General features: G+C 44.3%; 2 protein-coding genes, 1 long non-coding RNA gene and 1 pseudogene across 9 annotated transcripts; 2 read left to right on the forward strand and 2 right to left on the reverse strand.

Moving 5' to 3' along the window:
• The first annotated feature begins 11,339 nt into the window (after positions 1–11,339).
• Positions 11,340–11,495, forward strand: LOC148106967 (putative ribosomal protein eL39-like 5 pseudogene; annotated as a pseudogene).
• Positions 11,496–23,214: 11,719 nt separating this feature from the next.
• On the reverse strand, positions 23,215–25,844 carry SPACA5 (sperm acrosome associated 5). Its single transcript, XM_087860310.1, has 4 exons — positions 25,605–25,844; positions 25,067–25,225; positions 23,519–23,584; positions 23,215–23,402 (listed from the first exon to the last, which is right to left on the reverse strand). The coding sequence occupies exons 1-4, from the start codon at positions 25,759–25,761 to the stop codon at positions 23,281–23,283; spliced, it is 504 nt and encodes a 167-aa protein (XP_087716436.1). The 5' UTR covers positions 25,762–25,844; the 3' UTR covers positions 23,215–23,280.
• A 1,648-nt stretch (positions 25,845–27,492) lies between these two features.
• On the forward strand, positions 27,493–58,241 carry ZNF182 (zinc finger protein 182). 6 transcript variants are annotated; one of them, XM_087860294.1, is made up of 7 exons: positions 27,493–30,906; positions 31,151–31,336; positions 32,237–32,295; positions 44,950–45,103; positions 49,375–49,501; positions 49,793–49,888; positions 55,043–58,239. In XM_087860294.1, exons 5-7 carry the CDS (start codon positions 49,468–49,470, stop codon positions 56,674–56,676), a joined length of 1,764 nt encoding a protein of 587 aa, XP_087716420.1. In that variant the 5' UTR covers positions 27,493–30,906; positions 31,151–31,336; positions 32,237–32,295; positions 44,950–45,103; positions 49,375–49,467; the 3' UTR covers positions 56,677–58,239. The 6 variants fall into 6 exon arrangements, with proteins under 6 accessions (XP_087716420.1, XP_045646841.2, XP_045646840.2 ...); XM_045790885.2 differs by lacking the exon at positions 44,950–45,103 and having other exon boundaries at positions 49,796–49,888; positions 55,046–58,241; XM_045790884.2 differs by lacking the exon at positions 44,950–45,103 and having other exon boundaries at positions 55,046–58,240.
• On the reverse strand, positions 47,013–111,848 carry LOC123787946 (uncharacterized). Of its 2 annotated transcripts, XR_015723462.1 has the most exons (8): positions 111,773–111,848; positions 109,212–109,365; positions 108,751–108,905; positions 66,148–66,237; positions 63,015–65,989; positions 62,708–62,764; positions 62,309–62,391; positions 47,013–47,673 (listed from the first exon to the last, which is right to left on the reverse strand). It is a non-coding gene; the product is annotated as an uncharacterized LOC123787946 (long non-coding RNA). The 2 variants fall into 2 exon arrangements; XR_006778381.2 differs by having other exon boundaries at positions 63,015–66,237.
• Between the last annotated feature and the right edge of the window lie 10,048 nt (positions 111,849–121,896).

Consider the following 121,896-nt stretch of genomic DNA (forward strand, 5'->3'; position numbering starts at 1 on the left):
CTTGGACTGGGACTTACGCCATTGATGCTCCTGGTTTTCAGGCCTTTAGACTTGGATTGGGTTTTATACCACCACCTTTCCCGGATCTCTAGCTTATAGACAATATATTGTGGGACTTCTCAGCCTCTATAATCGCACGAACCAGTTCTCTATAAGAAATGTCATTATAGGGGCGCCTGGGTGGCTCAGTCGTTAGGTGTCTGCCTTCGGCTCAGGGCGTGATCCCAGGGTCCTGGGATCGAGCCCCGCCTCGGGCTCCCTGCTCCGCTGGGAGCCTGCTTCCTCCTCTCCCACTCCCCCTGCCTGTGTTCCCTCTCTCGCTGGCTGTCTCTCTGTCTGTCAAATAAATAAATAAATAAAATCTTAAAAAAAAAAAGAAATGTCATTATATATATGTAGGTTCTACCTATTTATACAGGTTCTACTCCTGTTTGGAAATATATACAATAATATAGAACAGAACCAATAATAAATAAACATTTAAAAATATATAATTGGTTCTGTTTCTCTGGAGGACCCCGACTAAAACATCCAGTAACCCAACTGCTCAGGAGTTAGGTCTGTCATTTCTGAATTCTGGTAACTTTTACTTCTAGTAACTGATCACAGCCTAGCTGCTATTTTATACCATGGGTGACTTGGTAGCTATCCAGGCATCAAAGGTTCATTAACCCCCACTGCCTCATCTTTCCTATTCTCCAACAATACCTTTGCCATGTTTCAGTGAACCAGGGTCATTCTAGTGAATGTCACTCCTGATGCCAAGTATATGGTCTCCAGGATCACTCTTAGGTTTAATGATTCACCGGAAAGACTCACAGAACTCAGAAAAGTGATTGTATGCATGACTGTGGTTTATTACAGCAAAGGAACACAGATTAAAATCAGCAAATGAAAAAGGTGCGCAGGGCAGAGGCCAGGAGAAACCAGGTGCTAGCTTCCATCTTTTTCTCCCAATGGAGTTACATGGACAGCACTTAATTTTCCCAGCAATCATGTGTGACATGTATAAAGTATTGCCAACCAGGGAAGCTCACCGGAGCCTTGAGTCCAGGGTTTTTATTGGGGGTCCGTCTCAGGCATGGGGCACCTGCGTGACTCAGCTCTTTAGTCTCCGAGCCCTCTAGAGGCTAAACCAATAAAGTGTGGTCTAAAGACCCAGACACATAAAAACGTACATTCTCCATAAATCAGATTGTTAGCATAGACTATCTGGTGTGGCCCAAGGTCTTAGATAAACAAAGACTCTCTTATCAGGCAAGATATGCCAGAGACTTAGAGGTTATCTCTCAGGAGCTGCTTAAGTGCCAGTCCTGAAGACGTTCGGAAGGTGTCCGGTTTGGGAAGCCCAGGCCTTATGACTTCAGTCTCTACTGCACAGGATAAACAAACATCTCAATAGGGACCGTATCATTTTCTACTCCTGTTTAGAAAGGACCTAAGGGGAAGAACAGAGTGTTCAGAGACCAGGGTGTCACGTATTTTTATATTGGAAGATACAAAAATGTTGTCTCTTCATATGGACGGCTTGTTACCCTGCTGAAGGCAAATAAATCTGCCAACTGAAAATTCTATACCCGATCTATACCAGTAGTTAAAAAAATCAGCCTTCTCCATACAAATCTAAGAGAACTGATCACCAGTAGACTTGTACTGCTAGAAATACTAAAGGGAGTTATTTAATCTGATCCCAAATGGAGGAAAGAATTATGGAAAGGAATGAGGAGGTATAGAAAGGTTGAACATAAAAGAATGGAAAAAGATACGCCATGAAAACACTAGTAGACAGCTGCAGTAACTACACTGATAGCAAAGTAGACTGTAAAGGAGAAGAAGTATTGCTAGAGCTAAAGGGAGAAGTTTCATAATAATAAGGTCAATTCAAGGGAAAATATGACAATTCTAAATTTTTTTTAAAGATTTTATTTATTTATTCGACAGAGATAGAGACAGCCAGCAAGAGAGAGAACACAGGCAGGGGGAGTGGGAGAGGAAGAAGCAGGCTCATAGCGGAAGAGCCTGATGTGGGGCTCGATCCCATAACGCCAGGATCACACCCTGAGCTGAAGGCAGACGCTTAACCGGTGTTTTATGGTTTTCAGAGTATAGGTCTTTCACCTCTTTGGCTAGGTTTATTCCTAGGTATCTTACTGTATTTGGTTCAATTGTAAGTGGGATTGATTCCTTAATTTCTCTTTCTGTTGCTTCATTATTGGTGTATAGAAATGCAACAGATTTCTGTACGTTGATTTTGTATCCTATGACTTTACTGAGTTTGTGTATCAGTTCTAGCAGTTTTTGATGGAGTCTTTTGGGTTTTTTATATATAGTATCATGTCACCTGCAAACGTGAAAATTTTACTTCTTCCTTGCCAATTTGTATGACTTTTCTTTTTGTTGTCTGATTGCAATGGCTAGGACTTCAGTACTCAAGTAAATAACAGTGGTGAGAGTAGATATCTCTGTCTTGTTCCTGACTGTAGAGGAGAAGTTCTCAGTTTTTCCCCAATGAGTATGATGTTAGCTGTGGGTTTTTCATAGATGGCCTTTATTATGTTGAGGTATGTTCCCTCTAAACCTACTTTGTTGAGGGTTTTTATCACGAATGGATGCTGTACTTAGTCAAATGCTTTTTCTGCATCTATCGAAATGATCATATGGTTCTTATCCTTTCTTTTATTAATGCGATGTACACATTGATTTGTGAATTTTGAACTACACTTGCAACCCAGGAATAAATCCCACCACTTGATTGGGGTGGATTTTTTTAAATGTATTGTTGAATTCAATTTGCTAGTATTTTATTGAGAATTTTTGCATCCAAGTTTATTAGGGATATTGGCCTGTTCTCTTGTTTAGTGGTGTCTTTATCTGGTTTTGGTATCAGGGTAATGCTGGCTTCATAGAATGAGTGTGGAAGTTTTCCTTCCTTTTCTATTTTTTGGAATAGTTTGAGAAGGATACGTATTAATCCTCTTAAAAATATTTGGAAGAATCTTCCTGTGAAGCCATCTGGTCCTGGACTTTTGTTTGTTGGGAGTTTTTTGATGACTGATTCAATTTCTTTGCTGGTTATTGCTCTGTTCAAATTTTCTATTTCTTCCTGTTTCAGTTTTTGTAACTGGTTGCAAGAACTCATGAAATTCAGCCCCTCTTGTTTTCCAAGCCAATGGCTTTGGGGAAACCTCCTTGTGTGTTCCTCTCTATCTTGGCTTTCTCTGTGACCATGGTTCCCTCCCCTCTGCAGCACCCATGATCCCTTTGTCCCCTAAACTAAGTCTCTGCACTTCCAAACCTTCTTCAAGCTCACCTCTTCTCTCCCTTTAGTTGTGGAGTTTGATTTGTCAATCTTCAGGTTGATTTCTGGGGTATTTAGGATGATTTGATAGTCATCTAGTTTTGTTTGTGGGATGAGGCAAGCCTGGCGTCCCCCTACTCTGCTGCCATCTTCCTACCTCCACCTCCCAACATCTGCTTTTAAGGTCTCATGTAATTACACTAGGCCCATATGGGTAATCCAGAATAATGTCTCTACATTAAGATAAACTGATTAATAATCTTAATTATATCTGTAAAATGCCTTTTGTCATGTGACAAAACATATTCATGTATATGGCAACTCATCATACTCAGTTTCTGGAAATTAGGGAAGGGTATCTTTGGGTGTCCATTATTCTGCCTATTATATCATCTGATCACATAGGTTCAAAATATATAAAGTGAAAGTTGATAGAATTAAAAGGAGAAATAGACAAATCCCCAACATGGTTATGGATTTTAACACACCTCTCTCAGTGATGGAACAAGCAGAAAAAAATCAGAAATGATATAAAAGATTTGAACAACACAATTAACGAATTTCAGATGATTGGTACATAGACAACACCATGCCCAGCAACTGAAGAATTCACGTTCTTTTCAGGTGCACAAAGAGCGTTTACCCAAATAGATCCCATGCTGGTCTATAAAGAACGGCTCAACAAATTTCAAAGGATAAGGTTTAACAGTGTATGTTCTCTGACCACAATGGAATTAAATTACATATCTCTAACAGATAACTAGAAAAATCCTCAAATGTTTGAAAATAACTCACACAATTGTAAATAACTCATGGATCAGGAAGAAATCACAGTAGAAATTAGAAAATGTCCGGGACCACATGTTAATGAAAATATGTCATCTCATTGATGCAGAAAAAAATTTGACAAAAATCCAACGTCCTTTCATGATAAAAACACTCCACAAACTAAAAATAGAAGGGAAGTTCCTCAACCTGATAAAAGGCATTTATGGGAAACCCATAGCTAACATCATACTCAATAGTAAAAGAACAAAAACATTTCCCTAAGATCAGGAACAAGACAAGGAGGCCCACTTTTGCACTTCTACTAAACATTGTACTCAGAGTTCTAGCCAGAGCAATTTTAGGTCAAGAAAAAGAAATTAAAGGCACTCAAATTGGGACGGATATTATCTTTTTTTTTAGCATCTTTTTTTTTATTTAAAGCCTTTCAATTGTTTTTTTTAATGTTTTTTTATTATATCATGTTAGTCACCGTACAGTACATCCTTGGTTTCTGATGTAAAGTTCGATGATTCATTAGTTGCGTATAACACCCAGTGAACCATGCAATACGTGCCCTCCTTACTACCCATCACCAGTCTATCCCATTCCCCCACCCCCTCCCCTCTGAAGCCCTCAGTTTGTTTCTCAGAGTCCATAGTCTCTCATGCTTCATTCTCCCTTCTGATTAGCCCCCTTTCTTTATCCCTTTCTTCCCCTACCGATCTTCCTAGTTCTTTTTTTTTTTAAAGATTTTATTTATTTATTTGACAGAGATAGAGACAGCCAGCGAGAGAGGGAACACAAGCAGGGGGAGTGGGAGAGGAAGAAGCAGGCTCACAGCTGAGGAGCCTGATGTGGGGCTCGATCCCACAACGCTGGGATCACGCCCTGAGCCGAAGGCAGACGCTTAACCGCTGTGCCACCCAGGCGCCCCTAGTTCTTATATTCCATAGATGAGAGTAATCATATGATAATTGTCTTTCTCTGCTTGACTTATTTAGCTTAGCATTATCTCCTCCAGTGCTGTCCATGTTGCAGCAAATGTTGAGAACTTGTTCTTTCTGATGGCTGAGTAATATTCCATTGTATATATGGACCACAACTTTTTTTTTTAAGATTTTATTTTTATTTATTTGACAGAGAGAGAGAGACAGCCAGAGAGAGAGGGAGCACAAGCAGGGGGAGTAGGAGAGGAAGAAGCAGGCTCCCAGTGGAGGAGCCTGATGCAGGGCTTGATCCCATAATGCCAGGATCACGCCCTGAGCTGAAGGCAGACGCTTAACGATTGAGCCACCCAGGCGCCCCTGGACCACAACTTCTTTTTTTTTTAATATTTTATTTATTTATTTGACAGAGATAGAGACAGCCAGCGAGAGAGGGAACACAAGCAGGGGGAATGGGAGAGGAAGAAGCAGGCTCATAGCAGAGGAGCCTGATGTGGGGCTCGATCCCATAACGCCAGGATCACGCCCTGAGCCGAAGGCAGACGCTTAACTGCTGTGCCACCCAGGCGCCCCTGGACCACAACTTCTTAATACAGTCATCTGTTGAAGGGCATCTCGGTTCCTTCCATGATTTAGCTATTGTGGACAATGCTGCTATGAACATTGGGGTGCATATGGCCCTTCTCTTCACTACGTCTGTATCTTTGGGGTAAATACCCAGTAGTGCAATGGCTGGGTCATAGGGTAGCTCAATTGTTTTAACTTTTTAAGGGACCTCCACACTGTTTTCCAGAGTGGCTGTACCAACTTGCATTCCCACCAACAATGTAGGAGGGATCCCCTTTCTCCACATCCTCTCCAGCAATTGTTGTTTCTTGCCTTGTCTATTTTTGCCATTCTAACTGGCATAAGGTGGTATCTTAGTATGGTTTTGATTTGAATTTCCCTGATGGCTAATGATTTTGAACATTTTTTCATGTGTCTGTTAGCCATTTGTATGTTATCATTGGAAAAGTGTCTGTTCATATCTTCTGCCCATTTTATGATTTGTTTATTTGTTTCTCGTGTATTGAGTTTGAGAAGTTCTTTGTAGATCTTGGATACCAGTCTTTTATCTGTAGCATCATTTGCAAATATATTCTCCCATTCCGTGAGCTGCCTCTTAGTTTTTTTTTGACTGTTTCCTTGGCTGTGCAGAAGCTTTTTATCTTGATGAAGTCCCACAAGTTCATTTTATCTTTTGTTTCTCTTGCCTTTGGAGATGTGTCATGAAAAAGGTTGCTGTGGCCGATGTCGTAGAGGTTGCTGCCTATTATCTCCTCTAGGATTTTGATGGATTCCTGTTTCACATCGAGGTCTTTCATCCATTTGGAGTTTATCTTTGTGTGTGGTGTGAGATAGTGGTCAAGTTTCATTCTTTTGCATGTAGCTGTCCAATTTTCCCAGCACCATTTATTGAAGACTGTCTTTTTTCCACTGGATGTTTTTTCCTGCTTTATCAAAGATTAGTTGCCCAAAGAGCCGAGGGTCCATTTCTGGGTTCTCTATTCTGTTCCATTGGTCTATGTGTCTGTTTTTGTGCCAGTACCATGCTGTCTTTGTGATCACAGCGTTGTAGTACAGCTCGAAATCCGGCATTGTGATGCCCCCAACTTTGTTTTTCCTTTTCAACAGTTCCTTGGAGATTCGGGGCCTTTTCTGGTTCCATACAAATTTAAGGACTATTTGTTCCAGTTCTTTGAAAAATGTCCTCGGTATTTTGATCGGGATAGCGTTGAAAGTGTAGATTGCTCTGGGTAGCATGGACATTTTCACTATGTTAATTCTTCCGATCCATGAGCATGGAATATTTTTCCATCTTTTTGTGTCTTCCTCAATGTCTTTCAAGAGTGATTTATAGTTTCTAGAATATAGATCCTTTACATCTCTGGTTAAGTTAATTCCAAGGTAACGTATGGTTTTTGGTGCTATTGTAAATGGGATAGATTCCCTAATTTCTCTTTCTTCAGTCTCGTTATTCGTGTACAGAAATACAATTGATTTCTGAGCATTGATTTTGTATCCCGCCACGATACTGAATTGCTCTATAACTTCTAATAGTTTGGGCGTGGATTCTTTTGGGTTTTCCATATAGAGTATCATGTCATCTGCAAAGAGAGACATTTTGACTTCTTCTTTGCCTATTTGAATACCTTTGATCCCTTTTTGTTGTCTGACTGCTGTTGCAAGGACTTCTAGTACTATGTTGAATAATAATGGCGAGAGTGGGCATCCTTGTCGTGTTCCTGATCTTAAGGGAAAGGCTTCCAGCTTTTCCCCATTGAGAATGATATTTGCTGTAGGCTTTTCATAGATGGTTTTTATGAGATTGAGGAATGTACCCTTTATCCCTACACTCTGAAGGGTTTTAATCAGGAAAGGATGCTGTATTTTGTCAAATGCTTTTTCTGCATTTTTGAGAGAATCATATGATTTTTGAATTTTTCCTTCTGGATAAAATCTAAGACACTGATAGATTTGCGAATGTTGAACCACCCTTGCATCCCAGGGATGAATCCCACTTGGTCATGATGGATAATCCTTTTAATGTACTGTTGGATTCTATTAGCCAGGATCTTGTTGAGGATTTTGGCGTCCATATTCATTAGGGAAATCGGTCTGTAATTCTCCTTTTTGAACGGGTCCTTTGCCAGGTGTGGGGATCAAGGTAATATTGGCTTCATACAATGAGTTTGGTAGCTTTCCTTCTGTTTCTATTTTTTGAAATAGCTTTAGGAGAATAGGTATTATTTCTTCTTTGAATGTTTGGTAGAATTCCCCAGGAAAACCATCCGGGCCTGGAGTTTTGTTATTTGGAAGGTTGTTTATCACTGACTCAATCTCTTCATAATTAATTGGCCTGTTTAAAAAATCAATTTCTTCCTGTTTCAGTCTTGGTAGTTTATAGGTTTCCAGGAAGGCCTCCATCTCTTCCAGATTGCTTAATTTATTGGCATAAAGCTGTTGATAAAAGTTTCTAATAATCCTTCCGATTTCATTGGTGTTGGTTGTGACCTCTCCTTTTTCATTCATAATTTTATTAATTTGGGTCCTTTCTCTATTCTTTTGGATAAGTCTTGCCAGTGGTCTGTCAATTTTATTAATTCTCTCAAAGAACCAGCTTCTAGTTCTGTTGATCTGCTCTACTGTACTCCTGGTTTCTAATTCATTGATTTCTGCTCTAATCTTGGTCAACTGCTTCCTCGTGAGTGGATTAGGCCTGTCCCTCTGTTTCTGTTCCAGCTTCTTGAGGTGAGAATATAAAAACTGCATTTTAGATTTTTCTATTCTTTTGAGTGAGGCTTGGATGGCTATGTATTTCCCCCTTAGGACTGCCTTTGCAGTATCTCATAGGTTTTGGACCATTGTGTTTTCATTCTTGTTGGTCTCCATAAATTGTTTAAATTGATTTTTTGATTTCCTGGTTTATCGAATCATTCTTGAGCAGGATGGTTCTTAGTCTCCAAGTGTTTGAGTTTCTTCCAAATTTTTCCTTGTGGTTGAGTTGCAATTTCAGAGCTTTGTGGTCTGAGAATATGCAGGGAATAATTTCAGTCTTTTGGTATCGGTTGAGACCTGTTTTGTGACCCAGAACATGGTCTATTCTTGAGAATGTTCCATGGGCATTAGAATAGAATGAGTATTCTTTGGTTCTGGGGTGTAGTGTTCTATATATATCTATGAGGTCCAACTCGTCGAGTATGGCATTCAAAGCTCTTGTTTCTTTGCTGATTTCTTGCTTAGGTGATCTGTCTATTGCTGATAGTGGAGTGTTGAGGTCCCCTAATATGACAATTGTAAATATATATGCCCCCAACAGGGGAGCAGCAAGATACACAAGCCAAGTCTTAACCACAATAATGGGACGGATATTACCTATTCCCAGATAATATCATCTTATATATATAAAATCCTAGAGAATCAACAAAAAACTATTAGAGTTCATAACTGAATTCAGCAAAGTGGCAGAATAGAAGATTAACACACAAAAGCACTTGTATTTCTATACACTGGCAATGAACAATCTAAAAAGGAAATTAAGAAATCAATTCTATTTATAATAGGATCAAAAAGAATAAAATATTTAGGAATAAATTTAACTAAGCAGGCGTAAGACTTGTACACTGAAAAGTACAAAACATCAGTAAAAGAAATGAAAGGAGACTTAAATAATGGAAAGACATCCAGTGTTCATGGATTGGAAGACTTAACATTGTGAAGATGGCAATACTCCCCAAAGCAATGTACACATTTAATGTAATCCCTATCAAAATTTCAATGGGGGCGCCTGGGTGGCACAGTGGTTAAGCATCTGCCTTCGGCTTAGGGCGTGATCCCGGCGTTATGGGATCGAGCCCCACATCAGGCTCCTCCACTGGGAGCCTGCTTCTTCCTCTCCCACTCCCCCTGCTTGTGTTCCCTCTCTCGCTGGCTGTCTCTCTCTCTGTCAAATAAATAAATAAAATCTTTAAAAAAAAATTTCAATGGGCTTTTTTGCAGAAATGGAGAAGCAGATCCTAAAATTTATATGGAATTGCAAGGAGCTCCAACTAGCCAAGACATTCTTGAAAAAGAACAAAATTGGAGAACTCCCACTTCCTGATTTCAAATCTTATTACAAAGCTACAGTAATTGAAACAGTGTGGTACTGGCACAAGGATAGACATATATCTATATCTATATCTATATCTATATCTATATCTATATCTATATCTATATCTATATCTATATCTATCAGTGGAATAAAATTGAAAGTCCAGAAACAAACCCATCCATGTATGGTCAATTGATTTCAACAATTGTGTCAAGACAATTAGATGGGGGAAATAATAGTCTCTTCAACAGTGTCCTAGGACAACTGGATATCCACATACAAAAGAAGACAGTTGGATCCTGACTTCACATCACATATAAAAATTAACTCAAAATGTATCAAAGACCTAAATATAAGAACTAAAAGTATAAAATTCTTCAACGAAAACATAAGGGTAAATCTTCATGACCTTGAATTTGGCAGTGGCTTCTGAGATATGACACCAAAAGCATCAGCAACAAAGAAACAATAGGTAAATTGGGCTTCATCAAAATTTAAAACTTCTGTACATCAAAGCACATTATCAGGAGAGTAAAAAGACAACTTAGAGAATGGGAGAAAGTATTACTAATCAGATACCTGGTAAGGGTTTGTTATTCAAAATATGTAAAGAACTCTTTCAACTTAACAATAAAAAGACAAAAATCCATTTAAAAAACAGGCAAAAGTGCCTGGCTGGTTCAATCTGTGGAGCAGACGACTCTTGATCTCAGGGTGGTGAGTTCAAGCCCCATGTTGGGCATGGAGCTTACTTAAAAAAAAAAAGGATTTAAAAAATGGACAAAGGATTTGAAGGGACATTTCTCCAAAGATGATATGCACATAGCTCATAAACACATGAAAAGATTCTCACCATCATTAGTCATCAGGGAAATGCAAATCAAAACCACCATGAGATACCACTTCATACCTACTGGGACGGCTATAATAAACACAAGTAGAAAATGACAAGTGTTGGGCAGGATGTGGAGAAATTGGAACCCTCCTACGCTGCTGGCGGGAATGTAAAATAGTGTAGCCATAGTGAAAAACAGTTTGGTAGTTCCTTAAGTAGTTAAACATAGAAATACCATATGGTCCAGCAATCCCACTCCTAGGTATGTACACAGTAAAATTGAAAACAGGTGTTCAAGCAAAACCTTATACACAAATGTTCATAGCAACAGTATTCGTAATAGCCAGAAGGTAGACACAACCCAAATGTCTACCAACTGATGAGCGGATAAACCAAATGTATATCCCTACAATAGGGTATTTAGCCATAAAAGGGAGTGAAATACTGATACATGACACCACATGGATGTATCTTGAAGACATTATGCTCAGTGAAGGAAGCCAGACACAAAAAGCCACATAGTGTATGATTCTGTTTATATGAAATATCCCAGATAGGAAAATCCATAGAGACAGAAAACAGATTCGTGTGAAGCAGGGGCTGAGGGCACAGGGGGGAATGGGGAATGATTGCTTTATGGGCACAGAGTTTCGTTTCGGGGTGATGAAGATCGTCTGCAGCTAGATAGAGGTAATGGTTGCGCACCATTGGGAATGTACTAAATGACACTAGATTGTGCACTTTAAAATGGTAAAAATAATAAATTCCATGTTATGTGTATTTTACCACAGTAAAAAAGGTGTTGATTCTCTCTCTCTTTCTCTGCTATTGTGGCGTGTGTGATTGATTTTGTTCGTCGTCATGTCTTCTCGCAAGACTTTCAGGATCAAGCAATTCCTGGCCAAGCAACGTAAGCAGAACTATCTTATTCCTCAAAGGGTTTGAATGAAAACTGGTGATAAAATCAGGTACAAATCCAAGAGGAGACATTGGGGAAGAACCAAGCTAGGTGTGTAAGGAATTGCACATGAGATCGTACACGTAGTTACGCTGTATCAAGGTCGCTAGCATCTTACCACAGCAAGCTGAAAACATCACCACTACCTGGACAGCGGGACATGTTTAATTGGGAAAATGATTTTTCCATTTGTTTCTGTGCTTCTGCACTAGCAGGTTGTTTCAGTAATAAATATGTGGGACTTCTTTTTTTAAAAAGGTGTTAATATGGGGTACAGTATGCATGAATGGTGGCCGTGAAGCAGAGTGAATGGAAGTGAATAAACAGTGGGACCGAATGGGGAAATCTGGGGCACAGTGGGAGGGAATTGATTTGAATGATTGGTGGAGTAGGAAGGAATGGGAGCCGTGAGGGGCAAAGGTGAGCTGGAATGGAGGGGCCTGGCAGAGTCAGACTTTATATCTGAATGAGTCCTGTTCTTCTGGAAAGCACTGATGGAGAAGAAATACCCCCACTCCTTCATGTTCCAGGAAATGGAGAACCGCAAAGTTTCCAGTATTAGTCAGCTCGGGCTCCCATAACAAAATACCACAGACTGGGGGGCTTAAATAACAGAAATTAATTTCTCACAGTTCTGGAAGCTGGGAAGTCCCAGATCTAGGCACCAGCTGATTTGGTTCCTGGGGAGAACTCACGTCCAGGCGTGCAGAGAGCCACCTTCTCAATGTGTCCTCATATGACCTCTTCTTTGTGTGGCAGAAGTATCTCTTCGAAGGATGCTAATCCCATCCAATCTGTATGATCTCATGTAACCTTAATTAATCTCCCAAAGGTCCCATCTCCAAATATCATCATTTTGGGGGCCAGGGCTTCAACATATGAATTTTGAGGGGTACACAATTCAGTCCATAGCAATTCCCAATGCCTTTGCATATTCCAAGACCTGTCTCTGTCCTTCCTGACTCAAGGATGACTTTTTTTTTAATCTGCCTCTTTTTTTTTAAAGATTTTATTTATTTATTTGACAGAGAGAGGCAGCGAGAGAGGGAACACAAGCAGGGGGAGTGAGAGAGGGAGAAGCAGGCTTCCCGCTAAGCAGGGAGCCCGATGCGGGGCTCAATTCCAGAACGCTGGGATCATGACCTGAGCCGAAGGCAGACGCTTAACGACTGAGCCACCCAGGTGCCCCTTTTATCTGCCTCTTGTTAAAAAAGCCCCGTAGGCTCAAAATGGTGTCACTTAGACTGAGTTCCCAAATATATTCCCAAAGACATAACTTTTTTTTATTAATTAAATTTTGTTAGTTAACATACAGTGCAATATTGGTTTCTGGAGTAGAATTCAGTGACTCATCACTTACACACAACACCCAGGGCTCATCACAACAAATGCCCTCTTTAATACCCATCAGCCATCTAGCCCAGCTCCCACCCACCTCCCTCCATCAACCCTCAGTTTGTTTTCTATCATTAGGAGTCACTTACGGCTTGTTTCCCTCTCTATTTTCTTTTCCCCCTTCCCCTATGTTCATCTGCTTTCTTTCTTAAATTCCCCATATGAGTGAGATCATATGGTATTTGTCTTTCTCTGACTGACTTCTTTCACTTAGCATAATACACTCTAGCTCCATCCATGCTGTTGCAAATGGCAAGATTTCATTCTTTTTGAGGGCTGAGTAATATTCCTACCTATATATCTATATATCTCTATATCTCACATCTTCTTTATCCATTCACCAGTCGATGGACCTTTCGGCTCTTTCCATAGTTTGGTTATTGTTGATAATGCTGCTATAAACCTCGGGGTGCATGTGCCCCTTCGAATCTGTGTTTTTGTATCCTGCAAAGACATAATCTTTTTTTTTTTTTAATATTTTCTTTATTTATGTGACAGAGAGACAGCCAGCGAGAGAGGGAACACAGCAGGGAGTGGGAGAGGAAGAAGCAGGCTCCCAGCGGAGGAGCCCGATGTGGGGACTCGATCCCGGAACGCCGGGATCACGCCCTGAGCCGAAGGCAGACGCCTAACGACTGCGCTACCCAGGCGCCCCTGCAAAGACATAATCTAATTGCAGTTTCACCCTCCCGCAGAAGTATAGTGTTAACCAGACAGCCAGGAATTTTTCAATCCACACCAATAAATCTGCCGCTTGGGCCCTTTCCATACCCTTCCCAAAAAAGATGAGGTAATCTGCAGGATAAGAAACCTTGCTTTTCCCCCTAGAGCGAGGCCTGGCCTGGAACAATCCTTTTCTTTTGTTAATAACTTTCTTGCCCCCACCCTTCTGTACAAACCTGCCATTTTTTACAACTCCTTAGAGCACCTCTCTACTTGCTGGACTGGAGGGGGGGAGCTGCTGCCCAATTCCTGAACCATTTAATAAAAGCAATTAGATCTTCAAATTTACTTGGTTAAGTTTCGTTATTTAACACTCTATAAAACCCCAGGTCCCTTTCTTTGCCTTTAAGATGTTCCTCATTAACGAGTTTTCCCCATTGCAATAGCCTGGGGGGAAAAATCATCTCCTTCATTATCCCGTGCATTTTGCCTTTCACACGACTAAGTGGTAGAGTGGGTTTAATAGGGTAGAGCGTTTAAGGTCCAGAACCTGAGCACTGTGTCCTGGCTGTGCCTCCACAGGTTACTGAGGCCCGGGGGCCGGGACCTGGGCCCATAGGACAGGGCCCAGGGACCCTGGCATCTCGACCCTCCCACAACTTTCTGGGGGCAGATTCCTAGAAGGGGAATGGAATGTGGGCCTGGCGGATCACCGTCAGGTTCGGATTCTTATTTAGTCTCCAACTAGGACCTCGCTGTCGCCCCAATCCTCCCAGGCTTTTGTCTCTGGCTTTCCTTGCACTTAGGTTTACCCTTGTCACTTTCTTCACGGGTCTGGTTTCTCCTAGGACGGAATTTCCCCCATCTGCGCTAGTGTATCTCCCACTGAGGACCGCTAGCCCAATAGTGTCTATCAAAAGGACCGTACTCTCCCCGCCGGTTCTCCAACCTCCCCTTTCCCCAGTGGTACTGATCTGTAGAGGAAGGGATCATTCCCGGTTTGCCTCCGTTCTTCCCACTAATAGTTCCCGGGGATATCTATACTATTCCCGGGCTCCCCATTCCCAACTCCGCCATGGTATCTTCCCACGGAGGGGGTGGTCTTGTCCTCAGCCCTACGTTGGTCCAGAGCAGTTCCCATCAGACCCGAAACCAGGCGCATAACTCGCCCATCACTAGCCTATGCGCAAGGGCTTCGCTCATGGCAAGTTTTCAAAGTCCTCCCGAAATCCCATCTCTTCCGAACTTTCAGAGGCACCAATCCCCGCTGTACGGAATTGGGACCTTTGAAAGATGTCTACTCCCTGTCAAACCCGTGTACTGGCGCGGCCATTTCTCTGTCCCCCCACCCCCGTGAGGTCAAGGCTGTTGCAGAACCACACACGCACGGCGCTGCTACTGGCTGCTGGCCTCGACGGCTTCAGCTAGGGCAACTGCGCATGCGAGGAATAAAGCCGACCCCCACGGACGGTGGGGTAAAGGACCAAGAAAGTGGTTGTCGGAGGGACTTGTGACTGGGGAAACTCCAGGCGGACCTCGCCGGAATCCAGGTGAAAACAGGAAGAGTAGGGGATGGAGGGCGGACTGTTCACTCGGAGCGGCGGGGAGGCAGCGCTGGTCTGCGGGCGGAGCGGCACGTGCGAGTGTGGGCTTTGTAAAGATGCGAATTCGCCGGGTGAGTACTTGGAGGGGGGCTCTGAGATGGGTCGTGAAAGTCCCTGGGGGTATGTGATGGGGGGCCTCTAAGGTGAGTGATGGAGTCTCTAGGGGGTGGGGTGTGTGATGCGAGGTCTCTAGAGTCAGTGACCGGGGATCTGTGGGGTGCGTCATGGGGGTCCGTGGGGGTAAATAATGAGGGTATTGGGGGTAATACGGGGTGTCTAGAGTCAGTGATGGGTGAGGGTGAGTATTCGGAGGTCTGTGAGGTCCGTGACAGAGCGGTGTTGTTGAATGATGGGGCTCTGTGGGCCAAACGAATGTTCTTTCCTGCTTTTCGTGGCTACGGCATGGCCATTTAACCAGCTGGCGTTTCTGGATTGCTAGCCTGAGGATTTGGTGAACTTTCCATTTCTCCATGCTATTACAAACTCTCCTCTTTTCTTCTCTCCCCTCTCAACAGCTTTGCTTTTCTAGGCCACTGCCCTATCTCCATAAGGCAGACATGACTGATTTCCAGGTAAGTTCTTATTTGCTCCCTTCGCCCTGACCAATGTTAAAACACTTAAAAGCAAAGAAGCAGTAATGTGTAGTGGTTAAGAGCACAGGCTCTGGGGCTTAAATGCTCATAATAGCTTTGTGAGCTTAGGCAGTCTCTAACTTCTCTGTAGCTTAGTTTCCCCATTTGTAAAATGATGATGATGATACCTAAGCCTTTATGGTTGTTGTGAAGATCAGTTGAGTTAATATTCCGTGTTTAGGGGGCACCTGGGTGCTCGGTCGGTTAAGCGTCTGCCTTCAGCTCAGGTCATGATCTCCGGGTCCTGGGATCAAGCCCTGTGATGGGCTCCCTGCTCAGCGGGGAGTCTGCTTCTGCCTCTCCCTCTCCCTCTGTGCTCTCTCTCTCTCTCAAATAAATAAAATCTTTTAAAAAATATTAAGTGTTTAGAACGATGCCTGGCACACACATAATAAGCTTTATATATGGGGTTGACATTGTTATTTATACTATAAATGTACATGTATAAACACACGAAAGGTTAGGATTAGGGAAATAGAGCAATACCAAAGCAAGGTTGAAATGTATACATGTAGGTCATAGGATCCTACATAATTATGTTGAGCTACAGTTATTTCCTGGAAGCTGTGACATAAAGGGGAGAAACACTGACTTGTTTTATTTATAGAGAGAAAGTAAGCCACTTGCTCTGAAGCAAAGATTTCCTGATGTTGAGCTTTCAAGATACTTCTCTAATGGGTCAGCCATGTCCTCATCAGCAATCTTGTGATAATCCCAGGGAGACGATTGCTGTGCGTGTGACTTAAAATATGTCTTCATACCAGCCAGAGGTGTCCTGCTGGGACAGAACTAAAAGGATGTGACACTTCAGGAAACCAAAGCCATGTCAGCACAAGCAGCTCTCATGTTCTGGGTCAGTACAGGAATAAAACCTTAATGGTCAAGAAATAACCAGTAAGGGGCGCCTGGGTGGCACAGCGGTTAAGCGTCTGCCTTCTGCTCAGGGCGTGATCCCGGCGTTATGGAATCGAACCCCACATCGGGCTTCTCTGCTATGAGCCTGCTTCTTCCTCTCCCACTCCCCCTGCTTGTGTTCCCTCTCTCGCTGGCTGTCTCTATCTCTGTCGAATTAATAAATAAATAAAATCTTAAAAAAAAAAAAAGAAATAACCAGTAAACCCCATACCCTTCAAATTATTTTCCAGTATTTTTTAAATAGAAGTATAATTTAACATACAATGTTATATTAGTTTCAGGTGTACAACATACTGATTCGACAATTCTCTACCTCATGCAATGCTCAGCAGAGTAAGTGTAGTCACCATCTGTCCCCAGACGACGTTATTACAGTATTATTGATGATATTCCCGATGTTGTACTTTTCTCTCCTCAACTTATTTATAACGGGCCGTTTGTACTTCTTAATCCCCTTTATCTGTTTCACTTATCCTCCCACCCACCTCCCCTCCAATAAGTTTTTTTCTCATCTGAGCTTTCAGCAAACCTGGAGTGATCCAAAGGTCTGCCTTGTTCCTTTTCAAGTGGAGAATTCATGATGTCCCGGACTATGTCCCTTTTGCTCTTTGTACGTATGTATGTATTTAATTCATTTGAGAGAGAGAGCGCGAGAGTGCGCACAAGCAGTGGGGAGGGGCAGAGGGAGAGGGAGAAGCAGACTGGCTGCTGAACGGAGCAGGGAGACTATTGCAGGGCTCCATCCCAGGACCCTGGCATCACGACCTGAGCCGAAGGCAGCCACTTAACCGACTGAGCCCCCTGGACGCCAGTCCCTTTTGCCCCTTTTAAAAATGTCTATATTGTTTTGTCATTTTCCCCCTCTCACTACAAAAGAAGTGGCCCCCAAAACTCAAACTCTTTTAGGAATGTACAATCTAAAAAGAGAAAATGTCTCAAGATTTCATATCATCACTCATTCCCAATAACCAATTCTACAGTGACTTTAACTTCCATCTCTACCTCTCTCTGTCCCTTCTTCTTTATATTTACCTACAATAAAAGCATATCGTTGACAGAGACCTTCCTTTGCTGAAATTTGCTCATAATATACCAGCTGTTTTGCAACTCCCCGTTTTCTCTTTACACAGTAATACTGATGAAGGTAGTAGGAGTAATGATGATAATACAGGCGATGAGGAAGAGGATGATATTAGTGGCAAGAACAGGAGCTAACACGTAAAGATCCTGCACTGCACTGGGCACTTACGTACTTACTTATTTACGTACGTACGTACGTATTTATTTATTTATTTATTTATTTAACAGAGAGAGAGAGAGAGAGAGAGAGCACGCAAGCAGGGGGAAAAGCAGGCTTCCCGCGGAGCAGGGAGCCCCATGCAGGGCTCGATTCCAGGACCCTGGGATCACGACCTGAGCCGACATGACGCTTAACTGACTGAGCCACCCAGGCGCCCCCTACTAAGTACTTTATACACATGACCACCTCAGTCCTCACAACCACCCTGAGAAGTGGTTTAACCTTTAACATCCACATCCTACTAATGAGGAAACGGAGTCCCAGAACGGATAAGCAAGTGGCGTGGGGTTGCAGAGCTAGTTACTCGCGTAGCTGGGATAGTCCCCACTCTGTGAATACTTGTCGATAGAAGACAGTTCACTGTCAAGACAGGTATTTTGAACAGCTGCGTATTTTTGTCTTGTGTGCATGTGCCACGATGCATAACATGGCAGTAATCTTTCTTGTCCTGTTGTTGTACTGTGCTGAGCATTTCTAGAATTTCTGGTTCAAAAGCTGGGCATGTTTTGAACCTTCACAGACCTTGCCAAATTACGTTTTGAAAAGTTCGTGCAATTTTATGCTTCCAGTAATGAATGAAAATATCCTTCCTAATCCTGTCATATTTTGATTTTGTTATTTATTTATTTTTGGTGGAAAGAGATGTTTCATTTTGTATTTATTCGTTTTTGTTTTCCTCATTATTCTTTTCTTTGTTTTCAGTACTTTTATTTATTTTTAAAACTTTTTCTGTTCTCTTTTTTTTAAAGATTTTATTTATTTGAGAGAGAGAGAGAGAGAGAGCATGAGTGTGGGGGGGGAGGGGCAGAGGGAGAGGGAGAAGCAGATTCCCCGCTGAGCAGAGAGCCTGACTCAGGGCTCCATCCCAGAACCCTGAGATCTGACCTGAGCCAAAGGCAGACGCTTAACCGGCTGAGCCAGCCAGGCGTCCCTGTTATATTTTTTTCATCATGAGAAGTGTACTCTTTAATCCCCATCCCCTACTTTCCCCGTTCTCCCACTCCTCTCCCCTCTGGTGACCATCAGTTCGTTCTCTATTCTATTCCTGGTTTGACTTTTTTTTTCCTTTGTTCGTTTGTTTTGGTTCTTAAATTCCACCTATGAATGAGATCACATAGTATTCGTCTTTCTCTAACTGCCTTATTTCATTTAGCATAGTACTCTAGCTCTATCTATGAGTGAAATACCCTTTCTAATCCTTTTGTCATGGTTTTAATCCTTACCATTTAATAGTTAAAATATCTCATTTCATTTGTTTGTGTTTATTCAGTTAGCAATGAGGTTGAGTATCTTTTCATATTCTTTCCTTTTTTGGTGAATTGTTCTTTTCCGTACATGGCTCTCTTTCACGTGGGTTCTTTTTTAAAAAGATTTTTTTTAAGTCATCTCTATACCGAAGGTGGGGCTCGAACTCACAACCCTGAGATCAACTGTCATGCTCTGCTAACTTGAGTCAGCCAGGTGCCCCTTTCCTGTAGGTTCTTAAATATTTTTTGTTGTTGTTGTTCTTATATCTTTGTCTTACTATTTTTTATGGAAATATTATGGGAATATTACTTCGTTAAGAATTTGGAGGGCTGACATCTTGTTGAAGCGTAGCATACAGAGGAAAGGGTATAACGTGTACACGTACATGAACTACAAATTGGAAACACCTGTGTAGCCCGTGCCTGAATCAAGAAACAGGAAGTGACAAGTCCTCCAGAAGCCCTCTTCATGCCACTTCCAATCACTATGCCCTGACTCACGGGTAATGCTTCCTCAGTTCTATAAGCATAGGTGATTTTTGCCTGTTCTTGCATGTGACATGGATGGAATCATACCTTGTTCTTTTGTGTCTGGCTTCTTTCAGTTATCATGATGTGTTTGAGATTCATCCTTGTCATCTTGTGTATCATTGGTTGGTTCTTTCCGTTACTGTGTACTGTTCTGCTGTATAAATACATCACAGTTGTTTATCCATTCTGCGGCTGGTGGCTGTCTCCATTTTGGCTATTTCAAATAATACTTCTGTGGATATTCTCGTACATGGCTTGATTTCCGTTGGATATATACGTGCGTTTCCATTTGATATATATGTAGGAGTGGGACTGCTGGGTCCTAGGTTAGGTATACACTCAGCATTAATAGGTTCAGCTGAAATGTTTTCCAAGGTGGCCGTACTATTTTATAGTTTACTCTCACCAGCAACATATGAGAGTTCCAGTTGCTCCACATCCTCGCCAACATTTGGGGTTTTGGTCTTTCTTTTAGCCGTTCTGTTGGTATATAGTGATATCTCACTGTGGTTTATTTATTTATTTATTTATTTTTATTATAATAATATTTTTTTATTATATTATGTTAGTCACCATACAGTACATCCCTGGTTTTTTTAAAAGATTTTATTTATTTATTTGACAGAGATAGAGACAGCCAGCGAGAGAGGGAACACAAGCAGGGGGAGTGGGAGAGGAAGAAGCAGGCTCACAGCAGAGAAGCCCGATGTGGGGCTCGATCCCAGGACCCCGGGATCACGCCCTGAGCCGAAGGCAGACGCTTAACTGCTGTGCCACCCAGGCGCCCCACATCCCTGGTTTTTGACGTAAAGTTCGATGATTCATTAGTTGCGTATAACACCCAGTGCACCATGCAATACATGCCCTCCTTACTACCCATCACCAGCCTGTCCCATCACCAGCCTCACTGTGGTTTAAATTTGTATTTCCCTGGTGACTAAAGATGTCGAGCACCCTCTCATAGGTTTACTGGCGAATTGGATATCATCTTTTGTGACATATCCATTCAAATCTTTTTCTAGGTTTTCTATGGTGTTGCCTATATTTATCATCTTGATCTGTAGGAGTTCTTTATGGTTTCTATAGTATAAAAGCCCTTCACTAGAGATCGCTATTGAAAAATACCTGAGAAACCTTTTTGAAATTATTAAAGAGTAGCCTCTCTCTGAAGAATATTCCCTTTAGCTTAAAGTATATTCTCATTTGTATTTCTGTCAAACTGATTGAGTAGAAGGATGCCGTGACAGGGATTGGTGTCATTTGAGGATGTGGTTGTGGACTTCACCCAGGAGAAGTGGAATCGTCTAGACTCTTCTCAGAGGACACTTTACAGAGCTGTGATGCCAGGAAGCTATAGCCATCTGGTCTCTGTAGGTGAGCATGGCTTGCCTGAGTAATTCACAGTGCACCAAATAGGATAGCTTTCCATCTCTGAAGTGTTTCAATACTTTGACCTCAAATTCCAGGGATTCAAGATCCCTAATCCCTCCTAGGCTGGATACGGTGTTTGTATTTTCATCTCTCATGTGAAATTTATACTTATTAAAATGTACCTTCCTACTTATGTTGAGGCCGTGAAACCCACACGGATGCACCTAAGTCATCTATCATTTCCATTACAGGGTATCCTGTGACCAAACCGATGTGATGACCTGTTTGGAGAACAGAGGACTTCGGATCATAGAGAAGTTCCAAGTTTGAGTTATACAGGTAAATAAGAAACAGACAGATGAGTAAGACCCCAGTGGGTGAATGAGGGCTGGACACCTTTAAAAGCTGAGAAATATCTTCCTCGAGGATGGGACTTTTTTTTTTTTTTGCTAACTCCGAATTGCTAGTTTTGTGAGTTGCTGTCTCATGATAATCTTGGATTGAAGTAGTGAGGACCTAGGTTACAATCTGCCTCATCCTTCTGCTTATTCTCTTGGTCACCTCAGTTGTTTTCAGCCTTCCTTTTTGTTTGAGAGAGAGAGAGAGAGCATGCATGCATGAGCCGGTTGGGGCGGGGCAGAGGGAGAGGGAGAGAATCCCAAGTAGGCTCCATGCTCGGTGTGGAGCCCGACGTGGGGTGAGATCATGACCTGAGCTGAAACCAAGAGTCGTATGCCTAACCGACTGAGCCACCCAGGCACCCCATTTTCAGCCTTCCTGAAAGGCTCTTCTATTTGAGAGAGAGAGAGAGCACACAAGCAGTGGAAGTGGCAGGCAGAGGGAGAGGGAGAAGCAGGCTTCCCAGTGAGCAAGGAGCCCAGTGCGGGGCTCGATCCCAGGGCCCGGGGATCATGACCCGAGCCGAAGGTAGACGCCCAACCGACTGAGTATAGTCAGGATTTTGGCTTTGTTTCTATGTGTGGACCTTGCCCCTCTCTGGGCTTGATCGTGCAGTCTTCCCAGAAATGCTGTGAGCTACCTGATAGGATTTTAGGAGGTCTACTTTTTACTTGGATTCAGCAGAGTTTATTTTTGCTGCTTTTGATGAATACAGAAATCAGTACCCAGAGTGATGGCACCCTTTATAGATCCCCAGGGAAGTGTGAAATTTGGCCATCTAGGCTGGTTGGGGCTGAAGGCAGGAGAAATCAAATTGGCATTAAGGAAGGGGGCTCGGTCATTCTCACATTGGTGGATATCTGCCTTAATGATCATCTGTGCTTACCTTGGATGAAGTAAACGTTGAAAACAAGGCTTTGGGTAGGTGACCCAACCAAAAAGTACGAAAGACATGAGGGACTGCTTCCTCACAGGGATGGCTGCTTCTGATGGGTCCAGTAGAAAGAGAAAGAATGGCAAGTTTCAATTCCTAAATTCTCTGCCCAAGACACAGACCCAAATCCAGGCATTCTGTAAAAAGAAATTACTACCCTGTGCATCCATTGAATTCCTGGCCAAAATTCTCACGTGTCATTTGAAATTTAGGATTACTTGTGAAAAAGGGAGTAGGGGGGCCGAATGTTAGAATAGGGAGGTATCGGACGATGTGGGAGAATGTGAACACTTTAATTCCCACTGAGTCTCCTGTGTAAGCTGAAACCAATCTTATTTTCCCTGGAGAGACTGTATCTACCTTAATTGAAGTAGTGACTTCTACGAAGAGTGATGCTTTTTAAGGAGAGCCAATTTTCATAGCCCCTCATTCCACCCTTCTCTCTCCAGACCAATAACTGCCTTGTGGACCAAGCACTTTATGTGCTTTCCAAACATTCATTCATTTAATTCTCCCAATGATCCCATGAAGTAGTTGCTACCGTTATCATCCTCACTTTGCCAACGAGGAAACTGAGGCACAGAGAATTTAAATGCCTTGCCCAATGCAACACAGCTCCTAAGTGGTAGAGATGGTATTTGAACCCAGGAGAAGCTATGCTCTTACCTTCACCCCAAGCGATATGGTGTCCCTGATCAGAGCTTTGAATGTATGCGGGCAGTGATTAAATGGGGGTACCTCCAGTCATTGGAAAAATGAAGAGAGTTAGGCATTAGAGGACTCTTGCATTGTTTATAGATACCATCCTTTATTAAATCCACGGAAGAAAGAAAAGAAAGGAAGAGAAAAATCTCTACTTCTGGGAAACTGAGTCATGAATTATTAATTTTCTTGGCATCAGGTTTGGCGTGCATATTGCATCCCTTGAGCCATTCGGATAAATCATGGCCAGAACAGTGCCGGATCCATGAATCCCTGGGAAATGAAAGGAGGGAAGAAGGGTGAGGTGGGTAGGTTGATAGGGTGGCAGTGCCATTATCCCAGCTACCCAGGGTCCAAGCCACACCTATGAACTTACCAAGCAGTCATACCATTCTCCGAGGATACCACCTGCCTGGCACACAAGATATCATCCAGAATATGGGGGTTGAGCAGGTCTGGGAGGGAGGGAAGAGAGGGACATAGTGATCTGGTGCATTGGGGACAGGGTGACAATGTATGGTGGGCCCAGGGGTTATGGATTCTTTGGAGCCTGAATAACTTCAACCACTACATTGACTGATTCTAGGTGACCTTGATTCACTTGTCAGCTGGTTATGAATTAACCTCAACTGCCATGTTGGCTGGTTCTGTACAACCTTAACTCACATTGATGGATCCTGGATGATCTTGACGGTCATATTGTCTGGTTATGAATATCCTCAACCATCATACTGCCTGATCCTAACAACCTCAAACTTTATGTTGGCCAGTTCTGGATGACATCAACTGTAATTTTGTGTGGTTACGGATGATCTCAACTGCAATGGCAGCTGGTCTGACATCACCTTAACCACCATGTTGGCTGGTTGGGAAGCTACTGAGCTGCAAGGTTGATCAGTCTTCATGACTTCAAACACTATGTTGTCAGGTCTTGGATAACTTCAACTGCCGCTTTGGTTACAAATGACCTCAATCTCCATGCTGACGAATTCCATTCATCCTCCGTCATCATGGTGCTTGGTTCTAGATGATCCTACCCTGCTCAACAGGGTGACCTTCACTGCCCTTCTGACTGCTTAATGATCTCAACCACCCTGTTGACCAGTCCTGGACAACCTCAATTGCTATTTTGACTAGTTATAAATAATTCCAACCTCCATGTTGACCATTCCAGGACCTCAACTTCCATTACAGCTGATCCTGGACCACCTCAACTTCCATGTTGACTCAAAGTGAACATTCTTAACCTTTATTTTAGCTAGTCTTGAGAAACCTTACTACTCATGTTACCCTGTCCTAGATAGCTTCAACCTCTGTGGTGGCTAGTCGTGGACAACCTCACCCTTCAAGCTGGCCAATCCTGGGTAACCTCTTCTGTTACTGTAGCAGGACTTGGACAACCTCAACCTCCATTTGGCCTGGCCCCTAATAACCTCAGTCCCCATTTTGGTCTGTCTTGGACAACCTCAAGCACCATTTTGGCCAACCCTGAACAACTACCGCTATTAAATTTTGTCCTCAATACTACCACACTCTTGTCTGGAAAGCTCTCTCCTTTCTGCACAGATATACCTTATTTCTGTTCCTACAGGCAGATATGTGTTTCTTCCCTCAGGGCCTGAACCACCTCAACCCCAAATCAGGACAATCTCCCCCTGTATTCCACATGGAGCTAAGTTTCCTGTTTTCTGGGAAAAAAAACCTGCAGCCTCCATTCTCAGGGAGGTGTAGAACTTCCGAGCCCTCCTGACCTGGACCACATCTCAGCATAGTCGGTAAGGACACGGGATGGTGTCTCTAACAGCCCAGGCAGCTGTGCTCCTTTCCCTATCATTTTTCTGCTTGTTACTGGAGGTTATAGCTTAGGCAACCTTGCACTCTGTGTGTTAGGCTGTGGGGCCAGGCAGGGCTTTAGGGTGTCCCCAGTGCTGCCTCACCTCGACACTCCATGTGACAGAGGTTCTGGGTGGGTGTAACACCATTGTCACACCACCAGGCAGAGTTCAGCTGGAAAATGCCGTATTCGCTGCTGCCGTCGGGATTGTGGTCCACGAAGGAGGTGTCAAAGCCACTCTCATAGTGTGCCATGCAGAGCCCTGGGGCAGGGAGAAGGTAGATAGGAGGTCGCCATGAGTCCTGGGACTAGGGGATGGTAGGATGAGGGGGAGGGGACAGGGATGGTTGTCATCTCAGTTGTGGGGGTGATGATCTTGGTTTGCTGGTGGTGTTGATGTTGGTGATTCTGGTGAGCTGTGAGTGATGGCACGGGTGAGAGTACTCGTGATGACTTTGATGGTAGTGAGAGTGATGGTTGTGAAGGCATTGATGGTAAGGACTTTAGAGTAAGTCAGTCGGGGATGGCCGAGAGGATCATGTCCTGGCCTGGGGAAGTGATAAATGAGAAGGAGGGGGGCGGGTCTGATTGTGGTGGACAGCTCGGGCTGTGGGTGGGACTTGGGGCAGCTGGAGTCTCACAGTCTCCAATGCTGTAGCCCTTGAAGCCATTGAGGCCCGCTCTCTCCAGCTTCATTGCCAGTTCACAGCGTTCGTAGATCTTTGCATCCACGATGGCGACCATCAGTGTGGCCAGGGTCACCGCCACAGTGACCCAGGTCTGCATTATAACACCCATAGGCCCTCCTAGCCAACTCTTTGCTCCAGACTCACGCCGCCCTCTTCAGAACTAGGGGCGTTCTGGAACTCCGGGCTCTATGAGCAAATACCATGTAATAGATTCTGGAACACGGAAGCCAGAGGGCTGGACACCTCACTATCTTTCCCAGCGCCACCTCTGTTACAGATGGACACACAAGGAAGAAGAAAGATACTGACCTATACACAAAGATGGCAGGAGGCAAAACTAGGGAGAAACCCTGAAATGTCAGAAAGAGATGCAGGAAGAGAGGGGCTGGAGACACAGAGACAGACAGGACTCAGGCCCTGGGCCTCACGATCAGCCCACATTCCCCCACTTCCCTTGACACGGTGCCACTCCACTGGTTTTAATCATGCTGTACCACTTGGTTCCCTCCATGTCCACTCACTCTGCCCCCTCGCCACCTCCATTCCCCCACTCTGCTCAGCGGTCAGCTCTGTTCACTACACTGTGCCTACTACCACCACGATTTCTCACACTCTGCACAATATGGCCACCATGCCCTCGCCTTCTGCCCCTTGTTACCTCCATTGACCCATTCTTGGCACCTCCTTCACTTCACTTACGACGCACTGTTCCACCCCAGTTTCCTGGAATCGGGCCCCCGTTTGCCCCATTCAGTCACACTCTGCCCTCCATCACATATTATACATGACACGTGACACAGAGAAGCGCCCTCTACTACTGTTCCCCCTCCATTCTTGTTCCAGCTTCCAGCACCCCCCCATTCACTTACGCTGCCTCTCATCCACTACCCTTCATTCACGCTGGGCCTCATATTGCCACAATTCCTTAACCCTCTCCCTACATGGCCCCAGTTCTCTCACATCGTATTCCTTCACCTCCGTTCACTCTCAGACTCTCAGTTTCCACTTTCCCCTCTGCTTCTTGACACCGCAAGAAGTGACTCCCATTCACTCTCACGTGGCCCACCCTTCAGCTCGGTTCATGGACTCTGGGCCTCATTCTCTCCCTCATTCACTCTCTTTCTGCCCCTTCTTCATCTTTATTCTCTCCAACACTGCTCCCACATTTACCCCCATTCCCTGTATTCCTCCCAAACACGAGTTCAAGTTACCTGCAGAGTCTCCTTCTCTGCTTGCTCAGCCCCATGCCTCACTTTCTCTTCACTGACTCCATTTACTTTCACTCTGCCTCTCATTCATTGAACTAATCTCATTCATTGAAATTCATTTCCAATGTAACCCCTGTTCCCGCTTACCACTCCTGTTCTGCACCTGATCTCATGTCTAGTTGTTTCCATTCTGCCCCATAGTACCTTCATTGAGTCACACTCTGCCTTGAATTCACCACTTTTTGCTAACACTGGGCCCCATGTTCCCCCACTTTATTCACTTGGGGCCATGTGACCTTCGTCTTTCCCTTTGGCTCACAATACCCACAGTGACTCACCACCTTCTCTTTGCTTCTATTCCCTCTCACTGTGCCCAACATTAGCTCCATTCGTGCACACGCAGCAGCTCCTTCACCTGGGCTGATTGCTACTGGGATCCCTGGACACTCCTGGAGTCCCACATCAGCCCTATCTAATCCCAGTCTGCCCCTCATTCACCTCTAGCCACTCCCCTTCTCCCTCAGAGTGTCGCCAGTCAAACTCAACCTGATTCACGTATTCACATTCCACCATGTATACATCTTCAGTCCCTCTTCTCTGTCCCTTGTGCTCCCCATTCTTCCCTCTATGCCCCACATTACCCCCATTTGATTCCATGCTCCCCCTAAATTCACCTCTCTCTCTTAACATGCCCCATAAACCATCGTTTATTTGCACTCTGGTCCTTAGTTCTCAAAACAACTTGCACTCTCCTGCTTTATCAACTCCATTCATGTTCACCGTCTTGAATTGTTCCATTCACTCAGTCTGCTCCCACTTTCACTTTTGGTCACTTTAGCCCATGCCTCATTTTCCCATCACTTAGTCTCACCCATCATCTCCAACTAATTCAAAATTGCATGGTGATTCCCTCGTGCGGCTCCACACCACCCACTCTCACTCCACTCCACTCATTCACCTCCCTCCCATCACCCTCTGTCTCTCCTTGCTCCCATTCACTCCCAATCTGTCCTTCATTCGCCATTATTCATCCCTGCCTCAGCCAGTCCCATACGTCTCCCATTTAATGACACTCGCATTGGCCAAGACAGAAAAGTCTGACATTGTTCAGGATTCATATACCAGTGGTGGTATATACTACAAATACCAGTGGCTTCAAAAGAATGGAAGGGGATTCCTCCCTTGGAAACAGGTAGTTCAAGGCTAGCACGCCAGCTTCAAGGTCACCAGAGAAGTGGCTCGTGTGCTATTGCTCTGACAAACTTACCTGCTACCTTATGGTCCCAAATCACTGCTCACAATTGGCCACACTTCCATGGTTTTGATGAAATGTATCTTTTATTTTAAAGTGAGCTCTACACCCAATGTGGGGCTTGAACTCATGACCCTAAGATCCAGAGTCACATGCTCTACTGACTGGGCCAGCCAGACACCCCTTGATGAAATGTATCTTGAGAGCAATTGTGATGACTCACTGGTGAGGTGGGGGACCTTTGGGTGGGAGTGTCACATCGTACAGACTCTGTGGTGGGGCCAGCTGCTGTCTGCTTCCCATACCCCTTCACCTAGCTACCTGCTGCTTAGACCATTGTATGAGGAGGCTGCATCCGCAGGGACTAATGGCAGAGGATGCCCAGGACAGAGTGGGAGTCCTAGCTCTTCAGCACAGAAAGGCTGGCCTCACGTAGCTTGTGGATGTGCACTGTGAATCCTGGGACAGCTTTTGAGGGGTGTATCCCTGGCTCAGGGACATTTCTGGAGCTGGCCATCACTGTACCCCAATACCCACCAACCCTAAAGGATTCTCTCTACACACAGGGGTGTGTGTACAAGTTGGTGGGAATGATGTTTGTAAGATGGAAGAGGCCAGGCTCGCATGGGCCTGGCCCTTCCTATTTGTCACCTTCTAATGCATTCAGAGAGAACTGACATGTTTTGTACCCAAGAAGTGCTGATCCCTTAGGGAGCAAGAGATAGGAGCTATTCCTCTGTTTTCTCTCTTTGCTTTGTCTGCCAAGAAGCTCCATCTAGATTTCTGGTAAAAACATTCTTTGGCTAGTTTTAATGGTTCTGGGATGAGGACCTGCACAGATACTTTCTGGAAGTTCTGTGGGATAGTGAATAAACAAAAGAAGAATATTATTGGGTAGAAGTTAAGGATCCAACCTTGGGAAACTGTGTGACCTTGGGCAAGTTACTTAGTCTCTCTGGGATTCAGTTTCCTCCTCTGACAAGTGCAGGCCATGGGACTGTTCACAGATAGTGGGGACTGCGTGAGGCAGGTCATATCATGTACTTCACACGGTGTATGGCACACAGAAGATACTGAGCTAGGTCTGAGCTCCCATTATCACTTAGTGGGCCTGTTGGCAGAAGCCACACTGTTTTTCCTGCGTTCCCCCTTGCCCTCTGTAGTCTGTTCTCCAAAGCAGCCTGCAGGTTATCTTTGAATTTTTTCCTTTTTATTAAAAAAACCTTAGTACCTATACATGCCTAATTTTATTTAAATAATAGGGGCACCTGGGTGGCACAGCGGTTAAAGCGTCTGCTTTCGGCTCAGGGTGTGATCTCGGCGTTCTGGGATCGAGCCCCACATCAGGCTCCTCCACTATGAGCCTGCTTCTTCCTCTCCCACTCCCCCTACTTGTGTTCCCTCTCTCGCTGGCTGTCTCTGTCTCTGTCGAATAAATAAATAAAAATCTTAAAAAAATAACAATACTAAAACATGTAGCACTTGGTATGTGCCAAGCGTTGTTCTAAATCTTTACAATTATCGGTTCATTTGTCATCGTCCCGGCTTTATAGATGAGGAAACAGCATAGAGAAGAGTTCTGCTCTTGGTTACAAAGCTGGTAGGTTGGGGGTTTGAAACCAGGCTGTCTCCATTATGTTTGTTTGGTTCTGTCTTCTTCCTTGCTATATTCCCAATGTCTAGAATACTGTCTGTCATACAGGAGGTGCTTAAGCAAATCCCCGTGAAGCTCATGTTCTAGTGGTGCAAGACTCGCAGTAAACAAGAATGCGAGACTGCTTCTGATGGGTCTTTAAAACAAATCTTATCCCTCTTATGGCTTCCCGTTCTGTCTAGAATGAAGCATGAACTCTGTTCCTGGCAGAGGAGGCCCTACGGCATCTGGCCCCCCACCTACCTCTCCCTGCCTCACACCTCCTACGCTCCCAACACACTGCCAGTTTGCATTTCTCCAACACACCGAATTAGGTCTCGCTTCCGGGCCTTTGCAACAGCCTTGCGCTCCACCAGAAAGCTCTTTGCTTCGGCTATTCATATGGCCGGCTCCTTTTGGTCAGCAAAATTGACACCTCCGACGAAAGGATTTCGTTCCCGCCCATCCAGAGAAAGCAACCCGCCAGCCACTGCTTAACACATTCCCTTCACCCCGGGGTGTGCGCGTCCTAGGTCGCCGTTTATTTATCCTTCAGCCTGTCTGTATGCCGTCCTTCAAAACTCCCAGCTCTAGCCACTGGATGGAGCCAGTGTAACCTACCTCCCAGCCTTTGTGCGCGCCGGGCAATTCTGCCACGCATCCCGTCTTCCTATTCAATTACACCTGTAAACCCGATGCTGCCCTTCGGCTTCAAGACACCAAATTCCGGCCTGCCAGAATTTTCCTCAGTTGGGCAGTTCCCCTCCCCGCCATAAGGAAAATGGTTTTCGAAGTCTCGGGAATGACGGCCTCCGCAGAACAAAGTAAACACCTGCTCTTCACGGCAGCCCTCGAGGTGTAGAGCCCCGGTGGGCGCGGCCATCATAAAGCTGGGACGGCGCGGGCGCGGCCATCTTCCCTCCGCGCAAGCGCCGCGGCCCCGCCGCGTTCGCGTGGGGCCGGCGGGAGGGGGGCGGGAGGGGGCCTGGTGTTGACTATTGGCGGACGCGGGCTCAAAGCCCCCACTGAGCGTGCGCACACCCGGCTGCTGCAGCCCTGTAGGCTGCGGAGCCCGAGTTGGTCCCGAAGCGGAAGTGCTTCTTAGGGCCAGTTCTTGCACTGGTCTCCTCTGCAGTGAGCAGAAAATCTATTGTCGAGAGGGTGAGAGACAGAGAGAGAGAGAGAGAGGGGTTGAGAGAGCGAGTGCTAGAGGTGATGGGCTGAGTGATGGGGACTTCTGGGGGGAACGAACGAAGGAGGATTGGGGGGGTCATTGATGTGGGGAGTTGGGGGGTGAGTGATGGGAGACCGAATGAAGGTCTCTGGGCACGATGGTGGACAAAGTTATGGGGCTAGTCAGGGTTGAATGGGGCTTGTTAAACGTTGACTTTTACACATTTTCCAGCACAGTGACCTGCGCTAAGGGTTCATACGCACTCCTCAGGCCCCTTCTTAGGCGCGCCCCACCTCTCCCTGTGCCCCTCTCCCCTTGCCCACGCCCCAAGGTAGGGGCCTGGTGTGAATGTTCCAGCCGAAGTGATCTGCACCCGAAGGCTTCCTTCTGGCTCCTGGGCAAGCCGGCCCCAGTGAGGTGAGGAGAAGGAAGAGGCACCTGAGAGGACTCACCTCAGAGCTTGGGGCTTGGGGCTTGGGGGTGGGGTGGGCGAGGCCTGGTGCTGCGGGGTCTGGGGGGGATCTGGGGGGGATTGTCGGGCTTAAAACGTCGGGAGGATGATAGTTTTTAAAAGTTCAGTTTTCTTGGCGTTTAACAATAGTAGCACATTTGAATTACAGATTAATTAAAAAGAGGAAAAGAAAACCATAAGGAATTCATTTTATCGCCCCCCCCCATTTAAACATCCCTTCTTAGACAGTTTTTAGTGTGTATGAGGGGTGTGCGTTTTTAAACCTTTCACATATAGTTTGAAATGGGTTCCTGCAGTTTTATAACCTACCTTTTTTTCATTTAGAAGTTTACTGGATTCAGCTTAATTTATCCTGTGACATTTTTAAAAACTTTTAATTCAGATATATGTGCAGAAAAGTACACAGATACTAAAGCACACAGTTCCATACAGCAATGTTTTTAATAGCTATGTAGCATTTCACCCCTTGTATTTCCTTATTAATCTCTTATTTTGAGTCATATAGGATTAACTTTGGCATTTATAAAATCAATGCTGAGATGAAGGTACTTATAGGGGAATTGTGATGCATTGGAGTACATTATTTCATTTAGGAAAATGCCTGAAAATACAATTTCTGGGTCAGTACACAAGTATATATAGAAAAAAAAAACATTTTGCGTTACATGCTCAGGTGAGGAAAAGAGTCAAGAATACACAGGTGGTTGTTAAGACTACACGGTTGCCCAAACTTCTACAGAGTGGCCTCATGCCCAGCTTATGTGAGGGGGTTCCTAGGCAGGTAATTCTGGGCAGATAAGCCTGATGGGTTCTCTCATATGCTGTACACTTCTCCATTCTTCCAGCTCAGCCTCCACATATCTCTGCCTTTTCCCAAGAAGAGCAGGAAATGGCCAAACCCCAGGTAAGTATGTGGTCTGTTCCTTCCTCTTTTTTTTTTTTTTTTACCATGGATGTGATGAGCTATGTAGGAATTTCTGACATGAAATAGGAACTTATTTGTAAATAAGCATTAGGATCAGGAAAAATGAGAGACAGGAGCAAGGCCAAGTTAGAATGTAGGCATGTGGAGAGGACTTAGGGTGTGACAGATACTAACATTGACTTACAGATTTGTCTCCAAGCCTCTGGCTGCTAGAGGGAAACTTAATTAGGAAGCTGGCTCACCTTACTCATCGGGAGAGAGCACACAAGTCCTCAGGGAAGTAAAGGTTTCCTGTAATTGCCTTCTGCGGCATTTCTTTTCTGAGTCTTGATGTAGATGGTGGAATTGTCTTCAACCACAGCCTGGTGATAAATGCAGTCCCTGGTTTCCTGCTGATATTTCTTATGGCATTTCTCAGCGAGCTGGAGACATAATGTCAAGGTGTAATTTAAGAATGAAATGTCTTAGGGAACTTGCTTTTCTTGAAATCATTTTCCCGAAGTAATTTTATCAGTCAGACTTTGGATTCTCATTTGGCCAAGAGACGGAGTCCTGCAGATGCTCACAGCCAACCATCTTTTTTCTTTGCTAATTTTTTTTTTAAATTAGTGTGCAGTAATATTGATTTTGTTGTTGTTGCCCAGTACAATAAATGTGATCACATTTGGCATTGTTAAAGTCAGTGCTGAGATGAAGGTATTTCACGAATACGGGTGGGTGTGACTAATCTATAGGATAGAGAATAGTTTCATCAGGCCAAAATAAAAAGCCTTATGCTACCCCTTCATGGTTCCGTCCTTCCCCACCTGTAACCTCAGGCAACCACAGATCTGTTCTGTGTCACCACAGTTTTATTGTTTCAAGAATGTCATATAAAAGGAATCATATGGTATGTAACCTTTTTTAAAAAAAAATTAGATGTTCTTTTGAGATAATTGATTGACGTGCAATTTTAAAAATAATACAGAGAGATCCTGTCTATCCTTTACCTGTTTCCCCCAATAGTACATCTTACAAAGCTATAGTATAATGTCGTGACCAGGATGTTGACTTTGCTACGGTCAAGACACAGTTCCAGGACTGCAGGGATCTCTTATGTTGCCCTTTTATGGCCAAATACATCCCTTTTCTCCAATCCTCCCATTCTTAGACTCCTAGGAATTACCATTCTCCATTTCTAGAATTTTGTCATTTCCAGAATGTGATAAAAATGAAGTCATATAGTATGTGACCTTTCGAAACTGAGGATATTTTTACTCAGTATAATTCCCTGGAGATCCAGACAAGCTGTGTGTGTCAGTTCTTTTTATTGCTGGGTGGTATTTCCATGGTACTGATGTACCACAGCTTATCCCTCCATTCTCCTGTTGAAAGACATTGGAATTATTTCCGGTTTTTGGCAATTATGAGTAAAACTACTTTAGACCCTCTTTTTTTTAAGATTTTATTTATTTATTCAACAGAGATAGAGACAGCCAGTGAGAGAGGGAACACAAGCAGGGGGAGTGGGAGAGGAAGAAGCAGGCTCCCAGCAGAGGAGCCTGATGTGGGGCTCGATGCCATAACGCCGGGATCACGTCCTGAGCCGAAGGCAGATGCTTAACCTCTGTGCCACCCAGGCACCCCATCTTTTGCATTAATTTTTATGTAAGGGGTGAGGATTAGGTTGAGGATTATTATTTTGCATATGGAATTCCATTTGTTCCAACCCCATTTGTTGAAGGGGTTGTTTTTTTCTCTTTTGAATTGCTTTTGCAGGTTCGTCATAAATCAGTCGGCCCTATTTGTGGACTCTCCTCTGTTCTGTTGATCTATATATCTAACCCTTTGCCAGTCCCATGCTGTCTTTTTTTATGCTTTTATTTAAATTCCAGTTAACATACAGCTGTTTTCATAATTTGGCTATTATAGATAATGCTGCTGTCAATATTGGGGTGCATGCATGTATCCCTTTGAATTAGTATTTTCGTATTCTTTGGGTAAATACCTAGTAGTGTGATTGCTGGATCATAGGGTAGCTCTGTTTTTAACTTTTTGAGGAACCTCCATACTGTTTTCCGCAGTGGCTGCACCAGTTTGCATTCCCACCAACAGTGCAAGAGGGTTCCCCTTTCTCCACATCCTCGCCAACATCTGTTGTTTCTTATGTTGTTGATTTTAGCCATTCTGACAGGTGTGAGGTGATAACTCGTTGTAGTTTTGATTTGCATTTCCCTGATGCTGAGTGATGTTGAGCATCTTTTCATGTGTCTGTTGGCCATCTGGATGTCTTCTTTGGAAAAATGTCTATTCATGTCTTCTGCCCATTTTTTTAAAAAAGATTTATTTGAGAGGGAGAGGGAGAAAATCCCACTTAGACTCCATGCTGAGCACAGAGCCCGATGTGGGGCTCGATCTCACGACCCTGAGATCACAACCTGAACTGAAACCAAGAGTCAGACTGTTAACAAACTGTGCCACCCAGGCACCCCTTCTGTCCATTTTTTAATTGGATTATTTGTTTTTGGGGTGTTGAGTTTTATAAGTTCGCTAGATGTTTTGGATACTAACCCTTTATCCGATATGTCATTTGCAAATATCTGCTCCCATTCAGTCGGCTGCTTTTTTAGTTTGGTTGATTGTTTCCTTCCTGTGCAGCAGCCTTTTACTTTGATGAAGTCCCATAGTTTCTTTTTGCTTTTGTTTCCCTTGCCTCAGGAGACATATCTAGAAAGAAGATGCTTCTGCCCATGTCCAAGAAGTTACTGTTGGTGTTCTGTTCTACGATTTTTATGGTTTCATGCCTCACATTTAGGTCTTTCATGCATTTTGAATTTATTTTTGTCTATGGTGTAAGAAAATGGTCCAGTTTCATTTTTTTTGCATGTTGCTGTCCAGTTTTCCCAACACCATTTGTTGAAGAGAGATTCTTTTTCCCGCTGGATATTCTTTCCTGCTTTGTCCAAGATTAATTGACCATGTAGTTATGGATTCATTTCATTCATTTCTTAGTGTCTGTTTTTGTGCCAGTACCACACTGTTTTGATTACCGCAGCTTTATAATGTAACTCGAAGTCTGGAATTGTGATGCCTCCAGCTTTGCTTTTCTTTTTCAGGGTTGCTTTGGCTATTTGGGATCTTTTGTGGTTCCATACAAATTTTGGGATTGTTTGTTCTAGCTCTGTGAAAAATGCTATTGGTATTTTGATAGGGATTGCATTAACTGTGTAGATTGAGCTTTGGGTAGTAGAGACATTTTAACAATAATTGTTCTTCCAATCCGTGAGCACTGAATGTCTTTCCATTTTTTTAAAGATTTTATTTAATTTATTTTGAAGGAGGGAGGGGGAGAGAGAGAGCGAGAATGGGCGAGGGGAGGGTCAGAGGGAGAGGAAGAGAGAGAATCTCAAGCAGACTCCATGCTGAGCCTGAAGCCTAATTCAGGGCTTGATCTCAGGACCTCAAGATCATGAGCCTGAGCTGAAATCAAGAGTCTGATGCTTAGCCGACTGAGCCACCCCTGTCTTTCCATTTCTTTGTGTCATCTTCAATTTCTTTTATCAGTGTTTTAGTTTTCAGAGTTCAGGTCTTTCATCTCCTTGGCTTGGTTTATTCCCAGGTATCTTACTGGTTTTGGTGCAATTGTAAATGCGATTGATTTCTTTTTTTTTAAGATATTATTTATTTATTTGAGAGAGAGAGAATGTGGGAGAGCACAAGTGGTGGAGAGGGAGAAGCAGGCTGCCCATTGAACAGGGAGCCTGATGCCAGGCTCGATCCCAGGACCCTGGGATCATGACCTGAGCTGAAGGCAGATGCTTAACTAACTGAGACACCCAGGTGCCCCTGGGATTGATTCCTTAATTTTCCTTTCTGCTGCTTCATCATTGGTATATAGAAATGCAGCAGCTTTGTGTACATTGATTTTGTATCCTGTGACTTTACTGAATTTGCATATCAGTTCTAGAAGTTTTTTGGTAGAATCTTTTGGGTTTTCTTTTCTTTTTTTTTTTTTAAGATTTTATTTATTTATTTGACAGAGAGAGACAGCCAGCGAGAGAGGGAACACACGCAGGGGAAGTGGGAGAGGAAGAAGCAGGCTTCCCAGCAAAGCAGGGAGCCTGACGTGGGGCTTGATCCCAGGATCCTGGGATCATGCCCTGAGCCGAAGGCAGATGCTTAACAAGAGAGCCACCCAGGCGCCCCTCTTTTCGGGTTTTCTATGTGCAGTATCATGTCATCTGCCTTCATAGAATGAATGTGGAAGTTTTCCTTCCTTTTCTATATTTTGAATAGTTTGAGAAGAATAGGTGTTAACTCTTCTTTAAATGTTTGGTAGAATTTGCCTGTGAAGCCAGCTGGCCCTGGAGTTTTCTTAGTGTATGTGCTGCTGACTCTGGACTTCTGTTGGGAGTTTTTTGATTACTGATTCACTTTCCTTGCTGGTTATGGGTCTGTTCAAGTTTTCTATTCCTTTTTCAGGTTTGGTAGGTTGTAGGTTTGTAGGAATTTACCCATTTCTTCCAGGATGTCCAGTTTGTTGGCATATAGTTTTTCATAATATTCTCTTAAAATTGTTTGTATTTCTGTGGTGTTAGTTGTTATTTCTCTCTCATTTGTGATTTTGTTTATTTGGGTCTTTTTTCTTTTTGTGAAGTCTGGCTAGAAGTTTATCAATTTTATTAATTTTTTATAAGATTTTATTTATTTATTTGAGAGAGAGAGAGGGAGAGCACAGAGGAAGAGTGAGAAGGAGAAGCAGACTCCCTGCTGAGCAGGGAGCCCAACGCGGGACTCGATCCCAGGACCCTGAGATCATGACCTGAGCCGAAAGCAGATGCTTAACTGGCTGAGCCATCCAGGCGCCCCTCAATTTTATTAATTTTTTCAAAGAACCAGCTCCTGGTTTCATTGATTTGTTCTGTTGTTTTTTGAAAAATGTCTGTATTATTTATTTCTCCTCTAATCTTTATTATTTCCTTCTTTCTGCTGGCTTTGGGCTTCATTTGTTGTTTTTTACCTAGTTCCTTTAGATGTAAGGTTAGGTTGTTTATTTGAGATTTTTTTCTTCTTGAGGCAGGCTTGTATTGGTATATACTTCCCTCTTAGGTCTGCTTTTGCTGCATTCCAGAGGTTTTGAACCATTGTGTTTTAATTTTCATTTGTTTCCGTGTATTTTTTTTATTTCTTCTTTGATTTCTGGCTGACCCATTCACTGTTTGGTAGCATATTGTTTAACCTCCGTGTATTTGTGGTCTTTCCAGATTTTTTCTTGTGGTTGACTTTAAGTTCATAACATTGTGGTCAGAGAAGGTGCCTGGTATGACTTCAATCTTTTTGTATTTGTTGAGACCCGTTTTGTGACTTAATCTGTGATCTATTCTGGAGAATATCCCATGTGTACTTGAAAAGAATGTGTATTCTGCTGTTTGAGATGGAATGTTCTGAATATATCTGTAAGACCATCTGGTCCAATGTGTCATTCAAAGTCGTTGTTTCCTTGTTTATTTTCTGTCCCTTGATGTAAGTGGGGTATTAATATCCTCTATTATTATTGTATTATTATCAATTAGTTTTTTTATGTTTGTTATTAGTTGTTTTATATATTTGGGTGCTCCCAGGTGGGGTGCATAAATACTTTAAATTGTTATATCTTCTTGTTGAATTGTCCCCTTTATTATGATACAGTGCACTTCTTCATCTCTTGTTACAGTCTTTGTTTTAAAGTCTAGTTTGTCCAACATAAGGAGTTACTCTGGCTTTCTTTTGACATCCATTTGCATGATTATTTTTTCTCTATCCCTTCACTTTCAATCTGTGTATGTCTTTAGGTCTAAAATGATTCTCTTGTAGGGGGTGCCTGGTTAGCTCAGACAGTAGTCATGTGACTCTTGATCTCAGGGTTGTGAGTTCGAGCCCCACATTGGGTGTAGAGATTACTTAAGAATATAAGAAGTAAAATAAAATGAATCTCTTGTAGGCAGCGTATAGATGGATCTTTTTTTTTTTAATCCATCTGACACCCTCTGTCTTTTGATTGGAGCATTTAGTCCATTTACGTTCCGAGCAATTATTGATAGATATGTATTTATTGCCGTTTTATTTCTTGTTTTGTCATTGTTTCTGGAGATTTTCTGTGTTCTTTTCTTGTCTTTGTCACTTTTGGTCTTTCCTTTCCACTCAAAGACTCCCCTTTACTATTTCTTGCAGGGCAGGTTTAGTGGTTACGTACTCCTTTATTTTTTGTTTGTTTGGGAAACTTGTTATCTCTCCTTCTATTCTGAATGATAGCTTTGCTGGATAGAGTATTCTTGGCTGCAGATTTTTCCAGTCAGCACTTCGAATATATCGTGCTACTCCCTGCTGGCTTGCCAAATTTCTGTTAATAAATCTGCAGCTAGCCTTATGGGTCTTACCTTGTACATTAAGGACTGATATTTTTTAAGATTTTATTTTTTAAGTCACCTCTGCACCCAGTGTGGGGCTCAAACCCACAATCCCGAGATAAAGAGTCACATGCTCTACTGACTGAGCCAGCTGGGTGCCAATAAGGACTTCTTTTGTTTTACTGCTTTTTAGATTTTTTCTTTATCAGTATATTTTGCAAATGTGATTACAATATGTCTTTGTCTTGGCCTGCTTTTGTTGATTTCAGTGGGAGTTCTCTGTGCTTTTTGGATCTAGATGTCTGTTTCCATCCCCAGATTAGGGAAGTTTTCAGCTATTATTCCTCAAATAAATTTTCTGCCTCCCTTTCTCTGCTGCTTCTGGGACTCCTACAATACGAATGTTGTTATGTTTGATGGAGTCACTCAGTTTCCTAAGTCTGTTCTCATGTTGCATAATTCTTCTCTCTCTTTTCTTCATCTTCATTACTTACTTTCCAATACTTTGTCTTCTAGGTCACTAATTCATTCCTCTGCTTCTTCTAACCTGCTGTTCATTACATCAGTTGTGTTTCTAATCTTGTTTATTGCGCTCTTCATCCCTGGTCAGTTTTTTTTAAAGTAGACCCCCCAGTGTGGGGGTTGAATTCATGACCCTGAGATGAAGACCTGAGCTGAGAATCAAACCAAAGGCAGACACTTAACCTTCTGAGCCACCCAGGCACTGCTGATTGATTCTTTTTTAACTTTTTCCCCTCTTTGGCAAGTGTCTTACTGATGTCTTCTATTCTTTTATCAAGCCAAGTGTATTCTTACGATTGTTGCTTTAAATTCTCCATCAAGCATGTTACTTATATCTGTTTCGATTAGATCTCGGGCTGTGGCCTTGTTCTTTGATTTGGGATAATTTCCTTTGTCTTCACATTTTATCTGAGTCTCTGCCTTTTTCTTTGCGGTAGAGAAGCCATTTATGTCTCCTGCTTCTGAAAGTAATGGCCTTATGAAGAGGCCATGTAGTGCCCAGGGCCTGGTGCTTCACAGAGTGTCTCCAGTGTGTGCTGCGTGTGCTCTGCTATTGCATTTTGGCAGCTCTATCCTTCAGGCCAGTCATCTGCAGAGGCTCTCCTGGCCTGGTGTGGGCAGTGTTTGGTCCCTGGCCTGAATGTGGCAAGTTTGAACTAGGTGTACTGTGGTCTGCTTGTGAAATGAGACCTGTCAGCACCTCCACTGGAACCCAGGCCCTGCATAAACTCTCTGGTCGGGAAGATGTGGCGTGGGCCGGGGTTTGTGCTGGTCTCTGGGGGAGGGGCCTGCCATGCCAAGACTGAGGCAAACCTGATTGAGAAGGGAGGTTCCACCTGAGTGCAGGGGCGTGGTGCTTGGTGTAAGCAAGTTGGGTAGCCAGTGTCGGTGTATGCTGTGCCACAGACGACTCTGTGTGTGCTGAGGGGCAGGGAATTGAAATGGCGCTGGCCAGCTGCTTCGTTCCCGGGGAGGCATCTCCATGAGTGCTACCTCTCAGGCATGCACTCCAAGAAGAGTGAATAATCTCCCTGCTGTGTTCCCCAGGCACTGAGCTTATTTTTGTATATGGTCTATGAAAGTTTCATTCTTTTGCGTGTAGCTGCCCATTTTGCATGTAGCACCCATTTAAGAGACTGTCTTTTCTCCATTGTTATATTCTTGCCTCCATTTTCTAGATTAATTGACCATAAGGCATGGGTTTATTTCTGGGTTCTCTGTTTTGTTCCACTGATCTATGTGTCTGTTTTTTCCTAGTACCATACTGTTTTGATTACAATATGTTTATAGTGTAGTTTAAAATCAGGGAGCATGATATCTAGCTTTGTTCTTTCTCAAGATTGCTTTGTCTCTTGGAGATGTTCTGTGGTTCCATATAAATTTTAGGATTATTTGTTCTAGTTCTGTGAAAAATGCCCTTGGTACTTTGATAGGGTCACGTTAAATCTGCAGATTGCTTTTGCCACAGCATTTTAACAATATTATTTCTTTGAATCTGTGAGCGTGGTATCTTTCCATTTGTGTCATCTTCAGTTTCTTTCTTCAGTGGCTCAGGGTTTTCAGAATACATGTCTTTCATGTCCTTGGTTAAAATTAATCCTAGGTATTTTAGGTTTTTTTGATGCACTTGAAATCTGGTTGTTTTCTTAATATCTCTTTCTGATCGTTTGGTATTAGTGTATAGAAACACAACAGATTTCTGTGTATTAATTTTGTGTCCTGCAACTTTACTGAATTTATTCTAATAGTTTTCTGATGGAGTCTTTAAGGTTTTTTATGTAATATTATGTCATCTGCCAATAGTGACAGTTTTACTTCTTCGTCTTTAGATGCCTTTTATTTCATTTTTTTCCTGCATAATTATTTTGGCTAGGACTTCCAGTACTATGCTGAATAAACGTGGTGAGTGGACATCCTTATGTTGTTTCTGATCTTAGAGGAAAGGCTTTCTTTTCACCTTTTCACTGTTGAGTGTGATATTAGGTGTGGGCTTGTCCTATGTGGCCTTTATTGTGTTGAGATACCTTCTCTGTATACCCGCTTTGTTGAGAGTTTTTATCATAAATGAATGTTGAATTTTGTCAAATGCTTTTTTTTGGTGTATCACATTGATTGATTTGTGGATGTTAAACCATTCTTGTATGCGTGGAATTAATCCCACTTGGTCACGGGGTACGATCCTTTTAATGTTTTATTGAATTCACTTTGCTAATTAGTTGAGGACTTTTGCATCTAGGTTCATCAGGGATATTGGCCTGCCATTTTCTTTGTAGTGTCTTTGGTTTTGGTATCAGGGTAATGCTGGCTTTGTATAAGGAGTTTCAAAGTGTTCCTTCCTCTTCAAGAGTTGGAATAATTTGAGGAAGCCAGCTTGACCTGGACTTTTGTTTGTTGGGAGTTTTTTGATTACTGATTCAGTTTCTTTTAATTTTTTTTAATTTTTAAAAAAAGTTTTTAAAGATTTTATTTATTTGACAGAGAGAGAGCACAAGCAGGGGGAGTGGCAGGCAGAGGGAGAGGGAGAAGCAGGCTCCCTGATCAGCAGGGAGCCAGATGTGGGGCTCAATCCCAGGACCCTGGAATCATGACCTGAGCCAAAGGCAGACACTTAACTGTCTGAGCCACCCAGGCGCCCCGATTCAGTTTCCTTATCGGTAATCGGTTTTCAGATTTTCTAACTCTTGATGATTCGGTCTTGGAAGAATATGTTTCTAGGAGTTTATCCATGTTTTCTAGGTTGTCTAATTTGTTGGTATATAATTGTTGATAGTATTCTCTTACAATCCTTTGTATCTTTGTGGTATCAGTTGTAATTTCTCCTCGTTTCCAATTTTATTTATTTGGGCTCTCTCTTTTTTCTTGAGTCTGGCTAAAAGTTTGTTGATTTTGTTTATCTTTTCAAAGAACCAGCTCTTACTTTTATTGATGTTTTCTCTTGTGCTTTTAGTCTCTATTTATTTACATTCTGATCTTCATTCTTCCCCTTTTTCTACTAACTTTGGGCTTTGTTCTTCTTTCTTTATTTCCTTGAATGTTAAGACAGATTGTTCATTTGTTGCTTTTCTTGTTTCCTGAGGTAGGCCCATATTGCTATGAACTTCTTTCTTAGAATTGCTTTTGCTATGTCCCAAAGATTTTGGAACATTGTGTTTCCATTTTCATTTGTGTCATGTTATCTTTTTTTTAAAAAGATTTTTATTTATTTTAGAGAGAGAGCACGCATGCACACGTGTGAGTGCAAGGAGGGGCAGGGAGAGGGAGAGAGAGAATCCCAAGCAGATTCCACACTGAGCACAGAGCCTGACTTGGGCCCAGTCTCAAGACCCTGAGATCACGACCTGAGCTGAAACCAAGAGTTGGATGCTTAACCGACTGAACCACCCAGGCGCCCCTCATGTTATCTTTTGATTTCTTTTTGATTTCTTGACTAGTTGTTTAATAGCATGTTGTTTAGTCTCTGTGTGTTTGTTTTTCCAGTTGGGTCTTGTAATTGGTTTTTAGTTTCATACCATTGTGGTGGAAAAGATACTTGATACGATTTCACTCTTGCTAAATTTATTAAGACTTGTTTTATGATCTAACATGTGGTCCACCCTGGAGAATGTTCCCTGTGCACTTAAGAATGTGTATTCTCCTGTTTTGGGTGGGGTGTTCTGTGTATATCTACTGGGTCCATCCAGTCTCGTGTGTTGTGTAAGGCCAGTGTTTTCTTACTGATTTTTTGTCTGGATGATCTATCCATTGATTTAAGTGAGGCGTTACAGTCCCCTACTGTGACTGTATTGCTGTCTATTTCTCTCTTAATTTCTGTTAATATTTGCTACCTATATTTAGGCACTCCTATATTCAGTGCATAGATATTTACAAATGTCCTAACTCTCTTGTTGGATTGACCCCTTTATCATTGTGTAGTACCGTTGTCGTTTCTTATAGTCTTTGTTTTAAAGTCCAATTTGTCTAAGTATTGCTACCCCAGCCCTCTTTTCATTTCCATTTACATGAAATATCCTTTTTCATCCCTTTACTTTCAGTCTGTGTGTGTCTTTAGGTTTGAAGTGAGTCTTTTGTTGGCAGCATATAAAAGGTTTTTTTTCCCCATTCACCCACCCTGTGTCTTTTGATTGGAGCATTTAGTCCATTTACATTTAATTATTGATAGGTATGTATTTATTGCTGTTTTGTTAATTGTTTTCTGGCTATTTTTGTGGTTCCTCTTTGTTTCTTCTTCTCTTCCCTTGTGGATTGTTTTCTTTAGTGTTATGTTTAGATTCCTTTCTCTTTTTATGTATTTACTGAAATTTTTTTCTTTGTGGATTACTGTTAGGTTCACATATTACATGTATGTAACAGTCATTTTGAAGTTGACAGTAAATTAATTTCGAACACATTTCAAATCAGAGCTTTATATTTTTACTCTTCCCCCTCAAATTTTAGATTTTTGATGATACATTTTATATCTTTTTATTTTATGTATCCCTTAATTTTTTATTTTATTTTTAAGTAATCTCTGCACACATCGTGGGGCTTGAATTCACAACCCCAAGATGAAGAATCATATACTCTACTGACTGAGCCAGCCAGGTTCCCCTAATTATTTTATTGTCAATTAATTTTACCATTTCTGTCTTTTACCCTTTATACTTGCTTTGTAAGTGGTTGATCCACTATCTTTAATTTTTATTTCCCTTTTGTAGTGGGATTTTTACTTTTGTATGTTCATTTTTTTATTATTTTTAAAGATTTCTTTATTTATTTTTAAAGATTTATTATTAATAAATAAATATCTTTATTTATTAAAGATTTATTTGGGGGGGAAGAGAGGGAGAGAGGAGGGGCAGAGAGAGAATCATCAGAAAGACTCCCTGCTGAGAGTGGAGCCAGACACAGGGCTTGATCCCAGGACCCCAAGATCACGACCTGAGCCGAAATCAAGAGTTGGATGCCTAACCAGCTGAGCCACCCAGGTGCCCCTGTTAGTTTGGTTGTGTTTTTTTTTTTCCCGTATTAATTAGTACCTTTTCTTCTTAGCTTAGAGAAGTCCCTTTAACATTTCTTGTAAGGCCGGTTTAGTGGTGATGAACTCTGTTAGATTTTGCTTATTTGGAAAACTCTTAATCTCTCCTTCAATTCTGAATGATAACCTTGCTGGGTAGAGAATTCCTGGTTGGCAGTTTTTCCCTTTCCGAACTTTGAGTATGTCATCCCACTCCCTTATGGTCTGCAGTGTTTCTGCCGAAGAATCTGATAGTCTTCTGGGGTTTCCTTTGTACATAATACTTTGCTTTTCTCTTACTGCTTTTGAGATTTTCCCTGTATCCTTAACTTTAACCATTGTAATTATAATGTGTCTTGGTGTGTTTTCCTTTGGGTTCATCTTACTTTGAACTCTTTGGGATTCTTGAACCTGGATGTCTGTATCCTTCCCCACGTTAGGGAAGTTTTCAGCCATTATTTCTTCAAATAATTTTTCTGATCCTTTCTCTCTCCTACCTCCTGGAACTCCTATATGCAAACATTATTCTGCTTAATGCAGTGCCAGCTGTCTTGTAACATATTCTACTTTTTTAGTTCTTTTTCTTCCTTTGCTGCTCTTTCTGGGTGTTTTCCATTCCTTCTCTGACTTGTGCTTTAATTTCATCTGTTCTGCTTTCAAACCCCTCTAGTGTGTTTTTCCGTTTAGTTATGACTTCTATTTTGTACTTAACATGTTTTTTTCTTTTTTTAAAAAGACTTTTATTTATTTCAGAGAGAGAGTGTGTGTGCATGAGTGAGGGGGAGGGGCCGAGGCAGAGGGAGAATCAGACTCCCCCCCCTGAGCAGGGAGCCCGACCGCTCGATCCAGGGACCCTGAGATGGTGACCTGAGCAGAAGGCAGACGCTTAACTGACTGAGCCACCCAGGTACCCCTCTTTTTGTTGCTGTTCTTACTGTGTTTGTCCTTTCTTCTCCTGAGATCAGTGAGCATCTTTATGACCATTACTTTGAAGTCTTTATCGGGTAGGCTGCTAATCTCTATTTCATTAAGGTTCTTTTCTGAGGGTTTGCCTTCTTCTTTGGTTTGGAAAATATTCTTCTGTCTCCTCATTTTGCTTGTCTCTCTGTGTTTGTCTGTATGTGTTAGGCAAAACAGCTACCTCCCTCAGTCTTAGAGGAGCAGTCTTGTGTAGGAAATGTTCCATGTGGCCCCAAAATCTCCCTTGGCCACCAGAGTCAGGCACTGTGTGGGTGTCCCTTATGTGGGCTGCATGTGCATGCTAGCTGTGATGGAGCCGTAGCTGCTGTGTGGGGAGGGCAGGGCAAAGGGCACTTGCCCAGCTCTGCTGTGGCTGGGCTGCTGCATGGGGAGAGTGGAATTCAAGCTGCTTGTCCTTCCACTGTGGCTTGGTCTCTGCAAGGGGAGGGCAGGGCTCAGGGCACTCGCCCTATCCATTTGCAGCTTAGCCACTGTGTGGGAAGGTACGGATTGGGTCACTGACTGCGCCTGCTGGCATCTTGGCCCCTGAGCAAGGAGAATGGGGCTTGGGATGCTCACCTGTCCTCCCTGTGGCTTGGTCTCTGCGAGGGTTGCATGGTGCTTGGGTGCTCACCCAGCCCTATTGTGGCTTGGACGCTGTGCAGGGTGCGTGGGGTGCCTGCCCAGCCCCGTTATGGCATGGGATGGGCCAGCATGCCCTCTGCTGCTAGTAGGCACCAAAAATGGTGCCTGTTGGCTTCATCACCAGCAAATTAGGATGAGATTGCGAAAATGCCGTTGGTCAGCACTCCCATCCCCAGATAAAAGTCCTTGTAAGTTCCTATCTCTGTGGCAGCTGCTTTAAAATTAGTAAGTGTGTCTCTTTGCCTAATGGTCTAGGCACTTTTCAGTCTGTTGCCTTTGCACTGGATATCAGGGTGAGTGGGTTTTGCACGTGAGCCTTTAAGAATGGGATCTCTGTGTTCCCTGCATTCTGTGATTCTCCCGGTCTTAAATCCCCATTGATTTTCAAAACCAAACATTTTGGGGGCTTTCTGGTACAACCCCCAGGTTGGGGGTTGCTGATGTGGGACACAGTCCCTTTACTCTTTGAGTTCCATATTTTTGTGATGTCTTTTGCTTGTGGGGGTCACCACTTTTGCTCTGGGGTCCCATGTGAGGTTCTGTCATTGCCTCTCCTGCCCGTCTCATTGTGGCTCTCTGTCTTTTGCTGTGGAGGTGCTGCTGTTCATCTAGTTCTCAGGTCCTTTTTAGAGGGAAATTACTCTATATAGAGCTGCAAGTTTGTTGTGCCCGTGGAAGGAGGTGATTTCATGGTCTTCCCACAGGGCCATCTTGAACTCCCATTGTGGTTTTAATTTGCAGGGTTTTTTTCATGACTAATGATGTTAAATATCTTTCTCTGTGTCTATTTGTCGTTTGTTTATCTTCTTTGGTTTAATATCTTTCTTTTGCCTTTTTGTAGTTTTGAGAGTTCTTAATATATTCTCAATACAATTTTTTTTTTGCCAGAATGTGCTTTGTAAATATTTTCTTTCATTCTGTGGCTTTTTCTTCTCTTAACAGTGTCTTTTGAATTTTGCTGTCCCACCTAAGAAATATTTGACTAACCTAAGGTTAAAAAGATTTTCTCGTGTGTGTGTGTGTGTGTCTTTGTGTATTTTTTTTAAGTAGGCTCTGTGGAGTCCAACACAGGGCTTGAACTCATGACCCCGAGATCAAGACCTGAGCTGAGATCAAGAGTTGGACGCTTAACTGACTGAACCACTCAGGCGCCTCTACTATATTTTCTTCTAGAAATTTTACAGGTTTAGATTTTACATTTAGGTCTGTGATCTGTTTTGAGTTTTGAGATTTATATACGTGGAGGTATTTACTGGAGTTGTTTTTGCATGTGTATATCCAATTGTTCTGGCACCATTTGTTGCAGTGGAAACTCCCATTTTCTGTCGAATTGTCTTTGCACTTTTGTCGAAAATAATTTTTAAGCATAAAGATATAAAGTACATTTAATTATACCTGAAATGCAGTTTGTAAGTGTACAGCTTGAGGCATTATCACAAAGCGAACACACCGTGCAGTCACCCCCCAGGTCAAGGTTAGACTAGGACGAGGACCTCCGAATCCCCACTCCTGCCCTCTCCCCATCAGTACCACCCGCAAAGGTCATCACTCTCCTGACTTTTAACATCATGGAGTGGCCTTGCCTGTGCCCTTACCGTATATAAACCGAATCGTGCAGTATGCACTCTGGTGTCTGGATTCCTTTGCTCCTCAGTGCATCTGTGGGAGTCATCTGTGTTGGATCTGCCGTCTGTAGTTCATTTGTTTTCATTACCACACGGGATCCCGTTGCCTGTGCCACAGTTTACCCATCGTGATGTTGAGGGACACTTGAGGTTCTTCCACAGTTTAGTTTTAGAAGTGGTGCTTCTGTGAACATCCCTGTACTTGTTTTCTAGAGCACGTGTGCATGGTTTTCTTTAAGCTGTGTACCTAGAAGTACAATTGCTGGGTCAGAATGTATGCAAATCATGAACTTTAGTAAATACTGTTAAACAGCTTCCCCAAGCAGCTCCGCCAGTATACATTCCTGCTAAGTGTGAGAGTTCTCATCTCAACATAGTCTGATGGCATTTTAGTCTGCTTAATTATAACCGTTCTAGTGGGGGCATGGGAGTGTCTCTGCATGGCTTAAATTTTCGCTTACCTGAGTGCTAATGGGGGTGAGTACGTTTTCTTGTGTTCGTAGGCCATTTGGGGTTTGTTTTTAGTGAAGTACTTATTCACCTCTCTTCTCTGTTTTTTGGTGTCGTGTGTGTTTCTTATTGATTTGTAGGGGTTTTATATGTTCCAGATAAGGTCCCTTTATCACTTCTGAATGTTGCATATTATCTCCCCATTTAAAGCTTGCCTTTTTACTGTTCTACTTTTAGTTTTTGTTTTTATTTAAATTCCGGTTAGTTAAGCTACAGTGTATTATTAGTTTCAGGTGTGCAGTACAGGGACTCGGCACTTCCGTAGCTCCCCGGTCGGTGCTTGTCACAAGTGCCCGCCTTAATCCCCATCACCTGTTCCACGCATCCCCTCTGGGAACCGGCAGTTGGGTCTCTGTAGCCAAGAGTCTGTTTCTTGGCTTGCGTCTCTCTCTCTCTCGTTTTCCCCTTAACTCATTCATTTTGTTTCTTAAATTCCACATATGAATGAAATCATATGGTATTTATTTTTCTTCGACAAATTTATTCCACTTAGCATAATACTCTCGAGCTCCATCCACGTTGCAAATGGCAAGATTTCGTTCTTTTTTATGGCTGAATATGATTCCATTGTGGATATATACCACATCTTCTTTATCCATTCATCAGTTGATGGACGTTTGGGCTCTTTCCATATTTGGCTATTGTTGATAATGCTGCTGTAAATACCTGGTAGTGCAGTTTTGGGTCATAGGGTAGCTCTATTTTTAACTTTTTGAGGAGCCTCCACACTGTTTTCCAGAGTGGCTGTACCAGCCTGCATTCCCACTGCCCTTTCTCCACATCCTTGCCAACACCTGTTGTTTCTTGCGTGGTTAATTTTAGCCATTCTGACAGGTGTGAGGTGGTATCTCATCGTGGTTTTGATTTGTAGTTCCCTGACTGTTGTACTTTTAGTCTTGTAACATTTATAAATCTTTTCCTTCATGAGTAGTGCTTTTCACATCTTGTTTTAGAATTCTTTCCCTACACCAAGACTATGAAAACATTTTCCTGTACTGTTTTCTAGACACCTTACTGTGTTATCTTTCACATTAGCTTTACAATTTCTCTGTAGCTGATTTTTGCATATGGTGCGTTAGTGGCAAAATGTGACCCCCCCATAGATATCCAGTAATCCATCTGTATTTATTTGAAAAGATCATCCTCTCCCCACTGCCTTGCAGTGTCAACTCTGTCATAACTCAGGTATCCGTACGGCATTTGGATTCTCTGTCCTTGTGCAGGTACCTCGCAATCTTACGTTTATTCTATATACTTATGGAATATTCCATATACTTGATGGAGTAGTTTTTCTGCCCTGCTTTGTGATTTTCCAACAAAGTAGGCACCCTGTATTAAGTCATCATCACGAACTGGGAACCCAGTCAGCGGTTCCCTGCATTTCCTCCTCATCACCCAGTGGTCAGTATTTTAGAGTAACAGGAATGTGCGATTACAGGGACTCGTGACATTCGAGGACGTGGCTGTGGATTTCACCCCGGAGGAGTGGCAGTACCTGAACCCTCCACAGAAGACTCTCTACAGAGAAGTCATGCTGGAGACCTACAGCAACGTGGTCTCTGTGGGTAAGAATGGCTTCCTCGGGTAATTTCGTTGCTTCTGATTATTGTATCTGAGGGAGGGCCTTTGCTTTCTCAGCTTACAAAACTTGGAAGGTCTCTGAACTGCTTGGAAAGTTGGACATTGAGTTCCGGGGATCCAGGGTGTTTGTGAACTCAAAACCCAGGTGAAATGGTTTGACTTGACCATTGGACCACTGTGTCAAGTGATAGGTCTCTCATGCTGCCCCAGACCCCACCTCCCTCCTTCTCAGAGGCTCTGAAGACCCACGAGGTATCACTGTCATTTCTCATTAGCAGGGCCACAGGCTACCAAACCGGACCTTGTCCTCAAATTGGAGGTAGAAGAGCCATGCCCGGCAGAAACAAAAATCTCCTTTTGGAGCTTTCCAGGTAAGTGGGATTGCCTCAGACGACGGGGACAGGAGGTGCCAGTTTGTCAGCCAGCGGTGAGGACCTCTGAAAGGGCTTTCAGGAATGTCTCATGAAAGGTTGTGACCCTTCGATGTTGTTGGACAGGGACATGAATACCTCTGACATAAGACTGATGCCCCTCGCCCCTGTCCCACACCCACCAGACCACTTTCCTTAGGTTGGTGCTCACCCAGAAGTTTCTGCACAGCTCCTTTTCCCTGGTGGATAAGTGTCTTGTAAGCGCCAGTCCCCGCCCCCATGCCCTGCCACTTCTCCCATTCTCATTTCTCACTGCCTTATCTGAAGCCAGGCCCACCTGAGTCACAGGCCTGGACACTACCACTGTAGTTCTGTATTGCATTACCTGTTTCCATTCTGTTTGGATATTCCTGTCAGATTTGCTCTCCTAAAACATCTTGATTATCTTTGTTTAAAAATAGCTCTATTGAGGACACCTGGGTGGCTCAGTAGTTAAGCGTCTGCCTTCGGCTCAGGTCATGTTCCCAGGGTCCTGGAATCGAGCCCCGCATCGGGCTCCCTGCTCAGCGGGAAGCCTGCTTCTTCCTCTCTTACTCCCCCTGTTTGTGTTCCCTCTCTTGCTGTCTCTTTCTGTCATATAAATAAAATCTTTTTTTTAAAAAAAAAGCTCTATTGGGGCGCCTGGGTAGCGCAGTCGTTAAGTGTCTGCCTTCGGCTCAGGGCGTGATCCCGGCGTTCTGGGATCGAGTCCCACATCAGGCTCCTCCGCTGGGAGCCTGCTTCTTCCTCTCCCACTCCCCTGCTGTGTTCCCTCTCTCGCTGGCTGTCTCTCTGTCACATAAACAAATAAAATCTTAAAAAAAAAAAAAAAGCTCTATTGACATAGAATTCACAGACCATACTCTTTTTGAAGTATACGAATTCAGCGATTTTTAGTATATTCACCAAGTCATGAAACCATCACCATTATCTAATGCTAGAACATTATCATCACCCCAAAAAGAAACCCTTACCCCTTATCAGTCAGTCTCTATTTCCTCCTTCCCCCATCCCCTGGCAAACACTTTCTGCCTCTATGGTGTGTCCTCTTCTGGCGATTTCATGTGAATGGAACCCTACAAAACGTGGCCTTTCACATCTGGTTTCTTTCACCTGGCGTGGTTTCAAGGTTCGTTCATGGTGTAGCCCGTGTCAGGACTTCATTTCTTTTTGTGGCGGCACGATATTCTGTCGTCCGGATACCCCACTTCTGTTCGTGCATATATCTGTTGATGGGTATTTAGGTTGTTCCCACTTTGGGGTATCATTGAAGCTGCTGTGAACATTCACGTGGAATTTTTTATGGTGATGAATGTTTTAATTTCTTTTGACATATGTACATAGAAGTGGGATTTTCGGACCACATGTTTAGCATTTTGTGGAACTGCCAAATGATGAATGCCCCATTTTCAAAAATTTTTACCCAGAAGATTCTTGCCTGGATCAATGTAGAAGATGGTTGGAGGAAGGGGGAAATTTCTATCCTTCCTTCTCTATTTATAAGTTGGCACTCTTCTCTTACCCCGTCCCATTAGTGAGTGAATTTTAGCATCAGTATGGACTCAGATTTTTATTTTTCAGTATGTTCTAAGGCATTAATGTCTTCTGTCATTAGTCATGTTGATGTTCATATTGTCCTCAGTTTGTCCAGTAGGAGTCCCTTCGGGCTGGCTCTTCTGTCTCTTAACATGACCCCATCATTCTTTGAGCACTTTCTAGTGCAGAAATACGTTCCAAGTTCACACTGTACTTCCCCTGTTTCAGACTTAGAATGAGCAGCTTCTCCAAGGATCTTCGATTCCCTTTAGTGGGGAATGGTATTGAGCAATCAGGATCTGGGTGCTGAGTGTGCCCATAGCTACTCGGATTCTTGTTTCTCATAACCTACAAATGATTCCCAGCCAGCTTTTTTAGAAATAACTGGTTAATTTGTCTTTTAGTTTCCCACATTCTGGACTTTGCTAAGTATCCTATGGTATTTAACATATTCCTCTGTCCCTTATTTATTTTTTCTTGTAAATTGGTGGTTAGATTTTGAAGTTTGATCAGATTCAGGGTTTCATTTTTTTCTTTTAGCAAGTTTAGTTCCTAGCTGGTGTGACATCCTTGCATCAGGAGGCATGCAATGCACGGTTGTCTGTTGTCGTTATGAGTTCTCAGTGATTATTGCTTATATCTATTCATTATTGTTTGCAAAATGGTGATATTCTGTCGTTCCTTCTTTGTTGATCAGCTGGGCTGCTTCTCTAAAGAGCGTTGCCTTTCGTCTGTTATTTGCTTATTTGTTAGTCCCAGGAATTCCGTTTCAAGTCACGTAGGTTTTCCCATTTGTTTACCGGTTTAAAAAAATGCGTTGGTTTTGTAGCATCAGTCAAAAGGTGTGACTAATATGTCTTTTATATCAGTATCGATCTTTTGTGTTCTAAGCCATTGCCTTATCCTCCTTATGAATCAAACTGCCCCATCTCTGGCCGGCAGAAACCCCTTCAAATTGGCTCCTGAGTCTTTGGTAGCTTCCGTGCTTTCTGCTGTTACAAGATGTTCCAGGCTCATTTTACATAGTTCCCACCTCTGGCCTGGAATCAGCCATTTCTCCAAGGAACGCTGCTTTGTGGTGGTAGTGTTTTGAGACCACAATTTGGCTGTTAGGGAATTGTTTCAGGGCCTTTTAAAAATTGACAGAGCTAGGAACTATGGAAAAACGATTTTTTAAAAGATTTTATTTGAATGAGTGAGTGAGAGAGCCCGCGTGCGAGCAGAGAGGAGGGGCAGAGGGACACGTAGGCTCCCTGCTGATCGGGGAAGCCCAATGCGAGAGGCTTGAGGCTTGAGGCTTGAGCCACGACCCGAGCCGAAGGCAGACGCCCAACTGACTCACCTAGGCACCCCATAAAAAAGATTTTTAAGAGAAAATATATCATGTATTCAAATTGATACTGCCCCTTCATTTAAAAAAATCAGTATTTCCAAATCAAATTCTGGGCTTAGCTTAGAGGTTTTTAATCTGTTGATCTTACATCTGAGGGTGATATCGTTAGTATTGTTCTGAGGCTGCTGTCGATAGTGGTTTGGATCAGTTGAGGTCATCGCGCTGGTGCCATTGAGGATCAGAACTGTTCGGCACTGGTTTGGAGATACAGATGAGGGTATATTGTTATGGAATCCTTTTAAATCCAGTTTTGCTTTATGAATATATAAAATACTTACTTGGTTCCAAAGTCAAATCTAGAAAACAAGGTATATTTAAAGAAGTTCAGCTTCTTTCATTTCATTTTCGTCCTTGCTTCTGTAGGTAACCCTTTATTAAAATTTAAAAGTATATTCTTCTCTTGTTTACATGAGCCTATATAAATATGTATTTAATATTTCTTTCCTTAGAAAAATGGTAGCCTACTATGTAGTTTCATTGACCTTTTTTCACTTAACGGTCAAGAGCGTGTTAAATATATTGAGTCATTTCTTTTTATAGTAGTGTAGTGGCTCTTAATCAGAATAGTTGTTAGCAGAGTGGTAGCATCAGTTGTTCTAGAAAACAGCTGAGAGTACTTCCTGTGTGCCGTGCATGCCCCGTTGTAAGTAGTTTAATCCCTGTTAACATATGTAGGTGGGCACTGTTATAATTCCTGTTTCCAGGTGGGAAATAAAATACAAATAGATCAGGTAAGTTGCTGAGGTCATAGAGCAAGTGAATGGTTGGGCCAGGATTTGATCCTGGGCTAGAGAGCTTATGGCCCTGACTATGCTGCTTTTTTTTTAATGTTTTTTTTATTACATTATATTAGTCACCATACAGTACATCCCTGGTTTCTGATGTAAAGTTCGATGATTCATTAGTTGCGTATAACACCCAGTGCACCATGCAATACGTGCCCTCCTTACTACCCATCACCGGTCTGTGCTGCTTCTTAACCACCTAATGACGTCCAGATTTAGTAGATGCTTGGTGGAGCTTGGGTCCCATCAGATGTATTTTGTAAAAACTTTTTCTGTGATTCTCATATTAATGCCTAAGAACTAGTTTCTTGCTAATGAAATTAAAGATGTCATAGGAACACAGTTTTAAAATTCGGTATTACTATTGTAAATGTTATCACAATTAAGTGTGAGTGGTAGTGTGAGTAGTTTTTGTACTCTTCCATCCTTCCTGTACATTTAATTTTCATACAAAATTTTAGGAAAAGGTGAAAAACTACAAAAATGATTGATTCGGTATATATGCAAAAAGTATTTATCATATTTTATTGACTTCAGGATCCAATTGATTTTAATACATACCACTAAGAAAAATTGCCACCAGCTAATTGATGACATGCCATTGACTGTAAGGTACATCTGGATTCAGAAACGTGTTAAAGTGTGAAATGATACGCGTCTTGCAGTTGATGAAATATGGTATATTTAAGGCAAAGCTTTGCAACTTTAACTGTCTAAATGGTACAGGTAACTATTTTAGAAATTAAAAATTAAAGTTATCAGAATAAGCTTTGAAAAGACTGACTTGCTTCTTGAAAGTTATCTAGATTTTGAATATAGCAAAATACGGGAGACTAGGCTATGTGGGTGATAGAACATGAGGAAGGGTTTGGCATTAATACAGTCATAGTTTTTAGTGAAAATAGTGTAGACAGGAGCAGAAGGTGGTGTTGAACTGTGAATGCAAGCTTGGATGAATCCAGATCGGGGCAAGATCTTTGAGTTTTTCTTTGTGTTTGTAAGGTTGATTATTCTAGATCTTTCTCCTATTCACTAAGAATGTGGATTCAGGATTGTTGTAAGATTCGAGTCCACTAACCACACTGTTGCATTTCTACTTAGTTAGAAATAGTATAAGTTGTGTACACTTAAGAGTTCATACTGATAAATGAATATAAAGGCTGATAGGGTCCCCAGAGTTGATGGAAATCAGACTGAGATGTCAGGGTAAGATTGTTCTTGGTAACAGAAAGCCTAGCAGGTGGGAGTTTAGTAAAAGAACAGGATTTGACGGTCAAGATCCTCTCTAGGAACTCAGATGAAATGAGATAATAGTATCAGCTTTCATGTGGTAGGGCCTTTTAAAGAAGGTCCATTATGTAATGTTAAGTTACAAACATGGTTTGTTGTACTTCCTTCTAGAAGCAGCCTGTCAAATTCATGAACAGATAGAGAGACAGCACCAGGATGACCACGATAGATATCTGTTGATGCAAGTTGGATTCCCTGACAAGAAAACAGTTATCACCAAGACTGGCCAGGACTATAATGAATTCGGAAATGTGCTTCATCTGAATACAAACCTTGTTGCTTCAATACAAAGGTCCCACAAACATGAGCCATTTGGAAATAATATGGTGGATAGTTTAGACTTATTTGCCAGAAGTTCTGTAGGGAAGAAACATGATAATGGATGTGCAAAATTATTCTTCCATACGGAGTATGAGAAAACAACTCCTGGAGGAAAGCCCCACGGGTATAAAGAGTGTGGGAAGGCCCTCAGGCGAAAGAAAGGGCTTAGTCTACAGGAGAGAATTAAAAATGGAGAGAAACCCTTCGAATGCACCGCCTGTAGGAAAACCTTCAGCAAGAAGTCACACCTCATTGTACATTGGAGAACTCATACGGGCGAGAAACCCTTTGGATGCACTGAATGTGGAAAAGCCTTTAGCCAAAAATCTCAGCTCATTATACACTTGAGAAGTCATACGGGAGAGCGACCCTTTGAGTGTCCAGAATGTGGAAAAGCCTTCAGAGAAAAGTCAACCGTCATCATACATTACAGGACTCATACAGGAGAGAAGCCTTATGAATGTAACGAATGTGGAAAAGCCTTCACTCAGAAGTCAAACCTCATTGTCCACCAGAAAACCCACACAGGCGAGAAAACTTACGAATGCACTAAATGTGGGGAATCTTTCATACAGAAGCTTGATCTAATTATACATCATGGTACTCATACAGGAAAGAAACCGCATGAATGTAACGAGTGTAAGAAAACTTTCAGTGATAAGTCAACTCTCATTATACATCAAAGGACTCATACGGGGGAGAAACCTCATAAATGTACCGAATGCGGGAAGTCTTTCAATGAGAAGTCAACCCTCATCGTGCATCAGCGAACTCATACAGGAGAGAAACCCTATGAATGTGACGTGTGTGGGAAAACCTTCACCCAAAAATCAAACCTTGGCGTACATCAGCGAACTCATTCAGGAGAGAAACCTTTTGAATGTAACGAATGTGAGAAAGCATTCTCTCAGAAATCCTATCTCATGCTCCACCAGAGGGGTCATACAGGAGAGAAGCCCTATGAGTGCAGCGAATGTGAAAAAGCATTTTCCCAGAAATCATACCTCATTATACATCAAAGAACTCATACAGAAGAAAAGCCCTACAAATGTAACGAATGTGGCAAAGCCTTCAGAGAAAAGTCCAAGCTCATTATACATCAGAGAATTCACACAGGAGAGAAACCCTATGAATGTCCCGTATGTTGGAAAGCTTTCAGCCAAAAGTCCCAGCTCATAATACATCAGCGAACACACACAGGAGAGAAACCCTACGCATGCTCGGAGTGTGGCAAAGCCTTCAGAGAAAAATCCACATTCACTGTGCACCAGAGAACTCATACCGGAGAGAAACCCTATAAGTGTGCAGAATGTGGGAAGGCCTTTACCCAAAAATCAAACCTGATTGTACATCAGAGAACACACACGGGAAAGAAAGCCCACGGGAAGGGCTACAGCCGGAAGGCAAAGCTCATTGCACATTAGAGAGTAGTAGATCGAGGGTGCCTGTTAACGTTCACGGAGGGAAAGTTTCGTCCGTTTAATTAACACTTTAAAAATACCTTCTGATTTCTGGTTTAAATATGGGGAGTGAAAGTCAGCCTCTTTTCATCTCAGTCTTCACCCAAACACTCAAGGAGCAAACGCGGAAGTGTAATCTCTGTAGCTGACCCAAGGAGCTGGCGGAAACCCGACGAGAGCGCTGCGGGAGGCGGAGGGGATGAAGCGCCAGGGCAGGAGATTTCGAAGCGAACGCTCAAGGCTGCAGGTGCGGGGCCGCGCTGGCGAGGACTCCTAGTTGAGGTTCAGGATCTCCCCCGAGTGTGCGAGGCCAACCACGTCCACCGCGGTAACAGAGGGCACTGGCATGTGGGAGGTAGGGTATCTCCTAGACCCGTCTGGGGTCTGAGGAGAGACCGGCTGAGGCCTCGACCAGGAATCGCTCAGACAAGCCATATTTGTGGACAGTAGTCTGCACTCATGAGAGGAGCACTCGACAGGGGCTGGAGCAAGAGAAGGGAGGAGTGCTCCTTGTGAAGAATCCTACAGCTGCCCCGGTTTATGGACTCCGGAGAAGTCAAATCTAAAAGAAATACCAAATGGAAAAAAAAACAAACCCAGTTGTAAGAAAAACTCTAATCTGCCTAGAATGTGGCCCCCGTTTCTTAGCGCACATGAACCTCCGGAAACAGCAAGTCCAGGAAAAACTCTTACTCAAAAATGATTCCAAAGTAATGAAAACCACAAAGGCAATGGCTTTTGAGCCCGCAGTTCCACTTCTAGAAATGTATATACTCGTGCATGTACAAACGATGAACACACAGCTATTCACTGGCGCCCTGTTTGTGAAGACGAAAGGTCGGAAGCTGTCCAGACCCTGAAATCCTGGTCTGTTCATACGGCGAGCCTCCTAGGTAGACAGAATGAATATAATTGTAGCGAGCGCTCGGACGTGTGCGTAGTGACGGGGGACGCGCTGCCAAAAGCAAGGTGCAGGGTAGTGACTGATGCGCTACCATTCGCATATGAGAAGAATGAGTTGCAGGTACGTAACTGGGCGTATATGCATCAACTATCTCTGGGATGATACAGGAGAAGCCGAGGACCCTGTTACCTCTGGGAGAGCGCAGGGGAGGTGGGCGGCTGGGGGAATGGAACTGGGAGGGGACAACGGTATGTCTTCTCGTAACTTTGGAAAATTGTGCTCTGTGGCTGTACTACGTTTTCAAGAAATAAAACTTTTTAAAATGAATGGTTCCATTGCGGTGATAATGAAGTTAGTCTAGATACAGGATTTCCTCACATTTAAGGCACGGATGTTCACCATGGCGTTGAATGTTTTGAGTGAGTCATAAATAGAATCATCTGTCAGAACAACAGATACCCAGCCGGTTCCAAAGGCACGCAGGCCTTGCTTTCCCGAGGGTGCCAAGTAAGGGGCTTCTTAGGTCACGTGGGACCACGTCACGGAAACCTGAAATGATTGAGACTGGAATACATTTCTTAATTTAGTGGGCACTGTGACCTCTGAAAATATCCTGTAATATAAGCCCACTGTTGTCTTTCCATATTTTAACAAAATGATTTACATTACTTCATTTCGTGTTTGTGTGCATGCGTATTTTTATTTTAAGAGATAAAAGCGTGAGGGGCGCCTGGGTGGCACAGCGGTTGAGGGTCTGCCTTCAGCTCAGGGCGTGATCCTGGCGTTTTGGGATCGAGTCCCACATCAGGCTCCTCCGCTATGAGCCTGCTTCTTCCTCTCCCACTCCCCCTGCTTGTGTTCCCTCTCTCGCTGGCTGTCTCTCTCTGTCAAATAAATAAATAAAATCTTTAAAAAAAATAAAAAGATAAAAGCGTGAACACCCAGGCAAATTGGGCCGCTCGCCCCCCAGGTCACACTACTGCTGGTGACGTAGCGAGAGCCACGGTCCGAAAGGACACAGCCGAAGACCAGGTAGTGACATGGCTGCCCCACAGTAAGAGGCCCACTGTGTGACCATATTTGTGGCCCTCGGGATTCCGTGGCTTTTCGCTGGGGCTAGATCTCTGGTGGAACTGGGGAACCCAAGCTGTGTAAAACCAGGGCAGGGTCAGTGTTTGGATTTAACGAAACGGGAGTGAGCCAGACCTCTGAGGCCCTGCCTGTCTCCTGCCAGGCCTTTTTTTTGTTTTTTGTTTTTTCTAAATTGTCCTGCAAGAAAATGAGGCGTGGGCTCACTTTTCATGAGCTATGTAAGTCAGGTCACGTTTAGTACCTTCCCAGGGAGAAGGAAGCTTGGGCAAGAACCGCGGGGCTGACACTTGCTCCTGATGCAGTTGGCTGAGAGGATGCCCAGAGCACCAGGAATGAAGCATTTCCTCTTCCTGCTGACAAGGAGCTGCCCTGGGGTTTCAGGCCTGTCAAAGGTCAGCCTGAGGTGCCCTGTGGACGGGGTCAGATCTTGGGGTTTCAGGCCTGTCAAAGGTCAGCCTGAGGTGCCCTGTGGACGGGGTCAGATCTTGCCGCTTCAGGTTGTCGTGGGCACCAGCTTCCTGGGGCACAGATGCCGGTCTGATGGGCCATGTGTGTGAGTGGAAGCGAGTGAGGCATGGACCGAGGGGGAAAGGGTGGGGGGTGAACAGCAGGATGTGGGCGAATGGACCGGAATTAGGGGAAAACAGGGTAACGAAACAGGGTAATGAAGGGCCGAGTTGAGGGGGAATGGGGGGCAGAATGAGGGTGAGCAGGGAAGCGTAGGGACAAATGGGCCAGTCGGGGAAGTTGCTGGAGAAAAAAGCGGGGCAGAAGTCAATGTGAGTCATGCCCGGAGGCGTGGGAGGGAGTAGTTGGAGTGAATGGGCAGAGTGGATGCTGGGACCGGGTTCGGAGCGGAGTAAGTCGGGTAGGAAGCGCAGGGGAAGGATAGCGGTGAACGGGGCAGAGCGAAGAACAGTCAGACAAGTGGCTAAGCGTGGCGGAGCAATAGCAAGTGTGAAGAGGAAGAGTGTGGGTTGCCGTGGGGCAGACTGCTGCATCTGGGGAGCGAAGGGTGCTCTGGTGGGTAGCAGGGATCTGTGGAGTTGGGCTGCAGGCTCTTGGGGTTTCGGGGATGCAGGATCTCGTGGTATTGGCGATGAGGGTTTGGTGAGGACTGAGTGGAGGAGGCAGGAGGTGGTCACGGGTTTCTGCACCAAGAGGAGCTGCCCCGAGGGCCCCGTGGTGACTGCGGGTACGTGGGATGGAAAGAGCCCACACTTGCGCCACAGTGCTCAACAGATGTCCCTTCCGCGTTCCACGTTCTTGTTCCTATTTGTAGACCCTGGGAGAGGGAGAGGCCCCACCGCTCGTGTAACCCTGACCCCGCCTGCACATCCGCTCTGCTGTGCCCGTGGGCCAGCCCTGGGTCCTGTCCCCCATGATTTATGCCAGCTATTTGTCTTCTTGCTTTAGCTAAAACCCCTAAAATGACATACATAACAATGGCTCTTCAACCTGTTTCCCAGGACCTTTGAGACTACCCTCGGATCCCTACGATCAGCACTGGGCCCCCAGTATTTTAAGCAGTTATACTGTCATTTCTTTAGGCAAATTATGTGAATTATGATCCCTCCTCCCCTCATCCGTTGGGAATGGTTACTATGAGAAATCCCCTTGATAGAATGACGGACTCCAGTACACCACCAGGCAAGCTATCCCAGAGGTCTCGGAATAGGAAGGCTCACAGACCAAAATAAAAATGCTCCAGTCCTGTGGCTTATTGTGACTTAAACAACACAAGATCCATATATTTAAAAACCCACCAAGAAGCAAACAGAAAGAGAGGGGTAAGTTAACATTTAGAACAGGGTCCAAACAGGGTGAGGGACATTTCCTGACTCCTTTGTTATGTAATGTTCATAGACCCTTATCTCTGTTCTTCCTCTGTGTCTCCGTCTCTTGCATCAGCCTCATTGATGAGGACCAGAGTTGAAGTTTAGACAAGGGGCCCATCAGACTGAGGACGCCCAGGGCCACGGACATACCCTGCTTGCCTCAGTGGTAGCTCACCGGTAAGCGTCCTGCACAGTCCGGTGCTTTATCTGTGATCAGTGAACAATCCCGAGTGTGACCAGCTGGTGGTGGATTCCAGTAAAATGTAGCCGTTGGTTTGGGCGGTAGGACACCTCATGGCCTGGTCTTTGCGTTCCCTTCTTTCTTTAAGCAACACTGTTGTTTGTTCCATCATATATTCCATTTTTTCAATTTATCTTTAGCATAGCCTATCACCTACTAACTTACTTGCTAACTATCTTTAACACGTCTTGCAAATTCTGCCTGAGCCTCGGAAGCCGCTTGCTTACTCATTATCGATACTTCACACCTTAGAGTTTTGCTAGATCGCAAGCTCCTAGCTTATGTGAGCTTAACACTTTGGAGATTCCTCCACCACGTTTGTTGTCCTGTCCTCTAGAGGCCAAGCAGTAGGAGAAAAGTCAAAGGGAGTTCTTTGAAAAGGTTAATAAATGTGAGAGACCCTAGACTGATCAAGAAAAAGGGAAAACACAAATTTTCAAATTAGGAGTGACACAGCAGACTTCACTACAGGGTTTGTAAACATTAAAACAAATCAGGGAATTCGGAAAAAACCTTTATGCCAATAAACTTGACAATTTCGTCAGTGTAATTAATGGAGAAAACGCATCATAATTCTAGATGCAGAGAAGGGCTCTCCTATGATTCAAGACCCATTCATATTCTAAATTCTTAGCAAACTAGGAATAGGAGAGAACGCCCTTAGTCTGATAAAGGGTACGTTAAAAAAGAAAAACTTAGTGGTGACGGTAAAAACTGTCCTCCCGAGATTGGGACTGAGAGCGAGGACGCCTACTGTCCTCACTTCTAGTCACTGTACGGGAGGACTCAGTGACAGAGAGAGAAAAGAAGGCATGACTGGAAAAGAATAAAGCCCCCAATTTTTACAGATGACCTATGTACACAGAAAAATCCAGAAGCATCTATAAATGAATCGTTAGGCCTAAGTTTAGCAAGGCTGCTAAATAGAAGCTTGAACACAGAAATTGTTTTTCTTTGTGCTGACAACTAGAAAACAAACACCATGGCTTCAATTTTGGGGAACAGAGAACAAATAACAGATGGGGCCAGGGAATGGAGATCCCTGAGAGTAGGAGTTTACATGTGGGTGGGGTGGAATCTGGCTGGGAAACGGAGAAAACAGCTTAAAGCTTCTCACCAGAAGAAGAAACAAAGGCCACAAAGTTAAGGACAGATCTATAAATGTCGGAATGCATAAGGAAAGGGACTGATGACGACGGGAGGGTTGGAAAATGAAAAGGCCAGGGAAAGGGAGAATGACCTAGAAGGGCTTCTTCCCCCTGAGGGAGGCAGGGATGAGATCTTGAGGAAAAGGAAGGCAGGCACAGTTCTTTCTCAAAGCTAAGCAAAGAACACGGGGGTGGGGATGCGGGAAGGTCATTTAGTCCGAGGAGCTCACACCCATGTCCTGTGATCACCAGAGGCCTACCTCCCCTCCTTTAAGGAAGACCAAAGGTATGTGGATGGCATGTCAAAGAAATCTCCCTCTCACCAGCTAGAACCTTCCATCCACCATCCCCAATCTTCCTAGTTCTCACTCACCTATGCAACGTGAGATCTTTCTGCCATCCAAGGCTCTCGTTTCTCAAACGTGAAGATCAGGTCTGGTTTGGTCACTTGATCAACTGTAAGAGGACGTGATTCCGGACTTAGGGCACCTGCTTCAGCTTAGGGCTTTCCCAGTTCTATCTTGGCAAAGTCTGCCCATTTCCCTTGGGAGGAGAGAGACCAGCTCCAGGGTCCAAAAGGGATAGGGAAGCTTTCCTGAACATTTTCAGCACCCTGCAGGTAAGAAGCTCCCACATGTCTTTTCATCACGCAGGGAGGATTTGGGTTTGCCAGCTGGCCCCGGTACACGGAAGGCAAGGAGAGATCAAAGAAAGAGGCAGACTGTTCCAGATTGGTACGTGGTGAGTTTAATAAGCAAGTGACCTTACTTACGAGGCTTGTCCTGGGTGGCTACGAGGTGAGCAGCTCTCCACACCTGCTGGCCAGGACCTTAAAAGTATACGGAGGCCTTAAATAGGTTCAGTCACATACAGCAACCAGATGGTCTCAACAACATATTACTCTGAGGTCTGCATCCTTGAAACTGAGAACGGTGGACAGAGCGCACATTCCAAGGGCAGGAGAGGGGGGTGAGGGGCCTCCTCGCCTGGGTCTAGCTCACGGATGAACTGGAAGTCATGTCCTCTCGACGACCTCCTCCAACACCCCCAGCCCTTGTGATTGGTTCTTATAATCTTACCCGTGCCCTCCTTCTGCAAGGGACCCTGATCAGTCAGCAAGAGGTATCACCAGCACGGAAGCAGCTCGTTTGGAGGCTGGCAGGCTGCGCTGGAGGCAGACGCCCACAGCAACGGTGCCGGCACCTGCAAGAGAAAACACAGATTAAGATAACTGCCCAAGATAAGGAACAGTTTTTTCCACCAAGAACCCCATGACCCAAACCACTGACTTATTAATTCCTACAGGCTGGGGATTGGATCACTCAAGACATTCACTTGGGGCCTCGTGTGATTTAATAAGGAGGATACATCAGACTCATCAGGTATGAACACACAACACTGGATAACGGCACGGGTGCCTCCTTGCGAGGCAGTAGTAAGTCCAAGGCCATCCTGTTTTGGAGGACAGTTTTTCTCATTAGAGACATTTCAGTGTTCAATACAAGGATCTACTGGCTATCATTTTGTTGGGTGAATTAGTAAGGTTTCTATGTGTGCTATAACACCCTCCAGGCCAATGGAAGGGACAAAGATGGCGGCTAGAAGATCACACCACTGGAAAAGAAAATGTGCCCACCTGGCCTTGAAGAAAGGGAGATTGGAAGCTTTAGGCACCTGACCAGGTTGTGCACACCATATATGCTGGCTGGTGGAGGCGGTACTGTCAGATGTGAGGGGATGGCTAGGGACAGGACCTCCTCCTCCTCCCCTTTCAATGGTGCGTGTTCCGTTCCAGGCATAGTGCATCTCAACAGGTCCAGCTTGCAGCATGACAGTGGGATCCCAGTGGAGAAGGGAGCAGTTCCCCCTCACCGGGGGTGGGAAGTAACTCAGCCACCATGGGGAAATGCCCCAGTGCAAATTCCAGTAGATAACGCCCTTCCCAGTGTGTGAAAGTTAGGGCAATGGCTCTCTCCTGTGACTTCCATACATTTATAGTGTTGGGGGTCTCAGCAGTGGCCCCTAGTGTGGCATAGGGGGCAACAGGCCCTGCTGGTTGATCATTCACATGTGTTAAAGGCTGCAACAGGGACGCCTGGGTGGCTCAGTCGGTTGGGCGTCTGCCTTTGGCTCAGGTCATGATCCTGGGGTCCTGGGATCAGGTCCCGCATCGGGCTCCTTGCTCGGCGAGGAGCCTGTTTCTCCCTCTGCCTACCGCTCCCCCTGCTTGTGCTCTTTCTCTCTCACTCTCTCTCTCTCTGACAAATAAATAAATAAAATCTTAAGAAAAAAAAAAAGGCTACAACACCTGGCCGAGGTGGGTTTACCTGTTAGTAATCTAATCTGCTGCTTTAATATTCCATTCTTCCTTTCTACCAACCCTGCTGCTTGTGGGTTATAGGGGAGAAGGAACCTGTTCAATGCCATGTTCTTTTGCCCAGTCTTGCACATCACGACCTTTGAACGTGACCCCCAATCACTGTCTAGTCAGTGAGGGTATCTGTACATGGTACGCAGCTTCTCCAGTCCAGGTGGCAGCCTGCTTTGTGCAGGGATGGGGGCAAGCTTGGGTTAGGCCCTTTGCGGTGTCGGTGCAAACCAAGGCCTATATAGAACCCTGCCTCGGGGGCGGGGGGATGGATATCATCACTTCGCCGATCTCTCCCCAGCTGGGAACTCCCGTGGGAATTCAGACTCCACCAGCAGCTGGCCTGGGCACTGTTCAGAACACAGGACATGCTGTTACTGCATTAACCAGGTCACCGCATTGCAAGGGCAATATACCACCCCACGCAGGCGCTCACAGGTGCTGTGCGGCCGCTCTTCCTACGCACCTAAGCTGGTGGATCTGCTGGTGGATCTGTTGCTAAGGCTTGTACCCACGCTGGGGCATTAGCTGCCTGATTGCCAGGGGGTGTCAGTGCCTTATGACCCCGGATGCAGAAGACAGAGAAGACTGCCTCAGGTTCTCGAAGGTGAACCCAAATGCCTTTCCACCTATCCTGACCCCAGGAGGGCTTATTCATGATCATCCACCACTCAGCTTCCCACTGTCCGAGCCATGGGGTTAATCCCTTTAGGATGAACGGCCCAACTGTCAGTGCAAAGTGTTAACAGCCGGGCTCATGAGCGATCGCCAGCCAAACTGCTCTTATGGCTCCTGTGGCCTGTTCCCGTTTCTAGGCATCAACAGGAACTCCCACCACTCCCACGAACGGGCTGCAGGGTGGCCACAGGAATAGGGCCAGGGGCATTCGCAGGACCTCCATACACTAAAGGGCCTAGGAGCACCTGTATTTCTAGAGACAGCGGGCTGGCGGACAAGGTGCTCTTCTGTTACTGTCATGGGACGTAGTCAAAGTGGGGGGTTTGGGCCATGGCAGAGGTGGGCAGATGGAACGCACTCTTGACCCACTCTTTGCTAGGGAGGGAAGGTCTTACCACGATGTGTTGTTCCTTCATGAGAGGCCCTACCTGACGGAGCTCTACGTACCCTGGTAGAAGCTGTCTCACTATGGGGGTACACTGGGCTTCTGCCCCCTTCCAGAGCTGGGACCCAAATCCTCGGGGCGCTCCGTCCTTGCGTTGTTTCTGCACAACCCATACCTTCTGGAGTCACATCCAACTCAAATGGTAGCCTTGCGGGCTTCAGAGATGCCCCGAGTGCTCATCTGCTTCCTGAGTACTTTTCCCTTCTCAAAGGGGGCTTGCTGTCCCGATCCCCAGGCCCACGCATGCTCTTTATAGGATGAAGGCACCGTGCCAGATGGAGAATCAAAGTCCTCCCAAACCCCAAATTCCTACACAGGCCTGCTTTTCCGTCACGTTCCTAGGGGTTCGGTAGGCTTGCACTTGATCAGTCGTACCTTCCGAGACAATGCACATCTCACCCAAACAACTTCCCGAAGCCACAGTGGTGCCTGGGCTTTGAATTTCCTGTGGCTTCATGGCTCATCTTCATCCTCACAGATGTTCCGGCAAAGTCTGCAGAAGGTCCCGCGGCAGAGGCAAGACTTCACAGGTTAACATCAGATCATCGGTGCAATGGGCCCACCTTGTCAATGTGGGGAAAGAGAATGGGGACAGGTCTCGGGCGACCATCCCACGACGCACTGTGGGGCTGTGCAGGTAGCCTTGGGGAAGCACTGGGAAGATCCCCTATTGCCCCTCCCACATGGAGGCAAATTCATCATCGTTATCAGAAACCCATACCCGTCAGAGCCTCTTCCATGAATCTCCTTGAAGATGACGCACTTCTGTGGGAATATGTTTGCCGAAGCGTTACAGTAAAAGGATAACCATCTGTAAATGACAGAAGACTTAAAAATGGTCAGGATTAAAGTTCTAATGAGATTTCATGATAATGCAATGGACAAGGAAATTTTTTTTTCTTTTTTTCAGAGAGAACAACTCTACTGTATCTTTTATTTATATAAAAAGGGGCATATTAAGCAAAAGACACACCAAGTAAAGTGTTGCTGTGGCCCAGGAGACAAGGAAGGGAGTGATAGGCCTCTTCAGGCCCTGCTGGGAGACAAGGAGTCTGGGGAAAGTGCTGAGAAGATCTGGAGGAAATCTGGTTATTTCTGTGACATCCTTTAAAAAATAACAACAGAGGGGTGCCTGGGTGGCTCAGTTCATTAAGTGTCTGCCTTTGGCTCAGGTCATGACCTCGGGGTCCTGAGATCAAGCCCCGCATCAGGCTCCCTGCTCAGCGGTGAGTCTGCCTCTCCCTGCCCCCTTCTCAGGCTCGCTCTCTTCCTCTCAAATAAATAAATACATAATATCTTAAAAAAATAAAAAACAACAACTAGAATTATGATTGATAATACTGTACCAGGAAATACCAGTTTTAGAAATTTCAAACAATTTCTGGAACACTTATATTTATATAAATATATTTGGGACACCTGGGTGGCTCAGTCGGTTAAGCTTCTGCCTCTGGCTGAGGTCATGATCCCAGGGTCCTGGGATGGAGCCCCACATCGGGCTCCTTGCTCAGCGGGGAGCCTGCTTCTCCCTCTGCCTGCTGCTTCCCCTGCTTGTGCTCTCTCCCTCTCTCTCTCTGATAAATAAATAAAAATCTTAACATCAATCAATCAATCAATCAATCATATGTATATGAACATAACCTAATGAAAGTTTAGCATCACTTCTTATCTGACAATGCTCCCTGTGTAATTTAACATATCAAATAAGCCTAATAAGTTTAATATCTTTCTTTTATAAGGAGAGAGAACACATCTTTTGAGATGCTCCAGGTAAAATCTAGAAAATCCCAAAGTTAGTTTGAGGTCAAAAAGACTTTGGAATTTGGGGCACTTGCTGGGTGGCTCAGATGGTTGAGTGTCCAACTCTTGGTTTCAGCTTAGGTCATGATCTCGGGGTTGTGGGATTGAGCCCCGCATCAGGCTCTGTGCTCAGCACGCAGTCTGCTCAAGATTATCTCCCTCTCCCTCCCCCATCAGCTCTAAAATAAATAAAATCTTTAAAAAAAGACTTCAGAATTTGTTTTTGTGACATTTGTCAAAAATAGCAAAGGAATTTAAAACACGTCATTAAACAGAATCATAGATCACTGTGAAACAATAGCTATCCATTTAATCAGTGACAAAGACTTCAAAGATAAATATAGAAAGTTACATAGTTACAAAAACACTTAGCTCTTTCAATAGAGAAGACTGGTTTTTTAAGCAATCAGAGCCATGCTAAAGCAACATTGCATACAGGAAGTTATTTTTATAAAACATGGAATCTTTGTTTTCTAGGCAGGTGACTTAAAAGGTAAAAACCATTTTCACAACTTCCTTAAGAACAGACCAGTAGTACAAGAAAACTTTGTCCTTCCAGCAGATGAAAGAAAATTAAGTCGTAGTTTGACACAAGTACACTATTAAAACTAAAACTTATCTAAGCCCAATTACATCAAGCTCTTTTACAAATTAATTTTAGCAATATCCTCCAGAGGTAGGAAAATATCACATATAAATATAGCCTTGCAGTCATGGTCATACATAAACGGAGAGACACAGGGACTCCGTAGCTTTCATTCCAGAACGTTAGTCACGAATCAGGTGCAACAACGCAAAACTCACTAGTTTACAGGCAACAGTTACCGCTTATGTGGCTAAAGCTTTTCACTAACGTTCGTGGAGAAGATTTTAAGACTTGTATTTGCCCTTGACAAGTGAGTAATCCTATGGAAGCTGTGGGCTGGATTTTGGGCAAGGGAGCCTCTATAGCAGGATTTTAAAAAGCCTCTTTCCCCTTTTTTCTCCTCAGGCTCAGGCAATCATGGGCAGTGTCTTTACCTCCTGCGGTGTTTCCTTTTCAAAGACACAATAAGATTTACCATTTCAAGGGACAGAGAAAGAATGCCAGTTTTCTCTTCGGAGTTTTGGGGCATATTTCTGTATCAGCAGAAGTCTAGGATAATTACTACGTAAAATTTTCCTTTGTATCAGGGGTCATATGGCGTGGGGACACGTCGTCTGTTCCACTATCAATTGCCACAACACCCCCCTCTCCACTCTCCTCACTTTCCCAGGGATTCCACCTCTCAGCGTCCTTATCAGATTTTGCTGCCAATGCTCAGACCCTTGGGGCGCCTGGGGGGCTCAGTCGGTGAAGCATCTGCCTTCGGCTCAGGTCATGATCCCAGGGTCCCGGGATCCAGCCCCGCATCGGGCTCCCTGCTCAGCGGGGAGTCTGCTTCTCCTTCTCCCTCTGTGCGCGCGCGCTCTCTCAAGTAAATGAATGGAATCTTTGAAAAACAATGCTCAGACCTTAACCTGCAGCAGCTTGCACCCTCCTGTCTTTGCAAAATGGCATGCCAAGGTCTCCAACTTATTATCCTGTTCCCCTCCTCGTCTGCCAGCCCCGAAGCTCCCAAAGCAGTAGACACCTGCACGTCCTCTAATCTCAGCACTTCTCCCAACTTTCTAACTCCACCTTCAGCCTCTAGTTGGGCAGATGAACGGTTTCGAGCGGTGGCCGGCCCGCTGCGGCACACCCTGCACGGTTGCTCGGGCAAGCACGTCAAACCAGGCAGTGGTATGGGCATCGCCACACTCACACGGCAGTCCACGAGCTTCTAACATCTGGGCCACCCCTGCCCTCCCCAGAGAGGTTGATGGCCAACTCAGGATTTCTCCTGTGGACGCTTTTTTCCCCAAGGCCCATTTTGTTGGACAAAGTCATCAAGAGGAAGTGTCTGACAGTTAACTCGTGAGCGGTCAGTCAGAGGCTCCTTACTCCCCAACCCTGTCCTTGGAGTGTGGGTTCCACTCGCCTTCCCTCTCCCAGAGGCTTCTCCAAGGACAGAGCCTTGAGATAGTGATGTGGCGTTGAGAACGCCCGCAAGTGCACTTGACTGAACCCAGTTAAACCCTCTCTCTATATAAACATGTAGGATTTGCTGGCAGGTGTGGGGATCAATTCATCTTGCTTCTCCCCAAGACAAATCTTGTACCTAAGTTTCCTTTGCTTATTAAACCTGCTACATACTAACCTGAAGGGGCCCGCCTCTTTCTTTGTTCTCTCCCTGCCCTCTGAGTACCAGGGGCCGTTTCCGATCACACCCTCGAAGCTCCCGAGACGGCTGCAAGCCAGTGCGCTTGTTTGGGCTTTTGGACGGCTCACCAGTTATTGCTTCACAAACTGGCCCCCATATGAGGAGAGCAAGGAGAGCCCAAAGGAAGAGGCAACCCGTTCCAGATGGGCACATGGCAGCTTTCACAAGCGAGGGAAATTCCGAGGCTCGTCATGGGTGGCCGGAAGATGGTAGATCTCTGTAGCTGCCTGCCAGAATCTTAAAACTTTCTACAGAGGCCTCGACGGGGTTTAGTCGCATATACAATCCAAGTAGTCTCAACAGCACATCACTCTTGAAAACAGCTCCCACTGTGAGAATGGTGGACATTCCAAGGACAGGAGAGGGGGTGAGGAGCCCCGGATTGCCGGGGTCCAGCTCACAGGCCACCCGGGGGTCACATCCTCCTGATGACCTTCTCTACCCGATGAGCACTTCAGATGGAGCCATCACAAGCTCAGCGACATCTGAAGAGAAGGCGGAGGACTTCAGCCGGCAAGAGCGGCAGCACACAGGCCCTGCTCAGAGAGCTGTGTGTGGAGATGCGATATTACAGAACGACAGCCACCTGGTCTCTGCGCAAGGAAGGCTTGCCGGGTAATCTGGTATTCATGATTATTATCTCCTGCATAGTACCTTTTCGTTTTAGGTTTTGTTTTGTTTTTTTCAGATTATTTGTCAGGGGGAGAGAGAGAGAGAGAGCACAAACAGGGGCAGAGGGAGAGGGAGAAGCAGGTTTCCCGTTGAATAGGGAGCCCAATGCGGGGCTCGATCCCAGGACCCTGGGATCATGACCTGAGCCGAAGGCAGATGCTTAACTGACTGAGAGCCACCCAGGCGCCCCTATTTTTAGGTTTTGAAAGCTCTTTCTTCCTCATCCTCAGATATCACCGATTTTGTGATGACATGTGATGACCACATCTAAATGGCCATCCCTGGGTGATGAGGAAAAGATACATGGGAACATCTTCCCTGTTCAAAAAAGAATGCCTGCTGGGGCGCCTGGGTGGCACAGCGGTTAAGCATCTGCCTTCAGCTCAGGGCGTGATCCCGGCGTTATGGGATTGAGCCCCACATCAGGCTCCTCCGCTATGAGCCTGCTTCTTCCTCTCCCACTCCCCCTGCTTGTGTTCCCTCTCTCGCTGGCTGTCTCTATCTTTGTCAAATAAATAAATAAAATCTTAAAAAAAAAAAAGAATGCCTGCAGGGCACCTGGGTGGTTCAGTCGGTGAAGCGTCTGCCTTCGGCCCGGGTCATGATCCCAGGGCTCTGAGATCGAGCCCCGCATCGGGCTCCCTGCTCAACGTGGAGTCTGCTTCTCCCTCTGCCTCTGCCCCTCCCCCTGCCCATGCGCAGTCTCGCTTTCTCTCTTTCTCACCCTCTTAAATAAATAAAGTCTTAAAACAACAACAACAACAACAAAAGAACGGCTGTGCTCAACCTGGTTTGTGTTACATGTTGGAAGAGAAGCAGAAATCTACCTGGAGAAAGTTCCGCTTCTGGTGATGACAGAGAAGCTTTTAGCAGACTGATTTTCCTGCTGAGATGAACTAAACAACTGGATAAAAGACAAGATTTATTTGGCGGCATCATAAAGCTGCTGAGGAGATGGAGATCTGAGAGGCCAAGAGCACAGAGACTTCAAAGACTAAAGTTGTCAGACCAGCCGAGTACCAAGCCCAACTACAGCACGTGCCACGTGGGAGAGGCCACTTTCTTTGGTCTTGCCCTTAGACACCGCACATGGGGACTCCAGGCCCTGTGTGGGTGGCTGCCTCTAAACCGTCTAAGTCTCTCTCCAGCACCCGAGCCTAGCTGGGGCCAGTGCCATCCGGGGAGGTGCCCAGTCTGGTTCTAGTGCCACAAACAGATGGCACTTGCTGCATGGTAGCGCATTTCTCTCATGGGCTCTCATGAGATGAGGCCACCAGGATGGTACTGACGTACTGATGCCGGAGGGTGCTCACAGTGAACACGGGACGCAGTTTGGGCTCTGAGCTATAAAGACCCACCACCAACCCTTGCGCTTGGGCGCCACGCGTGGCCCCTGCATGAGCTCCTCCGTTAGCGTTCTGACTATACTGCTACCTCGGTCTTCAGCACTCAAGAACAGTGAGGTGTCTTTATTATAAAGAAATGCAGAGGGGCGCCTGGGCGGCTCAGGTGGTGAAGCGTCTGCCTTCGGCTCAGGTCACAATCCCTGGGGTCCTGGGATCGAGCCCCGCATCGGGCTCCTTGCTCAGTGGGGAGTCTGCTCCTCTCTCTACCCCTCCCCCCTGCTTGTAATCTCTTTCTCTTGAATAAATAAAACCTTAAAAAAATGTACAGAGCAAAGAGATGGAGAAAGATATATAATGTCAAGACTAACCCAAGAAACTAGATGCATCTATACCAATATCAGGCATGGGGACAGGAACCACCAAATTCAGGACATTCATGAACACTATGGAGAGTGAGGTGAAAGAGAGAAGGGAGGTACACACAGGAAGTTTCAACTGCATTTCTAATGGTTTATAAAAAGAAGAAATATCTGAAGCAAATATGGTAAAATATGAAAACTAGGCAGAGTACTCAAGTTTTTTTTCTATACCTTTTGGTTTGATATATTGCATACCTTCAAAAAATGATTTAATAATAAACCAAAAAATTAGACAAATGCTGACAAAATAATGAGAAATGAACAAAAATTTGAAGGAGAAGGCATTGAGCAGGACAAAGAAGGATAGTTTATATTAATAAAGATAAACTTCATCAAAAGATATAATGGTATCGAATGTTTATGAACCAAACAACATTTAAAATTAATAAAGTGAGGGATTAGGAAGATGGCAGCAGAGAGGGAGGACCCTAGGCTCCTCTCATCCCATGAACACAACCAGGTAACTAACATCATTCTACATATCCCAGAAAGACCTGAAGATGGACAGAACAAACCCCACACACACACAAAAAGGCTGAGAGAAGCAGCAACACTGAACAAGGTAAAAAAAAAAAAAAAGACGTTGAGATGTAATTTAGGGGACAAATGGATTGCAGGTGCTATGGTGGGGGAGGGAGCTGTACTTGCAGAGAGGAGGGGGGAGAGAGAGGAGGGGGAGAGAGAGGAGACGGAGAGAGAGAGAGACGGAGAGACAGAGGGGAGACGGAGAGAGAGGAGACAGAGAGAGGAGGCAGAGAGAGAGAGAGAGGGGAGACGGAGAGAGAGAGGAGAGAGAGAGGGGGAGACGGAGTGAGAGAGAGGAGATGGAGAGAGAGATAGAGGAGACAGAGAGGAAGACAGAGGAGACAGAGAGGAGAGGGAGAGAGAGAGAGAGAGAGAGAGAGAGAGAGAGAGAGAAGCACATAGGGGAACGCACAAGGAGAACATTTCCCCACAGCTATTGGCTGGAAAAGGAGAAGGGCTGATTTCCTTGAGTTCTTGCAATGAGTGGGACTTAAAGCACGGAGTCGTAAAGGTCAGCAGACTTGGCTGGGATGGAGCCTGGAGGGCACTACCCTGCTCCTGGAGAGAAAGGAGGCAAACAACCTGAGGGCCGAGGGCATGGAAACAGCGATCTGAAACACAAAAAACACCTGGGACAGATGGGGGAGATTTTTCGCTCTTCTTGGAGTTCCTCCCTGACAGGCAGCATTCCCAGAGCCACCTCCCTGGGAACAAGGGAGCTGGCTGGCACCATTTCCCTCCCCCCCTCCTCGGCACAAACACAGCACCTGGGGGAAGCAGCCAGTGCTGAGCGGTCTGCCGAACTTGCTTCCACCAAGCCCCACCCCCCTGCACTGGCGGGACTGCCCTTCCCAGTCAAGCTTGCCTCAAGTCCCAGCATGGCAGGCCCCTGCCCCAGAAGACCGGCACAAACCCCTGCCCGCTCCGTGTCTCCTGACCAGAGAGTTCTGCAGGGCTTCAGTCCTAGTGGAGGTGGTAGCAGGTCTCATTTCACCAGCAGACCAGAGCAACCTGGTTAAAACTCCCTCCATTCTGGGCAGGGACCAAACACTTCACGCTGCAGGCCAGGAGAGCCTCCGCAGGTGACGGGCCTGAAGGACAGAGCAGCCGGAACACAGCAGCCGAGCTCGTGCAGCGCCCACCGGACATGCTCCCGGAGGCACCAGGCCCTGGGCACTGCATGAGCTCTGCTTCATAAGGACGTTACTCTCAGGAGCAGGAGACATACCTGGCTCTTCTAACACAGAGAAGGCAGACACTCAGACAAAACGCCAAGACACAGGAATTCATTCCAAATGAAAAGAACAAGATAAGGCCATGGCCAGAGATCTACCCGAAACACATGTAAGTAACATGCCTGATGGAGAACCGAAAGCAACAATGAGAAGGATACTCACTGGGCTTAAGACAAGACTGACTGTAAGACCTCATGGGGGCCCTTACCACAGACAGAAAAGAGTTAAAAAAAAATAGTCAGGGGCGACTGGGTGGCTCAGTCGTTAAGCGTCTATCTTAGGCTCAGGGTGTGATCCCAGAGTCCTGGGATTGAGCCCCGCATCGGGCTCCCTGCTCTGCTGGGAGCCTGCTTCCTCCTCTCCCACTCCCCGTGCTTGTGTTCCCTTTCTCTCTGGCTGTCTCTCTCTCTCTGTCAAATAAATAAATAAAAATCTTTAAAAAAAATAATAATCAGTCAGAAATGAAGAGTGCAATAACCGAGATCAGAAACAGACCTGAAGCAATGAACAGTAGACTGGAAGAAGCAGGGGAATGAATTAGTGATATAGAAGACAAAATAATGGAAAATACAGATTCTGAACAAAAGAGAGAAAGAAGAATGATGGAATAGGACAATAGACTCAGGGAACTCAGTGACTCCATCAAATGTAAGACTGTATTACCGACGTTCCAGAAGGAGAGGAGGGGGAAAATGGGGCAGAAAATTGATTTGAGAAAATAATGGTGAAAACTTCCTTAATCTGGGGATGAAAACAGACATTCAGATCCACAAAGCACAGAGAACTCTCATCAAAATCAACAAAAGCAGGCCAACACCAAGACGTATTGTAATTAAATTTGCAAAATGTGCTGATAAAAAAGCAGCAAAACAAGAGAAGTCCTTGACTTACAAGGGGAGACCCATACAGCTAGCTACAAATTTATCAACAGAAACTTGGCAATCAAGAAGAGAGTGGCATGCTATATTCAAAGTGCTGAATGGGAAAAATCTGCAGCCAAGAACACTCTATCCAGTAAGGCTATCATTCAGAACAGAAGGAGAGATAAAGACTTTCCCAGACAAACAAAGACTAAAGGAGTTCATGACCACTAAACCAGCCCTGCAAGAAATATTAAAAGGGACTCTTTGAGTGGAAAGGAAAGACCAAAAATGACAAAAGACAATAAAGATTCAGAGAAAATCTCCAGAAACAATGACAAAACAAGAAAAAATGGCACTAAATACATTATCTATCAATAATTACTCTGAATGTAAATGGGCTAAATGCTCCAATCAGAAGACATAGCTGGGAGAATGGATAAAAACACGACATATCTATATGCTGCCTACAAGAGACTCATTTTAGACCTCAAGACACCTGCAGATTGAAAGTGAAGGGGATGGAAAAATATTTACCATGTAAATGGATGTCACAAGAAAGCTGGAGTACCAATACTTATATCAGACAAACTAGACTTTAAAACAAAGACTGTAACAAGAGAGGAAGAAGGGCACTATATCATAATAACGGGGACTATCCAACAAGAAGATCTAACAATTGTAGATATTTATGCATCCAACATAGGTGCACCCAAAAATATAAAACAAGTAATAAACATAAAGGAACTAATTGATAAATAATACAGTAATAGTAGGGGATGTTAACACCACACTTAGGTCAAGGGACAGATCATTCAAACAGAAAATAAACAAGGAAAAAATGGCTTTGAAAGACACACTGGACCAGATGGACTTACCAGATACATTCAGAACATTCTATTTCAAAAGAGTAGAATACACATTTTTTTCAAGCACGCATGTGATATTCTCCAGAACAGGTCACATATTAGGACACGAAACAGGCCTCAACAACTCAAAAAAGACAACTCATACTATGCACCTTTTCTGACCATAATGTTACAAAACTTGAAGTAAATCACAAGAAAAATCCAGAAAGACCAAAAATACGTGGAGGGTAAAAGTGCTGGAAAAGAATGAGTGGTTCAGCCAGGGAATCAAGAAGAAATTTAAAAATACATGGAAACACATGAAAATAAAAATGCAACCATCCAAAACTACTGGGATGCAACAAAAGTGATTCTAAGAGGGAAGGAATGCAGGCCTACTTCATGAAGCAAGAAAAATCCCTAATAAACAACCTAACCTTACACCTGAAGGAGCTAGAAAAAGAACAACAAACAAAGCCTAAAGCTGGCAGAAGGAAGGAAATAATAAAGATTAGAGCAGAAATCAGTGATATAGAAACTACAAATAAATAAATAAAAAATAGAAAAGATCAATGAAACCAGGAGCTGGTTCTTTGAAAAAATTAATAAAATTGATAAACCTCTAGCCAGACTTAACAAAAAGAAAAGAGAAAGGACCCAAACAGAAGTCACAAATGCGAGAGGAGAAATAACAACCTACACCACAGAAATATAAACAATTACAAGAGAATATTATGGAAAACTATATGCCAACAAATTGGACAACCTGGAAGAAATGGATAAACTCTTACAAACACATGAACTACCAAACTTAAACAAGAAGGAATAGAAAACTTGAACAGACGGATAACCAGCAAAGAAATTGAATCAGTAATAAAGATCTTTCAACAAACAAAAGTCCAGGCCCAGATGGTTTCATAGTCAAATTCTACCAAACATTTATTTTTTAAATTTCTATTTATTTTTTATTTTTTTAAATTATAATAACATTTTTTATTATATTATGTTAGTCACCATACAGTACATCCCTGGTTTTTGATGTAAAGTTCCATGATTCATTAGTTGTGTATAACACCCAGTGCACCATGCAATACGTGCCCTCCTTACTACCCATCACCAGCCTATCCCATTCCCCCACCCCCTCCCCTCTGAGGCCCTGTTTGTTTCTCAGAGTCCATAGTCTCTCATGCTTTGTTCCCCCTTCTGATTACCCCCCTTTCTTTATCCCTTTCTTCCCCTACGGATCATCCTAGTTCTTATGTTCCATAGATGAGAGAAACCATATGATAATTGTCTTTCTCTGCTTGACTTGTTTCACTTAGCATTATCTCCTCCAGTGCCGTCCATGTTGCAGCAAATGTTGAGATTAAAAATTTTATTTATTTATTTGAGAGAGTAAGAGAGAGAGCATGAGCAGAGGGGAGAGGGAGAGACAGGCTCCCCACAGAGCAGGGTGCCCGACATGGGACTCGATCCCAGGACCCTGGGATCATGACTTGAGCCAAAGGCAGATGCTTAACTGACTGAGCCACTCAGGTGCCCCAAAATCAACCAAACATTTAAAGAAGAGTTAATACTTATTCTTCTCATACTTTTTCAGAAAAATAGAAAAGGAAGGAAAACTTCCAAATTCATTCTACAAGGCCAGCATTACCCTGATAACTAAAACCAGACGAAGTCTTCACTAAAAAAGAGAACTACAGGCCAATATCCCTGATGAACACAGATTCAACAATTTTCAGTGAAGTACTAGCACAGCAAATCCAACAGTACATTAAAAGAATCATTCACCATGATCAAGTGGGGTTTCTTCTTGCTTTATAAGGGTGCCTCAATATTCACAACTCAATGTGATTTGTCACAATAAAAGGATAAGCACCATATGATCATTTCAATAGACGCACAAAAAGCATTTGACAAAGTACAACATTCATTCACGATAAAAACACTCAACAAAGTAGGTTTAGAGGAAACATACCTCAACATCATAAAGGCCATCTATGAAAAACTCTCAGCTAATATCATCCTTGGTGGGGAAAACCTGAGAGCTTCTCCTTTCTACAGTCAGGAATAAGACAAGGATGTCCATTCTCATGACTGTTATTTAACACAGTACTGGAAGTCCTCACCACAGCAGTCAGACAACACAAAGATATAAAAGACATCCAAATTGGAAAGGAAGAAGGAAAACATTTACTATTTGTAGATGACATGACACTCTATAGAGAAAACCCGAAAGCCATCACCAAAACATTGCTAGACCTGATACACGAATTCGGTAAAGTCATAGGATATAAAATCAACATACAGAAATCTGTTGCACTTCTATACACAAGTAATGAAGCAGCAGAAAGGGAAATTAGGAAATCAATTCCATTTAAAACTGCATCAAAAGCCATAAGATACCTAGGAGTAAACCTAACCAAAGAGGTGAAAGATCTATACTCTGAAAACTACAAAACACTGATGAAAGAATGTGAAGAGGACACAAAGAAATGGAAAGAGATTCCATGCTCATGGGTTGGAAGAAAAAAGATTGTTAAAATGTGTACACTACCCAAAGCAATCTACACAGTTAATGCAATCCCTATCAAATTACCAACATCATATTTTCACAGAGCTAGAACAAACAATCCTAAAATTTATATGGAACCACAAAAGACCATGAATAGCCCAAACAATCTTGAATGAAAACAGGGGTGCCCGAGTGGCTCAGTTGGTTAAGCGTCTGCCTTTGGCTCAGGTCATGATCCCAGGGTCCTGGGATGGAGTCCTCCATCGGGCTCCCTGCTCAGTGGGGAATCTGCTTCTCCCTCTGCCTCTGCCTGCTGCTCTGCCTACTTGTGCGCTCTCTGTGTCAAATAAATAAATATTTAAAAACAAACACAAAAAAAATAAGATGTTAATAAAAAACTGAAACCAAAGCTGGAGGCATCACAATTCCAGACTTGAAGTCATATTACAAAGCTGTGGTCATCAAAACAGTGTGGTGCTGGCACCAAACAGACACAGAGATCAATGGAACAGAACAGAAACCCCAGAAATGAACCCACAATTATATGGTTAATCTTTGATAAAGGAGGAAAGAATATATAGTGAGAAAGAGACAGTCTCTTCAACAAATGGTGCTGGGAAAACTGGGCAGCTACATGCAAAAGAATGAATCTGAACCACTTTCTTACACCATGCATAAAAATAAACTCAAAATGGATTAGGGACCTAAATGTGAGACCTAAAACCATAAAATTCCTAGAAGAGAACACAGGCAGTAATTTCTCTGACATTGGCTGTAGCAACATTTTTCGAGATATGTCCCCTGAGGCAAGGGAAATTAAAGCAAAAAATAAACTATTGGGACTACATCAAAGTAGAAAGCTTCTGCACAGTGAAGGAAACAACATAACTTTGCAAATGATATATCTGATAAAGGGTTAGTATCCAGTACATATAAAATACTGATACAACTGAACGCCTGAAAAACAATTGAATTAAAAAATGGGCAGAAGATGTGAATAGACACTTTTCCAAAGATTATATCCAGATGGCCAACAGACATGTGAAAAGATACTCAACATCACTCATCATCAGGGAAATGCAAATCAAACCTACAGTGAGATATTACCTGTCACCTGTCAGAATGGCTAAAATCAAGAAACAAAAGGTGTTGGTGAGGATGTGGTTAAACGGGAACCCTAGTGCACTGTTGGCGGGAATGCAAACTGGTGCAGCCACTCTGGAAAACAGTATGGAGGGTCCTCAAAAAATTAAAAATAGAACTACCCTACAATCCAGTAATCACGCTACTGGATATTTACCCCCAAAAATAGAAAGACACTAATTCAAAGGGATATGTGCACCCCTATGTTTATAGTAGCATTATTTACAATAGCCAAGATATGGAAGCAGCCCAAGTGTCCATCAACTGATGAATGGATAAAGAAGATGTGGTGTGTGTGTGTGTGTGTGTGTGTGTGTGTGTGTGTGTGTGCATGCGTGTGTCTATTGTGTATGTGTGTATAAGCACACATATACGTATACACACACACAACAGAATATTATTCAGCCATATAAAGGAATGAAATCTTGCCATTTTCGACAACATGGATGGAGCTAGAGAGTATTAAGCTAAGTGAAATTAGTTAGAGAAAGACAAATGCCATGATTTCACTCATCTGTGGAATTTAAGAAACAAAACAAATGAGCAAAGGAGGGGCGCCTGGGTGGCTCAGTCATTAAGCGTCTGCCTTCGGCTCAGGGCATGATCCCGGGGTTCTGGGATCGAGCCCCACATCAGGCTCCTCTGCTGGGAGCCTGCTTCTTCCTCTCCCACTCCCCCTGCTTGTGTTCCCTCTCTCGCTGGCTGTCTCTCTCTGTCAAATAAATAAATAAAATCTTTAAAAAAAAATGAGCAAAGGAAAAAAAAGAATGTGACAAATCAAAAAACAGATACTTAAGTATAGAGAACTGGTGGGTACTAGAGGTGAGGTGGGGGGAATGGGTGAAATAGGTGATGGGGGTTAAAGAGACACTTACAACGAGCACTGAGGAACGTACAGAATTGTTAAATCACTACATCGTACACCTGAAATGAATATAACACTGTATGTCAGCTATACTGGAATTAAAATTAAAATCTTAATAAAAAAAGAACTTAGTCAACTAGAAATAGACAAGAACTCCCTTAATCTGATAAAGGGCATCTATATAAATCCTGCAGCAAACATTATAGTTAATGGTGAATGAATAAAAGTTTCTCCTCAGATCAAGAGCAAGGAAAGAATATCTGCTATCACTATACCGTTTTTATTCAGTATGGAACAGAAAGTCCTATCCAATGCAATAAATTGAGAAAAAGAAATTTAAAAAGGATATGAAAGAAATAATATTGTCATAATTTGCAGATTACACTTTAATGTAAAAAGATTTAAAAGTATCTTAAGGTCTGTTAGATTTTATAAGTTAGAAAATTACTGAATAAAATGTGAATATAAAATTGTGTATACACAATTGTATTTCTACATATCAGCAACAATTAGAAAATAAAAGTTTAAAATTATGCAATTTGCAACTATATCAAGAGATGTAAAAAAAAAACCCAAGGAATAAATATAACAAAATATGTATGAATCTCTGTACAGAAAATTACAAACATTACTGAAAGAATGTCAAGACCTAAATAAATATATAGCATTTATTGGAATACTGAACATTGTAAAGGTATCAATTTTTCCCCAACTGATGTTTAGGTTCAATGTACTCCCAGCACACTTTCTGGAGAAATTGATTGATTCTAAAATATACGTGGAGATACAAAGGACCCAGGTAATCATGAAAAACCAAGTTGGAGGACTCACACTACCTCATTTCAGAACTTACCATTAAGCTACAATAATCAGGACTTGAAGTACAGGGACAGACAAGTAAACAAACAGAACAGAACGATCTAGAAATCGATGTACAAATCAGTTGAATTGCAACAAATTCAATGAACAACAAACAATGAAATCTAGTAGAGAAATTATAGTCTTTTCGAAATAAGTGGTGCTGGAGCAACCAAATCTCTATTTGAAAAAGAACGGATCTTATCATTATCTCACATAAAAGTTAAAGATTGTTACATAAATGAGGCAAACATGGCCGCTATCTGTTGGCAAACTAAGACCATTACTTCAAAGCTTGCCCGTGCCAAACTCAAATTTTACAAATCCACTTGCTTTCGATATAGTCCAAATAATTTTGTTAGCTATTTAAAGTCTACCTGCTTCACATACCCTGCAAAACTGTGCCCCAAATCCACTAGCCATAGATAAGACAAACCCTGGGGCCAACAAGGACACCAAGCCGCCACTGCCTATCAGAGCCCCGACACAGACTCCCATCCTGAGGCTGAGTGGCACCACCTAGATGCAATCCCCCATTCTCCTATTCCCCTCCCCACTGGGAGTTCCACTGCCTTCCTGCCTTTCTAGGTGGTGGCCTTGTGCCACTGTCTCTGGAGTTTTCCTGCTAGGAGGGACTTCAGTCACATGCAACCTGTCCTAGCACCACCAAAAAAAAAAAAAAAAAAGAGCTTGCTGAGAAATACTGACATCTTGTGATCGTGTCTTTTCTTTGATTAGCCCCAAATCCTCAAACTCACTACATGGGGTCATAAGGACGGGGCTTTGGTGATGATCAAGGAATTGGCATGTCTACCTAGTCGGTAGGACACTCAAATGGCAAAGGGATTCTGGATGGCTTCAAGTGGTTGGGGCTCAAACCTGGAACGCCTCCATGTCAGTTTGGCATGGCACGTTCTTTCCAGTTGCTCCATTTTTTTGTGGTCTTCTCTTGTGCCTCGTTAGCCTGGTCAAGCAGTAACCCCGGTGTTTGAATGAACCCACATCGTCAGAACTGACTTTGGGCATCAGAGGTGCTGAGCTGCCCTGGGAAGGAGATCAGCTCGCCTGCCTGGGTCTCTGATCCTAGGTGGGTGCTGGATACCATAAGGCCTGTAGGCCTGACAGAAAAAGAAGAGGAGTGTATGCCCCTGGCCTCAGGGAGGGCTACTCCTGACTCCATGTCGGGCCATAGGAGGAGGGGCTCCCTGTGGCTGGGCCAGGGATTCAGGCAACTCTGAGATGAGAGGATGTCCTCTTCCCTGGAGACCACTGGGACAGGCTGAGGCCAGTTGCCTAGGTGCAGTTGTGGTTGTGAGGGGACGCCTGTGTAAGCAGCCAGCATGCCTCAGCTGGTGTGACATTCACCTCTTCTGTTGCAAATGTCATCATTCTAGCCTGTCCCTGAGGGATATCAAGATCCCAACCCTTGGGCTCGGCTGGCTAAAGCATCCCTTAAAGTGACCAAGGCAAGGAAGTTTTTATCCCTGACCCTCACGGGACTCCAAAGGAGGTTGCTGTCTCCCTGGAGAGGGGCCCAAAATCATGAGAGGCGTGCTGGGCCTTGCTCCCAGTCTGCTTCTCACCAGGATACAGCCTGGGGGGAGTAAAAGCCCCAACTCTGAAGGAAGACAAGATGGAGGGGGTACCCTGGGGAGGCAAAATGCTAAAAGATCTTGTCGTGGTTGTTCCCTTGGAGACTCTGCCTGTTCCCATTATTGGAATGGACGGCCTCAGTCATCAGTGAGTAACAACCTAAGGCTTGTACGCTATTGGTGGGCACCAATAACCAGTTAATGTTCCCATACTGGTGTGGGTGGTAAACACACCACAGTAACAATTATGGCAAGGCACTGAAGGATGATGTCCTGTCATGGCTGGCATAGTCCAAGTACCGTCTCATCATTCCGTTCCCTGTCAGCCTGTGCTTCCAGCCACTACTAGTGAGTGGGGGCTAATTACAGATTACAGAGGACTAAACAAGGCTTCTCCTTTACTAGAGCTCCTCTACCAGATATCACCTCCTCAGCGAACAACATTCAAAATCATACGGGTAAATGGTGTGGAGTTACAGGCTTGGCTAACATGTTCCGTTCAGTGAAAACCTCACAGGAGAGTTGACCACAATCTGCCTTCACCTTTGAGGGTCAACAATAGACCTTTTCCTGGTTGCCTGTGGGGGACTTCGATAGTCTCGCCATTGTACATGGGTTTTGCTGACAGGACCTACATGGCTGCCCCTCGCTCCTACCAAACATGCCTTTGGCATTACATGGATGCCATCCTCTTCACTGGACCTAGCCACGACTCTGTCTCACAGACCCACAACGGTGAGTAAATACCTTCCTGAGAGGGGATAGGCCATTGCCCCACTCCAGAAGGTATAAGGTACCCTATAAGGTCCTTCTACTCTGTTAAATGTGGGGCTACATTCAGAACTGAAAAGGGTAAACTATGGGATGCCTGGGCGGCTCAGTCAGGTAAGCATCTGCTCAGTTAAGCATTCGGCTCAGGTCATGATCCCAGGGTCCTGGGATCGAGTGCCCCATCAGGCTCTCTGCTCAGCGGGAGCCTGGTTCTCCCCCTCCCTGCCGCTCCCCCTGCTTGTGCTCTCTCTCTGTCAAATAAATAAATAAATAAATAAATAAATAAATAAATAAATAAATAAATAAAATCTTTTAAAAAAAGGGTAAACTCTTCCCAATCTGGTAAAAGAAAATCTCCTAGTGTTCCAACCTCCCACATCTGTAAGGAGGCTTGACATTTGCTAGAAGTTTGGATTTTGATGCCAACACACTCTTCACCCATACCATTTGCTAGGCCCCGTCTACTGGGTAGTCCATAAGTCTGTCTTCCATAGTCAGTGGGCACCTGAGTGACCAGAGGCACTAGATAAACTAAAGGAGGTTATTCAGTTCAGCTTTCCCACTAGTGCCCTGAGGGCAGGACATACAATTAGAATTTTCTGCCACCAAAATTTGCTTCCTGGGGCCTCTGGACCAAATGAACAGGCAAACTCCTACCCACGGACCTTTACTGTAATCAGCTCCCAGTCTCAGCCCAAATGTGTTTGCCACTGGAGAGGCAACTCCCGGCAGCATACTGGGCAGTTCTGGAAGCAGGCACTTTCTGGGGCAAAGCGAGTTCCCCCACAGATCAGGATTTCTAGTATGTGCTACATAATGGAAAAGGCTCCCTGTGAAGTCAGATCAGCAACAGAGACTTCATCGTTAAAATGGAAGTGATATCTACAGGGTCAAGTTATACCCGGCCCTCCTGGAGCTTTACAAACTCCACGAGGAAACGGCCTCATATACTCCCACCGAGGGTGACTTGCCCCAAAGCCAGAAATGCCTCTGCCCCTGCTCCATGGGGACAACAGAGAGGACGGTCAGCACTCGCAAAACAAGAGAAGCAATGGTCTTCCTTTACCAATGGAGTGAGCAGGGAGTAGAAGGGGCCAGAAAATGGACAGCTGTAGGCTGTCACCCCCTATTCAAATAGTCCAGAGTCCACATGGGGTGGAGACCAAAGTGCCCAATGGGCTGAGCTGTGTGTAACACTCCTAGAGTATACCCTTGACAAGCACTTGTGCGAGGTTCACAGTGTACCGCCTCCTGGTCTGTGACTACTGGGCTAAGTACTTAGTTGGGACTTGGACAAAATCAGGGCCGGAAAACGTAAGCCGAGACAGTCGGAACACAGAGATGCGGAGACAACGGCGACACGGGCTTCCACTCTAATGATCTGGGTGCACCAGAGCTCAGCTCATACCAGACAAGACACAGAGGAGGCACGCTACGATGCCAAAGCTGACGAATTAACCACATACCAAAGGAGGTAAGCTTCTGGAAGGAGGGGGAATCTCCATACTTCGGGGAGGAGCCCACCTAGCCCTTCTATCAGTGGGCCCATGAGTGGTTGGGGCATTTGGGCATCAGAAGTTTATGAAAATGGATTGGTAACAGGGGAGCTGTCATGGCAGAGAACAGAGCCGGTAGGGATTGCACCAAATGCCGGAAGTCTCTTCAATAAATGGTCTTGAGGAAACTGTACAGTGACATGCAAAATAAGGAGATTAAACTATCTTACACTGTCCCTAAAAATTAACTCAAAATGGTATAAAGACCTGAATGTAAGACCTGAAACCATAACCCTTCTAGAAGTAAACAGAGGCGGGAAGCTCTGTGACATCTGTCTTGGTGATGATTTTTTTGGATCTGACTCCAAAAGCAAAGGCAGCAAAAGCAAAAATAAACGAGTGGGACTACATAAAGTGAAAAGCTTCAGAAAAAAAAAAAGAAGAAATCATCAACGAAATGAAAAGGCAACTCTTCTCCACATTGTATATTCCTGCCTCCTTTGTCATATAAGTGTGGGGTTATTTCTGGGCTCTCTAGGCTGTTCTATTGATCTATGTGTCTATTTTTTTTTGCCACTAACATACTGTTTTGATTAATATAGGTTTATAATATACCTTGAAATCTGGAATTGTGATACCTCCAGCCTTGTTCTTTGTTTCAAGATTGCTTTGGCTTTCAGGGTCTTTTGTGGTTCCATACAAATTTTAGGATTATTTGGGGCGTCTGGGTGGCTCAGTCAGTTAAGCGTCTGCCTTCGGCTCAGGTCATGATCCTGGGGTCCTGAGATCGAGCCCCCGCATCTGGCTCCCTGCTCAGTAGGGAGCCTGCTTCTCCCTCTGCCCCCCTTCCCTGCTCCTGCTCTCTCTCACACTATCTCTCTCTCTGAAATAAATGAAGTCTTTAAAAACAATTTGAGGATTATTTGTTCTAGTTCTGTGAAAAATGCTGTTGGTATTTTGATAGGGATTGTGTCAAATCTATAGACTGCTTTGGGTAGTTGGACATTTGAACAATATTAATTCTTTCAACCCATGAGCAAGGCGTATCTACAGGTCTTCTGCCTCTTAGATTAAGTTTACTCCTGCCCATGCTATTCTTTGTGGTGCAGTAGCAAGTGCAATTTTTTGTTAAATGCAATTGTTTTCTTAATTTCTCTTTTTGCTACTCATTCTTAGTGTACAGAGACCGTATTAATTTCTGGGTATTAGTTTTGTATCCTGAAACTTTACTAAATTTATTACTTCTAGTGGTGTTTTGGTGGAGTCTTTAGGTTTCTTTATGTGTATGTCATCTGAATATAGTGACAGTTTCATTTCTTCCTTACAATATGAATACCTCATTTCCTTTTCTTGTCTGACTGCTGTGGCTAGAACTTCCAGTGCCATGTTGAATAAAAGTGATGAGAGTAGACATCCTGGTCTTGTTTCTGACCTTAGAGGAAAAGATCTCAGTTTTTCACCACTGAGCAGGATGTTAGCTGTGCTGGGAAAACTGGACAACATGCAAAAGAATGAAACTGGGCCACTTCCTTTCACCCTATGCAAAAATAAATTCAAAATGGATTAAAGATCTAAATGTAAGACTTGAAACCATAAAAATCCTAGAAGATAACATAGACAGTGATTTGTCTGACACCGGCTGGAGCAACATTTTTTTCTAGATATGTCTCCTAAGGCAAGGAAAAACAAAAGCAAAATTAAACTATTAGAACTACACTAAAATAGGGGCGCCTGGGTGGCTCAGTCGTTAAGCGTCTGCCTTCGGCTCAGGTTGTGATCCTGGAGTTCTGGGATCGAGCCCCACGTCAGGCTCCTCCACTGGGAGCCTGCTTCTTCCTCTCCCACTCCCCCTGCTTGTGTTCCCTCTCTCGCTGGCTGTCTCTCTCTCTGTCAAATGAATAAATAAAAATCTTTAAAAAAAGAACTACACTAAAATAAAAAGTTTTAGTACAGCAAAAACAGAAACAAACAGACCATTAACAAAACAAGAAGGCAACCTGCTGAATGAGAGAAGATATTTGCAAATGACATATCTGATAAAGGGTTAGTATTCAAGACATACAAAAAACTCATACAACTCAACACCAAAAAAACCCCAATCCTATCAAAAATGAGCAGAGGACATGAATAGACATTTTCCCAAAGAAGATATACAAGATAGCCAACAGACATGAAAAGATGCTCAACATCCTTAACCATCGGGGACATTCAAATCAAAACCACAATGAGATACCGCTTCACATCTGCCAGAATGGCAGCTGTAGAAAAGATAAGAAATAACAGTGAGGGTGGTGACGATGTGGAGAAAAGATAACCCTTGGGCACTGTTGGTCGGAGTGTACATTTGTGCAGCTCCCGTGCCAGAGAGTATGGAGGTTTCTCAAAAGAAGTAAAAACAGAGCTACCACATAATCCAGGAATTCCACTCCTATTTATCTGAAGAAAAACACAAACGCAAAAAGATACATGCAAATGAATAAACACACAAACAAAAGGCAGAATCAGATCTATAAACACAGAGAACAAAGTGATGGTTACCAGAGGGGTGGGGGGATGGGCAAAATGGGCGAAGGGGGAGGGGGAGGTACAGGCTTCCGGTTATGAAATAAGTCCCAAGAATAAAGGGCACAACATAGGGAAGTAGGCTGGTATCGTACCAGCGCTGTATGCTGACAGATGGGAGCTACCCTTGCGGGGAGCACAGCATCACGTACACACTTGTTGAATCACTACGTTGTACACCTGAAAGTAATGTAACTGCGTGTCGACTATACTGAAGTAAAAAAAAAAAGAAAAGAAAAAAGATTAAAACAAAAATATAAAAGTAATGTAACCATTAAAAATTGAAAAAGGTATACGCATTCCCCTGCTCGTTGCAATGCTATTTTTTAGAGATTTTATTTATTTATTTGAAAGAGAGAGAGAGAGCACAAGCAGGGGAAGCGGCAGAGGCAGAGGGAGAAGCAGGCTCCCTGCTGAGCAGGGAGCCCGATGCGGGACTCGATCCCAGAACCCTGGGATCATGACCTGAGCTGAAGGCAGACGCTTCACCGACTGAGCCACCCAGGTGCCCCTGTAGCACTATTTTTAATAAATAATATATGGAAAAAAACTAAGTGACTACTGATAAATGAATGGATAAAGAAAATATGGTATATATACAAAAAATACTATTCTGACATTAAAAGAATGAAATTTTGCCATTTGCAACAACATGGATGGACCTTCAGAGCATTATCCTGATTTATGTATGTATATATATAAGCTCTACGCCTAACGTGGGGCTTGAACTCATGACACTGAGATCAAAAGTTGTATGCTCTACTGACTGAGCCAGCCAGGTGTCCCCAGAGCATTATTCTAAATGAAATAACTCAGGGAAAGACAAATACCATATGATCTCACTTATATGTTCAAAATTTAAAACCCCCCAAAACTAAAGCCAAGCTCACAGACACAGGGAACGGACTGATGGCTGCCAGTGGCCAGGGCTGTGAGGTGGGCAAATGGGTGAAAGGAGTCAAAAGGCACAAACTTGCAGTTATAAGCTAAATAAGTCCCAGGGATGCAATGTCCACCATGGTAACTACAGTTAATAATAGTATATTGCGTGTCTGAAAGCTTCTAAGAGAGGAAATCCTAAAAGTCCTTAACAATGTATGGTGATGGATGTTAGCTAGACTTTTGTGCTGATCATTCCATAATGTATAAAAATATTGAATCATTACATTATATACCTGAAACTAATATGTCCATTATACCTCAGTAAAAAAAATAGCATAGCTTAGATTTTTCCAGCTACCCTGTCATCCTACAGCAAGAGCTATCATAGAAAGAAATAATGGTATTTTTATTATATTAATATTTTTTTAATTATATTATGTTAGTCACCATAAAGTACATCCCTGGTTTTTGATGTAAAGTTCCATGATTCATTAGTTGCGTATAACACCCAGTGCACCATGCAATACATGCCCTCCTTACTACCCATCACCAGCCTATCCCATTCCCCCACCCCCCTCCCCTCTGAGGCCCTCAGTTTGTTTCTCAGAGTCCATAGTCTCTCATGCTTCATTCCCCTTTCTGATTACCCCCCTTTCTTTATCCCTTTCTTCTCCTACTGATCTTTCTAGTTCCTATATTCAATAGACGAGAGAAACCATATGATAATTGTCTTTCTCTGCTTGACTTATTTCACTTAGCATTATCTCCTCCAGTCCCGTCCATGTTGCTGCAAATGTTGAGAACTCGTTCTTTCTGATAGCTGAGTAATATTCCATTGTATATATGGACCACATCTTAATCCAGTCATCTGTTGAAGGGCATTTTGGTTCCTTCCACGATTTAGCTATTGTGGACATTGCTGCTATGAACATTGGGGTGCATATGGCCCTTCTCTTCACTACGTCTGTATCTTTGGGGTAAATACCCAGTAGTGCAATGGCTAGATCATAGGGTAGCTCAATTTTTAACTTTTTAAGGGACCTCCACACTGTTTTCCAGAGTGGCTGTACCAACTTGCATTCCCACCAACAATATAGGAGGGATCCCCTTTCTCCACATCCTCTCCAACAATTGTTGGAGAAAAAATGGTATTTTAAAACAAGGACTCCTGAGAGAACAATGGTCCCTCAAGTTCAAAAGTACAGGGGTGCCTGGGTGGTTTAGTCGTTGAAGCATCTGCCTTCAGCTCAGGTCATGATCCCAGGGTCCTGGGATCGAGCCCCGCATCAGGCTCCCTGCTCAGCAGGGAGTTTGCTTCTCCCTCTCCCACTCCCCCCTGCTTGAGCTCCCTCTCTCTGTCAAATAAATAAATAAAATCATTGTACCTGAGTCAAAGCCTGTCTAAAATGCCAGAGTCTACAATCCACTCGGGAATTCCTAACGTTCCCTCACAACGCCAAGGGCAAGCTGACACTACACTTGGCCGAAGCAGGCTCTGCAGCAATCGCAGCATTCATTAGTCGCCATGGTGAACCGGCAGCGCTCCTCGGAGTCACAGCGAGGACAAGCCCCACAAAACCCACATATGATCCCATGGAGAAATCTAAGTGCTCCCCGCGTGGGAGTCTTTCCGCCCGAATCCACATCGACTTGCTTACGGCTACTCTAACGTTTGCTGGGCCCACCAAGACCATCAGACGCCTTCAGAAATATTTGAGTGAGATGGTCACCCTTCTGGGGGAATCCTTAAAAACAATGTACACAATCCCACCATAGAGCAGATAGAAACAACAATCCAACGGTTAGAGGCAAGGCTAACCTGGGAGGAAATGTACTGGCGAAGTCACATCACCCTCTTCCAAGGGGCACCCTCTGAGTCGGTCCTAGAAAAATGTCCCCTAGAACGGAAGTGATGGAGCAGGTGGTCTTCTACACCAACACAACAAAGTCACAATAAAAAGGGACAGAAAGGGGCACCTGGGCGGCTCAGTCAGTTGGGTGTCTGCCGTCGGCTCGGGTCATGATCCCAGGGTCCTGGGATCGAGTCCTGAGTCGGGCTCCCTGCTCAGTGGGGGATCTGCTTCTCCCTCTCCCCCCTGCTTGTGCTCGCTCTCTCTCTCGAAGAAATAAATAAAATCTTTTAAAAGAGAGAGACAGAAATTGGCCAAATGTATAATACAATTAATGTCTAGTTTGGAAAGAATTTGGTCCCTCCCTGTAAGGGTCTCAGATGTGAGTACCTAGCTCATGACATAATGTGGTGTGTGGTAAATTAACAGCTCGTGTTTTTGAACTGCTGCGAGCACCGGCATTTTACCCCCCACGCTGGAATCACACCCGTGCTCCTCACTACTGGCAACCAGCAGGAAACCCAAGCGCCAGCGCACCCGTGTCAGAAGAAGTTGGAAGAGGGGCGCCTGGGTGGCACAGCGGTTAAGCTTAAGCGTCTGCCTTCGGCTCAGGGCGTGATCCCGGCGTTCTGGGATCAAGCCCCACATCAGGCTCCTCTGCTATGAGCCTGCTTCTTCCTCTCCCACTCCCCCTGCTTGTGTTCCCTCTCTTGCTGGCTGTCTCTATCTCTGTTGAATAAATAAATAAAATCTTTAAAAAAAAAAAAAAAGAAGAAGTTGGAAGAAACGACTGACCCACCAGACCAAAGCTGCATGCTGCCTTTGCCACAAGCAGCCACAAGATGGCACATTTCACCGCATGCTCCACTTGCTTCTGCCGACCTGATTTTTGTTCGGGAGCATAATGACCACCAGGCCAAGCTCCTCCATAAACTTCTTTTGTCAAGATAAGCCTATTCCTGTACCCGTCAACATCCAGCAACAATACCCAGAGGCCAATCGCACAGAAGTATGTGGCCAACCGTGAGCTGTGCCCATGACCAAGTGCAAAGCTGTTTGACTGCAACAGTCTATCTTTCCATTAACACTCCCCGGAACTTCGGTAGAGCCATACAAACTTAATCTTTACAGGAAAATAGAGAATACAGGCAGCAGGAGGAACCCAGTGGGTTTGTAAGGCCATCAATTGGCTTCCTCCATCATAAGCTCGCTCTCATCCAACACAGAACAATATTTCACGTACTTGGCCTTGGCTGAAAATTCCAGTAGATTTTTACTCAGCGGCAGAACCCCCCAAGGACTTGCTCCCACAAATCATGCTGGCCACCGCTCTCCATCACTGCAAATGAGCTTCTCAAATAGCCCCTCTTGTTCTAGCCACTCCACAGCCACTAATTTTGGGGGCAGTGCGACTGTATACATTTGGGGTTTGGGACCCGGAATGCAAAGTCACACAGGTAGCTATGTCCACACACATTAAACAAACGGCCCAAGGACTGGAACTCTTGGCTGAATCTTACTGTAGTTTAGTGGCCACGGTGTTAGATAACCACACAGCCCTAAATTGCTTATTGGTTGCTTGGTGCGGTGGGGTGAGGGGCTCTGCATACTTGCCACTTCGTCTTTCTCCGTGCAGGTGGGTAACACTCGCCACGTTTCCCTAATAGTCAGGGGTACGCACCATAAAGGCCATATCACCCTGTTGACTAAACAGATTGCGCAAATAAAAATCTTTTCGGATTCTCCTGATTTCCCCCACTAAATCCACTGGCTGTCAAGGGGCTTTGCATTTTTAGTTTGTGCCTTCATAGAATTCCGGGTCTTGAGGATGCTTTACACTGCCCCCGAACTCATGTGTTAAGAAATAAATTACAGGGATGTCTGGCTGGCTCAGTCAGTTAGGTGTCTGCCTTCGGTTCCGGTCATGATCTCAGGGTCCTGGGATCGAGTCCTACATTGGTATCCTTGCTCAGCGGGGAGTCTGCTTCTCCCTCTCCCTCTGCCTGCTGCTCCCCCTGCTTGTTCTCTCTCTCTCTCAAATAAATAAAAATCTTTAAAAAAAGAAATAAATTACAACTTTTGTTATAAGACAACACAGGGACAGAGGATGGATTGTTATATAAATGAGCAAAAGACAGTCCCTGTATATTGGTCCTATGTTGTCTACTTTTTTGCAACAGGTCAGTATCATTAGCTCAAAAGTCATTGGCGCCAAATGTTTACATATCCATGTGTTTTAAATATAGCCCCAAGAAGCAGATTTTAAGCCATTTAGAGTCTGTCTGCTTTTTTTAGTTTTTAATTTTTTATTATGTTATGTCAGTCACCATACAGTACATCCTTAGTTCTTGATGCAATGTTCCATGATTCATTGTTTGCGTATAACACCCACTACACCATGCAATATGTGCCCTCCTTACTACCCATCACCGGTCTATCCCAGTCCCCCACCCCCCTCCCTTCTGAAGCCCTCAGGTTGTTTCCCAGAGTCCACAGTCTCTCGTGGTTCATTCCCCCTTCTGTTTACCCCCCTTCATTCTTCCCTTCCTTCTCCTACCGATCTCCCTGCTATTTCTTATGTTCCATAAATGAGTGAAACCATATGATAATTGTCTTTCTCTGCTTGACTTATTTCACTTAGCATAATCTCCTTCAGTCCTGTCCGTGTTGCTGCAAATGTTGGGTAATCGTTCTTTCTGACGGCTGAGCAACATTCCATTGTATATATGGACCACATCTTCTTTATCCATTTGTCTGTTGAAGGGCATCTCGGCTCCTTCCACAATTTAGCTATTGTGGACAATGCTGCTATGAACATTGGGGTGCATGTGGCCCTTCTCTTCACTACGTCTGTAGTGAACATTGGGGTAAATACCCAGTAGTGCAGTTGCTCTATTTTTAATTTTTTGAGGGACCTCCACACTGTTTTCCAAAGTGGCTGTACCGACTTGCATTCCCACCCACCGTGTAGGAGGGATCCCCTTTCTCCACATCCTCTCTAACAATTGTTGTTTCTTGCCTTGTCAATTTTTGCCATTCTAACTGGCGTAAGGTGGTATCTCAATGTGGTTTTGATTTGAATTTCCCTGATGGCTAATGATTTTGAACACTTTTTCATGTGTCTGTTAGCCATTTGTATGCAAGCCCGTCTGCTTTGTATACCCACAAAACTGCAGGCAAAATTTGCTAGCCACAGATAACAGAAATCCAAGGTCTACAAAAGCCCCCAAACCACTGCTGCCCTTCAGAACTCTTTAACAAAGAGACTCCCTATCATGCCACGTAAGTCCCCTCTCGATGCCCCTTGCCTGGGAGTTGCCTTGTCCTCCTCCCCTTCAGAATAGTGTGGCCCTTTGGAAGGTCTCCAGCTGTGAGGGACATCCCCTTGCATGCACGATTTCAAAGCATCTTTTTAAAGCTGGTCGTAGGCTACTGCTAGTCTATGGCCACATCTTTTTCCTTGATCAGCCCTGAAATCCCTTGAACCCATTATAAACTTCCAATAAATCCATTAATGAGAAGCACCATATTAACAGAATAAAAGACAAAAACCAGGGGCGCCTGGGTGGCTCAGCCGTTAAGCGTCTGCCTTCGGCTCAGGTCATGATCCCAGGGCCCTGCAATAGAGCCCCTGCATCCAGCTCCCTGCTCGGCGGGAAGCCTGCTTCTCCCTCTCCCACTCCCCCTGCTTGTGTTCCCTCTCGCTGTGTCTCTCTGTCAAATAAATAAATAAAATCTTAAAAAGAAAAAAGACAAAACCCACATGACCATCATCCCCCCAGACACGGAAAAAGCACTTATCAAATTTCAACACCCTTTCATTTGTGAAAGCCTCAACGAACTAGAAATAGAGGAGAATTTCCTCAATGTTATAAATTGTGACTTCCAAAAAAACCTGCAGCTGATCGTACATTTGCTGGTGAAAGACAGAATGTTTGTAACCTAAGATTAGAAAAAAGGCAAGAGTATCTGTTCTCCCCACTTCTACTCGACATTGTATTGGAGATTTCAACCAATATAGTAAGAAAAAGATATTAAAGACTTACGTATTGGAAAAGAAGAAGTAAAACTGTTTTTATTCAGACATGATCTTTTTGCAGAAAATCCTGAATTATCTACAATAAGAAAAAAATCTACTAGAACTGATCAGTGAGTCTAGCAGGGTCATAGCATAACAGATCAGTACATAAAATCAGTTGCTCTCTACACATTAGCAACAATGTAAAAAGAAAATTAAGAAAGGCATTCCATTTATAATAGGATGAAAAAGAATAAAATACTTAGGAATAAATTTGACACAAGGAATGCAAGACCCATATGTTGAAAAATGCAACACATTACTAATATAAATAAGATCTTTTAAAAAATGGAGAGATATGCTATTCTCATGGAGTGGAAGACTCAATTTTTTTTTAAAGATTTTATTTATTTATTCGACAGAGGTAGAGACAGCCAGCGAGAGAGGGAACACAAGCAGGGGGAGTGGGAGAGGAAGAAGCAGTCTCCCAGCGGAGGAGCCTGATGTGGGGCTCGATCCCACAACGCCGGGATCACGCCCTGAGCCGAAGGCAGACGCTTAACCGCTGTGCCACCCAGGCGCCCCAGGAAGACTCAATTTTTTTGAGAGCGAGGGGCGTGGAGGGGCAAAACATCATTAAGAAAATGAAAGGACCAGCCACAGACTGTGAGGAAATATTTGTAAATCATATGTTGCATAAGGAATTACACCCTGAATATACAAAAAAAACCCCACGCCTTTATAATGCAAGAAGATGGCAAACCACCTAATAAAAAAATGGGGAAATGGGGAGGACTTAAGATGGTGGAGGAGTAAGGGGACCCCTAAGCTTGCCTCATCCCTCAAACACAGCTGGATAAATATCAAATCATTCTGAACACTCTGAACATTAAATAAGGAATTAATCTGAGGACTGAGAAAGCAAACTGCACGTCTAGAGGTAGAAAAACAGTCCCATCGTGGAAGGTAGGAGCTGCGAAAGGTTGATTTGGGGGAGAAAAGAACTGTGGGTGCTGGAGAGGGGAGGGAGCCCTGATCATGGAGAGAGGAGAGAGAGAAAGCAGTGTGCAGGGGATCGCACAAGAAAAACTCTTCCCCCAGACCACTGACTGGGAAAAGGGGAAGGGCTGACTAAAGTTTTTATAAGCAGTGGAACTCAAAGTCTTAAGTTTTCGAAGTCGTGCCGCACTGCGTGCATGCCTGGCCCGATCCTCTGAGGATCCCTTGGGTCACATGGAAAGAAACGCTTGCCCTTCTTGGAATGCATCTGGGAGAGGTGGCACAGGCTTTCTGGGGACCAAAGAGCTGGCGCGGGCCCATGTGATGCCCTGTTCCCTAGCATAGGAACAGAGATACCTGCTGAGGGCGGCAACCTTTCTGCTATGCGTTACCATTCACTCTGAACTGCCGTGCGGCCGTGGCACTGCTTTTCTGGCGCAAACCGGCACTGGCCGCGGTGTGGCAAGGCCTTCCCCCAGAGGATCAGTGAGAGGTTGCACCATGCAGGTCCCTAAAATTTGGAGTTTTGCAACCTGGTGGTGCACCTGAGATAAGACAAAGGAGTACTGTGCCACCTGGCAGGGAGACAGCTTGACACACACAGGGTGAAGGCCGGGATCTGACGGAAGCTAGGGACACAAGAGGGGAGACTGCGTGCTCTTCTGCGAGGGCTTCTGAATAGTGCTGGGCACGAACTCCCCACTCAAGCACAAGACAGCAGGGTGAGGCCAGTCCCCTGCCCCCTCGATCAGCACTGAGCAACTTCAGTGAGGAACACAGTGCCCCCCAGTGGAGGCTAGAGCCATGTACACCAAGCCCCAAGCTCTGTAAGTGGAAGTCTGCCTGAGAATCAGCGAAGCAGGCACTTCCCCCAGAAGACCAGCACAAACCCCTCGCATGCACCAAGTCTATCAATCATAGAACGCTGCACAACTTCAGCTCTAGGGGAAATAGAATCTAGCTTCTTTTTTTTTTTAAAGATTTTATTTATTTATTTGACAGAGAGAGAGACAGCCAGCGAGAGAGGGAACACTAGCAGGCGGAGTGGGAGAGGGAGAAGCAGGCTCCCAGCGGAGGAGCCTGATGTGGGGCTCGATCCCAGCACTCTGGGATCACGCTCTGAGCCGAAGGCAGACGCTTAACGATGGAAGTACCCAGGCGCCCCAGAATCTAGCTTCTCTTAATAAGCAGACCAAAACACACCTAGTTAAAACTTGAACTTGCCACATAGTGAACTTGCCACATAGTGAACAAGGTCCAAACAGCCCCCACTGCAGGCCAGGAGAAACTCGGCGGAGGACTGATCTGAGGGAAGAAGCAGCCAAAACACAACAGTAGGGTGCACACTCCGAAACACCTCTTGAAGCACCAGGCCCCAGACAGTGCAGGACTTCTTTCTAATATAGCCAGTACTCTCAGGAACAGGAATGCAACAGGCTTTCCTAACAATCACACACAAAATGGGGGCCCAGACAAAATGACAAGATAGAAGAATACATCCCAAAAGAAAGAACAGGAAGGCCAGGGATTTAGTCAATACAGATACAAGTAAGGTGTCTGAACTAGGATTTAAAACAATAATCATAAGGATACTAGCTGGGCTTGAGAAAAGCATAGAAGAAACTAGAACATCCCTTACTACAAAGATAAAAGAACTAAAAATTAGATTAAAATAAAGAATGCTATAACCGCAGTGCAAAACTGACTGGATGCAGTGACCACGAGGATGGACAGAGGAACAAGTCAGTGATACAGAAGATAAAATTATGGAAAATAATGAAGCTGGAAAAAAGAGGGAAAGAAAGGTATCAGATCACGAATGCAGACCGAGGGAACAAAGGATTCCTTAAAGAATAATAACGTTCATATCATAGAAGTGCCAGAAGAAGAAGAGAAAAAAAATGGAGCAGAAGGTTTATTTGAGCAAATTAAAGCGGAAAACGTCCCTAATCTGGTGAAGGAAACAGACATTGAAATCCAAGAAGCTCAGAGAACTCCCATTAAATACAATAAAACCCGGCTATTGCCAAGACTTTACCTTAGTCAAATTCATAAAATACACAGACAAGGAACAAATCCCGAAAGCAGCGAGGGAAAAAAAAGTCCTTAACCTACAAGGAAAGACAGATCAGATTCATGGCAGATCTCACACAGAAACTTGGCAGGCCAGAACACAGTGGCAGGATATATTCAATGTGCTAAATGGGAAAAATATGCAGCCAAGAAGACTCTACCCAGCAAGGCAGTCATCCAGAGTGGAGACTTTCCCAGAAAAAAGACTAAAGGAGTTCATGACCACTAAATCAGCCCTAAAAGAAATATTAAAGGGGACTCTTTGAGTAGGGGGAAAAGAGACCAAAAGCAACAAAAACTAGAAAGGAACACGGGTGCCTGGGTGGCTCAGTCATTAAAAGTGGCTGCCTTCAGCTCAGGTCATGATCCCAAGGTCCTGGGATCAAGTCCCACATCGGGCTCCCTGCTCAGCAGGGAGTCTGCTTCTCCCTCTCCCTCTGCCTACTGCTTCTCCTACTTTGCTCTCTCTCTGTCAAATAAACAAAATCTTAAAAAAAAAAAAAGGAACAGAGAACATCACCAGAGACACCAACTTTACAGGTAACACAACGGCACTAAATGCAGATCTGTCAATAAAAACTCTGAATGTAAACGGACTAAATGCTTGAATCAAAAGACACAGAGTATCAGAATGAATAAGAATAAATAAAAAGACCCATCTATATGCTGGCTACGTTTTAGACCTCCAGACACCAGCAGATCAAAGGTGAGGGGATGGAGAGCCATCTACCATGTTAATGGACGTAAAAACAACAACAACAACAACAACAACACACAAAAAACCAGAGTAGCCATACTTACATCGTACAAACTAGATTTTAAAACAAAGATGTAATAAGATATGAAGAAGGGCATTATATCATAATTAAGGGGTCTACCCATCAAGAAGATCCAATAATTATAAATATTTATGCCCCCAACTTGGGAGCACCCAAATATATAAATCAATTAATAACAAACATGAAGCTCATTGCTAATAACACAATGATAGTAGGGGACTTTAACACCCCACTTACAGCAATGGACAGATCATCTAAGCAGGAAATCAACAAGGAAACAATGGCTTTGAATGACACACTGGACTGAATGGACTTAACAGATGTATTCAGAACATTTCAAGCGAAAGCAGCAGAATACACATTCTTTTTGAGTGCACATGGAACATTCTCCAGAACAGATCACATACTGGGTCACAAATCAGCCCTCAACAAGTACAAAAAGATGGAAATCACGCCATGCATATTTTCAGACCACAACACTATGAAACTTGCAGTCAACCACAAAAAAAAAAAATGTGGAAAGACCACAAATACGTGGAGGTTAAAGAACATCCTACTAAAGAATGAATGGGTTAACCAGGAAATTAAAAAAATTAAAAAATACATGGAAGCAAATGAAAAAGAAAACATGACAGTCCAAAGCTTTGGGATGTAACAAAGGTGATACTAAGAGGGAAGTATATTGCAATACCGGCCTACCTCACAAAGCAAGAAAAAAATCTCAAACACACAACCTAACCGTACACCTAAACAAGCTAGAAAATGAACAGCAAATAAAGCCTAAAACCAGGAGAAGGGAAATAATAAAGATTAGAGCAGAAATAAACAACATAGAAACAAACCAACAACAACAACAAAAAAAAAAAACAGTAGAAAAGATCAATGAAACTAGAAGCTGATTCTTTGAAAGAAGTAATAAAATTGATAAACCCGAGCCAGACTTATCAAAAAGAAAAGAGAAAGGCCTCAAAATCACAAATGAAAGACCCCACGAAAAAGAAGAACTACAGCCCAATATCCCTGATGAACGTGGATGCAAAAATTCTCAACAACATACTAGCAAACTGAATCCAACCGTACATTAGAAGACTCATTCATCACGGTCAAGTGGGATTTATTCCTGGGCTGCGGGGGTGGTTCAATATTCATAAATCTAGTCAACGTGATACACCACATTAATAAAAGAAGGGATAAAAACCACATGATCCTCTCAACAGATGCAGAAAAAGTATTCGACAAAATACCGCATCCATTCTTGATAAAAACCCTCAACAAAGTAGGTTTAGAGGGAACATACCTCAACATCATAAAGGCCATATACAAAAACCCACAGCTAATATCATCCTCAATAGGGAAAAACTGAGAGCTTTTCCTCTACAGTCAGGAACAGGAAAGGGATGTCCACTCTCACCACTGTTACATAACCTAGTATTGGAAGTCCTAGCGTCAGCAATCAGACAACGAAAAGAAACAAAAGGTATCCAAATTGGCAAGGACGAAGTCACACTTTCACTATTTGCAGGTGACATGATACTCTGTAGAAAACCCAGAAGATTCCACCAAAAAATTGTTAGAACTAATACACGAATTCAGCAAAATTGCAGGATATAATATCAATGTACAGAAATCTGTTGCATTTCTATACACCAAGAATGAAGCAGCAGAAGGAGAAATCAAGGAATTGATCCCATTTATAATTGCACCCCAAACAATAAGATACCTAAGAATAAACCTACCCAAAGAGGTAAAGGATCTGTACTCTGAAAACTGCAGAATACTTATGAAAGCAATTGAAGACAACACAAAGAAATGGAAAAACATTCCATGCTCATGGATTGGAAGAACATTATTAAAATGTCTATACTACCCAACGCAATCTACACATTTAATGCTATCTCTATCAAAATACCAATAGCATTTTTCATAGAACTAGAAGAAACAATCCTAAAATTTGTATGGAACCACAAAAGAACCCAAATAGCCAAAGCAATCCTGAAAAAGAAAAGCAAAGCCGGAGGCCATGATGATTTCAGGCTTCAAGCTATATCACAAAGCTGTAGTCATCAAGACAATATGGTACTGGCACAAATATAGATAAGTAGATCAATGGAACAGAATAGAGAACCCAGGGGCGCCTGGGTGGCGCAGTCCTTAAGCGTCTGCCTTTGGCTCAGGGCGTGATCCCGGCGTTATGGGATCGAGCCCCACATCAGGCTCCTCCGCTATGAGCCTGCTTCTTCCTCTCCCACTCCCCCTGCTTGTGTTCCCTCTCTCACTGGCTGTCTCTCTCTCTGTCAAATAAATAAATAAAATCTTAAAAAAAAAAAGAATTCAGAACCCAGAAATGGACCCACAACTTTATGGTCAACTAATCTTTGACAAAGCAGGAAAGAATATCCAATGGAAAAAAGACAGTCTCTTCAACCAATGGTGCTGGGAAAACTGGACAGTTACATGGAGAAGAATGAAACTGGACTCCTTTCTTACACCATACACAAAAATAAATTCAAAATGGATGAAAGACCTAAATGTGAGACAGGAAACCATCAAAATTCTATAGAACACAGGCAGCAACCTCTGTGACCTCGGCTGTAGCAACTTCTCACTAGACACATCCCTGGAGGCAAGAGAAACAAAGCAAAAATGGACTACTGGGACTTCATCAAGAGAAAAAGCTTCTGGGGCGCCTGGGTGGCACAGTCGTTAAGCGTCTGCCTTCGGCTCAGGGCGTGATCCTGGTGTTCTGGGATCGAGCCCCACATCAGGCTCCTCCACTGGGAGCCTGCTTCTTCCTCTCCCACTCCCCCTGCTTGTGTTCCCTCTCTCGCTGGCTGTCTCTCTCTATCAAATTAATAAAATCTTTTAAAAAAATTAAAAAAAAGAAAAAGCTTCTTTTATTTTTTTTAATGTACCGACTTAGCCATGTTTTTAAGATTTTATTTATTTATTTGACAGAGAGAGAGAGCACAAGCAGGGGAGTGGCAGATGGAGAGGGAGAAGCAGGCTCTCCGCTGAGCAAGGAGTCTGATGTGGGGCTCGATCCCAGGACCCTGGGATCATGACCTGAGCCGAAGGCAGACACTTAACTGACTGAGACACCCAGGTGCCCGAAGAGAAAAAGCTTCTGCACAGCAAAGGAAACAGTCCACAAAACTAAAGGGCAACCTACAGTATAGGAGAAGATATCTGCAAATGACAAATCTGATAAAGGGTTAGTATTCAAAATCTATACAGAACTTATCAAACTCAACACCCAAAAAACAAATAATACAGTTAAGAAATGGGTAGAACACATGAATTGACATATTTCCAAAGAAGACATCCAGATGGCCAACAGACACATGAAAAGATGCTCAACATCACTCATCATCAGGGAAATGCAAATCAAAACCACAGACACCTCACCTCACACGTGTCAGAATGGCTAAAATTAACAACACAGGAAAGAACAGATGTTGGCAAGGATGTGGAGGAAAGGGAGCCCTCTTGCACTGTTGGTGGGAAAGCAAACTGGTGCAGCCACTCTGGAAAACAGTATGGAAGGCCCTCAAAGAGCTAAAAATGGAGCTACCCTATGATCCAGCAATTGCACTATGAGGTATTTACCCAAAGGATACAAAGATACTGATTTGAAGGCATATATCCCCCCCGATGTTTACAGCAGCAGCATCAACAATAGTCAAACTATAGAAGGAGTCCAGATGTTCATCGACTGGTGAGTGGATAGAGAAGATGTGATATGTATATATAAATACATCCATCCATACACACACACACACACAACGGAATATCACTCAGCCGTGAAAAAAGAATGAATGTTTCCAATTGCAACAACATGAATGAAGCTAGAGGGTATTATGCTAAGTGAAATCAGTCAGAGAAAGACAAATACCACATGATTTCACTCATATGTGGGATTTAAGAAACAAAACAGATGAATGTATGGGAAGGGGGGGAAAGAGTGGGATGCAAACCATAAGAGACTCTTAATTATAAAGAACAGAGGGGTTATGGGGGTGGGGGGTGGGGGGTGGGCATTAAGGGGGGCACTTGTTGGGCTGAGCGCTGGGTGTTACATGTAAGTAAGTGATGAATCAGTAAATGCTACTCCTGAAACCAATATGACACCATGTGTTAACTAACCGGCATTTCCATAAAAATTCGAGGAAGAAAAGGAAGAAGAAATGGGGAAAAGACTTGAATAGACATTTCACTCAGGAAGACATCTAAGTGTTTAATAAGCACATGAGAAGATGTTCATCAACAGGGAAATGCAAATTAAAGTCACAACTGAGATACCGTTTTATATCATACGGTTAGAACGACTGACCATACAAAACGCTGGCAAGCACACAGAGCAACTGGAACTCTCAGCATCGACGCTGGGGCATGTAAAATGGTGCAGCCACTTTGGGAAACAATTTGCCAGCTTCTCGAAAAATTAAACGTATACTTCCCATCCAACCAACCCGATTACTATTAGATATTTGCCCAGGAGAAATGAAACGTGTGTTCACGTCAACACCTATATGTGGAAGTTCATAGCGGCATTATTCGTAAGAGAATAGAATTCAAAATTGGGAGTGTTCCAAACGTTCACCTCCTGGTCAACGTGGAACATGGTATATTCATATAATCGAACACTACTCAGAAATAAAAAGAATTACTTCGATGTGTAACAACAGGAATGCACCTCAAAAATGCTTTGCCAAGTAAAAGAAGCCAGACTCAAAAGAGCCCACGTGCAGGAGTGTAGTATGATCCAATTCACACAAAATTCCTAGAAAAGGTAAATCTATGGAGACAGAAAGCAGATAGATCAGTGGGGGCCTTGGTTTAGGGATGGGGACGGACCGCAGCCTGGCAGGAGGGAAATTTTTGATGTGAGGGACGTGTTCTAACTGGTTTGTGTGATGACGGTGCAAATGTGCTCAACATCGCGGAACTGGACGCTTACTATGTGAATTGTATGGGATGTACATTATAATTTCAATAAAGCTTTAAACAGGTTTTAAAAAAAATTTCAAAACTGCCCTGTGGCCATGCACGTGAATGTCCTCATTCTAAAGATATTCACACGTAAGTTTTTAAAGGTAAAGAGTCAGAACGCCGGGACGCCTGGGTGGCTCAGTCGGTGAAGCATCTGCCCTCGGCTCAGGTCATGATCCCAGGTCCTGGGATCGAGTCCCGCATCGGGCTCCTTGCTCATCGGGGAGCCTGCTTCTCCCTCTGCCTGCCACTCCCCCTGCTTGCATGCTCTCTCTCTCTGACAAATAAATAAGAATCTAGGGGCGCCTGGGTGGCTCAGTCTTTAAGCGTCTGCCTTCGGCTCAGGGCGTGATCCTGGCGTTCTGGGATCGAGCCCCACATCAGGCTCTTCTGCTGGGAGCCTGCTTCTTTCTCTCCCACTCCCCCTGCTTGTGTTCCCTCTCTCACTGGCTGTCTCTCTCTCTGTCAAATGAATAAATAAAATCTTAAAATAAATAAATTAATTAATTAATTAATTAATTAATTAAATAAATAAGAATCTAAAAAAAAAAAGTCAGAACGTCTGCAACTTACTATCAAATGGTTAAAAAACCAATAATCTGGAGATTGAGAAAAATAAAGGATATGGGGCAAAAAGTAAAAAATTGGTGAACATGGACAGAGGTAATATTGGATTTTTCTGTCTTATTCTTGCAATTTTTCCGTAGTTTTGAAAGACTTCCCTTAGAAAGTTAAAAAAAATTCACTGAAAATTTTGCATGGAAGTTTTTTGTACGACACAATTTCTCCATCTATGAAATCAGGGAATTCAGAACATCAGTCTGGGCTCCATCTCTGCTTCACCCTGTGTTATTTACTGGGACCCGAAGAGAGAGAGCCAGCAAGGGGAGATTTTAGAAAGCTTCTTTGATAAAACAAAACAAAACAAAACAAAACAAAACAAAACATTCTATGAAAGCTCTTGCACATTCCCAGATGGGGGTAGCAAACCCGGGCAGCTTACGTGAAAAGCGGGAATCCTACCTGCTAGACCAGGGTTGGCCAACTGTTGTCTTTGAGCGAAGCCCAGCCTGCCACCTGTTTTTGCATGGCCTGTGAGCTAAGAAAGCTTTCCCATTTTAAAGTGATTGGGGGAAAAAAAGTCAAAAGATTTTGGGACATGTGAAAATGTTGTGAAACTCAAATTTTAGCGTAACTGAAGTTTGAGTAGAACACGGCCATGCCCGTTTGTATCCAAATTGTCTAGGACTCCTTTCCCGCTACCTTGGCAGAGATGAGTAGGTGTGACAGAGACCACACATGGCCCAGAAAGCCTCAAGTGGTTACCACCTAGCCTTTCGTAGAAAAACTTTGCTGACTCCTATGGTAGATGACATGAAACGTATAGTTTCTTTAGATTAGTGGTTCTCAGCTGGGGTCAGTTTTGTCCCCCAGGGGCCATTTGGCAATGCCTAAAGACTTCTTTGGTTGTCACAACTGGGAGGGATGCGACTTCATCCCTTGGTGACCCTACCTTACTTCGTGCTCTCTGTAGTCCTGTGTCTGTAAGACAAGCAGCTCAGCATCGTTCTAGAGGCAAAGCTATTGCAGCTGAGTGGGTCGCCGGGGTCATCTTCATTGACCATGCCCGCCTGCTAGGAGGGCTACTGCTCCCAGATTCATCCAGGGCACTACGAAGCATCTCCCTGTTCCCAAAAGCCATACTGAGACATCTCCCTCTGTGTGAGACAGCGCACAGCTCCCTGACTACGCCCACCCAGAACATGACAGTGACTGAGGACACCTCCTCTTACCACCTCCTCCCTCCATCTCCCCCAAACAAAAAGGCCATCACCCTGACCCTAGACCCCACTGATCCTGCTTTGTCTCCTTTCCACAGGAAGGCAGAGCCAGCTGGGGAGACGGGACGTGCTCAGGACTCCTCTGGAAGAGCCCAGCTGCAGCCCCCCCACCCCCGATGGCAGCCTTCCACCTGGCCTCCACGTCACGGGCAAGCCTCTCTCTGCTGCTGGGGGGGGGGAGCACCCTCTTCTGCTCCCTTCACTCAGAGGACCTCTTGGGGCTCATTCCCTGAGGGGTCATCCACCCTGCCCCCCCAGTCTGGGAAGCCTCTGCCCACACCCTCTTGGAAGAGTGACCCCCCCCTAGCCAGCGCTGGAGCTGCCCCCCTTCAGCCCTTCCTGTGTGCCCCATCACCGTTCCTGTCCGTCTGCCACCGTCGCTGCAGCCACTCTGCCCAGCACAGAAAAGACTTAAATGGTGGGCGGAGGCTCTTCTGGGCCCTTCTGACCTCTGGCTGGGCGAGCCACACTGGCACAGAGGATGGCGGTCTGTCTTAAGCGAAAGCTTCAGTGACCCTTGGTCGGTGCAATAGCCGCAGATGGAAATTTCCATTTTCCAGCTGAGAACCAGGTGGGAAATGCTGTCGCTCTGGCCTGTCCTACCTCGAGAGGCCAGGGGTAGGTGAGCGAGAGCAGGCAATGACAGACTCTGACCCGGGGGATGGGAACGCGGAGCTCGCTGTTCAGGACATGGGTCTATAGACAGCATGAGACAAAACAGGTGCTGAACAGATGAACCGCTTCTGCTTGTGTACTGTGAACGGTTCTGATGTGTAGTTAAAAAAAGTCTTGCTCTTGGGACGCCTGGGTGGCTCAGTCAGTCAAGTGTCTGCCTTCTGCTCAACAAGGAGTCTGCTTCTCTCTCTCTCCCCCCGCCCCTCCCCCTCCACTCTTCTCTCTCAAGTATTTTTTAAAAGATTTTTTAAAAAAAATTATTTATTTGAGAGATAGCGAGCATGAGCAGGGTGAGGGGCAGGGGAGAAGCAGAATCCCCGCTGAGCAGGGAGCCCGGCGTGGGGCTCGATCCCAGGCCTCCAGGATCATGACCTGAGCCAAAGGCAGATGCTCAACCCACTGAGCCACCCAGGCGCCCAATAAATAAAAAAATTTTTTAAAAATCTTGCTCTTTTTCTTTTTGCTTTTTTGTATGAGTGGGGTAGACACTGTTGGGCCCCTTTACGGGCTCCTGCACTGCCCCTCCCCCACTATGGCTAATGTTGGCTGCAAAGGGTGTATTTGGTACTGATGGTATGCCCTTGGTTTCAGTCTCTGTCAAGCCTATATTAGACGAGGAGCATTATTTGGGGGGTATAAACATTTTATTTTATTTTTTTAAAGATTTTATTTATTTATTTGACAGAGAGAGAGACAGCCAGCGAGAGAGGGAACACAGGCAGGGGGAGTGGGAGAGGAAGAAGCAGGCTCCCAGCAGAGGAGCCTGATGCGGGGCTCGATCCCAGGACCCTGGGATCACACCCTGAGCCGAAGGCAGACGCCCAACGACTGAGCCACCCAGGCGCCCCATTTTAAATAAAATAACTTCTCCATATATTTGACCCAAGTAATCATTGCCCTCTAGAATAAACATAATAAAGTTTTAGATATTCATTTGTAAAGAGTAGTTGGTTTCTTTTTTGCAGTCCCTCTGTGATGGAATTTGTCTCCTCACAACCTAGGTCCTTCAGGTTTCACTTGGGAAGAATTCCTTGGTGCGGAGGGGCAGCTGAACCAGGGGTCCTGACTCTCTCCTGAAATGTATCTCCCCCCACTGGGGTTCTCCCGCTTTAATAATCTCTGCCCCAACAACAACAACAAATTTTTTTTGGAATAAATGAGGGCAGAAGAATCCTGTTAACTTTGAACCTGCCCCCATTTCCATACCACCAAATGGGCTGGAGGTCAGCATGTCTCACAGGCATGCACAACTCACAAGCACACAGAACTCAGTGTGGCCACCCCCAGGCCTGATACCAAAAGACAAGACAACAAAAGCAAAACTCAACAAGTGGGACATCACACTAAAATGCTTCCGCACAGCAACGGAAACCATCAACAAAATGAAAAGGCAACCTACTGAAGGGGAGAAAATATTTGCAACTCCAATGTTCGAGAAGGGGCTAATATCCGAAAAACATAAAGAATTCATATTAGAAAGTTGCCAGAAGAACAGATCCTAAAAGTTTTCATCACAAGAATTTTTTGTAACCATGGATGGTAACGGATGGTAACTAGACTCGTTGTGATCATTTTGCAATGTAGGCGAAGGTCAAATCATTATGTGGTACACCTGAGACTGACACAATGCGATGTCGATTGCACTTCAAGTAAGAGAAAAGGTCAATCAGCAGCAGAATGGATGAAGGTCCTGAGGTACAGCTATAGAATGGAATACTTGAAAGTAATGGAAGCGAACTACAGGCAGATGCAACAATGTGGGTGAACCTCATAAAGATAATGCTAGCTGGAAGGCTGACTTAAAAGGGGACATACCACGTGGTACCATTTAGCTAAAGTTCAAACACAGACACAACTCAGCTAGCCTAAGAGAACTCAGGATAATGGTTACCTTTGGGTGGGGGCTGTTACTGGAGGTAGACAGGAGGGGAATTCTGGGATGCTGGGGGAACGGGGCAGCCCCTGAGGCCAGGAAGCTGGCCCCACACGGCTGGGCCTTGGTGTTCACCTGTTGAACCGGAACAATCTCACCGAAGAAAAACAGACCAAGTCACTCCACGACTATGATGGACCAAGACAAAATCTGTCATCATGGCTGACCACAAACAAAAACAGGAACCTTGTCCAAACCACAAAAATGATCAAACAGCCCCCTTTGTCAGCTCATATGAGTGACTCGTGCTTCTCTACCAATTATAGTTTCAGCCTCTCTTCATTCCCTCCACCATGTAGGTTTCCAATACCCCTGCTTCCTGCCAGCACCCAATCTAGAGCCACATCTGGCTTCTCCAATCCTCCCCCTAAATCACCTACCAGACGCCCGCATCCTGCTAGTCTCTTATAACACCCCCTTACTGAGACACCACACTGTGTGCACTCTCCCTCTCTGCACGGAGTAATAATCCAACTTGCTCGGCCACACACGTGTCCCTGGTGGTCTCTGGCTAGAGGCCTTTGACACAGGATAGGTTCTGTTCCTTGAAATCAGTAATGGTTATGTGGATGTTTTCATTTGTGAAATTCATCATGCTATGCAATTATTTATGCCCTTGTATATATCTACTTGCAAGACCAACAGCACAAGAGATGCTTACAGCAAGTCACCCAGTGTATTAAAGCTTCCCAATTAAAAAAATGTAATGTGGGGGCGCCTGGGTGGCACGGCGGTTAAGCGTCTGCCTTCGGCTCAGGGCGTGATCCTGGCGTTCTGGGATCGAGCCCCACATCAAGCTCCTCCGCTATGAGCCTGCTTCTTCCTCTCCCACTCCCCCTGCTTGTGTTCCCTCTCTCGCTGGCTGTCTCTATCTCTGTCAAATAAATAAATAAAATCTTTTAAAAAAATGTAATGTGGTGATAACCATACACCACTGAGTATTCATAGAACAAAACTTTTTTGAACTCCTGTTACATACCTGGGGTTTTCCTGGGTGTTTGGGGCCACAGAAATGCAGAATACACATTTCCCGGCCTCGAGGGGTCTAAAGCCAGTGAGTAAGGCACAGGCGAGGCTAGGGTAGGGAGAGACAGCTAGAGGGCTACATAACCAGGCTCACAGAAATCCCAGATGTGGAGAAATGTTATAGACAAGATATTAACCAGAGAGAAAGGAACATAACAAATCCACCTTGTTTGTTCTAAATATAGGCGAGCTATTTTCAGAATATTTACAAATCCACCTCCTTTGTCTCAAATGTTATAGACAAGATATTTACCAAGTTCAGTTTTCTGTAAAAGACCTTCCACAAAAGCCCTCAGTGGCAACCCATTCGGGACTCCTCTCACTCTAGAGAGCGCTTTTCCTTTCCTTTCTGTTCTCACCTTCACTTAATAAGCTTTCACTTCACTCCTTTTGTTTGTGAGATTCATTCTTTGACTCCATGAGACAAGAACCCCCGCAGCCCTGCAACACCAGGAAATCTCGACACTTACATTCTGCGAAGCCGCAGAAGAGTGGTTTTGAAAGGTGCGTCGTGTCCCTCAGGCTGATTGGGAAAAGGCGTTTCCAGGTGGTCACATCGGGAGGGACAGGGCACAGGTGCTGGATAAACGTGGTAGGGAACTGCAAACACCTGGGAATGAAGAGTCTGGAGTGGAGGGTGTAAGATAATAGGTCTTTAGTTTCCCAGTCTCAAAACCAAAACCCCACTAAAAGGAAAAAAGAGGCTACAGACCCCTCAAATTTGATTAAGATAAAATTAAGATGAAAACAAACAATCAGGAACGAGAAAGGAAACATAATTAAGATATCTAGAGATCTTTAAAATATGAGAACACAATGCGAATTTTCCAATTAAATGTGGTGGACTGCCCACAAGCATTTAAATCCGTTTTTTCCTAAGACATGAAAATAACAACTGTAAATGAATGCTCTTTATAATGTATAAACTCACCATGTGGACAAAAGGAATAGATGTCTTCAAAGCACAGCAGATTTCTGGAAAGCAGCAGGGTGGGCGCAGACCCAGCTGAGGAGACCAGTGAAAATCCAGCCCAGATGCCTAGCGGAATCCCTAAGGGGCACAGGACACGGCAGCCACCAGGTCCCTAGGAAGGAAGGGGTAGAGGGTGGCTTGGCAGCAGGGCACTGACTTTTTTTTTTTAAAAGATTTTATTTATTTATTCATTCGACAGAGATAGAGACGGCTAGCGAGAGAGAGAGAGAGAGAGAGAGAACAAGCAGGGGGAGTGGGAGAGGAAGAAGCAGGCTCATAGCGGAAGAGCCTGATGTGGGGCTCGATCCCATAACGCCGGGATCACGCCCTGAGCCGAAGGCAGACGCTTAACCACTGTGCCACCCAGGCGCCCTGTTTTTTTTTAGAGCAGGACTGACTTCTGACTTGACCCCAGATCCTATCCCAAGTGTGTTGACAAGAGTTGGGGCAAGTCCAAAATCAAGTAAAACAAAGTTAATGGAATAATTGATACAGTGTTAAGGGGAGTGCTCAGTGCATCCATTTTCTGGGGGAGGGTCAGAAAATGAAATAACGCAGGTAAATGTTGGAGGTCCACACAGTGCTCTGCAGCGGGTCTGAGCTGGGCCTGGGAGGGGCCGATGGACTGGGGCCTTGCTGTGTCACGGGAGTACTACCAGGTCTGGCTGACCTTGTAATTCCTGCAGGTCCTGTTCTTGTGCAGTCCCTGTGGCCAAGCCACCCCCTTCACAGCTGCCGGAGGAACTGCCACAGTGTCAAGACAAGTCCATCCCTTGGAAGAGCACTCCGCCATCCCTAGTGCCTGGAGGGCAGAGGATTCACAAGCAAGAGGCTGTGACATAGGAGGGGGCAGAGCTCAGCAGAGGCCCAGCACTTGGAAGAATGTGTCATGCATCGCCCTCCTTAGAATGATAAAATGGGGATAATGATAATACTCACTTGGTACCTTCTTAGATTTAAAAAACCTCAAGAAAGTATTTAGCACAATGCTAGCACCTAAGGGCTGAATGTCAACTGTAGATATTATTTGTTAGCACCTGCCTACATTCCCCCTAATCAGGATGGCCCTTTCTTGCCCTAGAAAACCCATCATTTCATTTTAGTACGCTCACAGCCTAGCTTGGAATGCTCTGCACCAGTCACGGGGTAACTACAGCTACCATCTTCAATGCCGTAATTGAAGAAACTGAGGCACGGACAGGAAAAGAAAACAAAGTGGCCAAGTTTACACAAACCACAAACTTCAGAGACTCAGTCCGTCCAGAGCGCAAGCTCAAAGGTTAGGTAACACCGCAACCACCCCGCAAGTCGGTGAAGCTCTCGCCCCGAAAGACACGCCCACAAGGTAGCCCAAGTTGAGCCCTTGTTCTGGAAGCCCCCAACCTTTTTGGGGGGTTGCGAGAAACAGTAATGGGCGGGGCGTGGGGGGGGCGCCTATGAACGCCCCGCCCCTTACATGACGCCCCACTCTCCACGTAGAACTCCCTGAACAAACCTTCCTCCATATATACCTTCCCTACACGCCCCGCCCTCCATGTAGAAAGTCCTGCACGCCCCGCCCCCCGGAACGCCCCACACGTCCCGCGCACCACGCTGAGTGCGCCTATGCCCCGCCCACCACGTTAGACCGCCCCACTCGCCCCGCCCTCACGTAGAACGCCCACACACCCCACCCTCCACGTAGAAAAACCCACAGGTCCTGCCCACCACGTAGAGCGGGCCACTCGCCCCGCCCACACGTAGAACGTCTTCACACACCCCGCCCTCCACGTAGAACCACCCACATGTCCCGCCCACCACGTTAGACGGAGGCGCTCGCCCCGCCCTCACGGAGAACGCCGCCACAGCCCGCCCCCTACGTAGAACCCACATGTCCCGCCCAACACGTAGAGCGGGCCATTCTCCCCACCCACCACGTCGAACGACTTTACAGCCCCGCCCACTACGTTGACCGTCCCACGCCCCGCCCTCTACGTAGAACGTCCCTCTGTCCCGCCCCCGCGTAGAAGGCCCGCTCGCCCCGCCCACACGTGGAACAGCCCCCCCGCCCCCTACGTAGAACCACCCACTTGTCCCGCCCACCACGTAGAGCCGGCCATTCGCTCCGCCCATCACGTAGAATGCGCCACTCGCCCCGCCCACACGTAGAACGACCTCACAGCCCCGCCCACTACGTTAGACCGCCCCCACGCCCCGCTCGCTCCGCCCGCACGTAGAACGCCCCCCAACCCCGCCCCCTACGTAGAACCACCCACATGTCCCGCCCACCACGTAGAGCGGGCTGCACGCTCCTAGAACGCCTACACACGCCCCTCCCACCACGTTACCATCCCGCCCCTCCCGTAGAACGCCGTGCTCGCTCCGCCCACAATGCAGACCACCGCACACACCCCGGCCCTCACGTAGGACTCCCCACCGGTTTCGCCGACCGTGGAGATCGTCGCGCATGCCCCGCCCTCCACGTAGAAAGACCGCCGGCCCAAGTAGTAGCTTTCCTAGTCCCGAGAATAGACTCGCACCTGAGACTCCCGCCGCTCCAGTACCCGAGCACTGCCTTTACCACCCCCTCCGTGGCTAAGGCGAACCTGAGTGGAACCAAACTGGCCAATGGGGAGAGGAAAAGGGCCGTGCTTTCTAGAATTGGGCGGGATGGCGGAGGACTCTAGGTTAGTGTCCGAGTAGGTATAGGACCAATGGGGATTGGGAGAGCTGTGTGCGAATCCTATGGGGAGCGTGCCTGGCAATGGGGCGGGATTCGGTGGATTTCAAACGACGGTGGAGAGGCGGGACACACAGGTGGAATCCAAGGCAGGAGTGAAGCTGGATTATGTGCGGGTTGGGGACGTGGATGCATCCCCATATATATAATGGCAGGGGCATCTTAGCAGTTGGAAGTCCCCAGCAATAGATGAAAAAGCAAAGTGGGTCTGGGGTCATTGATAAGAAAGCAGTAGTAACGGGAAGATTGTGTCTTTTGGGTATTCTACAACCGCTGTATGACTTTGGGAGAAACAGTATTTCCTGTTAACTTTGCACTTGTCTTTATCTGTGCCCGTCACCCCAGCCCAATTAATAGCAAGGCTGTCCTTTTCTTTCTCACTCTGAGCTGATTTTCACTCTTTCTATCCCAGAGAGGTTTTTACTCTTTTCTTTTTAGCCAAGGGCAGGTGAGGTCAACCATAGAACATTATTCTGTGAAATTCAGTTCTTAACCATTGTCTGGCTTCCACTCATCTAATGATGGTTTGGAGAACATAGTTCATGGTTGGATAAATGTACATTCTTCACATTGCTTCAGCAGCAACTTAGTGTTGGATCATCAGGACAGTGGCTGCATAGCAGTTCAAGACTCTGGAGGTCCCACATTTGAACACTGTAATATAGACAAATACTAGAAGAATGATGATGGTTAGAATGTGTAGTCCATTTGTACGTCAGGGACCAAGTTTACTCAAGTGAAACGTAAAGAGCAGATCCCATTTCGAATCTGAAGAGCATGCGGAATCAGATGTTGGGGCACTAGCAAGAACACCAAATATATTGATTTGCTTGTTTGCTTCTCTGCTATTTTTAGTAATGTTAAAGATCCCAGAGAGTCTGTTGGAACATAGGTACAACATTCTTCCACCCTGATGATGTGGTCTGGAGTTGTGGGGTCCAAAGCCGATGGCCAAGAAAGAATTCTTGAGGCCTCTTTGGTGCAAAAATTGGTTATATTAAACCATGGGGACAGGAGCCCTGGGTACAAAGAGCTGCACTGGGGTTGTGAGGAGTGATTGATTATATAAGAGTTTCTATCCTATGGAGGGGAGGGTGATGCTAGGGCTCCAGGAAATTGAGTCAATAGGTTTCTGGAGATTGCTTTTTTTTCTTGTAAATCATTAAGACAGTTGCAAATTGATGGAGACTCTTGTCCTGCACTACTGTGATCTCCATCAGTTAACCATTGGTTTTCTCTTTCCTTTGTTCTCAGGCAGCCAGGAATGCCTGAGGAATGTCACACACATCCCACCTGGGGCGGGAGGAGGGTGTTATTTTATGCTTTGCCCTTGGCTTGCCTTCTGCTCCTCATCAACACAAATGGACCGATATTCCATGCTCATGGATTGGAAGAACAAATATCGTTAAAATGTCTACTACTACACAAAGCAATCTACAGATTTCATGTAATCCCTATCAAAATGCCAACAGCATTTTTCACAGAACTATAACAAATAACACTAAAATTTATAGGATATTTACAGTTAATGTAATTATTAATATTTGGATTTATGTCTTATAACTTATTACTTTTCTGATTGTTTCCTCTGTTTTTTTCTCTCCTGCCTTCTTTTCAATTATTTAAATATCTTCAGCATTAATTTGTCTAATACATTTTTGACTATATCCCTTTTAATGTATATTTTTAGTGGTATCTCTATAATTTAAATATATGTTAACTTTTCATGGACTGATTAGAATTCATATTTTAAAACTTCATGTGAGGGATGCCTGGGTGGCTCAGTCGGTTAAGCATCTGCCTTTGGCTCAGGTCATGATCCCAGGATCCTGGGATCGAGTCCCGTATCCGGCTCCCTGCTCATCGGGGAGCCTGCTTCTCCCTCTGCCACTCCCCCTGCTTGTGAGTGTCTCTCTCTCTCTCTCTCTGGCATATAAATAAATAAAATCCTTTAAAAAATAATAAAACTTCATGTGGAATGTAGAAAGCTTTCGCCTTTGTATTATTATCACTCTATGTTTTACATCTATGTGTCACTAATGAGTTTGTCGCCTCTCAGCTGTAAAAGCACTCTTCAATATATAGCTTATGATCAACAGGCAACTTCCTTCAAGCATTTCTCCTTTGAAGTGAGCATAATGTTAAGATTTCTCAGTAGAGGGCACTCACTCACTGGAGGGACAGGACAGAAGGAAGATGCTTCCTACAATTTCTGGTGTAGGGGAAAGGAGTCTTTCCCGTGGGTTTTGAGGCCATCCAGTGGAACCTGCCTGAGTCACAGGCCCAGAACACCCATCTCTCTGTGACCTTGCAGCCTCAGCCTGGCAAAAACCTGCCCACAGCCCTCTCAACACAGATCTCCTACTCTGCAACCCCCACCCCCACCCCCGGCCCTGCAAAGCCCACCTGCGGTACAAGGGACCAGGAAGAGTAGTTCGTTCGTACGCAAGTTTCCCTTCTGCACATAGCACCTGTCCTCTGCAGGCCTTCTGCCCCTGCTGGCCCCTGATGGGCCGGGAGTGACCATCAAGAAAGAATCCTTGAGACATTTTCAGCGCCAAAAGTTGTGCTATACTGGGATTGTGAGGCGCAATTAATTAGATACTTTTAAGTTGGGGGGGGGGGCGTGTACAGATCAAGGACGTTTCCAAAAGGATTTTTGTATGTTAAAGAAGACAGTCTGGATCCTAGAGGTCTGGCTATTGTCAAGCTAAGGTTGCTTTTTGCCTGTAGCAAAGCATTAACATGAAGGCAGTTGTGACCTCCTTGACAATTGTCATACTCTGCCTGTCTTGGGTATGTATCAATGCACATTGTAAGGAAATTTTACCTCCATGTCTTTTGCCTGTGTTCTCCTCCTCAGCACCCAGGCGCCCGCTGCACGCCCACGCTGCTGATCAGTCCGCCTCCGCCTCCGCTCCAGGGAGCGGCCTGTTTGTCCAGGCGCTTCAGCCCCACTCAAGTCTGGCTAAACCAGCCACCTTCCCTGCTCTCAGGTGGTAGAAACACACCTTCTCCAACAAGGTCTGAACTCCTGCCGAGTTTGCCCTTGACTGGTGTTTTAGTCAGTTTAGATTTTTTTAAAATTTATTTACGTAATCTTTACACCCCATGTGGGGCTCGAACTCACAACCCTGAGCCCAAGCGTTGCATACTCGTCCAACTGAGCCAGCCAGGTGCCCCGGTTTAAGCTTGCTCAACACAAAAACCCGGCACTGGCGCCAGGCCAAGTCAACAAACTTCAAGCTTCATATCTAACGTGATTGCAGTTTAAACCTCCCCCAGAAATGTTAAGTCTTAACCTGTCAGCCGGGAATTTTCTGACTAGTACCAATAAGGTCATGTGTCACAGGAACCCTTTCTATCCCCCAAAGGAAGATGAAGTAATCACCTAAAGACCCCTTGTCCTTCCACCTAAGGGAAGGTGACCTTGCTTGGAACGATTCTATCTTCTCTTTTGCTAATAACTTTCTTGACCCACTCGCCTTCCTAAGAAAAGCTTCCATTTTGTACAACTCCTCAGAGCTCCCCTCTACTTGCTAGAAGGGATGTTGCCACAGGCATGAATCACTTTATAAAGCTAGTTAGATCTTCAAACTTGGTTGAATGTTTGTCTTTTAACAGGCTGCTAGAACAGAACATCATAGGCCAGGTGGCTTATAAACAACAGAAATTTGTTTCTCACGGTTCTGGTGGCTGGGAAGTCCAAGATAAGTCGCTCACAAGATTCTTCATCAGGTGAGAGCTTTATTTCCTCATTCACAGACGGCAATCTGCTCACTGTGTCCTCACATGGCAGAAGGGGCAAGAGAGCTCTCTAAGGTCACTTTCGTAAGGGAACTAATCCCATTTATGGCAGGTTCAGCCTCCTGACTAAACTACCTTCCAAAAACTTCACCTCCAAATCAATCACACTGGGGACTGGTTTCAACAGATGCAGTTTGAGGAGACACAAACATTCAGTCTGGAGCATTCTGCCCTGGTCCTCCAAAGTTCACGTCCTTCTCACATGCAAAATACATGCATTCCATCCCAATAGCCCCCAACGTCATAACTCATTCCAGCATCACTCTAAAATCTAAATCCAAAGTCTCATGTAAATATCGTCTAAATCAGATACGGGGGAGTCTCAAAATATGATTCTTCCCGAGGCAGATTCCTCTCCCGCTGTGAACCTGTGAAACCAAGCAAGTCAGGTGCTTCCAAAACACGATGGTGGGGCAGGCATACCATAGACATTCCCATTCCAAAAGGGAGAAATAGGAAAGAAGAAAGGGGTAATGGTCCCAAGTAAGACCCAAACCCAACAGGGCAAACAACAGTAAACTTTAAAGCTGGAGGATAATCCTCTGTGGCTCGGTGTTCCACTCTGTGGGCCCTTTGGGGGGCAATGTCACCCCTACCGGGTGCTGCCCACAGTGAAGCTCTCTGAGGTGGCCCCTCTCATGCAGTCCCACCCTTTGAAACTGCTCTGGGCCTCAGGACCTGGCACTCGGCCTTTTGTGGCAGTGACAGCCCTGAGGATCTCTGAATCACCTTCACGATCATTCTTCCATGGCCTTGACGGAGACTGCTTGGCTTCTGTTAAGATGGCTGGTTCATGGTATTTCCTTATCCTCGGCCACACTGTTGGTGTCCCTGATTAGATCCAGAACGCTACAACTATATACATAAAACCCTACCAGACAGTGTTTTGAGTTTTACTTTCAAGCACCATGCACATCTTAAAGAACTCAAGGGAATAGAATATGTACCTAGCTATTTCACCAAGTCTGTTGCTCTTCCTTCATTCCGTATGTTCCAAGTATCCCTGTGTGACCACTTCCCTTCCATTTGAAAAACTTCCTTTAACAGTGCTGGAGGGTGGGAGAATGGGAGAGAAGAGGTAGAGCTTTAGCGCCCTGGTCTTTTTTTTTTTTTTTTTTTAATAAAAGGCCCAATCCCACTGGGGGACTCCAACCTCATGATCTCATCCAAGCCCAAGCGCCTCCCGAAGACCCCACCTCTTAATACCATCGCATTGGGCGTTAGGGTTTCAACATATAAACACTGGCGGGACAAACAGTCCAAGCGGCAATCAGTCCGGGGTCAGGCTGCTGGTTCTGAGCGTTCTTCTATAAAGCTTGCAGTTCTAGCTTCAAAGCCTTTTCAGTACTATTTGGATGTGTCGGTGGTCTATCTCGTGCGTGTGGGTCTCATCTCTTAGCTCATCGAAAGTCTTTGGTATTAAAATCAGGAACAGATCCAAGCAGGTAGGGAAGCAAAACCTCGGTTTTCAAATTTATTTGCTTCACTAAGTGTCCAGGAGGGGATAAAGAGTACATTTATCATAATGAGCACTGGGTGATGTATAGGCTTGTTGAATCACTCTGTCGTGCACCTGAAACTAACCCCACGCTGTATGCTAACAATACTGGAATTAAAACTAAAAAAAAAATTTTAAAAAGGTTACAGGGAATTGTATTATTATTATTATTATTATTATTATTATTTTGCTGTTACCTGTGATAACTCATAGCACAAAGTTTCAGAGGGGAACAGAAAATTTGAATGCCCTTAACAACTCCCAGAAATCCCCGGAATACCACTGGTAATTGTCACCCCTTTGAATGGTGTTGATGCATTTACTCACACCATCCCACCCTCAGACCCTCTAGAAGCTCCCAGCAGAGATTTCCCCATGTCAGTATCTTGGATGCTCTTGTTAAAATACTACTGAATCTGATTTCACTTATATGTGGTATCTAAAAAGCAAAACAAATGAACAAACAACAACAACAGAAATAGACTCATAAATACAGGGAACTAGTGGGCGTTGCAGTTATAAAATAAATAAGTCATGGGGATGAAAAGCACAGCATAGAATATATAGTCAATTATATGGTAATAACTTCGGGTGGTGACGGATGGTAACTACACTTCTTGTGATGAACATTTTGTAATGTATATAATTGTCAAGTAACTATGTGGTACACCTGAAACTTAATATAACTAGTAAAATAATATGTCAACTATACTTCATCTAAAAACAAAATTATACATATATAATATTATATATATTTATGTATATATATAAAATTTCCCTTCCCCCCATACTAAGCCATTTTTGCATTTCTGATAAAAACACTATTTGGTCTTAGTTTATTTTTGTGTATGGTGTGAGAAAGTGATCCAGATTCATTCTTTTACATTTGCTGCCTAGTTTTCCCAGCACCATTTGTTGAAGAGACTGTCTTTTCCCCATTGGATATTCTTTCCTGCTTTGTTGAAGATTAATTGACCATATAATTGTGGGCTTATTTCTGGATTTTCTATTCTATTTTTGTGGAGTACCATACTGTTTAGATCACTACAGCTTTGTAATATAATTTGAAGTCTGGAATTGTGATGCCTCTAGCTTTGTTTTTCTTTTTCAAGATTGCTTTGGCTATTTGGGGTCTTTGGTGGTTTCATACAAATCTTAGGATTTTTTTGTTCTAGTTCTGTGGAAAATGCTGTTGTTATTTTCATGGGGGTTGCATGAAATGTGTAGATGGCTTTGGGTAGTATAGACATTTTAACAATGTTCGTTTTTTCAATCATGAGCCTGGAAATTCTTTCCATTTCTTTGTGTTGTTTTCAATTTCTTTCATCAGTGTGTTATAGTTTCAGAGTACAGGTCTTTCACCTCTTTGGTTAGGTTGACTCCTAGGTATCTTATTTTTGGTGCAATTGTAAATGGGATTGTTTTCTTAATTTCTCTTTCTGCTGCTTCATTATTGGTGTATAGAAATGCAACTGATGTCTGTGCATTGATTTTATATCCTGCCACGTTGCTGAATTCCTGTATCAGTTCTAGCAGTTTTTTGGTGGAGTCTTTGGGGTTTTCTATATAGAGTATCATGTCATCTGCAAATCGTGACAGTTTGACTTCTTCCTTACTGATTTGGATGCCTTTCATTTCTGTTTTCTGATTGCTCTGGTTAGGACTTCCAGGACTATGTTAAATAAAAGTGGTGAGAATGGACATCCTGGTCTGGTTCCTGACCTTGGGAGAAAAGCTCTCAGTTTTTCTCCATTAAAGATGACGTTAGCTGTGAGTTTTTCATATATGGCCTTTATTGAGGCTACACATTTTTGACAAAAATACTACCCTTTGCTACAGAAGTGTAGCAAAAATACTCTAGAAGCACCCTTCTCAGTGCTGCATGTTCAGAGACACGTAACGTCTATGTCATTTTACTGGTGATGTTAACTTTGATTAGTTGGTGAACCCAGGGGTGTCTGCCAGGCTTCTCAACCATAAAGTTACTATTTTTCCCTTTGTAGTTAATAAATATCTTGGGAAAGATAATGTTGAGACTATGCAAATACATTGTTTCTCATCAATCTTTCACCTACTAATTTTAGCACCCATGGATGGATCTTGTCTGCAACAATTATTTCAGTGGTGTTCTTTCATTTTTTTTAAGATTTTATTTATTTGAGATAGAGAGAGAGTGAGTGAGAGAGCAGGAGCAGGGGGGTAGAGGGAGAGGGAGAAGCAGGCTCCCAGCTCAGCGGGGAGCCCGAGCAGGGAGCCTGATGTGGGCTCGATCCCAGGACCCTGGGATCATGACCTGAGCTGAAGACAGACACTTAACCGACTGAGCCACCCAGGCGCCCCTTCAGTAGTGTTCTAATAGTGTTTTCTAATGTCCTCATTCCTTTCATATTTATTAATTAGAATTATTTTATAAATAAAAGTTGTCCTTCTCCCCTCATTTATTTATTCCATTAGTTATTTATATCAGTTTGGACTCATTTATTTTATTCTATGGGTAATAATCTAATAGTATCATTATTTTCTGTTTCAAATTGTTGGCCATTGCAAGCTCTTTCGGGTTGGCTATGGTGCCTGTTTGTTATGCCCACATCATTTTTTTTTTTTTAGTACTTCCTTAATTTCTGGGACGACAAGACACTCCCAATCATCTTCTATCTTCCCTGCGCCAGTTCAACTACTTTCTCTAGGAACTCTAGCTCCTTTTATTAGAAAATATTTAGAAACCCAGATTGGTTACTATGTATGCTCATTGGTATTCATTGGGCTATTATTGCTTGTAGGCCTTCTTAGGTAACTTGGAGACTTGGAAATATATGAATGTATTATTAACTCATGCCACACACATTTGCCTGCCTGCCTTCCTTCCTTCCCTCTTTCCTTCCTTTCTCCCTTCCTACTTTCTTTCCTTTCTTTTTCCCTCTGTCTTCCATCTACCTACCTACCTATGTACTTCCCTACCTACCAGCCTCTGATTCCAACCCAACACCGCAGAGCTCATTCCAGCCTCCTTACCCTGTTCCTCAATTGTAACTTCTTTCACTCACAGTGAGAAATCTGGCTCTCATTAACTACAGTATATTTACTTATTTGTTCAACTATAGTATTCACATAAAGACGTTTCAAAATTGCCAACCCATAGCCCTGGGAGAAACAAATGTATTAATTATAGTATTTATGTTCAGTTCTTTTCATTAGTTTCCGGTGAAAATGCTGTTTTCCAAGTTATGTAGGTTATGTCTTTTCTTCCCCACCCCCTTCAGTGTAGGTTTATTAATTTGTAAAGTAATCAGGTTCACATTTAAAAGTCTGTGTTCCATTTCGTGTCACTCCCCCTCATCCATTTAAAAAAATTATGTATTATAAAATTCACATTTTGTGGTATACATTTTTATGGGTTTTGACAAATGCAGAGTCCTGTATCCACTACCACAGTCCTGATACACCAGCTGAAGAACATATGAGTTGTTTCCAGCTTTTGGCAATTATATGAAGCTGCTTAAACATTTCCATAAAGGTTTTAGTGTGAACATAAGTTTACCTTGGGTGAATACCTAAGAGTGAGATTGCTGTTTAATTTTATATGAAACTATTTTATATGACAGTATATGTTTAATTTTATATGAAACTATATAATGTATGAAAGCTCTAATTGGTCCATATTTTTTGAAGCAGTTGTTATTGTCACCCTTTTTTGTTTTAGTCATTTTAATAGGTGTGTAGGGGTAGTTCATTGTGGTTTTAGTTTGCATTTTCCTTTTTTTTTTTTTAAAGATTTTATTTATTTATTCGACAGAGATAGAGACAGCCAGCGAGAGAGGGAACACAAGCAGGGGGAGTGGGAGAGGAAGAAGCAGGCTCATAGCAGAGGAGCCTGATGTGGGGCTTGATCCCATAACGCCGGGATCACGCCCTGAGCTGAAGGCAGACGCTTAACCGCTGTGCCACCCAGGCGCCCCAGTTTGCATTTTCCTAATGACAAATAATGTTGAACCTATTTTCGTGTGCTTATTTGCCCTTTCTTGGTGAAGTGTCTGTTCAAGTCTTTTGCCCATTTTTATGGGTTGTTATAAAGTCTTATTATGAACTTTTGAGAGGTTTTTTTTTTTTTTAACATATTCTGGATACAAGTCAGGTATGTGTTTTGAGATTATTTTCTCCTAGCCTTTGGCTTGTTATCGTTTCAGGAGGAACAGTTCTTTGTGAAGCCTAATTTAACTTTTTTTTTTTTTAACTGGACTGTGGGTTTCATGTCATATCTAAGAAATCTTTGCTAACCCAAGATCACAAGCTTTTCTTCCATGTTTACTTCTGGAAGTTTTATATTTTTATGTTTCACTTTTAGGTCTGTGATCCACTTTTTGTGGTAAAATAGACATAACATAAAATTCATCATTTTATCTGTTTTAAAATGTACAGTATTTGCAATGTTGAACAACCGTCACCATTATCTAGTTCCAGAATGTTTTCATCACCACACAAGGAAACCCCCTATCCATTAAGCAGTCGCCCCTCACCCCACTCTCCCACCAGCCCCCAGCCCCTGGCAACAATGACTACTTTCTCTCTCTACAGATTTGCCTATTCTGGGTATTTCCTTTCAAAGGAATCATACAATACGT

This window comes from Ursus americanus, chromosome X (genome assembly GCF_024610735.1).
Source record: "Ursus americanus isolate L20-20 chromosome X, mUrsAme1.1.p, whole genome shotgun sequence".
Lineage (NCBI taxonomy): Eukaryota > Metazoa > Chordata > Mammalia > Carnivora > Ursidae > Ursus > Ursus americanus.

What these genes read in the sequence shown, in the direction of transcription:
- SPACA5 (XM_087860310.1), bottom strand. Translation starts at nt 25,761, where the DNA reads ATGGGTGTTATAATGCAGACCTGGGTCACTGTGGCGGTGACCCTGGCC. An exon ending in CTGTCACATGGAGTGTCGAG is followed by an intron (nt 23,585 to 25,066) that starts GTGAGGCAGCAC and finishes CCTCCCTCCCAG; the next exon opens with ACCTGCTCAACCCCCATATT. An exon ending in GGTGGTATCCTCGGAGAATG is followed by an intron (nt 23,403 to 23,518) that starts GTATGACTGCTT and finishes TTCATTTCCCAG; the next exon opens with GGATTCATGGATCCGGCACT.
- ZNF182 (XM_045790881.2), top strand. An exon ending in CAGCAACGTGGTCTCTGTGG is followed by an intron (nt 49,502 to 49,792) that starts GTAAGAATGGCT and finishes ATTTCTCATTAG; the next exon opens with CAGGGCCACAGGCTACCAAA. An exon ending in CTCCTTTTGGAGCTTTCCAG is followed by an intron (nt 49,889 to 55,042) that starts GTAAGTGGGATT and finishes ACTTCCTTCTAG; the next exon opens with AAGCAGCCTGTCAAATTCAT.